General features: G+C 42.9%; 2 protein-coding genes across 3 annotated transcripts in view; one reads left to right on the forward strand and one right to left on the reverse strand.

The window, feature by feature from the left end:
• The first annotated feature begins 25,545 nt into the window (after positions 1-25,545).
• On the forward strand, positions 25,546-97,158 carry Enpep (glutamyl aminopeptidase). Its single transcript, XM_032897345.1, has 20 exons — positions 25,546-26,420; positions 36,613-36,754; positions 38,604-38,735; positions 48,839-48,959; positions 51,853-52,007; positions 53,390-53,503; positions 55,739-55,873; positions 57,895-57,960; positions 62,762-62,827; positions 62,959-63,110; positions 70,644-70,723; positions 80,814-80,947; positions 81,076-81,131; positions 83,255-83,405; positions 85,100-85,173; positions 85,286-85,390; positions 85,480-85,650; positions 88,754-88,894; positions 95,430-95,508; positions 96,449-97,158. The coding sequence occupies exons 1-20, from the start codon at positions 25,801-25,803 to the stop codon at positions 96,590-96,592; spliced, it is 2,838 nt and encodes a 945-aa protein (XP_032753236.1). The 5' UTR covers positions 25,546-25,800; the 3' UTR covers positions 96,593-97,158.
• A 44,540-nt stretch (positions 97,159-141,698) lies between these two features.
• The window catches only part of Pitx2 (paired like homeodomain 2), a 19,646-nt gene continuing 17,165 nt past the window's right edge, over positions 141,699-144,179 (reverse strand). For both annotated transcript variants that reach the window (XM_032897347.1, XM_032897346.1), the window contains one exon: positions 141,699-142,963. In XM_032897347.1, the coding sequence (XP_032753238.1) occupies positions 142,400-142,963 (564 nt within the window). In that variant the 3' untranslated portion in view covers positions 141,699-142,399. The remainder of the gene's footprint in view (positions 142,964-144,179) is intronic.

A 144,179-nucleotide genomic window follows, 5' to 3' on the forward strand; every position in this document is an offset into this window, starting at 1 on the left:
CACCAAGCTTCTGAGAACCCAATCCACCTGTCTCCATCACCCAGCACTGGATTACGAGTGCCTGCCGTGGGCGGGAGAGATGGCTCAGTGGTTAAGAACACTGACTGCTGTTCCAGAGGTCCTGAGTTCAAATCCCAGCAACCACATGGTGACTCACAACCATCTGTAATGGGATCTGATGCTCTTTTCTGGTGTGTCTGAAGACAGCTACAGTGTACTCATAGGTAAATAAATCTTAAAAAAAAAAAAAAAGGTGCCTACCTTTTTCTCCACAGATGCTAGGAATCTCACCTCAAACCCTCAGGTTCAGGTAGCAGACACTTTATATATTGAACCTTCTCCCCGGCCCCTTAGAGTGTATTCTTTCCTCTTTGCTTGCTCTAGGTAACCTCTCAACTGCGTGATCTACCCCTGAGTCTCACCTGAGGTCTTCTCTTTAGTAGACCTGAGGCTGCTGCTGAAGTGGACACCAGAGGAACCTGGACACTTTCTGGTGACACTATTCAATTCTGTGACATCTAAGCAGGGATCTTCACAGCACGGCCATATTCAGAGCTGGCAGTGCCAGCCACTGTTTGACTACGTGTAGACCTGGCCAAGACCTTGCCACTGACTTCCTGTATGCCCGAGGTTATTTTTCCCATCACACACAAAAAAAAGCAGGAAAAATGTTTTTCCCGCTGATCGTCAGAGTGTTTTCATGCACAGAGGAAAGAGTAAGTTTTGTAGAAAATGTGAAGGGTGTGATTCTGATACATCGAAAATGGGTTTCGGTCAGGCGTAGTGATGCATACCTTTGATGCCAGAACTCAGGGAGCAGAGGCAGGCAGATCTCTGTGAGTTCAAGACCACCTTGGTCTACATGGTGAGTTGTAGGCCAGATATGGCCACAGAAAAGATAAGTTTTTGGTAATGATATTTTGAATAATTTATTTATGAAGTGGAAAACAGAGCATTTGGTGAGCCCAATCTCTGCTTCCACGGGATTCTCGGTGTGAGTTTGCCTGATGGTTAAATGTGATCTCTTTTCTCAGCTTGTGCCAGCACTTTAAAAGATGAGGGCCAGTGAGCGCAGCCGTGCTGTCAGGTTTTCTCTCGCTCCTTGCATTTCCCAGTCAGCATTAGTGTCTGTTTTTATCTTTCCTATTGATACAGATGCTTTTCAGACAAAGAAAAGTTCACTTGGTGAATTAGGACTGAATTTTAAAAGGTGGCCTGAAAGAACCAACGCCCTCATTAAAGTTAATTTTTATTGGCTGTCATTCATTTATCTAAGGAGCTTCTGGCTGTTTTGAGAACTGTGGGCAAACCACAGAGAAGCCAGCACTGAAACCTGAAATACTGTAATGGTGGTTTTATAGAAACGGATCTGCGTGTGTGGAAAGACTAACAGTGGAGATGTAATTTCTTGAGGATTTTATTTTTGACCACGTTTTTCTAAACTTCCATCTCTCAAGTGCTTTATGATTTGAAACTCAGCTTAATAAGTAAAATAACTCAAGAAAGGCATTTTTGCTTGAAATTGTAGCTCATAAAGAACCAGAACACACTGATTCCCAGACAGCGGGATGTCTTTGAAATCGCCTTGTCATTGCTTCTCATGCTTTGGGGGTTATTTCAACAGGAATCGAGGCTTTAAGCACAGAGGAAATTGAGAACGATGTTTTGTCTCTGCTTTGCTCTGCAGACAGGGTTTCTCACCACATAGCCCGCAACTGCTTTAAACTCGTGATTTTGCTACCTCAACTTCCCAAGTCTTGGGATTATAGAACTCAATATGTGGGGGTGTACACACACTCACAAACACACACACACACACACACGCACAGACACACACACACACATATACACACACACTCACACACACAGACATACACACACATATACACACACACAGACATACACACACACACACACACACACACACAGACACACACACACACACACACACACACACACACACTTTTTTTTTTGAGACAGGGTTTCTCTGTGTAGCCCCAGTTGTCCTAGAACTCACTCTATCCATCAAGCTGGAGTAGAACTCAGAGATCTGCCTGCCTCTGCCTCCCAAGTGCTGTGACTAAAGGTGTCGCCAGGACCACCCGGCTCAGTGTGCATTTGTCCACATTTTCTTCATTTATTGTGTGTGCACACAAATAGTGGTCAATGGACAACCCGAGGGAACTGGCTCTCTCCCCACTATGTGGTACCCTGGATAGAGCTCAGGTTCTCAGTGCCCCCGGGGTGAAAGGGAGACTTCCCTGGGGCCATCTTGCTGACCCATTTCTTTCTTTCTTGCATCCCTAATATTTGATGTTTTTGCTTGGGGACAATAAGACTATTCCTTCATCAACTGTAAATTGCCCGTGTAAGCCATCATTAGGAAGTACGGGAATGTTTTGTTGATTTATAAAATGGCAGGGAACCATTTGTGCCGTCACAAGGCAGAAGAGACGCTAGGTCAGAAGGAGATGATTTATTAGGAATGGCAGGTGGTTGGAATTGTGCCTCTGAGTCTCCTATGTAAGGGCTCTGTTCAAAGCTGCAGAGCTCCCCCTACCCTCTCCACCTTGTTTCTTTCATGTGCGCTTTAGGGGAAAATAATTCTACATTAAACCTCATTACGTTACACGGGACTTCACGTTAGTTACAACCGTCTTGGTGTGACAGGCTCTCAGTCATAGCATTTGACTGTAAGCCAAGAATAACCCAAATAGAGTCTCATTGCTTGGAATCCGAAAGCAAGTTCTTTAAATTCCCACTCAAGTGAGATCTTGTGAAGGTGGTATTTGTCCCCATCATATCTTTATACTTTCCCACAAGAAATGTTTCACATCCTGATTGGTTTCACTTTTTTGGGTTTTTTTATTTTGTTTGTTTATTTGTTTGTTTTAAAGAAAGAACTTCCCAAGCGAACTGTGTGGAAGAGTAGATGAATGAACACAATAGTACTAGCCACACACTAAATACGTGTGTCAACTCTGACCAGCCAGTTTATGTGTTGACTGACAAAAAAAATATGCAACTGCAAGCTTGGCACAGTAGTGTATCCCTTTAATCCTAGCAGGGGCAGAGAGCAGGTGGTTCTCTGTGAGTTTGTGGCCAGCCTTGTCTGCATAGCAAGTTTTATTTAGGCTAGCCGGGGCTACATGGTGAGATTCTGTTCAGGAAAAAAAAAAAGGCAATCTCAGAAAAAAAGAGGTCGTAGAGTTGAGCAATATTTACATGTTCCTTTTGAGAACTGCAAAACAAACTCTCAAGAAGTTTCAATGGGATTTGAAGTGGAAGTTTGAGTTGGCAATAGTTTCCAAAGAAACAACTTCAGGACTACTCCTATTTTATTTTCATACTTGCCTCTAGGAACCTTTGAGCAGAAAAAGAGACAAGAAGCCTGTCTGTAACCTCCCTCTACTGGGGCAAACTGTCACTGTCTCTTGGGATCAATCAAGTTTCACTGTCATGCCCACTTTAAGAGGAAAAAAGGACCCCACTAGGCTCCTTCCTTTGATATGTCCAAAATTGCCCAGAATCTTCCAGAATGTTTGTCATGGAGGAGTGTCTGTATTTGCTTTGGTTTTGCAGCTGGAGCCAGAACTTGCCCATCCCCGAGAGGGATGGGCTCCACCATTCCATGACCGCCCTCCAAGAAACCGGCCTCTCAGGATTGCCTCTGCCTGCTGTTATAGTTGATCTCCGTATCGTGTGAGGAAACTACCTTTACCACAGCTGGTACCGGCTGCTGCAGACTCCAGACTGGTGCTTCACGGGTGCAGAACAGAAAGCTATCACCACAGATGAGAATGTCAGAAATAAAATAGGTCCCACCATCACTCAAACAGCACTGTCTCCATTCAGACTGACCCATTCCCGCCACCATAGATGACTAATTTGGGAAGGATTCTAGTGTCTTTCTGCCACTTCATCAGTCCAGATTTATGGTTCTCTTGGCTATGCATTCAGAGTCTCAGAGTAAGAGTCAGTCCAATTCTCTCCCTCTCCCTCTCCCTCTCCCTCCCTCCCTCTCCCTCTCCTTCTCTCCCTCTCCTTCTCCCTCTCTCATTCTCCTTCTCCCTCCCCCACCTCCACGGACTGTCTCTCCTGGGAAAAGAGCCTTGTATTATCCAGGGTTCCCCAGAGGAACAGAACATTACCAAGGAGATTTGTTAGTTTGGCTCCCATGACATAAGATGGGTAGGCCAACAATGGCCATCTACATGCTGAAGAGACTGAGAACCCTGGTGTTGCTCATCCCATAATGCCTAGGAAGTCACAGTCTATCACCGAGTACTTGGAGGATTCCTGGGTAGCTGTGAGTCTTCAGTCGCTAGGGAAGACTGAAGGGCTGGGTTCCAATGTCAGCAAAAGGATGGATGTACTTAGCATCAGGCAGGGGAGGCACATAGGCGAACACAGGACCCCTTTCTCCTCAGACCTCTTATATCTGGTGCCACCTACACTGAGGGACAGTGTATAAGGGTTGGTTCTGATGATGCCTTGATGGGGAATCCGTGTGTGAACACTGATGGTCCTGTTCCCCAATTGGTTCTTGACTGATCAATAAAGATGCTCGTGGCCAAAGAGCTGGGCAGAATAGGTGGGACTGCCAGTTTTCCTGAAGGCAGGCTAGCAGCCGCAGGGGAGAAGAGATTCGCTGTGCTTCGGAGGGAGAAAAAGCTACCGGCCTTGTGAGATCTAGGATGGAGTGGCCTTTGGCTGCTTCCCCTACTGTTCCTGAAGGCAAGAGGTTAGAAGCTCAACTAAGCTGAGGACAGGTGTAGGGTGTTGAGCTGGGACTAAAGGTAACTGAGCAATTAAAGTTGAGGGCAGATTTAGGGTGTAAAGAGAAGGACGCAATAGCCAAGGAAGGCTTAGAAGCGCCTGACCATTGAGCTAAAGCATAAAAATATAAGCTAATGTTTGTGCGTGTGTGTCTTTCATCTGCGGATCTGAGGGAACCCGGGGTGGGGCTGGTAGCATGGTCCACCCAGAGCTTAAAGAGGGGGTTAGTAAAAACTACATTCTGCAATGGTGTCTTAGTTTTCATCGCTGTGAAGAGATACCATGACCAAAGCAACTTACGGAAGAAAGAGTTTATGGGAAGCTTAGAGTTCCAGGGTGTGAGTCCATGACCATTGCAGAAAGCATGGTGACAGGCAGGTAGTTATGGTGCCGGAGCAGCAACTTTAGATTGGTCCTTCCCTGAGCGTGATTTTAGTTGTCCTATATTAATTAGATTATATCAAAACTCCAGTAGAGCTCTACAATCCTTGTGTTCTTATGGAACGCAAATCTATATTTTTCTGTTGGTATTTCATGCAGCTGCTAAGGTGAATTAGCAAAATCAGTGATCATGAGTTACTAAGGAAGTTATGCTTGGAAGTTTCATCTTTACCTCAGTTCTAGGCTTGACGGACACTTGGCTCTATTGAATAGCCTTGCCCATTGCCCGTGACAGGCACCTGGCCCTACTGAACAGCCTCATCCACGAATGCTGAATGCTGATTCAAGGTTCAGCTTGGGTGTGGGAAGGGTGTGATAGGAATTTGGCTAGATAAGAGATGAGCAAAATGAAGCTTAGGTTCTGCTGATAACACCACCCACCGCTTTATATCTGTGAATCAAAGGTCAGAAAGATTAGATCGAGTCAATCTTCTTTGACAGGAACTGGTGGGAATCACTCCATAATCTATCGAATGTTGGAATGTAAGGGGAGCTCAGGCCAGGGCAGCCTGAAGGACAAAGCAGTGAAGGTTAGAGATAAAGACACACTGTGAGAACTGGAGGAGGAGCTTTCCCTACTGCCACGAGCAGGGTATGAGAGCCAAGAAGGCAATGTGCATCTCTCAGAGTTAATTGTCATTTATGTGTGTATTATACACCTGGCATAGTTCCAGATAACAGGGATAAAAAGCAAAGTCCTTTCTTGATTGAACTGCCCTTCTAGCTCTGCAGAAAGACAGCAGGCTTGAAGGAATATGAGAAACAGCTTGATGAGAAGAGAAGAGAAGGATCTGGAAAACGCAGGCTCTATCAATGCAAAAAAAGTGGTAGAGGCAGGGAAGGGCAGTGATCAAGCAAAGGAGGTCACAAGGTCTTCTCTAAGCAAACAACATCTGAGATCGAGTGTGAGAATGAGAATGAATGCACCTCGTGAAGAGGGGATGGAGACATGTTTTAAGCAAACTTAAGGAGTCCAGAGAAGGGGCTCTAGAGTGTTCAAAAAACAGAAAAGACGGGCTAGAGAGATGGCTCAGTGGTTAAGAGCACTGACTGCTCTTCCAGAGGTCCTGAGTTCATATCTCAGCAACCACATGGTGGTTCACAGCCATCTGTAATGGGATCTGATGCCCTCCTTTAGTCTGTCTGAAGACAGCTACAGTGTACTAATACAAATAAAATAAATATTTAAAAAAACAAACAAACAAACAAACAAAAACCAGAAAAGACTTTCAGGCTATAGAAGGGTTTCAGCTTACAACTATACTAGAAAGCAAACCACTGAGAATTTACAGAAAGTGCCACCATTTCCATTAAGAAGCCATCATCCATGATTGACATTTTCATGTTACCATGGTTTCGGTGTATATTAATAAAAACTGAAATCAGATTAATAAAAGTAGAACAGTGGCTTTCTCTACATGTGGATCTGAGCCTGAGATATCTTTAATAAAAGCTCTTGATAAAATCTGTTCTTATCTGATGCTCTGTCTTTCATGGAGAAAAGCAGTCTTTGAGGAAAGGAGTCATGTGCAAGACGGGACAGGTGGATCTGAAAGGTGAGTCAAGGAAGAAATGGGACAGAAAGCTCAGTATAAACAAGAGATCAGCAATTAAAAATAGTTTACAGAAAGTAATAAAGATGAGGGAGTTTAGGTTAAAAAAAAAAACAAAATGAAACTTCCCGGAATAACCTGGAAATGAAGAGCAATGGAAAAAGACACATTTACACTTCGTTTGGAAACAACAAACTTCCCTTCTGAGTATATTTAATGGCCCAAGATTGGGAGGAGTGTAGTGCCATATTGGATTTGGGCCTGGCCACTTTGTAACTGTATGGCCACAAAGTCATGGGATTGTTGGACAGAGGCCTCTCCCATGTATTTACGGCACAGGAAGAAAAGACCAAGTAGTAAACACCCGGTGTCTCCACTGCATGACCTCTGCTGAGCCGCCGATGCATGTGGAACTGACACACCTGGACCACACCTGGGTGGTGGTCAATTTACTTCTGCCTTTTACTTCTCAGCCTTTTATCCTTGAGATTTAGGCTGGCCCTTCTCGGATTTCTCCCTAATTTATTCAGATCTCCTAGTCGGTCTTTTTTGCGAAGTCACGGCCAGGTAGTCACGAGCCAGGGTCTCCCACTGTGCTTCCCAGTTATTTTCTACCTGGAGACTTGGGTATATATGTGGGGAATTAAACTACGGTACTCTCTCTCTACTTCTCCTCCTCACTCTCACTCTTCCTTCCGCTCTCCATCTCTCTCTCTTCCTCTCTCTCTCTCTCTCCCTTTCTCTCTCTCTCTCTCTCTTCCTCTCCTGGCTTGACACGAATAACCTGTGTGTGCGTGTTTCTTTCATCCCGTAGGCTTTCGCCCGATTCTCGGTACCAGGTCGGTGCTGGCGCCGACAGAGGAGCATTAGCATCCCCTCATAGGAAAGGAACAAGTATTACTGCTTGGTTTTAGACCCTGGGATGAGGACTGAGGTATATTTTACATACCAAAGGCTACACCGACCTCCTGGTTCTCCCAGCATCTCTCAGTCCCTATTTGACATACCCTGCTTCCAACCCTGAACTTTCCAGCCTGTGGGCTGGGCTACCCTTCCCCTAGAGGTTCTTCACTATGTAATCCAGACATTTTGGTCTCTGAGGTCTCTCACTCTCTGACCCTCTGCTCTCCCTCCTTCTCTCTCTCTTTCTTCATGCATGCTTTTTCTTTTTCTCTCTTCTCCCTCTCCTCTCTCTTCCTTCCCATGGTGACTCTCTTGGCCTTCCTTGAGGCCAGTGAACTTGCCCTCCTGAGAGCAGCTTCCCAATAAATATGCATATACAGCCATGTGCATGCATATATATATATATATATATATATATATATATATATATATATGGCTTGAATTGGCTCATTTCACTGGCCAATAAATAATTTATCAATTACCACACATTTACATTTTTTTCCAGAAGAATTTTTAAATGATATGTGTTGTAGCCTTCTTGTGCAATACTGAGAAACATTTTCAGCCACACATGATGCAGCTGCACCATGCATGTGATCCCAGCACGTGGGCAGTGTTGGCCAAAGTATCAGGAGTTCTAGGCCACCAGCTACTTAGGGTGTTTGAGGCCAGGCTGGGCTACGTGAGACCCTGTTTCAAAACAAACAAAAATGACGTGTTATTTTCTTGAAAATACCCTCAACCAAACCAAAACATAAATAACACAAAACTTCAAGAGATGTTTTCATAATCACGTAAACAGCTACAATTAGTATTTCTATTGTTTTCCTGTCTTTTCGCTTTCTAGGCAGGCATATCCCCCACACACATACATACTAACATGCACATACACATATATGTCCTGGTCTCTGATGAACAGGAGATGTCTATTTTGGTATGCTATGGCAGAGCTCTGGCTGGCCTTGAACTCCCAGAGATCAGCTTGCCTCTGCCTCCTGAGTACTGGGATTAAGGGCTCACACCATCATGCCTGGCACATATGTATTTGTATTTAAATAGTATTTGTGTGTGTGTGTGTGTGTGTGTGTGTGTGTGTGTGTGTGTGTGTGTGTGTGTGTGTGTGAGTGAGTGAATTGTGGAGAGCAGAGGGCAACTTCCCGGAGTTGGTTCTATAAAGGACAATTCCTGGAAACGAGCTGCCAGCACGGGCTGAGGCACTGATGACTCCGGGCACCAGGAAGAGCTTGGGATGCTGCTGAGCCAATAGCCTGGGTGCAGTTTCTTTTGGATCCTCATCAACCCCATAAAAAGCCATTCCTTGCCCACCTCTGTCAGACCTAGCATCCTGGTAAATGGATAGAAACCTTTGCAAAGCATTAACGAAACCCCTCGTTACTAATGGAGAGTCTAAGAATGCTATCAGATAGCATCCGTCCTATCGCTGAGATTCGCCTGCTCGGTCTAGCTACCGTCCCCTTAACGCTTCCACCAGCCGTTTTTAAATTGCCTTGATTTACACCTTTCTTTGTTCTGTTTCTGTAAAGCCTCTGCGAAGCTGCTTCCACGGAACATTGTATTTGGGGAGGCCTAAATAGACATTCCCAGACCATGGTCACTCAAATTGGACTACAGGATAAACTACCTCTTACTCCTTCTGAGGTGAGAGGCGTGGTCTTTCTTTCTGCTTTCACGCATGCTCTGGCGGCCATACTCAGGTCACCAGGCCTTTATGTGCTGAGCCCTCCTGCCAGCCTCCCTGAGATACATATTTTGGAGGAGCAATTTTATATGCTGTGCCATTTAGTGTTTGCGATTCATTACTGTAAAGATTCGCTATTAAGTTACTGACATTTTTCTCTTTTTCCTACAGTAATTCTGTTCTTGGCGAATGTAAGTATAGTATCATACCAACGTTGACTGACGCAGAGAAAGGCTGGTTAAATGCTGTTGTATGGACTAAATATGGCAGACTTAAAGTTTTGGGTGTGGTAGAATTGGACTTTCAAATTCATGATACAATTTTCTTTTCGAATTAAGATTTTTTTTCTAGGCGTCCTTGTATCTACCCCTCCCACTTGCAGAAAGTCTTCTGTGAATGGATACAGGTGATGAAGGGATTGGAGATCACAGCCAGTGCTTGCTCTCGGACATTGTATGGGGAGGCGTGGTTTCTGGGTTAGGAAAACAGAAGACAAGTTAAAGTGTAAAGGTGGGCTGAGTAGCCACACTCTAGAACAGAGAAGGCAGCTCCGTGAAGGAAATGCAAGTGTCTCAGCTGAACACATCTGTAATCCAGATGCTACCTGCACGAAGCACAGGAACACCAGCTGACTCAGATGAACTCCAGAGCGCCAGGGCTGGGCTGTTCAGTAGATTAGCCACGAGCCCCAGGCAAGCTTTTATTTTGATCATATTTACTTCCTCCCAGTTCTGCTAAGCCCCCTCCATATTCCTGGTCAGTCCCTTTTCTACTTTCAAAATGTACTGTGTGTGCGCACCCATGAGTGCATGAGTGCGTGCATGTGTGTGCGTGTGAGATGACCCAGTGAGTCTCATAATTATTTACAGGAGCATGAACACCTTACCAATGGCTATTCCACCGAAGAAAATGTCTGTATCTACCACTATCTCATTGAAAGTTAACTGCATATAAACCCTCAGGGATGGTGAAGGCCTATAGTAGTCATGATGTTAAACCATCCTTAGATCCCGATGGGTGTGTGCCTCTCACTACCGCCCCAATGTTGTGGTTTCTCGAATGAAAGACACACACCCACCACCACCACCACCACCACCACCACACCACACAGCCTTATTTCTAATATGCCCTAAACAGCTCAATGGCTGGGCTACTCACAAACTTCCAAGTTGCTAACACCTCCCCTCCATTACTCCTGAATTATTATTTACTAAAATCTCACCTCTGCTACCCCAGACCCAGTCGGGGAGGGGCCCTCGGGGCCACTCATCCCCAGCTCTTACACAGTTGTTACTGTCTTCTGCAACTTTCCCTGCCTGATCCCTGCTCTTCCATGATTGTTATTCTGTCTCCTGCAGAGCTGCTGCCTAATCCCCCATGGCCTTCAAGAGTACAGCAGCCATGCCCTGCCTTTGATCAGCAGCTCCCACCACTTCTCACTTTTCTCCAGCTCTTACTGCTCCATTTTGTCTTCCTTAACTTCCTCTGGATCTTCGAGGAGGGATAGACCATTTATAGCGGGGCGTTCGACAGTCAATAATTCTCTGTACATTGACCAGCTAGGAGGTTCTGTGGTCACTGCTGATCACTGCAAAAGAAAGCTTGTCTATAAAGTTCGCAGCAGCATACTTCTGTGGGCATAGACATAGTTATTTGAAAAGCAGTTTGAGAGTCCATCATGTCCGTCTAGCAGAACAAGAGCGATAACGTTCTAATGGGACTTAAGACTTCTCTAGCCGAAGTGCAGGCCGACAGGAACCAGATGTAGATCTCTCCTGAGAGACATAGCCAGAATACAGCAAATACATAGGCGAATGCCAGCAGCAAACCACTGAACTGAAAATGGGACCGCTGTTGAAGGAATCAGAGAAAGAACTAGAAGAGCTTGAAGGGGCTCGAGACTCCATATGAACAACAATGCCAAGCAACCAGAGCTTCCAGGGACTAAGCCACTACCCAAAGACTACACATGGACTGACCCTGGGCTCCAACCTCATAGGTAGCAATGAATATCCTAGTAAGAGCACCAGTGGAAGGGGAAGCCCTTGGTCCTGCCAAGACTGAACCCCCAGTGAACGTGATTGTTGTGGGGAGGGCAGTAATGTGGGGAGGATGGGGAGGGGAACACCCATATAGAAGAGGAGGGGGGAGGGGTTAGGGGGATGTTGGCCCGGAAACCGGGAAAGGGAATAACATTCGAAATGTAAATAAGAAATACTCAAGTTAATAAAGAAAAAAAGGAAAAAAAAATAAAAAGTACAGGTTCAAATATATATATATATAAAGACTTCTCTAGCCACAGATGCTGGATTGGATTTATAGTACCAGATGCCAATTCTCCCCTGTAAAGCAGGCATCAGATCTAATCAGAAAGCAGTTGGTCGTTCCCAGAACACATCTGCCACTATGGTACAAATGGCTCTTTAAGTGTGTTATTCCTAGGGGGGGACAACAGATCCAGACTGTTGATGACAACTGACCCCTAGCAGCCTTGATGGTATCTGATACAGAACCCTAGCCACCAGGGAGGAGCTTCTAGCCCACTTCATTTCTCCATTCTGTGACCAGGATGCATGGTATCTTCAGCAAGAGGGTCTTCCCATTTAGGCCTGGTGGGCAGTCAGCAGCAGTGCCAATTTTCGTGCATTGTTTTGAGAGGTCTCAGGAGCCCCCCCACCGCCCCGGCCAATGACTCATAGTGAGACCACCCACTCCCCGTGCTGGGGTTTTTGTTGAATCACCTGTGGCTTCTCAGAGCAACTTTGTCAACCCGTACAGCCGAGTGCTCACCGCTTGAAATGCTAGTCTAGACTGAGACAGATCACACTAGCTTCTGACAGTGTGTAAAGTAAAATCCAGTTTGCGTATGGTAAACGCAAGCTTTTATTTTGTGATTTTGATATCTAAAATGATCATATTTAGACTCACTATTTTAAAGAAACTATCATTATTTTTACTTTCACCTGTTTTCATTTTAAAAAAAAAACAAAACAATGTAGCTTCTAGAAGGTTCAAAGCTATACATATGGATCGTGGCTTATTTCAACTATTGATATTGCTCTAGATTTTTAAAATGCAAATAAGAAAATGGCAAACTGCAGCTACTAGACTTAAACAAAGTGCCAAGAACAAGAGGAGCCGCACTGTCCTCAAGCATCTGCGACGTGACCTAGCAGCTTGGAGGGAGAGTTTTGGTTGGGGACACAGGTGGCTCTTATTGTCCAGATCTGCAGGAGAAAAACCTCTGCTCACCATACTCCACTGACCACAATGGAGTCGAGAGTTTTCACAGCAAAGAAGGTAAGAATTGTTTAGCTGCAGAAGGGGAAAAGAAAAACTCATATCGTGGGCTATCAAAGAATCAAAAACCACTTTGGGCTTCAAATGTAATTTAGCCTTCGACTATCAAGTTCAACTGTCTCTATATAATGAAATTGTCTGTAAACAAATGATCTAATGTACTTACTGTTCGTTCAGAATCCACAGTACAGAGTTTTGGATGCTAAAGAAAAGCACAAAATAATAGTTTTATTATTGATGATACTACACACTCCGTATGCAATGCGTCTCAGAAGCAATTGAGGAATTCTAGCAGAGAGAGAGAGAGAGAGAGAGAGAGAGAGAGAGAGAGAGAGAGAGAGAGAGAGCGCGCTCTGGAATTGCATAGAGGCAGGAACAGCTCTGAGCAAGATTTTGAAACCTCAAAACCTCAAGGCCCGCCCTGACTGAAATGCTTTCCTCAGCAAGGCCATACCTCCTAACTCTCTGGAAACAATACCATCAACTGGCGATCAAGTATTCAAATGCCAGAGCCCATGGGGGACAGTCTCATTCAAACCACCGTAGGTGCACATGGGTAGGCACACACTCATGTACACGTGCCACTCATACAACACTCACCCGGAGAAAACATTTGTTTATACATCAGTAAACGCCACTTTTAGAGTTGTTCACTCTTACACGTCCCTATACTTTGTCATCATGCCACTTAATATGCTCAACCGCACTGCACTACCTTAATTACAGTGCTACCTTTCTGACCTCCCCAAGCAGAGAGGAACACCCCCAGTGCACTGCAGAGCCAACAGAAATAGAACATCCAGCCCAGATTAGCATGTGTTGGGAGAGGGGTCCCCCAGTATAGTGCAAGACTTGATACAAGATGCATTCATCTTTTTTGTTGTTGTTGTTTAGCACAGTAGATTTATTTACTTATTTATTATATTTTTTTAGTTATTCACTTTACATCCTACTCACTGCCCCCTCCCAGTCACTCTCTCCCACAATCCTTCCCCCCATTCCCTGTCTTCTTTTGTGAGTGGGTGGGCCACCCCTCCACCCTTGTGTATCTCCACCGTGGCACATTGAGTCTTTGCGGGGCTAGACACATGCTCTCCCACTGAGGCCAGACACGGCATCCCAACTAGGAGAACATATCTCACAGACTGGCAATAGCTTTTGAGATAGCCCCTGCTTCTGTTGTTTGGGACCCACATGAAGACCAAGCTGCACATCTGCTACACATGTACAGGGAGGCCTAGGTCCAGCCTGTGTATGTTCTTTGGTGGTGGTTCAGTCTCTGAGAGCCTCAGGGTCCAGGTTAATTGACTCTGTTGGTCTTCCTGTGTAGTTCTCTTAGGGACCCACAATCCTTCTCTCTACTCGTCTATAAGAGTCCCCGAGCTCCATCCACAGCGTTAGGCTGTGGGTGTCTGCAGATGCATTCGTCTTATATGTTAGGTCCCACAACGCATTTTTCTTCCTTTTATTAAAAGAGATTTATTTACTTATTCTATGTATGTGAGTACACTAGCACTCTCTTCAGACACACCAGAAGAGGGCATCAGATCTCATTACAGATGGTTGTGAGTCACCATGTGTTTGTTGAGAATTGAACTCAGGACCTCTGGAAGAACAGTCAGTGCTCTTAACCTCTGAGCCATCTCTCCAGCCCCGCATTTTTCTTTAGAAACATTATGATAAATGTAATTTGGGGCTTGGATTATCTACCAAGGCTTACATAGGTCATGCTGTAGCAAAAATCACAGAATCTTTCATTAAAAGGTCGGCAGTGGATATAAAGGGTACCAAGTTCCTGCTTTTAGATGCGGAGGTGGCACAGTGGGATTCATAACCACCACCAATGCTGTTTCTGGATGCACTGAAAAGGGCAAATCAAAGACACCTGGCACCAGTGTCTAGCAGGAAGGCCGCCTGATTTTGTTCAGCATTATTTTGCTCTCCTTCCTCCTGGGTGCCATTATCTCTGCCCGCATTTGTTTATATAGATTCTGGCCACGCAAAGAAAATGATCTTTTGGAGATTAGCATCAGCAGTTTCCGTACCTGAGTTATCTTTAAAAGAGGGTTGAGGCTCAGGGCAAGTAGCAGTTTACAAATCCCCTTCAAGCCAGCTCTTGGATATTAACATAACTACTCGGTTTGTGCATCCTTGATAGGAAATGATCATACAAGGTAAGCATGTTTCAGAACAGCACTTCTGCGTATTGTAGAGCTTGCTTTGAGGATTGTCTTAGTTAAGGTTGCTATTGCTATGACAAGACACCATGACCATGGCAACTCCTATAAAAAGGAAAACATTTAATTGGGGCTGGCTTACAGGTTCAGAGGCTTAGTCCATTGTCATCATGACAGGAAGCTTGGTAGCATGCAGGCAGACATGGTTCTAGAGAAGGAGCCGAGAACTCTCCATTTTGGTCAGCAGGCAGCATGAAGACAGGCACTGACCCTGGCTTGGATGTTGCAAACTCAAAGCCCACCCCTAGCCTTGTATTTTCTCCAATAAGGCCACACCTCATAATAGTGCCACTCCCTGATTACTCAGCATTCAAATTTATGAGTCTATGGGAGCCATTTTTAACCAAACCAGCATAGGAATGATCATTGACCTCTGTACACAATTTTACAGCAACAGCATTCTTCTCTTTATGGCCTGCTATTGCATCGATCAGCAAAATAAGACCTACAATGAGGAGAGACCAGTGTGGAGAAGAGATGGTTACCAAAGACTGATCTCTCTTGCAGGGAGAGCTGCTGGCGTCTCAACCTCCTTGCTATTGACAGCAATGATGAGATTGGTTATGACCAAGGATGTGAGTGTCAGTAATGGCCGTGGATTCCAAGCCAACGTGACAAAATAAAACCCAGTGTGAGTTCACAACACTTTCTTCCGTGGCCACCTTGAAGGACATATCTTGAAGAGGATAATGCCCTGAGACAGAAGTCTGGATCCTCACATCAGTACCTGGAGGAGTTTTGTCAAATAGCATTCCCTGACTAACTACATCTACTTAAGTGGGGTCTGGGTGAGAAGTCCGTTCTTAAGGCTGTCTACCTTATCTGTGTTAGTACTGCTTAGTGTTGTGGTTTGTCCTGGAGTTATCTGTATTTTGAGGCTAATTCCGCTGCCCCAAGGACAGCTGCCTAGTCACCTACTCAGGACTCATGTGACCTTATCAGAATCTACTCCCATTTAATTTGTAAAATAAAGGCAGGTGAGAGTGCGCGATTTGGGCAGGGGAAGGGAAGTTGGAGGGAAGGAGGAGAGAGAAGTTGTTGGAGGAGAGGCAGGAGAGAGGAGTTACAGGAGGGAAAGGAGCTGAAGACGTGGCACAGAAAAACTGCAAGTTATGAGGGATTTCAGAGCTGGGGAATAGGACAGTGTAGTGGTGGATCTGCCCAATCTAGGCGCGAGCTTGTACTCATATTAATTGAGTTGTGTTTTCTTTGTGCGGCCATATTCGGGTTGGAGAGGTTACTGCAACAGCTTAGTTGGGCCATTAACCTACTGTTATTAATGTATAAAAAGTACATTGAGACTCCCATCCACATCCATAATTCTGACAGAAGGAGGTAATTGGGTATCTTTATAGATTCAGCCACAACTATGTAATTTTTTTGCTATGCATATTAAAGGCACTCTTGACTTGTGAACTCCAGAATACATTTTTTTTTCTCCTCAAAAGTCAGCAAAAATTTTTATCATTCTAATGCATGGCTGGCTGTACCTGATGATGTCAAACCCAGAAATGGATCTACATGCTGAGCAAGGAGAATTCAAGCAGTCAAACCAAGACCCCGCCGTACATACATGTAAATACCTTGGGCACAGATACGAAAGAGACAGCTGAACCCAAAATGAATCATCTAAAGCCCGCTTAAATGCAGTGTGTAAAGGATGGCCTTAAAGGACAATTTCTAAAGTGCAGATGTCAAATAATTCATAGCTCAGCCATCAGTGACAAGACTCAGAAGCAAATAAGACAAGCACTGTGAAGCCAGGAGGACATTACATTATGTACAGGTGTGGTGGTTTGAAGAGAAATGGCCCCTGTAGACTCACATCTTTGAATATTTGGCCCATAGTGAACGGCACTATTACCCAGTGTGGCCTTGTTGGAGGAAGTGTGTCATTGTTTGGGTGGGCTTTGAGGTCTCTTATGCTCAAACTAGGCCCCAGTGGGATACATAGTCTCCTTCTGCCACTTTCAGGTCAAATTATAGAACTCTTAGCTTCTCCTCCAGCACCTATGTCTCCTGCGTGCTGTTATATTTCCTGCCATGGTGATAATGGACTAAACTTCTGAGATGGTAAGCCAGCCCCAATTAAATGTTTTCCTTTTTAAGAGTTGCCTTGATCACTGTGCCTCTTCACAGCAATAACTAAGACAAGGGACAGTGAAATTCTCCCTGAAATTACAACATTGTTGACTTAAAAAAAAAAAAGAAGGACCTAGGATTAAACTTTTAAAATGAGAAGTAAATATTAAAACTTTCTCTATGCACCGTTTTAGTGAAGGATTCAGATTAAATCAGAAGGAACCCTACTGCTTTTACAGACATAGGTAGCATCAGCATGAGGAAGGCAATTATGGAGGTAGAATCTTAGAGTTCTTTATAACCTGTGACCTGATTCTGAAGTGTACCTTCAGATTTTCTGAAGGGAATAAAAGGAGAGGCTTCTCTATCAGTAAGGCAAGTTCTATCCTGACCGTATTTTCAACCTAAGAGTCTCCAGTCAGTGGAACTGTTTTGAAAGAATTAGGAGGTTGGAAGAGGTGTCCCCGAGAGTAGGCTTTCAAGCTTCAAATGACTCATGTTATTCCTGGTATACACTCATATACTTTCAAAATGATTATTAATATTCTATATATATTAATTAACTCTGGGAATGAATATGGCAGAGGTTATTCCTTAGCCAGCTAGTTATTCCACAGATAACCACACAGAGATCTTTTAATACTTCAAAGCTTAGGTCTTAGCTGGGCAGTCTCTCAAGTAATTCATCAATTTTAATCCAACCACTTAACCCAGTCCAGCCACATGGTTGGCTATAACTTCCAGGCCCATAGTCATTTCTATTTCTTCTCATGTCTCTTGGAGAAAGGGCCTTCCTCTTTCTTCTTCCCAGAGTTCCTTTCTCTCTCCCAGGAAACCCTGCCTTCAACTTCCTGCCAATCAAAGAATGACTTAGGTAGGTGAGGATGGACAGACACAACTTCACACAATGTACCCCAACATATTCTCTCTCTCTCTCTCTCTCTCTCTCTCTCTCTCTCTCTCTCTCTCTGTGTGTGTGCCTTGTGGTTATGGATCAAGATGTAAGCTCTCAGCTGTTCCCTTTTTCCACCATCATGGATTCTAGCCCTCCAAGTTGTAAGCTAAAGACTGTCTTTTATGTTGTCTTGATCATGGTGTTTTATAACATCAATAAAAAACTAATAGAACAAATTCCCAATAATGTGGTGGCTTAAAATAACCAAAATTTGGGTCCAGAGAGTTGTCCCTGTGGTTAAGAGACAACTTTCAGAAGACCCAGGCTCAATGCCCAGATCCCATATGGCAGCATACAAAGCAGTTTTAATCTTCAGCTCCAAGAGATTCAACTCACTCTTCTGGCTTGCATGGGCACCCGTTGTGAACATAGGAAATACCCACACATACATGTATACGCATTCATACACATAATATAAAAACAAATCTTAAAAAACAAAACAGAAACATAAATTTATTCTGTGTTTGAGGAAGGATGGGGGTCCCAAGTGAACATTAGCAGCGCTAGCTCAGTAAATCAGCAGGGACACACTTTCTTTGGGAGCCTTAGAGGAGAATCCATTGCCAGCTCCTTCCAGCCTCTGTGACTGCTATGGCTGTGTCACTCCCACCTATAGGACGTGCATCCTCAAACCCTTCTCTGTTGTATTCACCTGGCCTCTATCTGTGTACAAAATAACCTGTTTCCATCTTGGAAAGAAATGTGAAGTTTTATTTCGTACCCATGTCAGTAATTCAGGATCAACTCCCATCTCAACATCCTCAGGCAAATCCCATGTATTATATTCAACACTATTTTTAAAGCAGGTAAAGTTACATTAACAAATCCCAGGGCTTAGGGCACGAGTTGTTAAAACAAAGCATTTTGAAAAATGTTTGACTTGATTTTCCACACCTGGGATGAGAATACCCAAGAGCATGATTTATATGGGTTTGTATTATTCGTTTTGGGTCACTTTCAGAGGGCTCAATCCATCATCCCTCACCCTGTGCACTTGAGCAGAATATTCTGATGTTGGGAACAAGCTGAGAAAGATGCTACTGGCTTTAGGGGTGATAGGAAGCAGAGAGAGGCAGCCAGAGGCCATATAGAAACTTCAAAGGGACTCCCAGAGAAGCCTCACCTCCTAAAGTTTCCCCAATCTTCTCAAATAATGCCTCTGGCTGAGGAGAAGGCAGTCGCATGTGAGCCCCTGGGAACCGAAAACAGAGGCGATGCCAAAAAGAGGCCTCCATAGGGAAAGGATATCCCCATTACCCAACTGGGTGACTTTGATCATCTTAATGCAGTTCAAGTCTTTACATCCAAGGTAAACAAAAGCTGAAGACGACTTTACTTGTTAAAACCAATGTGATAATGAAAGAACGCAAACCAGATAACTATTGATGAGCCGAGATTGGAAAAGTTCAGGTTCTTTGCCAAAGTCATGAAGGGTACCTGCCTTGGACATTGAATCCATTAGCGTGTGTGTGGGGAACTCCCTCTGAAACCATCATGGCCGCTGCCATCCTCTTGGCTTCTCTGTGGAGTGACAGAGAATTTAGTCCTGCCTATCATCTTTGCAGGATGGGGAGAGGGGACGTCTTGCCAAGAATTCTGACATCACAAAGGCTGAGAGGAAACGGGAAGCTGAAGAAGTATTTTGGGACATTTAAAACCTCAAGAATGCAAAAGCCATTTAGTGCACGGGGAAGATAAAGATAATTCTGCCTTCTTAGAACAATAGAAATCCGGTCTATATTATCTTTGCTTGTTTTTTTTTTTTCCCCTTGCTACTCTTCACCCCCAGCTGTGGTCTTCCAGTGTATTCATATTCATTAGTGTAGCTCAATATAAAAGCAGTTGGAAGTGTAGGAATCATGAATCCTTTGGTTTTATTTTGTTTGGGTCTTCTGAATATTTTCAAAGCCTCTACATGCTGAGAGGAACAAGGGATTTTACCCCCATATTTTAGACGCATTCAGTTTTGTAATTTGCTCTCAGGGTGTTAGGTATTTACTCTGAATATTCTGGGGGTTGTGTGACTGTTCTTTTTGTAACAGACTCTAGCATTCTATTTCCAACAGCTGTGGAACTCACTGTGTAGCCCACGCAGGCTTAAAGTCAGTCACCCTCCTACCTCAGCCTCCTTAATGCTGTGACTACAGGTGGATATCTCTAGTCTAACCTCATTGCTTTCATTTACTGGGCTTCTTTTGGGGGGAGGGGACAGAGGCAGAATCTCACAGAGTAGCCCAGGTTAGCCTCAGACTTTTGAACCCTCCGGCCTTGGTGGAAGGATTTCAGGTGCACATCTTGCCACACCTACTTCTTCTTTGAAGTTTATTTTAGTCATTGTTATGGGGGTGGGGATGATGACGTCAGAGGACAACTTTGTAAAGTCAGCGTCTCTCTTTTCATCTTTATCTGGGTTCTGGGAGTTGAACTGAGGTCATCAGGCTTCCTCTTCAAGCACCCTTGCCCCGTGAGCCATCTTTCAAGTCCCTCTTTCTTTTAATACCTTTATTTTTGAAGACTTTTTTTTTTTACCAGTTTGTTTATTTTTGTGTGAACAAGGGATGGGGGGGGCAGTTACACGCCATAGAGCTTATTGATGTCAGAGTGCAGTGGGTAGGAACTGGTTCTCTCATCCCACTGGAAGAGTCTCGGTGATTGAGAGTCAGTCATCAAGCTTGGAGGTAGGCTCCTGTGGGAGCTGAATGACCTCTCTGTCCCGTAAAATGTCTTTATTTTAAAATGTACCCTAGATGACTTCAACTAATACATTTCATTGAAACATACATGTTTATTGGGCAGCAAGTGTTTGTAGAGTGGTTGAATGAACAAATGAATAAATGAATGAATGAATGACCAATAGCCCAAGTACACTCAGAGGGTAGTGAAGTGGTCCTGAGCATCCTGAGTGAGCAGCAGGAACCTGTGGGCTCAGAAGTAGCAGCTATGGGTGTGGATATGGCAATATTATGACTGACTGTCGGGGAAGACAGGGAAAGGCGGACATTGTGCAAATATAGTGTACTCATACATGAAATGAATTCACTTTAAAATTAATTAATTATGCCAAGTGGAGCAGGGAGAGGAGGGCACTGTGACTGGAGAATCTCTGTGAACACTGCCCTGTGGGTGAGGAACTCAAGAGCACATCAAATACAGGTGTAGCTTCCTCACTGTAGCCCAGAAGCCTAAGGTTCACCATGAGCGGTACAAAATCTACATCCTTCGTAACAGTGACACCCTTAGCAATTTGGTAGGAAGCAGTTTCCTAAAATAACACAGTAAACAGATTCCGTTTTGTCTGAAATGAAGCCAGCTCGAGTTCTTCTGTCTTCCTTTTCTTGGGCCGTGGGCTAGGCTGAGATGAGCTGATTGTGTTAAGGGCTGGCTGAATGGCTGCCCTGACTGACCTTCACTGTTGGCAGGGATTCTCAGTGTGTGGTCCTAGTGTCAGGTGAGGTGGTGGCACCCATGCCAAAAAAGATCCCATACACCTCTGTGGTATATGAAATTCCTGGCCTTAAAAGAAAAAAGCATTAACCGGAAGCTCCAAGTGAAAAAGAGAGGGGCACAGGAAGTGTCTAATGTCACGCGAGTGTCTGGCCTCTGCACGCAGCCTTGAGAAGCAATTATCTAGAAACTTCTCTCTTGCTCAAGGCCAGATAAGATTCCCAGCTCTGGGGTAGTCTTTCCAGTCTTCCCTGGAATTTGTACTGATTCTTTTTTTTTTAAATCTTATCTTTATTTTATCTCAATACTTCTGGCATATTACTTCTGTGAATTCTTCCCAGTGTGATTTCTCGGTGTTCTGTTTCTCTTTTAAATGTATTGATTCACTAAGCAATTCGTAAGCATTCGTTGTGAACTGGAGAACAGATCCTAGACTTTGTACTCGAAACAGAAGATTATCTCTATTGCTAAAAAATCCTGGAGGTATTGGTCAAGGGCCTGCCATGAATTACTGTTTACTTAGTCCACAGGCCAGGGTCTCATGAATGGGAACCAGCCCGGGTGGCCCTTTTGAGTTATCTATGTCATTCATCAAAAGGTTTTCCAACAGGAATGATCTAATCTAGGTGGGTGATGATTCAGTAATTAGTCTCCTTGTGGGAAGAGATCCTCCAACCAGTGGCTGCTTGATCCTCCCTCTGTATGGGGTAAGGAATGAGGAGGGTGTTCATAGTCAAAAGCCTCTTGCTGCAGACTCTGCATTCCGCTGTCAGTGAGAGAAAGGACCATGAAGAACTGCAATGGGAATTCCCTAAGTGTGGTCTTATAGACGCTACCCTGCCATGTTGAGCCTAGGGGTGTGTGTGTAGTGCACGGGCTTGCTCTGCTGCCCCCCCAGAGAGCTTTGTTTTAGCTCTGTCAGTTAGGCAATCTGAATATGTTCACTCTGACTAAATGAAGACATTTGGGCTAGAACTGGACCTTAGGCGTGAAATTTTACACAACACACACACACACATACACACACACACACACACACACTCACACCATATATGTAAGTGTTTCATTTCTTCTAGGAAAAATATACATTCAGGATTGACATTTCAGGATGAGTGGCCATCCTCAGTTTCCCTACAGTACACTTCCGCCTCAAGGACCAGGTTGTCTGACAGGTTGGAGCACAGACACAACCCTCCTATAACTATGCAGGCAGGGTAGAGGTTGTTGTTGTAAAATTATAAAAATAGCTGTCTTTAACACAGTGCCCCAAGATATCTGGTAGATATCTTGCCAGAAGCACACATCCCAACTCCGTGGCGGCTCAGTGTCTCGGCCGCCACATACTCTCCCAAAGTCAAATCGCCATAGGAAAGAACACGCAACACAATAACCTCTGATCCAATTGATAAGATATAATTGCCCACCTAGACATACAAAGCCTTGGACCCATCCATCCCTTAAGAACATTCATAACAACCTGTAAATACAGAGTGGAACCTTAACATCAGCCTCCATGTTCTCTCGGTGACTGCTTCTCTGCAGTCTCCTCCAGGCTTCCCGTCCTTTCCGTCCGTCCTTTCCGTCCCAGTCAACTCCTCCTCTTCCCTCAAACTTTTCTCCTGCTCATCTCTCGTTCTTGTCCAATGACAGGCCTCGTTCTATCTTGTACCTGCCTCACCTGTATGACATCATCCCACAAGAGGTTACAGAAATACATATGTCAGCTGGCCTGAAAGTAAGAGAAAATTCTAGTCCAACATTAATATACGTATATTCTTTCCAATAGCTTTTCCCTTCATTTTTTTTAATCCATTGAAGAAAATTTGACACACATTTTGCCTTTTGTTTAGGGAGACACACTTCAAAATGTTTGCTTAACAAACATTTAGTGAAATCTCAGATGATCTTTACAATAAAATGGAGGAGAGGGAACTTGGGAGCTAAAATGGAGAAAGGTTTGCTAGAGGAAAAACAAAACAAAAAAAGATCTGGAAAAGTGTAGGGTGTTTCAGTGCATGACGTTAATAGCTGCGAATGGACCTAAAATTGAGAAGACCTAACTCTTCCTATTTTTGCCTCAGCCCTGTTTCATGAGAAAAATCTCACAAATGTTAGAGATCAACCGGCTCTATCGACATTAAAGGGTTTCTTTTCTTTCTAGTGTTTGTTTAGTTTGCAATTTAGAACGGTTTAAAGTAGCATTTCTCAGAATGTGTTCTGTGGAAGGACACAAGTTCTTCAAAAATATATCTTGCCAGGGGTTGGAGACAGGGCTCAGCAGTTAGGAGCACTGGCTGCTTTTCCAGAGGACCCTTCAATTCCCGCACCCACATGCCAGCCACAACTTCTCTAACTCCAGTCTCAGGGGATCTAACGCCATCTTCTCTTCTGTCTCTTTGGGCATCATGGACACGTGTGGTGCCCAGCCATGCATGAAGGCAAAGCACTCATACACATAAAAGTAAATTAGAGTAGAAAACTCACCAAAAAAACTAGGAGATCAAGATTGACATAGAGAGAGAACTGACCGATCAGCTAAACTGGGAAGTTATTCTGTAGTGTGTTCTCTCTCGGAAGTTCAACGTGTCAGGATTTGAAGACTCTGGAAAGAAAAAAACGGAGGACAATAGAGAAAGATTCTAACTGTGTGTGTGTGTGTGTGTGTGTGTGTGTGTGTGAGTGTGAGTGTGTATTATGTGTACATTTGCATGCCTATAGAGCCAGAGGATGGGCAAACTTGGCTGTCATTCCTCGGACAGACAGCCATCTTGTTTTTGATACAGGGTCTCTGGTCTTAACTTACCCAGTGGGGGAGGCTGAGTAGCCATCGAGCTTCAGGAATCTGTTTACTTAAACCTCTCCAACGCTGGGATCCGAGTTGACCATCACACTTGGGTTTGTTTGTTGTTTGTTGAATGTGGGTTCCAGTAACCAAACTCAGGTCCTCATGCTTACAGCAGGCCTGTACTTACTAAGTCATCTCCCCAGCCAGAGACTTTAATGTTATCTTACCTAGACTATGGGAATCGCTCTTTGGAAAATGCTAAGCTTTTCATAATCGTTTAATCTCGAATATTTCTTCTCCTTAGATAAGAAAAGCCGTGGTAGTGCAGTAACTACATGGCCCTTCAACGCAGACAGCCTAGCTTCAGACACCAATTCTGCTATTGCCCGTTGTGTGCACCTCACCGTCTCTATAACAGGCAGCAGAATAGAAACAATTGCATGGGGCCATGGGAAAGATTTGAACACCAGTTTCTATAAAGTACCTTATATAGCGTACCCTGTACTATACATAATTCTCAAAAGCTCTACTGTCATGTTTGCACTGCCATTGTCAGAGATGGCTAGTGTTTGCAACTTAGCTACTCATAGGCCAAGAAGCTGTAACCCTCGGCACCTTCGCTCCCTGCCAATCATTGCTAATGGCTCTCTGGGTAGGGCCAGCCTGTACACCTGTGATCTGCTCCAAACCTGACTTACTATTTTGAAGTTTCCAGAGCATATACTCTCACTTTGGGCAGACTCTGGGACAAGCGGAGTGCTTCCCTTAACTTTCTGTCATTTCAAGGCTTCATCCCTCATCCTCTTTCCCCTTTGGGGGCTTTTCTGACCTGGCCAGTTTCTTTGTGTTTCACCTTCTGTCTTCCATCCACCTGCCTTGGACTACCTGGTCCTGTTGCTATGTCACCGAGTGTTTAAGTGATCCTTAAATTTAGAAATCTTTCCAAGTATCCAAACTCCAAGATACGATTTCCGCAGACGGCAGAATCGGAATGTTTACATAATTTGAGGGGAAAGAGGAGGAGGAAAAAACCCCACACTTAGCTTCTTTGGCAAGCGACCTAATAAAATAGTGAAATTTAAGAAGCCCTTTTGCTGAGAGAGCCGAACTGCTCGCACAGCAGGAAGAAGCCCTAGATCTGATGGCAAAGGTTGTGTTTTCTATCATCGTAAGCATACCTCTTAGCCAAATGCTTTCTCCCTCGAGGCTGACAGAGGTTTGGCAAAATCTCCACCTCTCCCAACCCCCACACCCCTGCCGGCGTTGGCCGATAGGCTCAAGCCCTGTTTTATATTTAACTCACTCCAGTTCAGGAGGGGCGGGCCTGGGGAGACGCTGTTTATACAGAGCTGGGCCAACACTCTCATCCGTCCTCCTCCGTCAAGTCAGCCTCTCTTCCAAGCCTTCATCCCACTGCTTGGTTTCCGCATTCATCCCGGAGTGGCCGGTGAGGACGTGCAGGACTGGGAAGAGACACCGGACACCAGACAGAGAGGTGTGGGAAAGCGAAGCCAGGCTGCCAAACCAGGGGACGCCTTCCAATTGAAAAGGGAAGTCAGCTGACGATAGTTAGTTAAATTTAACATCCTTTCATGGGTAGCATCTGACTTCAGGGGAGAAAAATGAACTTTGCAGAGGAAGAGCCCTCTAAGAAATACTGCATTAAAGGCAAACACGTGGCCATCATCTGCGCAGCGGTGGTAGCAGTGGGATTAATAGTAGGACTTTCTGTGGGCTTGACCAGGTCGTGTGAGCCGGGCACAACCCCCGCTCCTTCCAACCCTCCTCCCCACACCAGCACTGCCCTGCCTCCCCAGGACCAGAATGTCTGCCCTGACAGTGACGATGAAAGTGGAGAATGGAAAAACTTCAGGCTGCCGGACTTCATCCAGCCAGTTCACTACGACCTGGAGGTGAAGGTCCTAATGGAGGAAGACAGGTACACCGGCGTAGTGAGCATCTCTGTCAACTTGAGCAAAGACACTCGTGACCTATGGCTGCACATCAGGGAAACCAGGATCACCAAGCTGCCAGAGCTAAGGAGGCCCTCCGGGGAGCAGGTACCGATTCGACGGTGCTTCGAGTACAAGAAGCAGGAGTACGTGGTGATTCAGGCTGAAGAAGACCTTGCCGCCACCAGCGGGGACAGTGTCTATCGGCTGACCATAGAGTTTGAAGGCTGGTTGAACGGCTCCCTTGTGGGTTTTTACAGAACCACCTACACGGAGGACGGGCAAACCAAGTACGTACTGTGGTGTAGTGTGTGTGATGAGGTGGTGCGGTGGTGCGGTGTTTTGTGCTGTGTGCGGTGCGGTGCGGTGCTGTGCTGTATGCGGTGAGACCAGGAATGATGCAGTGCTATGCTGTGCTGTGTGCTGTGCCGTGCTTCCTCTGAGCCCAACTTCTGCAGTGTTGTTTGCCTCTCCTCGTTGCTTCCCATCTCTTGTTTTTTGTTGGTCTGATCCCTGCCTGTCCTTGGTTTCGATTCTGCTTGTTCATCTGAGAAGTACAATGTCTTGCCTTATTGTAATTTGAAAATCTATCGCTGAGCTTGAAGTCGAAAATAGAATGCCAGGTGTACGGAAAGCAGTAAGACTTTTATTAATGACACCAGGATGAATCACAACACCCTGAATCCAACTGTACACATCCACACGAAGTGCCTCAGAGGTTCGTGAATGAATGTGTATTTCGTAAATTCCGCCACTGCTGTTTTGGGGGCTATATCACAGTGATTTCACAAGCAATGACAATTTCATTAGACATGACAATTACATAAAGTGTCAGTTGTGATCTTGTGCAGGTTACTTGAGATGAATCTTAATGAAAATTACAAAGGCTCTGACTGGTCCTTTGGCGACCATCCGAGAAGAAAAGCCTGGCTGTGTATTCTGTTCTTCTGTGATCAGAACTATGTTACTACCTAGGCTTTCAGGGAACGCTTGAAACCAGATCAGTCACAGCATATGGATCAGTCTTGGAACTGCCAAGTATCACTCCACAGACAATAGTAATGCTAAGCCTTTACAATATAAAAGGCGGTCACAAATGTTTTTCTTCCCTGCAGTGTCCAAGCAGAAGTATTTAAAATATATAGTAAATATAATTATAATAGAATATATATATATATATTCTATCTAATCTATTACCTCCCTATCTGATATTTACACAAACCAGAGGCTTTTATCAGTCCTTGGAAAAAGGCATGAGCTCCTTCCTTGAATTCCTTCCATCTCCCCGTGAGTGGTGACCAGGGACCCAGGCTACACTACACTTGAGTTGCCCTGGACTTGAACCTGCTTAGACATTTGCCTACACGGATTCTGCAGAGTTAAATGACTAAAAAAAAGCTGCATGTCACCTTTCATACTGGAACCGGGATCAGTTCTCTGTGAATCCTTTTCCTCTGTTGTCTGAATTTCTTCTGACTGTCGATCAGAGAGTAAGGACTCAGCCTTGCGTGACTGGGGTGCATGGACACACTGAGTGGAAAGGACGACTGGAAGAAAACATGGGAAAGATCACACAGATCTGTCATGCTATTGATCAAACTCATTGATTACCCCCCACCCCATTTTAGAAAAATGACGACATGGCAAGGTGGAGAACAGTTTTACAGATCAGTGATATGGCCCATTGATGTGTTAAATTTGCACATACTGTCTAGGCAATCAAAATTGAAGCTGAGTTATATTTATATACTTGTATCTATCTATATGGATTTAAAATTTTAATATCACAAGACTTTTCTTTTGTCTTAAATATTTACGAGGGCTTGATATTAAACATTGTGCACTATCTCATCTCATAAATGCACCAAACTCTCTCCAATCCTATTGTTGAACTTCCGTGCTGCTTCTAGATTTCTATGATTATAAACACAGCAGAAAAGGATATCATTGTAAATCCACCTTTTTACACACATCTGCTTATACTCCTGGGTTAGTTATTATCCTATTTTGTCTTTTTTTTTTTTTTTCTGGAGCTGAGGACTGAATCCAGGGCCTTGCGCTAAACCCCTAACCCCTAGTTATTATCCTAAAAGTCAAATTACCAGGTCAAAGCTCACCAGTATATCAAGAAACTTTTAACTTTATATGCAAATAATACACAGTCATTGCAGGGAACCTAAAAACAAACCAAGGGAAGGTTAAGAAAACAAACACGAGCCAATGAATTGACTTGGTCTTTAACGTTCTTCCGCTGAATGGCCATGCTGGATGCACGCCTTGGTCCAGCAGAGTGTGACACACTCAGCTTTCCCATTACATGTGGGTGCGAAGTTGCTCCTGCACAATGTAAGGAGCAACCATATAGATAATCACTTATGCCTATCTCCAGTTTGGCTTTTCCGGCGTCTTTCACAGCACTGGCAGTGTTTAAGCTGAATCTTTGGTATTACGGTGGGGTTCACACCAAGGCAGACAAGAAGGGAAAAAAGGTCAGGGAATCCTGGTGGGAAGGAGAAAGCGAGTTTGTTGGTGAGATTTCTGTACAGAGGCAAACTAGAGGTCACTGTGGGAAGACCCAGGGAAAAGGAGGTCTCTCAGGATAAGGAAGAATGCGTGTGACACACGGGGCCATGGATGGGGAAGGACAGAGCTCTCCATCCAGTGTAGACATACTGCAATGATTAGGGTGGAGAGGAGGGCAAGCCAGGTAACATCATGAGGGGGACAGAAGGACACACGGGGAAGAAAGAAGGGAGGAAAAATAACTCAGGTCTGGGAGTTGGCTGATGGTGGGGAAGGAAGGGCTAAAGTCATGGGTTCAGGATGCCCAAGATCTAGCATCCGTGTGATGGCTGTAACGTTATGATACTGGAAACAGGACACGAAGTTGGTGGAGAAGAAAAGTCCAGTTCTAGACCCGTTGAAGCCTGTTAGAAGCAGGTAGGAATTTGACTAAATACATCTGAAGCAAAATGCCAAAGTTCATGATAAGATTTGGTAGCAGTGTGAAAACAGTGCAGCTAGGGGAAAATATCTTACCGCACACATGTGTGTATACCGGTCGGTCGTGAAGTTTTTTAAACTTTTTTTTTTTTTCGGAGCTGGGGACCGAACCCAGGGCCTTGTGCTTGCTAGGCAAGCGCTCTACCACTGAGCCAAATCCCCAGCCCCGGTCGTGAAGTTTTGAATTTTGAAATTTTAGCCGTAGTCAGATGTTTCTCCAAACATCGAACGTTATTAGTATAGAGTGAGATCTGTGAGGTCTTATAGGCTTGGTGCAAGGCTGGTGATTTTGCTTTATTTTGGAAGCAAGAAACTTTGACTTGGTCTCTCTTGCATAAAAAGTAGTGTGACTTGGACTTAACTAATGTGCTGATTCATTCAGTCCACCATCCAACCTCAGTGGGATGTGAACGAGTACCCTGCATCAGCTGAGCAGGCCTTGCGCATGACTCAGGAACCTTCCACAGACTGTAGACACAGCATTGGCAGTTGCTACCCCTGCTTCAGAAGCCTTTCTGCTTAAGGATTTAAGCCAAGTTTTTTTTTTTTTTTTTTTCCTTTTTCTTTTTCTTTTTTTTTCTTTTCTTTTTTTTTTTTTTTTTTTTGGAGCTGGGGACCAACCAGGGCCTTGCGCCATAGGCAAGCGCTCTACCACTGAGCTAAATCCCCAACCCCTAAGCCAAGTTTTATTGTTTGTCTTGCTGGCTCACGTTATTCAGTTGATGAACACGGCCTGGGAGTCCTTACCAGGGAGCACAGTGTCAGGGGTTTTGCTTCTAAAGTTGATACAGAGTGTCCAAGGCTGTGAGTTGTAGATTACCTCTCCTGCCTCAGCTTGGTTGGGGAAGACAGACAGAGGTTCTCCCTGACTGTCAGTTAATAAGCTACGAGGAATATAGTTTTTAAAATGCTAAATCAAGCGAGTGGCTTATTAACATGGCCCGGAGAGGTCTCTTCAGAAAGCGGTTGCTCAGTACATCTGCCTGAGGTAATTAGTTATTCAGAATATTACACAGTAACTTCTTTCCTGAGTGTCTCATGCTGGTCTCGGGCAGTCGTCATTCCTTTGCAGTCCAGCTCAGCTTTCAAATGGGACTTTTAATTGTGAAGTAGATTGTGCTATTCGATCATTTTATATTGCTATATTATATACCTTATTTTCAAATTTGCTTAGCTTTTAGGAATATCTGTTGGCACTGGAAAGGGTTGGTCTTGTATCAACAGAGTTTTTTGAGCTCTTCAGTAGACCTCGGGAGAAGCAAGTTGCTTTTGTTTTAGGTTTTTGTTTGCTTGTTTTTTCGAGACCAGAATGTTATTTTTTTTTGGCTCTGGCTGTCCTGGAAATCACTGTATAGATCAGGCTGGCCTCAAACTCACAGAGATCTGTCTGTCTCTGCCTCTGCCTCCCGAGGGCTGGGATTAAAGGTGTGAATCACCACCTAGCACATGTTACCATTTTTAAATATGGTAGTATTACCTGTAGGACTTACACACAACATATGTTTTTCCCAACACATAGTACAGCCAAATAAATGGATTTTAAATACCTTAGGTTATAGAAAGCAGCATGTCAGAAAGTCTGGGCCCGGTGTGGTAGTATATGTGTAAATCCCAAAGATTCGAGGAAAAAGACCTCTGACCCAAGTCATCACGGCCAAATTAATTAATGAAAGCTTTTTTTTTTTTTTCTCATATGCATGAACTATCTCCCCCTAATGGTGGGGTTCAAGAGATCAGCAGTAGACATGAAGACAAGATTTTTAATAGCTCAGGGGTAGGTGTTGGGATTCAGACCTGGGACAAGTGACTGAGGTGTCAATTTAAAACATCAAGGCAGACCTGGGCTCTGGGTTCTCCCAGGATTCCCTGCCCACTGCATTGAACTTTCTAACCCAGGGGCTGGGTTTCCTCTTATTCAACAACTCTTCACTATATCTTTTGGTTCTTAATCCCTCTCCTCTCTCTCTCTCTCTCTCTCTCTCTCTCTCTCTCTCTCTCTCTCTCTCTCTCCTTTCTCTTCCCTCTCTGCTCTATCTCCCTCTGTGTGGTGACTTCACTGACCCCCTTCTGTGTGGCTGGTAAACTTGCCTGGGAACTCCCCCCCAATAAACCTGCTTTTATACTTTCATTTGGTATGAATAGGGAGCTTCCAAATGGGGGATTTGTCAGGCAAAATAAGTTGGGTTCCAGAAATAGAACCTAAGCATAACAAGTCAGTCATGACAACCTCGGGAAGCAAAGGTACAATTGCATGGTGGTCAGAACAAGAGATATGTAGTCACAGGTGAATATAATATAATAATATAATATAATCAATGCAATATACAGGTTAACAAAGATGGTTATAATAACCTTTTGAAATAAAGACATGGTACCCATATCATGGAACAGAAGGTTAAGGTTAAGGTTACAGGTAGGGCACAGCCCAATCCTTGAGAAACAGTTTTAATCATAAGTAGGAAAGAGCCTAGTTTGTCTTTACAAGATGGCTTTTAAGCCTAAAATGGAGGCAGACTGGTTCATCACCTGCATATAATCCTAGGACTGGGGTGGCAGAGGCTGGAGGATGAGGAGTTCAAGACCTACCTGGTCACACAGCATGACCCTTCTTAGAAAGGCAAAGGTTGCCATAGTTTACCTTCTGGATTCATGGGGGTGTGTCTTGAGGAGTCATTTCATTTGACGATCCCCCAAGGTGTGGCAGGAAAGGTTTCCACACACCCTGAAGAAACTAAATTGGGTTTTGTGACTCGCTAAAGGTCATATGAGGGAAGACGAAAGATTAGAATCTCAGAAGTTTTCCTCTTACAAGAGTTCTTCCTTTAAAATCCCAGGGATCTACACTTAGGCAAGGAAAAAAAGACAAACCAAGGAAAAACAACTCCCAAACCAAAACACATTTTGCCTGTCTGCACCCTGGTGATCAACATCATTCACTTCTCTACATAGCCAGGTCACCATAATTGTGTTAGACTCCCATGACTCCTGAGAAGATCACCAAAAAGAAACAGACCCACTGCACCAAGACACTGCAGCTCTCCAGGGCTCTCTGTCCACAAGCACAAGCAGGAGCTCCCTATTGTAGGAGAACGACTGGTCAGAGCCCTTTAAAGGAGAGGATGAAAATGGACTAAGCGTTCTTCTCTCACCTGGGTTCTCTGGAGTTTACTGTGTTCAGCAGAGAGTAGACTTTTGAAAACCTACACAGTGAGACAGTCTTGCCTGGAAGTGTGGCCTCACCATTCAGGATTTTTGCCTGAGCACCAGAGCCAACCCAATCTCTGTCTCTCTCTCTGTCTCTCTGTCTCTGTCTCTGTCTCTGTCTCTGTCTCTCTCTCTCTCTCTCTCTCATTACTTTGTTGGCTTATTTCTGAGGTGGGTTAAACTGAAACATGATTATTCCTTTTCCTTTGCCTCTGGGGGGAAATAATCAGAAATCTTTTTTTTTAAAAGGCAGCTGAGCAAGAATGGGTGGTCCCTTGCTGTATCGTGTTATAAAGCCTTCCTATTCTAGGAAAAATATGAGGGATTCTTCAGAGTCTAATGTATGTACAATCCAGTATAATCTACAAAATGCTTAAAATTAAGGTTTTTGGGTAGGACTTGGTGTATGCCTTTCCAGAAGAGGAGAGGCAGAGGCAGAGGCAGAGGCAGAGGCAGAGGCAGAGGCAGAGGCAGAGGCAGAGGCAGAGGCAGAGGCAGAGGCAGAGGCAGAGGCAGAGGCAGAGGCAGAGGCAGAGGCAGAGGCAGAGGCAGACAAGTGGCTCTGTGAGTTCGAGGACAGCCTGGTCTACACAGTTTCTGGGCAGCCAGGGCTACACAATGAGACCCTGTCTCAAAAATAACAAAACAAAAGCAATGAAATGTTGGTTTATTGAACTGTTAACATCACACTAATCAATAATTATTCTGTTGCAGAACAAATTCTTGGCCAAGGGTTTTCTAGGTAACTTGATTAAAAAAAAAAAAATTCCAACTTACAGAAACATTACAAGAATGGTATCTAGAACTTCTAAAAATAATTTACCCAGATTCACCAATTATTTACCTTTGGCCCGTGTTTGCCTCTCTTCTCTCTCTTTATAATTCAGTTACCTCTTAACATCAGGGTATAACATTAGGTGCAAGGCATTCTCTAACTGTTTAAAAAACAATCAAAGAATTTAACATCAAAATAATTATGCAACCCAGGGCTCACAGTCGGATTTCTTCAGTTAACTTGGCAGCAGCCTGTCAGTTTCCTTCTCCTTCTCAGTATCCGTCCGTTTGGAAGCCTGTGTCATACTACCACCTCCTTCAAACCCAAGTGCTTCCCCGGCCTTGCTTCATTTTTCTCAATGTCAGTAGTTCTGAAAAGGTTAGGCCAGTTATTTTTAAGAACGCCCCTCAGTTTCCATTTGTGTGACTCTTTTATGATCTTTTAAAATGTCAGATGAACATTTCCATCAGGAGTATCAGGGACGCTGTACTGTCATGCTCAGGAAGGGATGTTACCAGGAGACACAGCCATGTCTGTACTGCTATAAGCCAGTTATTGTTGGTGGTATTACTTTTTGTTTGTTTGTTTGTTTGTTTTTCCGGCCAGGGTTTCTCTGTGTGGCCTTGGCTCTCTTGGAACTCTCTCTGTAGAGCAGGCTGGCCTCAAACTCAAAGTTCTGCCTGCCACTGCCGCTCCACCCCTAAAGGTGTGTACCACCATCACTGGCTTGGTGATGTTATTTTTTAAAATCCTGTACTTCAGGTAATTTCCCATGTATTTTTTTTCTGGATAATATTTGAAACGTGCAAATATGCCTTTACCCGATTCTTTGACGTCTATGGAAGATTTTTCTTAATCTGGTATTCCTTCTAAAATTCTCGGTCTCCAAGGGTTTGAGATGTGTCTCATTGGTAGAATGTGAGTTTAGCAAGCATGAAGTCCTGAATGCTGATTTGGCAATTTAGCATTGCCAAATAAAATGTCTATCATTTATTCAAAGAAGACTTGAAATCAAAGGAGAGTTCCTGGGCTGTCTTAATTAGCTTCTCTGCTGTACTAACCAGAACCAACTTGAGGAAGAATGTTTGGTTTATACTTCCAAGTCACAGAGCAGCAACGAGGGAAGCCAAGGCAGAACTCAGAAGCGGCAACTGAAACAGAGACCATGGAGGAATGCTTGGTGACTTGATCTCCTTAGCTTGCTTAGCCTGATAGAACCAAGAACCACCTGCTGAGGGGGTAGCAGCATCCACAATGGATGGTCCCTCCCACAACAACCACGAATCAAGAAAATGCTCCACAGATACATACAGGCTAGTCTGATAAAGGTAATTTCTCAATTGAGGTTCCCGGTTCCCAGATGACTCTAGTTTGTTAAGTTGTCAAAAACTGACCAGAGTGATGGTTTAGTTTACCCAAAGGCCCAAGCTTGATGGCCTGAGTTTGATTTTTAGAACTCACATGGTGGAAGAAGAGAACTGAGTCCTGTAAGCTAGCTCTGCTCTCCACACTCTGCCACAGTGTCTGGTTCCCCTGCCTGTTCTATATGCTACAAATGAAACACACAAAAAAGGGAGGAGGAGGAGGAGGAGGAGGAGGAGGAGGGAGGGAAGGAGGAGGAGGAAGAGGAGGAGGAGAAGAAGAAGAAGAAGAAGAAGAAGAAGAAGAGAAGAGGAGGAGGAGGAGGAGGGAGGAGGAGGGAGGGAAGGAGGAGGAGGGAGAAGAAGAAGAAGAAGAAGAAGAAGAAGAAGAAGAAGAAGAAGAAGAGAAGAGGAGGAGGAGGAGAGAAAAGAAGAAGAAGAAAAGAAGAAGAAGAAGAAGAAGAAGAAGAAGAAGAAGAAGAAGAAGAAGAAGAAGAAGAAGAAGAGAAGAAGAGAGGAGGAGGAGGAGGTGGAAGAGAAAGCATTATTCATGGGTTTATAGCTTATTCAGTGGGTTGTAATTCCATCTGTTTATTTTAATGTTCCAGCTCCCATAGGTTTGGCAAGTACTAATCCTGTCTAGCAAATACCTGTGTCTCCTGACTTGTTCCCATGATTCTTTGAGGATTTCTTATTTTCTCGGCTTGACAAGATGATCTGGATCATCATTGAATTTGTTTTGTTTTTTGAGAAAATTTCTCTGTGTAGCAGGCTTGGCTATCCTGGAACTCACTATGTAGACCAGACTGGCCTTGAACTCAGAAATCTGCCTGCCTCTGCACCCAAGTTCTGGAATTAAAGGAATGCACCACCACCACTTGTCTACCCAGCCCTAGAAGCAGCACCTTCTCTAAGGAGCCCTGGCTCCTGTGAGTAGAGAACCGCATTTGGAACTCGTCATCTGGGAGCAGAGTAATGTCTGCAAGAGTACAGTGTGCATATCTGTGTATGTAAGGATGGAGCTTAATAGTACCTTTAGAATAAATAAAAAGAGCTAATAATTTAGCTTTTGTTGTTGCTATTATTGTTGTTGTTGTTGTTGTTGTGGTGGTGGTGGTGGTGGTGGTGTTGGTGGTGGGGGTGGTGGTGTGTGTGTGTGTGTGTGTGTGTGTGTGTGTGTGTGTGTGTCTGTGTGGGTTTTTTGTTTTGGAGTTTGTTGTTGTTGTTTTTGTTGTTGTTTTGTGTACCTAGACTGGCTTGAAACTAAAAGTAATCTTCCTTGTACAGCTTTGCAAGTGTTGGAATTACAGGGGTGAAACCCATTCTGACTCTTTAGATGAATACTCTTTGTGATATGGCTTCTCTAGTTCATGAGAGCCTGTGTTACTCTTGCACAAATTATGGGTGACATCAATCGATGTTACCTTATTTCTATTGTTTTTATTTTCTGTTCCACCCAATGAGCAGATATAAGTCATATTCTCTTACTGCAATATGCATATATATATTGAAGAACTGTTTTCATTTTTAAGTTCTAGAAATGTTAAACATCAACAGTTTAGTGACTGCAGGCACATGCCTAGTCACAGCCACAGGAATGCTGCTGTCTTTTCGGATGCTGCTTAGAGAGTCTGAATTTAGAGACTGTGGTGGACATTGCACCCAGAGCCTTGCACACATCAAGTGGATGACCTACTACTGAGCTACGGCCTTAGCCCTCCAAGTGAGGCTTCAGAGCAGGTCGACATGTACTTCACCCAGGTGCTGGCTCAGCACCATGTGAAAATGAGCAGGAGTTCTGTCCTTGATGTAGCCTAAGCAAGGAGGAATGTTCCACTGGGAAAAGGGAGGGGTTGAGAAGATAATCCTCTGCTCCATGATGGAACACACCTGCTCACAGCTCCCAACAGTTAGACACAGGCAGCCAGGTCTGCACGTGTTTGCCCCCTTGTAGCTCAGAGGTTTTGGGTAGAGTACCCTCAGAATTCTAAAATCCATTGACAGACATTCGATAGCTTCTTAGACAGAGCTCATGGCAATGTTAATAGTTATAGTAGCATAGCTTATATTTTCTATAGGCATAGAAACACAGGGACTGTCAGAAGGGCAGCGTGCATTGTGTCTCTGTTTATTCCTAAGGAGCATAGCGGCCACTGACCACGAACCAACAGATGCCAGGAAGTCCTTCCCTTGTTTCGATGAACCCAACAAGAAGGCGACTTACAACATATCCCTCATTCACCCGAAAGAATACTCAGCACTTTCCAATATGCCAGTAGAGGTAAGCATTTTTAGAATTTTGCTTCTGTGCACACTCGGTTTTCAATACCACTTGAACTACTTGATTTAACATAGAAGGGAACCTGGAATTCTGAAACTAAATATGCTGTAGCTATCAATTTAAAAGATTAAGGATGCATCTTAGCAATCTTTTTTTCTTTGATTCTAGGAAATTGTCCGCCTATAATATATCATGGTCCAGCAATACACTCACCTTGAAATTTTTAAGAAAGAATACAATACGTAGAGATTGGTTGGGGGGGGGCTCTGCTTAACCACATAAACCACTAGTCATGAAAAAAAATCAATGACATACTTAAAGTTTTCTAGGCCAGATTTACTATTTAGACTTTTCAGTTCAAAACAAGCCCTCTTTTTAAAATAAATAAAGCTGTGTAAAAAAAAAATCATTACTTCAATTCTTGGTTCTTCAATTCATGGAACACCATGACCATAGATTTTCCTGCAGAAAGAACCTATCAACATTGAATTAGTAATAGGCTACAATAACCCTGCCAGGGTACTCGTTAATACAGTACCCTTTCCTGTGTTTCCTCTTCATCATGGCTGGCATTGTTAGCTAAAGACCATTACCCTGAAGTCATGGTTTATTGTGCACACCACACATTTGATGTGTAAATGAATCAGCCTCACTCTTCAGTATAATTGATCTCCGCCTAGAAACTATACCTCCCATCTTTCTGATTCACTATCTGAAATATCAATGAAACCCCTTCTCCTAATAATAAACTGATCCCTGAAAAGCACAAACCAAACAAAGAGAATAAATATATAAAGATTAAAATGTAAAATGTCTCCAGCCCCAGAATGAACCCATTTTTCAGATTGTTTTCTTTGGGAAAACTTAGTTTGCATTGGAGAAGAAGGAGTGAAGGATTACATTTAAAGTTTGACACATGAATTAAAACATGTGGTAAGGGCACAGGTGTCATCACAATGCCTTGGAGTAGATGAGGGAAAGGAAGGTGGGACATGAAAAAGACAACTGACCTCCCCTTCCCCAGGACCTATTCACCCTCAGAGACTATTTATCTTTAATTCTGCTAGATTCTGATACTGGTTGGGAGAAGGATGATTCTCTGGGTTGTTAGAAGAAAGACCTAAACTGATACCAGTAGAATCTTGTTGGGAGGTGACTTTTCTCTCTGGAGCATGCACTTATCTACAAATGGTCAGAACATCACCATCTAGAGAGCTGTTATAAACAGATGTGCAGATGTTTACGTCACAGTAGCAGGAGTTTGGCTGAGGGCTAGTAGTTGATTGACAGAAGAATGGCAGAACTGATGTGGATGAAGAAACCCAGACAAGTTAGTAGCTGGATCAAACAATGGAATCCCTTCTGACAGTGGGGACCAGGGCCTTGACTTTAGTATCCATTCCTTGGCTTTTCAATATAGATAGCTGGAGTTGGGGAAGAAAAGCCAACACATTATTTACACAGTCACTACTCTCCTGACACATGTTGAAACATGCTGCCTGTTTAATTCTTCCTTTTGCAAGATTCAGCCTATTCTCCATGAAGGGATCAAATCTTAAAACATGGTCAGCACTGTGGATTCTTTTTTTCCAGATAGGTAAACTCCTGCCCAGTTGATATTCCAGTTAAACTTACTTTTCCTTGAGAGGTCTGATCCTGGCTGTAATTCAGTCATTTCCAGTGTTGACAAAACAAAGTGACTTTTCCCACAGGCTTTTCAGCATCACCCCTTAGCATCTGAGTCACCAAACTTCTTTGAACATGAAGTTCTGAGTAGGGAGCGGGGTTTAGGGAATTCGTTTGTTTGCCTTATTCATAAAGTAAGAGATAATCTTCTATTTCCCAATAGAAGGAAGAGATGGTGGATAACGACTGGAAGAAAACCACTTTCATGAAGTCCGTCCCGATGAGCACTTACCTAGTGTGCTTTGCTGTACATCAGTTCACCTCGATACAGAGAACATCCAGGAGTGGCAAACCAGTGAGTCTTACTAGATTTCAAATACTTGCCACCGTGTGTTTGCGGTTAGCTTTCTGGCTTTTCAAAATAATTGCTTATTAGTTTTCCATACAATAGGCAAGAAAAGAAACCCAATTAGCATCATGGTACACTGAACAGTATAGAAAAGTGCAAGCTACAGAACGCAGGTGATCAATAAACCGAAGGAACAGCCGTTCCTATGCACAGCCTTGAATTATTTTAAAGGGAAAATGCACTGGAAATTCAAAGCCAGCTCCCATATAGAGCAGTCCAAGTATGACAAACTCTATGACCCTACCCAATGTTGTTATAAAGCTAGGCACACGTGTTAGGAGGAGCGCCTCAGGAGAGCTAGGGTGGGGAGGTGAGTATTCTACAAGCAACCAGGAGCTGAACAGTTCATGGTTGTCATGTCTATATGTAATTAAAACCAGGCGGCAACTTCCCAAGGTCCTGATGCAAAAAAAACAAAACAAAAAAATGTGTATTTCAAATTATAAAACTTTTAAATCAGCATACTGGTACAAGACACTTAAAAAAGTTGACAATGTATCAGGAATAGTTTTGAAAGTATGAAATATATAGTTTTGAAATGTATGTTATTTTAAACAACATCTTCAATAACTTCCTTTACATTTTTTTTTTGGCATTTATTTATTTAGTATGGAGGTTGAGGGAGTGTATATTACAGCATGGTGTGGAGGTCAGAGGTCACCCAGTGGGGGATTATTCTCTCCTCTACTACTTCAGATCTGTTAGAGTAGCACCAAGTCCCCTTACCTGACGATTTATCTTGCTTTCCCAATGACTTGTTTTTGAAAAACAAAAATCATTTTTACCTATGATTTTTCTTTTGGTTGGGGACTAGAGAGATGGCTCAGAGGTTAAGAGCTCTGGCTGCTTTTCCAGAGGTCCTAGAGAAGATTATCAGCACCCACATGGTAGCTCACAACCATCTGTAACTCTGGCTCTGGGAAATATGATGCCCTTTTCTGGTTACCTCAGGCTCTAGGCATGCACATGATCCACAGGCTTACGTGCAGGTAGAACACCCAGATACATAGAATAATACAAAAATAAATGTCTTTTTAAATCGGTTTGTTTTGGAAGCCCCCACTTGCCATTCTTTGGATTCTTGTTTGCTTAGAAAGTAAATCAATTCACCTCTGTAACACACACCCCACACACACACACACACACACACACACACACACACACACCCACACACACACAGAGAGAAAACCATAGGACTTTCCACAGTATGTATTTATAAGAAAGAAGTCACTACCCCATCTTACAGATGAGAAACTCAAAGCCAACAGAGTTAAAATGTTTTGCCTAAGAGCCGTCTGGGGATTGGTAGGGACTCGCGTTCTGTATTCTTTCCAAAGCGTCATGCTCTGCTAAGTTTTCTGGGAAATGAAGCGGTTCTGAAAATAGCATTTACCTTGTCATCAGTCATTGCGAGGGGAGAGCCAGATGCTTCTACTTCCCATGAAACTTGCTCCTGGAGAAAGGTGCCTTCCTTTAACCCCATTTAACTCAATGGAGTTGATACTGAGACAAGCAAAAACTGGATTTCCAACATAGATGTTATGGTGAGTGGAGGAACATACAGTGACCTTGAGCTTGGGGTTCAGGAGGACTGGTCCAGGTCAACAGTTTCTCATGCCTTTGATGTGACTGTTAGTGTGATCAAGGACACCACCCAGTCCCAAAGATAATACAGTGCATTGGGGGAATGGCATCAATAAGGGAAATTGCTTTTCTAGACTGAACTTCTTATAGGCAGCGGTATGCCTCTGGCTTGGTATAAAGTTGAGTCCATTAGTCGAGGAGTTCATCGTTTTCTCCCAGTGTCATAGCAAATGTGGAATATTTATTGAGTGCTTTCTTTAGAACCCATGATAAACTACCATTGTCATGTACAGGTGTTTCTCCCATTACGTTTTTACAACATGATTACATTCTGGGTACTTTCGTTTTATTTTGAGTAGAGCATCAAGACAAGGAAGAAAGGCTGAATAATTCCTCCGTGCTCATATAGGTTTATGAGTCAGAATGCAGCCAAGCGACCAGCAGAGGACATTCTGCTCTTCGCAACTTTCTATTAGCAACTGTGAGCTTGAGTTTCCCAATGGCTTCCCTCGCTGAGTCTCCTGGGCAGCTCTGCTTGCCTGGGCAAGTCATTATGGCCTGTATCACAGTTTGGCTAGATTCTAAGGATGGGCATTATGTAAAGGAATAGAGCAGCATAGTGGGAAATACCAGTTTGCAGAAGATCCCAACAGTAGTAAATACTTCTTAAATGGCTCTCCTGTGAAAGCTGACCACAGAATGCTCTGTCTTAAATCAGCAGCGCCTCCCATCCTTCGGAAGGGGAGCAAGGATATCCTGTCACAACTATTCCTTTCTGGTCTCTTTCCTAAGAGACTAAGGAAACTCAACTGCTTTCTGAAATTCCCCTGGGATGCTCTAGTCAGAACCCAGCGAGGCGGCGACAGTGGAGCTGACTCCACGGGGCGCCTTGCCCTCTGCCTCTTCTGCTAATGTGAGGTAGACACCCTTAAAAGTTGAACAGAACGTTACCTGAGGACCGGAAGCACGCAATGTGCATGCCATTGCTTCATGAGACTTCCTTTTGCCCCCTCAAGCTCTTCATGTGCTCACTTTGCATTGAAGGCTGGTGTATTGGCTTCCCAGAAGAAACTGTGCCCAGTGTGATACTGGTCACTTCAGAGAGAAGCACAAACAAACAAATAAAATTCTGTCTTCTTAGACCTACAGAGGTGTGACAGAGAGGAAACCCACCAAGTCTTATAACTCTTTTTCAAAAATGAATTATAAGTGATTAGTTGTAAAAATTTCCTCCCCAACTTGCTTCTTGGTCATGATGTTTGTGCAGGAATAGAAACTCGACTAAGACACAGGGAGATAGAAGCCAGAGGATTAGGAGTTCATTACCAACCTTGGCTACAGAGTGAGTTCAAAGTCAGTGTAGATTACATGAGACTCAAAACACAAAGAATATAACAGAAAAATCCATATCAACTCAACATCTACAAAGAAGGTATTGCATTGGAAAGACAAACGTCAAAGCATACAAAGAAAACCCATGTGCCACTGTGGTTTTGTGGTTTTGTTTTATCCAAATACTCTTCTAACTTTCTGCCCTGCTATAATATTTAGAATACAGACACAAAACTAAGCACAGTGATGATATCTTCAATAATATCTCCTAATGCATATGCAAGAATGGGGTAAAGGCTGTGTAGATGTCTCTCTTTCTCCTTCTGATTATTTTGGCATTGATAATGAAACAGAAAAGTCTTCAGTTGGATTATTTTATGACTTTATTGAACATACATGTACTCAGGAAGGTTCCAAGTCTCAAGGATAGCACAGATATGCCAAGCTCTCCCTCTCCCTCTCCCTCTCCCTCCCTCCCTCCCCGTCGCCCTCTCTGGGCTGAGATGTAAGAATCAGCCATCACTGCCCAGGGCCATCCGAGCATGCTTCTAATGGTATCATCCTTGAAAAAAGCCATAGCTTGCTGGGGATTTAGCTCAGTGGTAGAGCCCTTACCTAGGAAGCACAAGGCACTGGGTTTGGTCCCCAGCTCGGAAAAAAAAAAAAAAAAAAAAAAAAAAAAAAAAAAAAAAAAAAAAAAAGCCATATTTTTTTGTTACTTTTAGTGTCCTGCCTGGTTCTGGGCCATTTGCTGTGGTGTATCTCTCTGGAATAGTTCAGTTGAGACCCTGCAGATCTCCAAGGGGTGAATGGTGCTAGGAAATAGGGCTATTACCTGTTAGTTGTGAGACCGTCCATAGGTTTTTATAAATAACATAGGAATTGACATGAATTCAGTAGGGACAAGAGGTCAGCGACAGGTTTACATTCTGTGACATTCCTGAGCAAACCAGGATGTGTGATCAGATTTTCAGGGGACAATGTCAATAATGAAGACGGGAACTGAGATACAGCAGATGTGTAGCATCCTCAGGTGAACCCAGGTCCTCTCCTGATGTCTTAGTTTAGGTTTGACCACTGTGAACAGGCACCGTGACCAAGGCAACTCTTAACAAAGGACAACATTTAACTGGGGCCGGCTTACAGGTTCAGAGGTTCAGTCCAGTATCATCAAGGCAGGAGCATGGCAGCATCCAGGCAGGCATGGAGGAGGTGCTGAGAGTTCTACATCTTCATCTGAAGGTTGCTAGGTGAAGACTGGCCTCCAGGCAGCTAGGAGGAGGGTCTTTTTAAAAAAATATATATTTTTAAAGATTTATTTTATTTATATGCATACACTGTTGCTGTCTTTAGATGGCATTGGATCCGATTACAGATGGTTGTGAGCCACCATGTGGTTGTTGGGAATTGAACTCAAGACCTCTGGAAGAACAATCCATGCTCTTAACCACTGAGCCATCTCTCCAGATCCCTAGGAAGAGGATCTTAAAGCCCAGGTCCACAGTGAGACGCTTTCTCCAACAAGGCCACACCTACTCCAACAAAGCCATGCCTCCTAATAGTGCCATTCCCTGGGCCAAGCATATTCAAACCACACCTGGCTTTGAGCAGGCAATGGTGGCAAGGTGTTTGTCAGTCTGAAAACTGGTTCTTTCTGTTTGTAGAGTCTTCCCAAGTTTAGTGTCCTGATATCAGACCATCATGGTCAATTTTTTTTTTTTTATTCTCCTGACCTAGATAAATCTCTTGTCTTTCGAGATGGGGTAGCCTGGATGCTTTTCTAGTCTCTATCCCATGCTTTACCACAATGACAACTCTTTGCTCTGTTTGGTTCCTGGGTTTCTGAAATTATGTCTGAAAGCTTTTCTAAATGAAGCCCCTGCAAATTGAATAGCTTGACTTTCGCCGTTCATTGTGTGGGTACCAAGAACCTATAATTTTGTGTCTCAAAAGCACAAGATTCACTTCCTGTTTTCCCCTCATTCTCCATTGCTCTTAAAAGCAATGTGGATGCCACCTTGTGCTGTCACTCACACTGAAGGAAGTGCAGATAAAGAGTCACCAAGGCTAAATAGCGGAATGTGTTATCCACGATAGTGATTCTGGCAACGAGACCTAGAAGTTGGATGTGTCAAACACTGTAGAAATGTTATCTTATTCAATCCAGCCATCTCTCTGTTATGTAATACTGCTGCTTTTTCTCTTATGTAGCTAGGAGAAGTGAAGTCTTTACTAGTGGAGAAAAGAGGCAGAGTGGTGGTGTGGGGAGAACCAAACTTGTGCTGAATTCTGCTCTCTTTTGTGCCTTTCACTTTGCCTTAGTTACTTTTCTACTGCTGTGACAGCACGTGCTGGCCAAGGCAACTTAAAAAAGGAAGTGTTTACCTGGGTCTACAGTTCCACAGTGGTAGGAGACCATGATGACTGAATGAAAGCAGCAATGGAGACCTTTTATCTCTATCTATCTGCAAGCACGAGGCAGAGAAAACACTGGGGATGACAGGCAGTTTAATGAAAGGGCCCATCCCCAGTGACACACTTCCTCCAAAAAAGCTACACTTCCTAATCCTTCCCAAACAGTTCCACTGAGGACCAAGTATTCAAACATATGATAGGACCCAATCTCATTCAAACCACCACCCACTTAAATCCCCTTTGGACTCAAAAATTTTAAATAAATGTCACAGGTCTTTGGGGATAGTTTTACATTAGACATCACACGTTTTTTAGATTTATATGAAGGCAACTTTTTTCAAATACTGGTGCATTGTTCATTTCATGGGACCTGGGACAGTACCTGATAAACGATATGTGTAGATATAGGTGTGTGTGTATGTGTGTGTGTGTGTGTGTGTATGTGTGTGTAAAACAGGAAAAATAAAAGATATGAAAATCCACCTATCAGTTCAGATCCAATGACATTATCAAATTAGTTGATTTAGGCAAATAAGATATTTTTGATTCCAGAGCTCTTAGAATTTCTAATAGTGAATAAGAGGTTGTAGAAACAGGATCCATGTAAGAGTTTCAGTAAAATGATCAGCAGTTACATAAAATATGACATTCTATTAGTAGCTGTTCATGCATAGATCTGATATGTAGCATGAGAAGCTCCCAGCAGGAGAAGAGCTAACATCACCTGCAGTGAGATTTACAAGTAAACACTGGGGAGGTCTGTACAAGTTTGGAGTTTGGATACAAATAGGGGGGTGGGGCAAAGGATGGTTTAAAGATTTGTTAAGTGGCTCTTAGTTGGTTTGTCATATAGTCAAGTCTAACAAAGAAACAAGAGACACTGGAATGAAAGGCATCGTCTTAATTCTAAATGCCTGTTTTACGGGGCTGGAGAGCTGGCACAGCAATTAAAAGCACTTGCTGCTCTCGAGGAGGACCCAGGTTCGATTCTCAGTACCCACATGGCTGCTCGCCACCACCTCTATCTAAGGAATCTTTCTGCTACTCTCTCTGGCCTGCTCAGTACACACATGATACACAGACATGTGTGCAGCCAAAGGACATACAATAAGTGAACCTTTACAAAACTACACCTGCTTTATAACAGGGATCAGTATGAAAAGAGAAAAGCTACTGAAATAATGACAGAGATGTGTCATGGTCTCAAAAAAGAATCAATTGACAGTGGAGTTTATAAAGTCCGCTGTGCAGTAGACACAGTGTTTTGAAGTGTGGCAAGTCCTCTGCAGTGGTGGGGTGCATCAGACATTTAATTTCCTCAGGGCAGATATCCTACTTTAGAAAACAAATACGTAACAGTTAGGCTCTTGAATCCCCACATTTATAGATAAAGTTTATAAACCTCATATTTAACCATTAATAAACCCATTGAATACTAAAGGCTGCTATGTCTTGAAGATGAGGGAAGAAAGTCACGAAGTTAAGAATACACTCCATAAAGCCAAGTGAATGTGTCAACCAGAAAGAAGATACTCATTAGTAAAAGTGATGTTGGTTCCAGGGGATTTTCTCCTGGATTAAAGTGCTGAGGTCCAGCAGAAAGCAGAGAAAGATTAACCTGTGCTGAGCCCCAAGGAAGGAGAGGGATACAGGAATGGTGCATGATGGTGCCACTGTCGGGGAGCCGGAAATACGCAGCAGAGCAGGAGTGGGCGCATCTGCAGAGGGGACAGTCTTTCTAATTCCTTCAGTCCGGTCATCACAGGTGTTCTGTAGTTGAAACACAGAACACGGAAGCATCAGACGGCAGACATTGTTGGCCTGTGGTAGACTCTTCCATGTCAAACTATGTTCCTGACGCATAGCAGATAGGTTACACTTACGGATATGCTTTGGTTAACTGTGAAATCTTCAAAACTCTTTGGATTTTATAATTGTAAAGATAAGGGATTGTAGAATCAGTTCAAGGATGCTAGTCTATGATTCCTTAGCTCATTGGTCAATTCTGTGTCTGGAAAATATGACCTCTGGGGGTCGTCTGGGGGTCCTAGGTAATGAGTAATCTGGAGCTGAATGGGTACAGATGGTGCATGCTTCTGTGTGAGGATGGGGTTGGGGCATTCCCTGGAAAACCAGGAAGGAAGAAAGGAAGGAAGGAAGGAAGGAAGGAAGGAAGGAAGGAAGGAAGGAATGTTGATGGCAGTCTTTACTGTTGCTGTCACCAACAGAAATGTGGAGAAAGAAAAACAGTGACTGATACTGTTTGCAGAAGCATGCTTGGATGAAGTCTGTGTGAGTTGGGGACACAACTCGATGGTAGTATAGCTGTGTGCATGATAAGCCCTGGATGCAGTAAGAGGGGCCCGGCTTCTGTGGGTAATCGGAAAGCAATAGCAGAAAGAACACAAAGTCTCTCTCTTCCCCACAGCTTCTCCTAAAGCAGAGGGTTCACTACCTTCTGGCTTTCCTTTTCCTCAACTTGGCTTCTCACTCCAAACAGACAGCACAAAATATGTGTGTGTGTGTGTGTGTGTGTGTGTGTGTGTGTGTGTGTGTGTGTGTGTGTGTGTGTGTGTGTGTAGACCTCTGGGCAGTGTCAAGAGGGACAACTCTCCCTGAAATATCTGATGGAGAGTGAGTGTGGCAAAAAGTCTTAGTGAGGCTATCACACCAACCTGTGGACAGAGCCTTTCTCCTCATAGTAAGCAGTGCCCTGTCACCATGGCGGTTTTGATCTTTCATGGAAAGTCACCATTGTTCCCTTCAGGGGTTTCCAGTTGGGTCCTTGGGTTCAGTTATCACTTGGAGAAGGTCTGTCACTACCCAACAAGAGGATAGGCAAGGGTAGAAGAAATGGATCATCTCTTTTCTGGCAGGTAAAGCCCTAAAAAGCTCAATGAGTGTTGAGAGGGTCACTGACTGACACCTCCATGCTTAGACACCTCCATGCTGCTGTGTCATGTTCTTTAGCTTTGCTTGATTGTAAGTTTGCCTGGAGTGTTTGATACTAGGGCCCACACCTGTACTGCTTGTGATGGCTAGGAGATTAGACTAGGATTCTCCCCCCCCACCCCCGTGTGTGTGTGTGTGTGTGTGTGTGTGTGTGTGTGTTCTAGTTTTCTATGTAGACCAGGTTAGCCTCAGAATCACAGAGATTCAACCTTTCGAATTATGAAAAAAGGTGAGACTATCAGCTAAGATGGGGAGCAGTCGGTCAGCACTGTCCATTTAAGGGACATTCTTTCACTATTTGCCCTTTATATTGTAGGAGCTCTTCTAAGAGACAGGCCAGGGGGTGTATGCTCAAAGGAACATCATCATTGCAGTCACTGTAGTAATGGGAACAGGATATGAGTGGGTGTCTCCTGTCTCCTCTCTCTCTCTCTCTCTCTCTCTCTCTCTCTCTCTCTCTCTCTCTCTTTCTCTCTCTCCCTCATTTTTCTGATCTTGAATCATCTGGTCTAGTTGGGTCAATAGTCTTGAACTTACTGAAATGACTAACTCTCACTATTGCTGGAGGGTTTTGGATCAGGTCCATACCTCACTTGACTTTCTCACCAATGTAGCGGACTACATTGTAGTCTAAAGCACTCTTTCCTCTCCCGCACACTGAAAAGAAATCTCGAGACAATCAGAAGGTTCCTCAGCCCGGATCCTAGCATCCAGGGACAGCATCTATTCATCTGCTTAGAAGGATTCATAATAATAATTTTTTTTTTGGTTTTTTTTTTGGAGCTGGGGACCGAACCCAGGGCCTTGTGCTTCCTAGGCAAGCGCTCTACCACTGAGCTAAATCACCAACCCCATAATAATAATTTTTAATAAAGTCATGAATGATCAGAGTTGAGACAAAAATCTGCACTCAGTTTGGTTGTAAATTAGGTCATAGGGACATAAAATAATACGCCGGCAACTCAGAGAGTAGATGGTTCTTACTCACTCCCTCTTGGGAAAACTTTGAGTCATCGTATTTTAGGCTCTGGGAGTGAAACGGAAACATGGCTGGGGCTATTTAGAAAAGCAGAGAAGAATGTTACCAAGGGGAAAGAAACATGTGGTCAAAAGCACCTTCAATGAGAAGACTGAAATGAATTTGTTTTCTCACAAGGAACTGCGTACACAAGACAAATCAGTGGCTACAAGGAAAGACAAACAGACACATAGACAATGCAAGGGTTTGGGTTGTTTCTGTTTCAGTTTTTAAAAAGTGATTTGTCTATTTTTATTTTGTGTGTGCCAACATGTATGGCTGGGTAACGGTGTCAGATCTCCTGGGACTAGAGTCACAGACAGGTGTGAGTCACCATGTGGGTGCTGGAAATTGAACCCAGGGTCTCTGGAAGAGCAGTCAGTGGTCTTAACTACTGAGCCATCTCTCCAGCCCCACGCAACACAGATTTCTAAAAGGGTGATCATACCTGTCAATGTCTCACACGCTACCGGGCTTTGGTAGCAATGGTTTACATGCCAATCACCAGACCTTAAGGTGTTTCTGCTCACTGACGTCACACAGTTACATCTTCATGACTCTCTTTACCCAAGTCTTAGAGCCGTGAAGTGATTTGTGCGAGGCTACACGAAGCAGGCTGGGGACTCGAACTCGATGCTCTGACCCCAAAGGCCTCCGGCGTTCAGTTATATCAATGCCCCACAGTTGGTGGGTATGCGTTTGGTTAGATGAAGACTTACCTCTCTGAATGTCTGTGCTCTGTTACTAGCTCACTGTTTACGTCCAGCCCAAGCAAAAGCAAACAGCAGAGTATGCGGCAAACATAACCAAAGCTGTGTTTGACTTCTTTGAAGACTACTTCGCTATGGAGTATTCTCTTCCGAAACTGGGTGAGAAAATACTTTCAATTCCTCCTTTCAAGTAGCCTTTGGGTTTGGTTTTTTGTTTGTTTGTTTGTTTGTTTTGTTGTCTTTTTTTTTAAGACTAAGTTACCCTAGTGTATCTAGCTATATTACCATTAATTACTGATCATCTCTGAGCCTTTTTAGTATGTGCCTGCACTTCTTGTCTGAAGCGAACTACAAGCTCAAAGATCCATGCCGGAGTCTTTCAAAAATAATAATCACTCTCTCCTCTGATATGATGAAGATCTAATCTTTGATTTGGAAAGCGACTCCTGCAGAGCTTGCTCTCGGTGGGGCCAGAACAGCCACCTCCGTCATTTGATTTAAAAATCAGGTCTCCTCCAACGGTTTGCAACAGTAAGGGTCAGTGATGTTGTAAGAGGCCCGTGTGCTTCCAACCCGACCCTTGTTGTGCAAGACTTTTCAGCCCTGGGAATGAAATACTGAAGCTCCTTCCAGAGTTTTCTTTTCTTCAATGTGAAGAGAAATACATTGGGGGGAGGTAAAATACAAAGAAATCCATATTCTGGTGTATGGACAGGGTATCTCTGTCAACAGCACAAACAAGCTTGAGTGACTTGAACAAAGTTGTAACTGTAAGACCGACCCTTGGAGACACTTGTAGGGAAGACATTAAGAGAACCAACCAACTGCCTGGTCTGTGGAGGTGCCTATCTTTAATCCCAGAATTTGGGAGGCAGAGGCAGGTGGATCTGAGTTCAAGGCCAGTCTAGTTTATGGAGGGAGTTCCAGGATAGCAAGGGCTACATAGAGAATCCTTGTCTTGGAGAAAGACGACAGACAGAGACAGAGAGAGACAGAAAGAGACACAGAGAGATACATGGAGAGACAGAAAGAGAGAGACAACCAAGAGTCCACTTCCTTATCAAGTACTTACCACCTTAATAAATCCTGTGGAAGGCAGAGGACATGGCACACATCCACACACACCTCATTTTCATTTCAATGGCCCTTTGTATCACTTATCAATTATGAGGGGAGACAGAAAGACAGTAGCTTTTCACCAGAGTCAGAAGGAAAATTCTGGATGTTTCAGGAACCGAATGCAGAGTTCATTGTCTTTGTCTCACTCCATGTGGTCACGGTGACCCCAGATGCAGAACTCACACCAGTGTCTCTCTTCCTCCCCTTCTTGTCTTCCCTTCCCCTCTGCTTCCCTGTGCATCGTCAACACTTTCAGAATTAGCTGTAAAGTAGAGCCTTCGGAAATGGTGTCCTCACGTACGTCAAGAGGTAATCGAATTGACATTGATTAATTATAATGTCTGTGTTCACTAGAGAAGAGGTTACATTCATTTGCTCAAGGATGTGTGCAAATTACACTTTCCAACATTGTGAAAAATGTTGCCTACGGGGGTAATACTTTCCCAAGCTTTAAGGATATTCTTTTTTTTTTTCCTAGCTATTCAGCTATTCGCCTTATTTATTTATTTATTTATTTATTTATTTATTTATTTATTTATTTATTTATTTTTGTTAACCTGAGTATTTCTTATATACATTTCGAGTGTTATTCCCTTTCCCGGTTTCCGGGCCAACATCCCCTAACCCCTCCTCCCCTTCTTTATGGGTGTTCCCCTCCCCACCCTCTCCCCATTGCCACCCTCCCCCAACAATCTAGTTCACTGGGGGTTCAGTCTTAGCAGGACCCAGGGCTTCCCCTTCCACTGGTGCTCTTACTAGGATATTCATTGCTACCTATGAGGTCAGAGTCCAGGGTCAGTCCATGTATAGTCTTTAGGTAGTGGCTTAGTCCCTGGAAGCTCTAGTTGCTTGGCATTGTTGTACATATGGGGTCTCAAGCCTTTAGGGATATTCTTATGCCATAGTGACCAACCCCTAGAATGAGAATAGCATGACAAGAAAATCACTACTATTACCTTGATTTTTAATGAAGATATATATCTTTTATTCTTTTACACAGATCCTTAAGAAATTTTTATTTTAACCAGAAAGGCCCCCTTCTGACATGTTAGAATGAAATTTCACTTATTTGAAATTTGGGTTCTCGTTTAGTAGTAATAAAATTCCATTCAGGTTTTAGTTCATTAGCTGAGGGAGCTGTATTTCCCACTAATCAATATTCTTCTTGTTTGCTCAACACTGCCTCTTCTCGATTTTATTAGATACCATATCTATTATTATATCATATATCACGTATCAATATTATATATTATGTATATATTATTATTATTATTATTATATTAGATATTATATCTAAAATCCAGAGAAAAATACAGAAATTCCTGTGACCTGGATTAAAAACATTAACTTATTTAAAATATAAAAGAAGACGGCAAAGGGAAGGGAAGGGGAAAGAGGATTAGATAGTCAGAGAATCAAACCATCCTTACATTGTACATCATTGGAGGGGATAGGGTTTCCAAGTCTGTGTCCTTGACTCGCAAATTGTCTCTGTGAACTGACAAGCTCTGTCTTCTCATCTCATAGCAGACGTCATTCCTTTTTTTCCCTAACACTGTATCCCCCAAACAGATGCTGTTTATAACCAAGGTCATAAATAAGGGATGGAGAAAACTAATAAAAAATAAAGTACTGTACCGAGAAGAAAAGACGTAAAACCCTACAGGCTTCGAATAAAAGAGCAGTCACGTGATCCTTAAGAAAAAAAGGGAAGACAGGGAGGGCTGACACATTGAAGTCCGGAGGCTGCAGGAACTTCTCCGTGGGAATGTTGAGTGTACTAGGGCCGAATGTTTGCGCAAATGGTTCCTGCTTCTCACTCTGAAACATTATTTTTAGCCTTAAAAAAGCCAACCGAAGGACTTAATTTGGTAAGAAGCACTGTGAACAAGTGGAAAGAATGTGTTTCTCACTGCTCTGTCTTTTTCCGTAGATAAAATTGCTATTCCAGATTTTGGCACCGGCGCCATGGAAAACTGGGGACTTGTCACTTACCGAGAAACAAACCTGCTTTATGACCCCCTGCTATCGGCCTCATCCAACCAGCAGAGAGTGGCCAGCGTGGTTGCCCACGAGCTCGTGCACCAGGTAGAGAGGGGCCCCCAAAGCAAATCTACTTCCTTTTTAAAACTGGCCTCTTCCACAGCAGTAATAAAAGTATGGATGAGCACAGGAGTAAGACTTCCCGGGTCAAAGCCAGTCTAAATGCTAACTAACGTTTAACTATGCAGAAACTTTCCAGGGGTTCTCAACCTGTGGGTCGTTGCCCTGTGGATGTCAAATGACCCTTTCACAGGGGTCACCCGAGACCATCAGAAAACGCAGATATGTATCTTATGATTCATAGCAGTAGCAACATTAGAGCTACAAAGTAGCAACAAACATAATTTTATGGTTGGGGTCACCACACCACAACCCGTGGAACTGCATTAAAGGGTCGCAGCATTAGGAAGGCTGAGAACTGTTGTTGTAAAAATATAAAAATAAAAAAGAGTAAAGTTGTCTTTTACCCTGCTAGGTCCACGCCGCCGGTGCCCCAAGATAAATGCTAGGTATCTTGGCGGAAACACATCCCAGCCGCGCACTTTCCTGCACGCAAACATAAAAGAACACACAACACAGAAATCTTAGATCCAATTGATAAGATATAACTGCCCACTTAAACATACGAAGCCCGGTACCATCCATCCCTTGAGAACATTAATAACAACCTGTAAATACACAGAGCAGAATCTTAACATCACCTGCCATGGCTTCTCCCCTCTCTCTCTCCTCTGTCCTGTCTCCGTCCTAGTCTCCTCCTCTTCCTTCAAACTTCTCTCCCACATCCTTCCTTCTCATCCAATGACAGGCCTCCTTCTATCCTGTACCTGCCCCTCACCTGTACTTTACAAATTCAATCAGGAGAAGGTTCTGGTGAAGTCACCTGAGTTCTGAGTGCGCGACTAGGTAGCTGTCCTCGCTGCAGTGGAATTAGCATCAAAATACAGATAACTTCAGGGCAAACCACAACAGAGAACCACTGCTTTAGACCGCTTTGAGTTTAATAAAAACACAAGAGGGGGGGCTGGAGACATGGCTCAGTGGTTAAGAGCACTGACTGCTCTTCCAGAGGTCCTGAGTTCAATTCCCAGCCACCACTTGGTGGCTCACAACCATCTGTAATGGGATCTGATGTCATCTTCTGGTGGGTCTCAAGACAGTGATTAGTGTACTTACATACATAAAATAAATAAATCTTTAACAAAAAACCACAAGAGGCCTTCCTATAACACTGTATATTCCTTAAAATATGGGAATGAACTGGAGAATTCAACATTCCTCGATTCAAGATAAAGTAGGAAATACATGTTAGGTACAATGTTGACTGCCTCTGTGTCAGGTACAAATCCATGCTGTGAAATTTCCTACACAGCTCTCTACCACGAGAATAAGCATCTTAACTACTTCCTCCTGGCTTCTCATTTCAGTGGTTTGGAAATATCGTGACCATGGACTGGTGGGACGACTTGTGGCTAAATGAAGGATTTGCTTCGTTCTTTGAGTTCTTGGGAGTAAACCACGCAGAAGCAGACTGGCAGATGGTGAGTTCTGAACATACTCTCTGAGTCGCTTTTCTTTGTGGAAACCCAACTGAAGCCTTTGACAATGGTCTACGATCAGGGTCAAATTTAACGGCGGTCTTGGATATTCGATTGTGAGGGCAGATGGGAGCCAGTGACTTCTCCTGAGCTGTTCTTTGCCAAGAGCCTTTACCTGGTCACGGAGGCAGTAGGGAGCCATAGACAGACACCTGGAAGAATGGAAGTCAGGGGAGAAAGTGTAGATAACACCCGTCTTACATTTCCGGGAAGTAGAGTGTCCGCTCTTCCAAAGTCTTATTTAATAAGCTGTTTGACTTGAGCAGGTTGCTGGAAGGTGGTGAAGAGGTAAAAGTTTAGCAGTCAGGCACAAGCTCATATCCTAAGTACGTCACCTCTTAGATACACAGCAGGAAGCGTGGCCGTGAGCCAGGTGCTCGATCTTCTCTGGGTCAGGTCTCTTTTACCATCCAAAGAGACCAGTGTTCTGTATCAAGTAAGCGTCCAAGTTCCCAAACCTTAGGCATAGTGAACGTTCTCACAGTGTGCCCTCAATGGAGCTGGAATAAAAATTTCCAGGAATGTACAGAATTTTCTTTAGGAAAATTAAGTCGTTTCTGTTTGTATTTAGATCATGTAAGTATTCTTCTCTGGCTGTACATACACACGTATGTACTCTCCATAGATGTGTATTACCTACCCGTATAAATGGAGATTGACGTGAAGCGTGTAGAATACTGCCCTCTGCTGGACTGTTTTTGATACTGCGTAACTTACCTCGTCTGCATCCCTTTAAAAAGAGGTGGACATCATCTGGTTGTGGTAAAGGGGAACAGCAACAGAGCACATTCAAAGGGCTTAGCCTTCCACGTGAATTTGATAAAGATATAGCGAGACTTCTCAACTTGGAGTTGTTTTTAATTTTTCTCTGACTTCCGAAAGTATTTTTAAATGACCTCTAAATTTCACTGCCTTCTAAGTGTCACAGAAAGACTACTAAAAGGCGAGTTTAAAAATAAAAGACAGCACTATCCAATGGAAGTTTAACTTCCTTGGGGCTCAAAAAAAAATCTATAACTGTTTTTCTTTTTCACCTTTAAAAAGTTTTTTTTTTTCTGTCTCCTGCCTCTTCTCTCCATCTACCCCACTGCCTCCACTTTCCTTCACAATTTTATGTCCTTATAAAAACGAGCAAAAACGAAGGAACAAACCCAAAGCACTCAGGTATAGGACCAGCTACTGGAACAAGGGTAACCTTTCCAGGACCACATTTCTGCAGAAAGCGGACTCTTCCTCGGCATAGCCATTGGTTACTAATAGCGCCTTTGGTAGGGGTGGGGCAGCGTAACCTCCCCTCCATCCACACTGGGAGTTTGGCTGGCTTGATCTTGTACATGTAGTCACAGCTGCAGATGTCGGCTAAATTTTTTTTAAAGCAATTGTTGAAAATCCCTCCCCCCCCCTTCTTGAATGCACAGAGATCTGCCCACCTCTGCCTCCAGGGCGCTGAGATTAAAGGCCTGTGCCGACCAAGCCTGGCTCTTGGAAAACCTATCTCTTACACTAAATACTTGCGTTTCCTTAACCTTCTTTGAAAGGTGGGGAAACTGCTCTGCAAGGTCGAGTCTTCGCACATTCATTTACACCAGGGTTCTTCCACCCTAGAGCTATTAACATTTAGGGCGATGCTTGCATCCATGGACTGTCCTATGCGCTGGAGGACATTAGCCAGTTCCTGTCACACTATCTACTGCTAGCACCCCTGTCCCAGTTATGACAAAGGCTAGGAATAGAGGTAAGAATAAATAAGTAAACATCTCCAGTTGTCAGTCATCATTCCAGTAAACATTGATGGCATCATATTTTTTTTGAAAATAAATTACACGACGGGCAAATTATTTTATCTTTTACTTTTTCTGTTAAAGTACTTTGGACTCTCTACCTCGGTGGTCAGTGTTCATGATGACCCCGAGAGGTGACATCATTCCCATTTCCCAGACAAGAAAACTTGAGACATTTGGTTCGGTTCAAAATGCAGAGCAGTAAGAATTAAAGAACAAGGACTGGAATCAGTGTGGAGAAGTTTTTTGCACAGGATTCATTTGAAGACCTAGAGACCTCGTTACATAATCTGAGTCATTTCCCTTCCTCTTCCCACAGTTTCGAATACATAGAATATTATAAAATAGAAAGCCATCCGGGGGAAGTGCTATCTTTCTTTGCCTTCTGCCATTTCAGCTCAGTCAGGTGCTGCTTGAAGATGTGCTACCTGTGCAGGAGGATGACTCCCTGATGTCCTCACATCCGGTGGTTGTCACGGTGTCTACTCCAGCTGAAATAACGTCTGTGTTCGATGGAATATCATACAGCAAGGTAGGAGATACACGGCGTTGGTTTCAAGCATCTTTTTTTTAAACTGACTTTTAGTCAATGTCTAAAATTTGGTTTTAAAAGGAAATGATTAGATTTCATTGTGAGGGCTGGAAAACAGGTGAGAACACAGCGGGGGCTAAATATTAAATAGGTGGTATTTTGCAGGTGAAGGACTCAATGTTGATCATTGATACAGGATTTCGGAATTAATTTTCTATTTTTTTTCACTTCTGTTTAAAGCAACTTCATTCTGATAATTCAACAATTATACCCTAAACACCTAATGTACTTTTTTAAAAATGTATTTTGTGGGAGCATGGCCACAGATGCACATGGTGAGGGAGGACAGCCTCTTGCCTTTCATCCTGTGGAATTGGAGGTTTGGACTCAGGTTGTGAGGCTTGGCAGCAAGCTCCTCTACCCACTAACCATCCTACCAGTCCTTACCTTGATTTTTTTTTTAAAATTATGTCTTATTTTTCTGCTCTGTGGCCAGCAGGGACAGCCAACTAACTGTATGGGCATTTCTAACAGGAAAAAACTTTGGTGTTTAGAACAAACATTCAAATGCAGCCTGGTTGGAGGGAAAACCTTCATCCTGTGTGTGTGTGTGTGTGTGTGTGTGTGTGTGTGTGTGTGTGTGTGTGTGAGAGAGAGAGAGAGAGAGAGAGAGAGAGAGAGAGAGTTGTGTTTGTTTTGTGTTTTGTAGGCAAGTCATTTTTTAGCCAGTAAACCTGGATGAGATGCTGCTAGGAATGTCGAACCCTAGCTTCTGTGACTCTCTCTCTCTCTCTCTCTCTCTCTCTCTCTCTCTCTCTCTCTCTCAATGCCTCTTCCACACATGTTTCATACTTATACTAGTATAATTTAACTCTATATATTAAGTGTATAGCTTTCTATCTTGGGTCCTCACAAGCCAGCCATTGTATTAAGTGTCTGAAACACTGCTGTTATAGTGGATGAACCCTGACATGGTTGTCTTTATAATTATTAAAATGATATTTATCAAAATCAGCCTAAGGGAAAACAGTTGCTGTGTGAAGGTCGCCAACACCACAATTTTCAGCGTCCCTCTCATCCCTGTGGCATTTTTTCAGCCTTCTCTTAAATGATTGATTATCTGTCCTAGGAACTCACAACGGAATGCTCAGACTCAGTTCTCTAAGTCCTGGATATGACAGGGGCTTAAAATAGTGTCAGAAAGAAATATGTTCCTAAGCCTTATTCTTATTGTGTACAAATGCAATTTAAAATACTTGGGAAATTGTAGTTGAAATGACTAGGTGGGAAGGCAATATATTCATGTTTGTTAGTTGAAAACTGATATAAAAATCGTACAAGTAGTGTGTCTTAGTATTAACCAACACGGAAGAAGCTGGAAATCAGGGCATGTGTCAGATTCTTGAGATCTATAAAACCAAATGAAACCAGCTACACATTTGACATAAAATGGTTTTGTGTCTACATTACCTATCTATTCATACTATATTATTTAGGGAGCTATTTTATATTTCCTTTCAAAAATATACTTACTGTTTCTTATATGGTGATATACCTATTAATTTGCCAGAATTTCACCTTGAATTAGTGCTTTAGCCAAGAACGTGTGGTGAGGACCATTTCTGTTTCTTTCATTAACAAAGCGCCACCTGCTGGCTCATTTGAGGAAGTGCAATAACCATTTATACCTCGAGTCACAGGTTGGCAATTTGAGCAATTTCCCTTTACCACTTAGATATTTAAAAACAGATACACGGAAGGGATGCATTCTCTCTCTCTCTCTCTCTCTCTCTCTCTCTCTCTCTCTCTCTCTCTCTCTCTCTCTCTCTCTCTCTCTCTCTCTCTCTCTCTCTCTCTCTCTCTTGCTTGTTTTATCCTAAATCATAGCACAGTAACTATGTAATTCATCAGAATGATCTTCAAGAAACACTGGAATACAATCATGGAACGTTGCAGTAATGCTCACTGATACTGTTCCTTACAGTCTCATTAATTTAATTGGTCTCTTTTTTCCATCCCAGGGAGCTTCTATCCTGAGAATGCTTCAAGACTGGATAACACCAGAGAAATTCCAAAAGGGGTGTCAGGTAGGATCGATTTTTATTTATTTATTTATTTATTTATTTATTTTTTGGTGGTAGCAAAAGTAAGCCATACTGATATGTAGGTGACAATTGCAGCTGGCTGACTAAGGAAAATTGCTTTTTTACTTTTCATGAACATGAACAGATAAGCAAGAGATAAAATGTGATAAAAGATAAAGGGTGGCTTTACATCAGGTTAAGGCTCTATAGTGTATCTGCAGTGGTCATTTACCAGAAATGTCACTGGGAAATTCAAGTGGATTACTTAGTGATTCTGGATACTCTTTACATATGTGGATACTCTTTACATGTGCAGATACTTTTTACATGTGTGGATTCCTTTTACATGTGTGGATACTTTTTACATGTATGGATACTCTTTACATGTGCAGATACTTTTTACATGTGTGGATACCTTTTACAGGTGTGGATACTCTTTACATGGCTGGGGCTGCAATGAAAAGATAGCTTAGACCAGGTGGCTTTAAAAAAAGAAACTTATTTTTCCACAACACTGGTAAAATCCAGGGTCAAGGTGCTGCATTTCAGTTGCTGGTGAGGGTCCTCTTGTCTTGGGGGCAGTCTCCTATGTTCTCATGAGGCACAGGGGACAAATATTCCTGTATCTTTTGTAAGAACATGGGTCTCACTGTGCAGTCCCTTTCTCATTACCTCATGCCAACCAGAATCATATCTTATAAAGTCAGTGAATACGGATACCTTGGTCCCTTTGGGAAGATGCGTAAGAATTCATAACTTGTCACTCCACTGGACATTCCAGTTCATGTTTGTTCTTCTAGAATGCCCTATGCCAATCATCTCAGGTTGGTGTCGCCTGCTCTTTATTGAAGTTACTATAATGTGTCCTTATAACTGCCCCATCTTCTAGATGGGCTCGTTTCAACCTGGGAACATCCTCGCTGCTTCCCTTCCCTCTTCAGCTTCCACTGTGATAGCCCAGGGTTTGATACAGCCCGTATGGCACAAATTTTTACACAGATTATCAGTTCTCTGTCATGCTGTTTTCCAGGATAATGCCACTACAGGACCATGCCACTACCACCCTTATAGCTCTCCTTCATATAGCCATGTCTTCATAGGTGGCATTTATTTAACACTTTGATATCTTAAAAGGTAGTGGTCCCTATTAGTGGACAAATAGTAAAATGCCTATGTGCCTATTAAAACAAGAGAGTGGAATTTAGAAAATATTTAGGGTATATACAAAGATATTTTGCTCATTAATAAAATATCCTGTGGATATATGTGGTACAAGATCTATGAACATGTATAACTCCCTACGAGCTTCAAACTCAATTCTCACCACTTCTCTATTGTGAGCATCTTTATGGAGGCCTTGACTCCCATGTCCTTAGGTGTGCTTCAGCACCCATGGAATTTTTCACATATTAGATCATCCAGAAGATGTTTGTTGAGTGAATGTCTATAATGTATAGAGTTGAACCTATAAACAAATAATAAAAATACCTGGGCATGGTGGGGCACACCTTTAATCCCAGTTTTTGGGAGGCAGAGGCAGACATATCTGTGAGTTCAAGGACAGTCGGATCTATGTAGTAATTTCCGATCAACTAGGGCTATACAGTGAGACCCTACTTCAAATAAACAAACAAAAAATATTAAAAGGAAAGAGAAAAAACTTGTTTTAAAAACTTATTACATCTCTATTTGCATAGTTTTCAATTTAAACTGCTGCTAAGACGTTCTCAGTATCTTTTTTTTAAATTTTTTTAAAGATTTATTTATTATATATAAGTACACTGTCGCTGTCTTCAGACACACCAGAAGAGGGCATCGAATCTCCTTACAGATGGTTGTGAGCCACCATGTGGTTGCTGGGAATTGAACTCAGAACCTCTGGAAGAGCAGTCAGTGCTCTTAACCACTGAACCATCTCTCCAGCCCCATTCTCAGTATCTTAAGAGCTGACTTTAAATTAAATTAAATCCTTCATATTTCTGTAGAGAACTATCAAAAAAGTCCTTAAAAGTAAACAGCCAAGCTTGCTATTCAATAAATGCTCAGACCTATCAATAAATTTTCAGTCTTCCTTGCCCTAATGTATTGTCATTAACTTAAAAAGTCTCAACTGAGACTAATATTTCTCAAGCTACAACAGTCTCTAACCATGACTAGAAATGATCCTATAAATTTAACCTGGCTCAATGGCTAGTAGGCACTATGTTTCATACAATTAAAGGGTACGATTGTACGTTTCATACAATTAAATGTTATGGTGTGAATTTATTTGTAGGAATTTATAGGAAAATAGAGTTTTATGGGGAAAAAAACCACCAAAACACTTTTTATTTCTTTCATTTTTCAAGTCTGAACTGGTGTTTTCAGGTATCACTGTAGCTCTCAGATCACCTGGGACATTCAACCTGTCACTCGAATCACCCTTGAACTGCTGTCATCACACCATGGCTATTACCCCAAAGCCCCATGGTCTGGGAAACTGGAATTCAAGGACTTCCCTTTACAAATTCTAGCTTTCTACCCAGACTGAGTCTCCATTAGGAAAAGTGGCCATTGCAGATTTTAGGTAGACCAGTTGTCTCCTTTTTGCGTTCAACCCAACAAGTACAGCACCACACAACAAAATGATGTTGTCATTCACTGAAAGATTCTTAAAAATGCAATAGATGGTGAGGCATTAGTAGCAGGATATCATTCTGATAATGTGTCAATCTTCTCTTGTTCTACTATTAGTACTAACCTGGGGAAAGATGGATGGCTGGGCTGGGAGGGCCTTTTCCTTCCTAGGACACTAACAGCACACACTGTTCATTTTCCTTTTGTGTTCACCAGAACCAACTAACAAGGGAGCTATGGCCTAGCTTGTCATGTGATTTAGACTGGGAAGCCGATGTGACAGTGATAAAGGGAAGAAGAGAAATTCATAGTACAGACTATTAGGAAGCACTGACCTGGCCAAGGCAAAAGTGGTACTTTTTAGTAAATTTCAACTGTTTATGTAAATTTCAACATTAACGTTAAACTGCAATGAGGAGGAGGAAGAGGAGAAGGAGGATGATGAGGAGGGAGAGGAGGAGGGGGGGAGGGGGAGGAAGAGGAAGGCATTTGGCCAGGGCCATTTCTTTCATCTCAAAAACAGGAGCATTATGTTAAGTAATATTTAAGGTCCTATACAGTTCCAAGATAGCTTCTCTGCTGAAAATCTTGTAAGTGCAAACAAACAAACAAACAAACAAACAACCCCCCCCCAAAAAAAACCATTTAGCAGGATAGACACATGATCAAGGCCAGCCTAGACTACACAGGGAAGAAAGAGTAAGAAAGCACTCACTGAACAAATGAACTCCTCCAAGATGTTTTTTTATGAAGGCACTGTTCCCTAGAAGATGGCATTAACTGTAGCTACAGTTAGAATTGTTATTATATACTAAGTGGTTTTTTTCCCTTTTATTGGCTATTTTCTTTATTTATGTTTTAAATGTTATCCCCCTTCCCAGTTTCCGTCCATAAACCCCCTATCCCATCTCCCCTCCCCCTGCTTCTATGAGGGTATCCCCCTCCCCAACTACCCACCCCTTCCCGCTTCCCCACCCTGACATTCCCCTACACTGGGGTATCCAGCCTTCACAGAACCAAGGACTTTTCCTCCTATTGATGCCTCATAAGGCCATCCTCTGCTACACATGTGCCTAGAACCATGGGTCCCTCCATGTGTACTCTTTGGTTGGTGTCTTAGTCCCTGGGAGCTCTGGGATATCTGGTTGGTGAGCTGAAGGAGTTTGCAACCCCATAGGAAGTATGCTAAGTGTTATTACATATTATACTAAATCTGGAATGAAGACCAAAACCACATTTCTGCCTTCCTTTGCCTGCCCTCTAGTGGTAGTGTTGAGAAGTGAATTAGCCAAAAATTAACATGGGGTCAGAATTCCAAGCCAACCTCCTCCCTGTTGGAGGTGTTCTGGGATTTTAAGTTTGTTTTATTTCTAAGTACCTGAAATAAAGAAGAATCTAGAAGATAATGTGACCTAGATATAGTACTTCCTGAAACATTAAAGCAACGTAGAGATTAAATGTTACACACAGAGTTACGCACTGAGAACACGTGAAAATTTGATTTCTAGGTAAGATTCCCACATATTAAATAGCACAGGTCTTCAAAGCCACAGGAGAAGGAGAGCAGGAACACTGGCAAGTCTCCAGAAGACCAACCCCTACATCCCAAGCAATGGCCAGGTTTAGAAAAGACAGAGACAGCTCTCTGGGGGCATGTCCCAGTGCTTCTGAAATTCCCCTGCAGAGTTCTGTGAGCGGAACGTCCAATGGGGCAGCTTTCTATGTAAAAGGTTTATGTTTTTTTAAAGTATTTTAAGGATAAAGACTTTCTCTCCAACTTTAATAATTTCCCCCATTCACTCAACACCGTCTTTATCATCATTGAGGAAACTACATGCGTGTTCATTTCCTCAGCATGGCAAATTCGACCCACTACCGTCTAAGTTCAAGTTCTAAAGAAGTGCCCACTTTTAAGGTGGCTAAAACGTGGAAAGAACCCTTAATAATGTGAAAATCAAACAGCACTGAAAGATCAGTGTCTGGAAATGTTTTATTGCAAGAAAGCCATGGCTGTTTCTTGTATGATCTCTCTCTCTCTCTCTCTCTCTCTCTCTCTCTCTCTCTCTCTCTCTCTCTCTCTGTGATCTCATGCTATGGAAACAGCATGAACAGTTGTAGGAGGTCTGGGTGAGGCTGTGGAGGTACAAGGAAAACAAAAGCTGGGCTTTAAAGCACGTATCTTTCACAGATTTACTTGGAAAACTTCAAGTTCAAGAATGCGAAAACTTCCGACTTTTGGGATTCACTGGAAAAGGTAAGGAAGGCAATATTCTCAAACATTTCTTCGTCCAACTTAAAAGTGACAACATTTTAATATCACTAGCTATTTTTAATTTCCCTTTATTTATAAATTAATGGAGCCCCATTTCCCCCCCCCAACAACAGGCAAGTAATCAACCAGTGAAAGAAGTAATGGACACCTGGACTAGCCAGATGGGCTATCCTGTGGTTACTGTGAGTGGAAAGCAGAACATCACCCAGAAACGCTTTCTGTTGGACAACAAAGCTGACCCTTCCCAGCCACCGTCAGCACTTGGGTAATGGTGACCCACTTACAAGAATAGTAGACATTATTCAACAGAAATACTGCCCGTATGTTGAGGGCCTGCTGTCAGGGTATGATTGGCATGTGACAGTATAAAGGTACAGCCTTTAGGCAACAGAGAGTTCAAAGCTAGCCAAGTGACAGACCGAGTAGATGCCTACTTATATCTTCTGTGTAAACACCAAAGAATAGACCAATGGAAGAAGTTAAAGACAGGAGGCTGGGATGGTGTTGGACATGAGTGGGTGGATCTGTAGGTGGTGTGGAATGCTGTGAGAAAGGCTGAGGAAGAAATCGTGGCCCAAAAGGAACAGGGAAAGATGCTGACAGATAATAACTGGGGCCTCCCTGTCCCTAGACAGGCTCTGCGCTCCTAGTGTACAGTGCGCAGTAAAGAGTTGAGAGGAGCCGTGAGAAATGAAGCTGAAAATAGGTCGAGCAGTGAGTCCAGAGTGTGCCATTTGGACCTACCCCTCCACTTTGTTCCCATTCATCACTCTTGCCCTCGCTGTAGAGAACTCTCAGAAGTCTGGCAGCAACAGCAGGCAGGAATCCAGATGGCTTGCTTCCCGAAAAAATAGAGTAAAACAGTAGAGGACAGCCAAAGACTTCCACAGTAGAGGCTCCAGAGCAAAGACATCCTTGCAGAGCGGGTTGGGCCTCCCCTAAGACCTGCTCCTGGGTGGGAGAAGCTTATTTCCAAAGCCTGTGTCCCCCATCTATAAAAGAGACGGCATCCTACTCCCTAAGAATAGTCAACTTGGTCTTGAGATATGATTTAACTGGTAAAACACTTGCCATGTAAACATGAGGGCCTGAGTTTGCATCCCTAGGACCCGTGTGAGGCCAGATAGAGCAGCATTCACTGGCCACCCCAGTACTCCCATGGCAAGAAGCATGGTGGCTTTAGGACACTTCCCAGAATCCTTAGCGGGTCTGTGCACAGCAAAGTGGAATAGAGAGACCTTGTCTCATATGGCGTGCATGGTAAGGACCAGCGCTTCAGTTTATTCTCTCACCTCCACACATGCGCCATGGCATATGCATAGCCACTCACAGACAGAGACACACACACACCACACATGCAAACTCGAAACAGTAACCGATTCGCCTTTCTTAGACACCGATAGATAGTGGAGGATTAGAAGACATATGAAAGATCTCTAAGCATAAAAGCTTAAACCCCGGGTAGACAAACGAAAAAGTCCTGACTCTGTGAACATTATTTAGGAACCAGAAAGAAAGGGGAAAAAAAAGGGGAAAAAAAAGAAAGAAATTTATAAGAAATATTCAGAGATTTTTTTTTTTAACTGTTGTGCTTATCGTCCAAGACACAGTGCCTTAGAAAGGCAAGTTGAGAACACAGAAGGAAAGACTAAAATTTTCACTGAAGTAAATTTAGGAGAAATCCTCCAAAAACAGAAAACAGACACAACAAGATGGTAAATATGAGAAGGCAAGTGTGAAAGCCTAGTGCCTGAGTAAGAGGTGAACAGCTAGGCAGAGTGGCAGAGTCTGCGAGCAAGCGTTAGGACCTGACGCAGGTGTGGCGAGCTGCCTCTCTTCCCAGCTGGCAGGGATACTGTTTGTAGCTTGTCCTTGGCCCCTGTGGGTGAATCGCATGGAAAGGTACAAACCCTATGAATTGTCCTCTGAGAGTTGGTTGTGAAGTGTGAACTAGCCCTCAGGGGTTAGTCTCGTTTTACAGCACAGCAGTGACACCAAGAAAGGTAGGGTGAGGAGACTCTCACCTAGAGGCCTACTTGTGACCCATAGAGAAGCCTGAGAATGATTTTGTTTTTTAACTCTACTGTTAAGGGAAATAGAAGTAGAAGTAACATAACCATCCGGTGCTTCTCATGGTTAAAGTAGAACATATTGGGTAATAAGTTAGGCAAGTTATACTGTAGAGCCAAGCTGGAAGCTTGGGCCTGGGGGAGGGATGTGTCAACCTAGGGTTTTCAGCACCGGCTCTACAAACTTTTTATTAATTATGAACTAAGGTACAAATTGCCCAAGGTAAATTCCCATGGCCATTGAAGCAGCACTTCACTTTGAAATTTAATCAAATTATCTCACGTATAACATGTAAATTTATACAGGTTCATCCTCTAAACTCTACTAGTTAGTTATTTTTAAGCCAGTGGTGGCACATGCCTTTAATTCCAGCACTTAAGAGGTACAGGAGACAGATCTCAGAGTTTGAGGCTAGCCTGGTCTACAGATTGAGTTTCAGGACAGCCAAGGCTACATAGAGAGACATCTTGTCTCAAAAAACCCCAAAAACTAATAATTTCAAAGTGTGAAGATTCAACTAAGATATACCAATCTGTATCATCTACATTTTTATTTCCTGTATATTTTTATAAATCTAATTAAAGCACAAATACAGGGTCACTGGCTTAGTGGGGGAGGGCACATGCAGCCAAATCTGATGGCCCACATTCTTCTCTGGAAGCTACACGTTGATAGGAGAGAACCCACTCCAACAAGTTAGCCTGTAACATCCACATGTGTCCCCTCCAGACTGAGTAAATAAGTGCAAAAAAATCATTAAATCCACGTACAGAGCATATCAAAAGACATTTCATCATGTTAAAACTAAAGGCCGCAAACTTTACCAAACAAGATTCTCCCCCTAATATTAAACATGACTACTGAGTTAAGATGCTTGAAGAATTTTGACCAAAATCCAAGCCAGTATGTTATTCTCTTTAATGGGGTAGCATTTTAGAAATGTCTATAATATAAAGCCAGTAAAGTGTGATAATCTCAGAATTTACCACAGTTAGGAGACTTAGCATGATGGTTTGTATATGTTTGGCCGAGGGCACATATTAAGAGTTGGGGCCTTGGGTGTTGGGGATTTAGCTCAGTGGTAGAGCGCTTGCCTAGCAAGCGCAAGGCCCTGAGTTTGGTCCCTAGCTCCAAAAAAAAGAAAAGAAAAGAAAAAAAAAGAGTTGGGGCCTTGTTGGAGTAGGTGTGTCACTGTGGGCCTGGGCTTTAAGACCCTTATCCTAGCTTCCTGGAAGCCAGTCTTCTCCTAGCTGCCCCCAGATGAAGATGTAGAACTCTCAGTTCTTCCTGCACCATCGCTGCCTGAATGCTGCCATTCTCCGCCTTGATGACAATGGACTGAACCTTTGATCCTGTAATCCAGGACGAATTGAATGTTGTCCTTACAAGAGTTGCCTTGGTCATGGTGTCTACACTATGGTTACTACACCATGGGTGCACCAAAACCCTAACCAAGACACTTAGCCATTATCAAACTTTGCCCCAGTGCTGTAGACACTTGTGTACAGTTACAGAGTTACTTTGCATACCAACCCACATACTCCCCCAAATAAGGGGAAGATAATCAGACTTTCAGGACATCAAGCCTGGGGACCAGCCCCAGGGTCACTGGATGCAACAACTATTCTAAGGACATCATTCTGGTCTAGCCCAGCCATCCCAGCGTGAATACTGGGCAAAGTGGGGTGTCAGAGCACATCACCTGTCCTTGGGCATTACTCCAGTCCTACCCATACCTCACTTTTTCTAACTCCTTTATACTTTTAGCATTCAGTTTGAGTGGAGAGAATTTCACACCTGCCCACTTCCCAGGTACCTTTCGGTCTTTGCTGCTACTTAATTCTTCCTGAAAAGACCCTTGCATCTCTTCTGTGATGATTTTGATGTTATTCTGTGTAATATTTATATTACTGTATGTCACATATAAGGTATCACAAGATCAATTATTTGGGGGTAGTTAAAACAACATGAAGGAGGAGAATGACTGGGTATGGTATAAAGAAGGTATTTGGGGAAGCTTTAATAACTACAAACTTTGTAGTTACTATTTTGTCTCAGTAAAGTAGATTGGACAACTTTAATACTACTAGACCTTTTCGAGGTTAAATTTCCAAGGCATTCCTCACATGGGTAATAAGCATCCAATGGGAAGTTTCACAATAATTATTCTCTCCTGTCCTACTTGAGAACTGATTGACTGAGCCCCAGTTAATAGGAAGAGGGGCCTGGGGAGTGTACAGGAGACTTCGTTTCCCCAGGATTTAATATTTCAGGTGAGAAAAGGGGATGACTATAGCATGTACGAAGAACTTCAAGTTCGAAAGCAATCATGTGTCTATACACCACACCACCAAGCACTGAGTAAGGACTACAGCTATTTGACATTCTTTGGACTTTGGATCTATTTTATGAAAAACAGATGTGGAAATCAAGGCAGAAAGTGATTATGCAACTCAAGGTTGCCCAGAGAGGAAGTGATGGGACCTTCATTTTGAATGCTGAAGGACTAGCTCCAAGACCCGGGTTGCATAGGAAGACTGGGAAAGTGGGTGAGGGAGGCGAAGAGGGGAAGCTGGAACAGGGATGCAAACGATGGTGGAGAAGTTGGCTAGTATAGTGTGAATCCAAGGGGCCTGAGGGAGGAAACTGACAGATGACATTTGTATTTTCCCAAGTTCACTCCAGTGACCACATGTGCTTTGGATGTTACAATGTGTAAGGCAACAACATCCTCTGTCTTGCAAAACAAGCTTCCACTAGGCAGGTTTCCCAGTAATTGTTTCTTCCTGTCATATGTAGCCCACTGATTTATTGAGCCAAAGACAGCCAGCCCTTTCTTTGTTTCAGCTAGAGGGATTGGAGCAACAAACAAGCAAACAAAAGGCAAAACCAAACGTCCTTGGTTATCACTTTCCCTCTATGCAGACCCTTCCCCTAAAAAATTACAGCCAAGTGAACCAATATATCATTAGGAAAAAAAATCCCATTTTGCTACAGAAAGTTTTAAAATTTTATTCAGCAAGAAAGGACAGTTGTAACATTTATACTTAATATTTTCCTTAAGTTTTTAACCAGATACTGTACACATCTTATTGTGATTCCTGGAGGCATGATTTTTAGAGATCATTTATCATGAAGTAGATTTATTTGTCTTGTGTTTATAAAATACAATTATATATTCATAGGAAACTTGTTACAAATCGATTGTAGCTGAACAAAGAAGCAAGAGACTTTAACACTGAAGCCAGTCTTCCTTTTGTTTCCCTTTATTAAAATATTAGATTGCAATAAATACTTTCAGGTACCCTATTATCTTATTAAAGTTTTTTTTATTTATTATATATAAGTACACTGTAGCTGTCTTCACACACACCAGAAGAGGGCATCAGATCTCATTACAGATGGTTGTGAGCCACTTGTTGCTGGGATTTGAACTCAGGACCTCTGGAGGAGTAGTCAGTGCTCTTAACCACTGAGCCATCTCTCCAGTCCTATCTTAGATAATTAGCATACATGAATAAGAATCTCTAGGCAGTACCTTCATCCACAGTGGGGAGGAGGGAACTGGTCCTTTCCTAGGCTAAGGCTCAACTCCCCTCTGTCTGAGTTGCTCTTTTGTGGTAGACAATGGTGCTCTCAGTTACTCTGTGGGCTGAGTGACCTCTTCTGACCTCTTCTCTTTGCTTAATCCAAGACTAGGAGAAGTGTAGAACAGAAAGTTTTATCATTCAGATGAACCCTATGTGGGTCACATTGTGGCCCCCACCATCTCTTCAAATGAACCATTTCTCATCTCTGTCTGTGGGATTTCTTCCTATCAGGACCTTGGGCGCTCATTCTACATTAAGAGACAGAAGACTGGGAGTAGATGTGCCATCCTAGATCATTAAGTCAGTGTCTGTGGAGACAATTAGAGTGGTCATATTTAACACTGATGGAGCCTGTAAGACAGTCAGAACGCTAATTACACCTTCAGGAATGATCCCTGATGCCGCTGAATTTAGATAACATGTAACAGCCTTTATTGTTGCATTTACGTGACTTCCGATCTTAGGCATATTATGTTCCCAAATCTTTTTCTTTACCCAGTGGAGATGAGGTACAATATCATGATGCTAAAAGTAGAAGAGAGTGGTGCCGCTGCCTTCTTTCATTTTGACTTAGGACACTCTCAGACATCCCAGGATAGTATGTCTTGTACCTGTTTCCAGTAACACATCTTCTTTCTATGATATGGTCCCAGGGAAGCGACCACCCTATGTGAAGACTGTGCTCACAGATCCCGAAGCCCCTGGCTGTTGCAGAAGTGTTGGGTCAGGCTGGCGCTAGGGAAGATGGGGAAGATCGACTGGTCTTCCGGTTAGCACCACGTTAGCAGCGCGGCAAGAATATAGAATGGGATTCTTTACAATGCTGCTTTGTTCCTCTTCTGAGAAGCTGTAAAACTCCCTAAAAACAGATCTGGAGATGGCAAGTGAAAGTGACTTCTTAGGAAGGCATAGGGAGCAGGGGGAATGGGCAGTAGGGTGCTGTAAGAAGCAGGATCTGAAGAGAATAGCTGTCTGCCAACCGTGGGGAAGCTCTGTAGCCTGCTCGGATGTACTTGGCAGATTAGATAAGATAGGTTGTCATACCCATCCACAGTGACATTCAGAGAAAGACATTTCCTGGAACTTTGGATTTTCAGGCTCCAGCAGCCTAAGGGCATCTCCCAGTTAGCCTGGTTGGAAAGCATACCCAGTTAGGGAGGGGAGGGGACTGTAAGGAGGTGGCACTTGGTAAGCCTGAAGCACCCAGAGTATTATATTCCCTGGAGAGCCAAGGAAACCACTGAACCATGTAGCCAGATATTCTACTGGAGGCAGGAAGGTGGCAAGTTCAAGACTTGCTTGGGCTGTAGAATGAGTTCAAAGCCAGCCTGGGAAGTTTAAAGGGGCTTTGTCTCAAAATAAAAGTTAAGTTGTTGTGGGGAGAGGGAGGGGAGGGAATGGGGACTTATGGACAGGAAACCAGGAAGGGGAATAACATTTGAAATGTAAGTAAAGAAATATATCTAATAAAAAAATATAAAAAAAGTTAAGTTGCAGCTCATGTTAAAGGTCATCCTTGGCACACAGGAGGTCCTAGAATCAACCCTCCAACTCCACAAAACTGACACAAACAGTAGAACAAAACCAGCACCCCTTTCTCCTCCCCTGATGTGATTGAAATACAAAGTAGTAAAGAAGAACACTCCGGCACTCCAGAAGGAAACTTAGCTGGTGATTTTCCCTTGCAGCACTGATGCGATGGTTGCAATTACTGAGCGAATTTGAGAGAAGAACGTGTAATGCTTAGTGGGTAGGAAGGTGGAATTTCAATATGATTTGATAGGAAACTCGTTGTGTTAGAACCTGCATAGGCTCCAATGACGAAGCTCTCTGCATTGAGATGCAAAATGCTACATTTATGCAAGTTGCATTGTGTAAGATACTTATTTTAAAGCATATTTTACAGAATATTGAATTTTTCTTCTCCCTTATTTAATTTCTATATAGATTTCTACATTTTGTGGATTTATAAATAATGAGAATTATATGGCATGACATATCTTTGTCCCTGGTTTTACAAACTGTGAATATTGGGTACTACGCACTGGCCAATCATTTATAAGGGAAAAATGTGTTCACCCGTTGATTTTGATATTTAAGCTTTTCATGATTAAGTTAAATGTTTCCTTCTTTTTTAGTTACACATGGAATATTCCAATCAAATGGACCGAAAATGGCAATTCAAATATCACAGTCTACTATAGGTCAAACAAAGAAGGTAAATATTACCTAACACATTCATTTCTTCTTTGAATTGATGCATTTCAGCCAACCAACAGAAGTCTAGCAAAGCAGCAGTTAAGCCAAAACTCGTAAAAGTCATTCCTCAACTAACTTACCCACAAGTCTAACCTTCTGTCTACAATGAGAACTTCCCCACCTTGACATGATCCTTTTAGTGATTTATCATGGCAGACAGGGATAAGTCACCAGAGCCAAAGGAACTTTACTTACCTGTCCATCATTGGAAAACCAAGCCATAAGGTTCTGACCTTTCCCAGCTTCCCCTGACCCCACCCTTCTCTTCTTCCTTTTCCTTTTCTCTTCTTCTTCTGCTCTTTATGTCAAAGAAGGAAGACATTGAAATTCTTAAAATATTACATGAATGGCCTGCTTTTTAAATGTTCTCTTTCGATTTAGAGAAATCAGCTGCAGATGTGTTTTTTGTTCTCTCTCCATTGATTTTTCTTCTCCTTATTTGAAAAAAATTTTGGGTTCTTTAAAAACTAGGAGGTCTTATTACAAACCTCCAAATTGCTTGGGAAAACACAGTAAGTGAGAGAGATTTTTAGCATTGATCCCAGGAGAACCTTGCTTTTTTTTGTTCGTTCATTTGTTTTGTTTTGTTTTGAGTTATTTTATTTGTACATCTTGCCCTTCCATCTAGAATTCACTGAAGAGCAGAGACTATCTTAGTACATCTTGTATCACGAAGACTAAGCCATGGAGAATCTTGGTTTTTATGCTTTGACCATTGTAATTGTTTTGCATTGCAAAACATTTCTTATCTAAGACAAAATGGATTTCTTCTTTCTGTCTTTCTTCTTTCAGTATGTTCTGTAGGCTTTCTCTGGTGTTTCTTGAAGCTAAAAGCATCCTACATTCCTTATCTCTACCAGGTTATTTTTCCTCAAATCTCCCATCTAAAATGGATTACCTGAGCTGGGGTTATGGTTCAATTGGTACAATGCTTACTCAGCATGCATGAAACCCTGGGTTCAGTTACCAGCGCCACATATAACCAGACATGGTGGCAAGCAGCTATAATCCCAGCATTCAGGAGCTAGAAGCAGGAGGATCTCAAACTCTAGGTTATCACTAGGTTACCTAGTGAGTTCAAGGTTAGCCTGAAGTCACGGGCAGCTTGAAGGACAGGAAGCTCTGGCTCAAAATATATTTAAAATAAAGTCTATCATCCAATCAATCCTTTTGGATAAGTTTGTAGGTACATGATTAGCAACATCTGTCCTCCACATGTCCTCAAACAACTGCTGAACTTATGCCAATGAGGACTTAACTTATTCTGGAAATTAGTTCTATGAATTGATATAATAGTATTTTTCTACTGTCTCATTTCAATTAACAGATTTTCCAGGGTTCATTTGTATTGTGGCAAGGATTAACCCTTTGTTCTCTTATATAATGAATATATATATATTCATTAATATGTCTTCTTTTCTTCATCTGTCCATCTTTGGATCTTTTTAATCCTACAGAATACTGTTAGAATTAAAATCATTTGTGTAGTAGTTTTTCTGCCTCGGGTGATTTTCATCTTTGCTATTTCCTTTTCCTTTTTCACTTTTGTTATAAACTTTCTTACATGTTTAGTTCTAGTGTCAGCTCTCCCATCTTTGCTATTATGAAGGTAAGACTCATCTCTGGGCTGTTCCTGACAGAAAACATGTTCATAGAAAACCACACCCCCATTCGTAGGAAACCACACCCCTCCCAGGAAGCCACACCCCCTCCATAGGAAGCCACATCTCCTTTATCTTTTATGCTAATGACTGTTAGGACATTGTGGCCAACGACTCTGAATCCTTCCAAAACTACCAGATCAACGCCTTTTTGTCTCAATATTCCACGTGTGTATGCTGTGACTGAACTCTTAAGTTCAATGTCTTTTGGCCTATCTGCAGACCGTTTTCCTACTCATGGACCCGTGCACCAACAGAAAATGAAGATGACAGAAAGAGAAATAAGAGTGAAAATGTCCCACGTCTCTCATAAAAGACACGATAGGAATGTTGGGCTTTGAGCACCTTTGGTTGAACTGTCACCACATATTTTCCATTGGTTGCTGTGCTTAGCTGAGAGAGGGTCAGAAGACTGTCTCGGCAGCAGCTTGATTTGCTGTTCACCCATTTAAAAACATGAATAATTCATCCACTCTAACACAATTATTCCAGTGTTTTAATGGAGTGAGGATTTCATAAAGAGAATGTTCTAGATAGTGGAAGCTCACTTCAAGTACTTCAGAAAGCATATATCAAGAACGAATATTCTTCTAATATTCGTTATATATTTATTAGAAAGAATTTTTGGACTACTCAATCCTTCATCATTAGTTCATTCTTCTAGGCAAGTTTTTGGTTTGCTTGATTTTGAGACAGACTCTCAGGTCAGCCTGGCCTCACTTGTTACAGAGTCAAGGATGACCTTGAACTCCTGACTCTCCTGCTGTACCTGAGAGTGCTGGAATTACAGGAAGGAGCCTGCACTCCTGCTTTATACCATGCTGGGGAAGGACTGTTAGCTACATTCTTAGCTCAAGAAGATATTTCCAAAAAGTAGTTTTTGGGGGCAGTTTGGGATTGAAGGCCAAAAGACTGAAGGTAACCTTTCCAATCTTGTAGTCTGCTATCTAGGGCAGGTCTTTGGACAGACAGGTTCTTCCATAAGAGGCTATTGCCATGACGCAGGTGATAAAAGGCACCCATGGGACAAATACCTGTGCAGATGTATGGGTCCAGGAATGGTTGCTATGCAAAAAAAAAAAAAGCACACAGGTCAAGAGCTCAGAGGCTTCCTAGATAGAGTTTTAGGGTAATAGGATTGACCAAATACAGAGGGGGTCTGTGCCCCAGTCAGGGAGCAGACTGTGAATGCAAGAGAGAGGGGGCTTTCTGCTGTCTTCACCTCTCAGGCATGTCTAAAAGCATTTGCGTCACCATTGGCGTATTTGTGCCTTTCTTCCTTAGAGAATAATCTTTTGAGGAAATGAGCACACTTCTGGTTGTTGCAGCTGCTCTGTTCCTTCAGCAGACACCAAGTGGCCATCATAGGTAGGAGTGAATAAATGAATGATTTGAGCGTGGTGTTCAAGGAACTATGGGAACAAACCTACCTTCCTCTGAAACTTCAGAGTCACCAGACACAAAGCAAAACAAACAAACAAACAAACAAACAAAAAAACCAAATTAGACATCTCTTCCTACTTCAAAGTGCCTGCTCCATTTCTCGGCTGTGTCATGAGTTCCTGTTTCCTGTCTGAAGACATCTTCAGCTCAGGGCACGGATGACGAATGTGTCCCCAGTATATTGGATGGGCGAGCATCTCATGTTACCTGTCTCACGTCCCTGCATCTGGACACTCTGATGATTCATCGGTTAGAAATGCCCCAAGCAATAATAGGACTTCCGTGATCTTTTATTTGCACAAGTATTGTGCGTGATATTTTAAGCAGTAGGAAAAAAATATGTCATTTCTAAGAAAAGAAGTAAATCTCACACAAATGTTTCCTGGCTATTCTAACCTAGACACCCTCCCTCCCCTCAAATTACCTTCATTTAGATTGTCTTAACTCTGTTAAAGTGAGCTTATTATTATCAAAGTATATTTTTCTATCTTTACTGCTGCTAGTTGCGGTCGCTGGGATTTCCTTCTAGGCTAATCATTCCGAATACTTTTCTTATATAGCTGATACTGGCAGCTAATTAACCATTGCTACTGAAACCTCATTTGCTCTCTTTTCTTTTTCAACTGAGTTATAAGCTCCTTGAAGATTCGAATACTCATGGTATCTTTCATTCCCCATCTATTATTAATCAGCGCTAGGCACATGGTAAGAGTTTGGTAAGCATAACCTCAGTGGAGGGTTATTTATCCAGTCCTAGATCTTGTGCTCTGTAATAGTTATGGTATCCCTCTCTCTTGGACATAAGTTGCCATTTTTGTTATAATGATTCGCCTACATTGAATAGAATACCATCTACATGCTTTGATTTGCTGTGCTCTAACATTTAGAAGGACTGAAGGTTGTCACAGGACAGAGAACTCATCAATCTTGTCTAATCACAGTGTTTCTGTAGACATTACTCCAGGGCTGGGGTCTAAGGGAGGGACTGAAACATTATTTCCTGTGTGGAATCAAAGAGTTGACCTAAGACATCCCTGCAGGAGTGGGCTTAAGACATCATCCCAGACTAAGAGTTATAGATGGGTATAGACTCAAGACGGCGATTTTTGTAAATTTCATGTCTGGGCTTTATGAATTTAAGTGAGCAAAAGCTGGTATTGTAGAAATAGGATTTACTAAAATGTTTCAAGTGGGTGTGTTCAAATATTTATTACCAAAGAAATGGTGATGGCATATCATTAATGTGTCAAGGAGGGTTGGGGATTTAGCTCAGTGGTAGAGCGCTTGCCTACCAAGCGCAAGGCCCTGGGTTCGGTCCCCAGCTCTGAAAAAAAAGAAAAAAAAATGTGTCAAGGAGGAAAGGTCTTTCCTCTGTATTTTCAAGCTGAGTCTTGTGTAACATACAAACCTGAAGTCAGTTATGCTGGTTTAGAACCTGAGTTTGTCAGCTCAGCCCTGGGCAATCAAGTCTTGGAAGATTTATTCACCTAAACCAAACATACAAGAAATTAAACAAGAGTACTAAATGTTGTGTGTGTGTTAATCAGGTATAATGGCCTAATGAACCAGCACACCTACGTAGGCTAATTAGATATCTCAGTGAGAATATACTGAGTAAGGATTAGGGGATCATAGGATGGAACTATCACCTTAAAGATGCCATCGAATTATGATATTAACACAATGGTTTGTCCAGGAGAGCCAATCATGGCACTAGTAAATGGTCAAGCATGCCTTGATGTGCTGAAAGTTTTTTTGTTTGTTCAACAGCCAAAGGAAGTGTTTCTTAACTCACCAGGTCTTCCAGGTGACTGTCCAGCAAATAACTTGGAAATTCCGATGTTAGTTTGTTTGTTTTTATTTCTTGCAGTTTGAATACAACCTGAACGTCAGACTCTTTTCATGGGTATTGCTCAACTGGGGCACCGAGAAACAAACCAGGGGGACCAGGTCTAGCAGGGCCTCTATTACTGTATTTTACATCCAGTCCTCAGCTGTGTGATACTACTTAGCAACCAGGGAGACCAGTATGTGAAATGTAGCTCTTCCCTTGTAGAAAGGAACAGTGTGCAAACAACTGACAGGTTTCTTCCGTGTACGCTATTGTCTGCAGACCCCCACCTATAAAAAGATGAGAATTGCAGGTGCTGGCTCAGGTGGGCGCTGCCTCCTGGGGCAGATGGGAAACACAGCAGCAGATCTCAGCTATTGCTCTCCCTTGTGTGTGTTCTTCCAAATGAACGTGAGGGAAACCCTTCCTCATAATAGGCAGGTTGCAGTTCTCCGGGCTTTCCTGAATCATCTACTGTGCATTAAAACTGTTGCTGAAGGCTGAGGGAGGAGGGTTATTCATTCAAGGTCAGTGTAGGCTATATAGCAAGTCCCAGGCCAGTCTGGGCCACAGAGCATAATCTTGTCTCAAAAAATCAAAGAACAAACCAATGAAGCCAATTTCCTTTGCAGGCAAATGCTCTGGGCCAGTCGCTGAGATCTGGGAGAAGCTCGGAAATTATAACTCGCACAATCGTAATTTAATTCCTCGCTTCTCCCTTCCTCCCCCATCTCTTCTCGACGCTCCTGTATCATCTTGGGATCTAAGTTGCCTAGGCTGGCCTTCAGCTCATGGTGCACAATCCTCTGATGACAGTCATTTGAATAGTTGGAGTCGTGCATGTAGCACAATTTTGTGGAAAACATTTTTATTTCATTGTGTGTATGTGCACACTGCAAGCATGTGTGTGCACTGGCGCATACACATTCAACCATGTGTATGGCTACAGAGGTCAGAGGTCAGGCGTTGTCCACCTTATTTTTTTGAGGCAAGATCTCTTATTGATCCCGGAGCTCACTGGTTTGGGTAGATGGGCTGGCCACAAGCCCTGGGGAATTCACCTTTGCTTGCCCTCTTAGTTCTGGGGTTACAGATGTGGGCCTCCATTGGGGTGTTGGGGATCCCAGCATGATTCTTTCATCTGTGTGGCCAGTTGTTTACTCACTGGACCATCTCACCAGCCCTGAGAGGGAAATTTTTTAGAAAGAGCTCCTACCCAGGGGTAACTTGTTCAACAAGTTGCTGCACAGAAAGAGTGAGAACGAGAACACAGTCACTTATAAGGTAGACGGTAAGAGTCCTTTGTGGCCATTGTGTGTACATTTTCAAATACATAAAGTAAGGTTTCATAGTGTGATTCCAATGGCCAAAGATTACTAATCCTAGGAAGAGAAGGTAGGGTGTCATTGTGTGTTTTATGTTTGCTCATGTACACATGCAGAAGCTTTTTATGTGCATACACACAAAGAAAATTTAAAAATTTAAGCTTGATGAGTGCTTTTTCATATTGTTGTGCACACTTTCTGGGTCGGTTTTGTTTGAAACGGGGTCAATATTCTAGCATAGATTAGCCTGGAATTTGCAGCTACCCTTCGATCTCGGCCTCTCGAGTGCCGGAATTACAGTATGGGCATGTATCACCCTGCCTGGGAGTCTTTATACGTTATTTTCCAAGAATCCCATAAAGAACATGCACTTGTATTATAATCACAAAATAAAGAAACAAACACACGCTCTTATGACCGTAGGCAGACATTGGCTGTTCAGTTCCACTTTCTTCATCTTGTCATGGGACAGCCCCACAGTTTGCCGTTGTCAACTGCTCTCAAAGTAGCATGAACTTGGGGAACCCATAACTACTGACTTCCGCAGGGTCTCGGCTTCCTCATCTGTAAAGTGAGAAAAATCACAGTAACGTTAGACAGGCTTAACTGGGTCCACATAAAGCACAGTAAATTACTGCAGTATTTAGATGGATTGCCAGGAACTTCTCAACGTTATTTATATTTGCTTGGCTATTTCTAGAACTTGCAGCCTATCCCGTTTCATAATAATGGGGAGAGCTAGCATCTGTCGGTCACATAACACCAAACGAAGTGACCCTGTGTTATCTGCGTTATCTCACTTAATCTTCACAACAGCTCCAGAAGGATTTTTATTCCCGCCCCCCCACGTTTTCCTCCTGGTAAACTGGGGCACAGGGAGGTCAAGTGATCTGTCCAGAGTTACCCAGCTTGCTGGTCTCATAGAAAGGACTTTATCCCAGGTCTGTCAAACTCAGAAGTCCCTGTTCTATCCTCAGTAACATATGGCTTTACCCTTAGCAAGAAACTCTCCTCCCAGTACAAACATTCAAAGAGGGAGGTTGCCAAAAGATTAGCTTCCTTTCAACAACTTCCCCATGGCCAAATGACAAAGGAAGATTAATACTGCACCAGTGAGGTAAGGGTTTATATTTTGTCAAGTACCTGTTCTGGAGGTTCCTAAGAAAACTTATTGTCATGTTGAAGACTTGACTCCTATATTATGAAAAACTACGGGGCCCCTGGACATCTTCCAGACCTTGCAAATGCTTCCAAAATTTAAATCACTTTGCCTCCCAAACTTCACCTCCTCCTGTTCTGCGTTGGCAACGCCATCACTCATTTGACTGGGCGAGCCTTCGCCCCTCCCCCAGGCAGGAGGCGGGGTTACCGCTGCCTTTACCTCTAACAGGTCTCTGTGTTTCCGCTGTGGTCGGATCAGTCCAAGTTCAAACCCTTTCTTGTCCCAGATTATGACAGTTGGGTTCCAAGCGGGCCTTCTTGCTTTTAGAATCTAATCCAAAATCTCTCCCACGGCACTGTCAAAAATTCGTTTTCTGGAAAGCAGTCTTAAGCATGTCATTTCCTTGTTTGACAATCTTCTCTGTGTTTTTGCCACCCAGAGGATGAATGCTTTGGCACAACATTCGTCATTAACACTAAAGCCCTGAGCTTCGTTTCCAGCCTCGCCTGCTGTTTCCCAGTACGATTCCTTACATTGTTCCTGCCTTAAACTCCTTGAAGTCTCTCACTCATTCTAAGTTCCCACACCATTATCTGAATGGTTTATTTTCCATGAAGGCAAATATATATATTAATGGAAAAGTATAGAGGTGATGCTGACAAATACTTGTGACGTCAGAGCACATTTTGTTATTTATTATTAATTATTATTCATCCTGGAAGAAAATTTTGTAATTATATTTATGGACAGAAAATATGGACAGTGTACATTTAACCCAGCTTAGTGGCGAGTTCTTTAGCCTTTGCCTTTTCCAGCTTGGCAATGCGAGCCGCAGGCTTAGGACCCAGGACGTTGCCTCCCCAGTGGTGGCGGATCTCGTCATATCTGTCATTATAATTGGTCCTAACAGCTTCCACCAGCTTAGCCAGAGCACCCTTGTCTTCTGAGTTAACCTGTGTGAAGGCAACAGTGGTGCAGGTCTTCCTGTGGACCACGTGCCCGAGCCTGATGATGCAGTAGGGCACCCCCATCTTTCGACACAGGGCAGGCGGGAAAACCACCAGCTCAGTGGAGTCTGCATCATGGGCAATCACCACCAGCTGAGCCTTCTCATTCTCCACCATGGTAGTGACCGTATTGACCCCTGCTTGGAGGACAGGTGGTCTCTTAGTTGCCAGCAGCTTTCTTCTCAGCATGGACCAGCAGCCTTTGCTTCTTCTCCTGCTTTGTCTCTGGCCTGTACTTGTGGGCAAGCTTCAGCCGCTGAGTCGCTGTTTGCCTGTTCAGGGCCTGGGGGAACAGGTTAATGGCAGGAGGTACTGTGAGCTGCTTATAGAGGAAGGCTCTTTGCCGCTGCAGCCTGTGTAGTGGGGCCATTTGACGAAGCGCGTGAGATCTCTCTTGGGCTGGATGTCCTGCCCAATATCAAAGTTCTTGGGCCTTTTCTCAAACAAAGAATTGACTACCTTTTTGGCTTCCTGTTTCTTCACGATGGCGGAGACTGGGGCCACCTTCTTCCCCTTGACCTTCTTTCCTTTGCATCTTGCTTGACTGGAAGAGAGAGGGAACTACGGGGATTATTTTTAATGTATATATTTGACCTAAATTTTAAGTGTCTCTCCCTTTAGCACTGGGCTTCTAAAAGCCTGATCCTTGAGCCCTATGCTACGTATTGGATGGTGCTCTGGGAAAGTTGATTTGCTAACTCCCCTGATGGAAAAACACCATTTCATTCAGCTGAAATAAGGACGTAGATGACCTTGCAGAGACAAATCTAATTGAAAGCATAAGTGGGAAGAGGATGGCCAAGTGAGAACGTTGCATTTGGGTTCCGAGTCAATTGTGGCATGTCCTTAAAACCTCAAACTGCTATGCCCGCTTACGTGATGGTTCTGCTTAGCAACAGTTATTTCCACTAGCTACAATGTTAATATATTTTGTTTTGGGAATTAGACTCAGGGGCTCCTTCCTGCTAGGTAGGCAAATGCTATACCACTGGTCCGCATCTCCAGACCTGTTTTAATTTTGAGACAGACGTTCAGTAGGTTGCGCAGACTGGCATTGAACTCACTGTAGTCCAGGTAAGTCTATAAGCTGCCACAGCCTTTGGAGTAGCTGGAATTATAAACATATACCAGCAGGTCCAGTTTCCGTGATGATTCTGAGAAGGTGTTCTTTAAATTGCTGGCATCTCAGCCCTTCTCCATGCTGTCCTAGTGAACAGCCTTCACTTTGTTAATCCATCACACTTGGGAATGTACGGATCACTCCCGGGAGGCCTGGATTTCTTTGTCCTTAGGCACCATTGAATTTCATTGCAGGACCCGCCAGCTTCAAGTTATTGCGCTCCGGTGGCACGCTGCTGCCAGGGGGGAGTGTAAGCTACAAATGGCAGGATGAGTGTTGACATTACTTATTTCTTGTTCATCTTGCTCACCCCGGTGACATTCTGAAGTTAGGCAACTAAATAAGAATTAGGCTTAGGGGCTTTGGGTCTAAATCAAACTCGACTCCTTGAGCTAATATTGCTTTTCTTCCCTTTTTTCTTTTTGCCCTCTGGGTCTAATTTCTCCGTGTTTACAGCGTATGCAAACATGTTTCTCATTAGTGTTTATTTACTGCCACAGGAATCACTTTGAATGCTAATCTTAGCGGAGATGGTTTTCTTAAAATAAACCCAGATCACATTGGGTTTTATCGTGTAAACTATGAAGTAAAAACTTGGGATTGGATAGCTGAGACTCTCTCCTCAAACCACACGGTAAGGCACAGCCGCGGTTAAGAACTATTGTAATTTTTTTGCAAGAACAGCATTTTAACAATACTAATTTTTTCCCCCAGTGCTCTTTGCTTTGAGAATCATGGCTTTTGCATTTCTCCCTCTTTCAGAACTTCTCTTCTGCTGACCGGTCAAGTTTTATCGATGATGCTTTTGCTCTGGCAAGGTATGTTTTAAAATAAGGTTAGGTCACTTAAAATACCCCGAGTTTTCCCATACGTCTTTAAAATTAATTGCAATTACATTTGACTTTTTAATTGGAAATATCCAAATGTCTGTATTTTAAGCATTATTGTTATTTTTTGCCCACCCCTTTTAAAATTCATATGACTGTTATAACGAATACTGATATTAGCTGTTCACAGAAATGCAAGCTTCCCACCGCCAGACCCCTCCCCTGTTAGAATGGAATATGAGTTACTCCATTTCAGGGTCTTTTAATTAGTAATATTGAAAGTGATTAGAGGGTACCTTGGACTGGTGAAATGACTCAAAGGGTAAAAGTGGCCTCTGCCAAGGCTGCCAACCTGAGTTTTAGCCCAGGACCCACTTGACAGGAGGAGAGATGTAATTACCATATACTGTTCTCTTACCTCCTCGTGTGCACAGCATCAGGACCATCCCCCTAAAAGAGCAAGTGAAGTGCAAATGACACGGTTTTAAATACACCTTCAGAATTTGACTTAACAAATGCACAGCCCATTTCAGTTCTATGAGCCCACACATACTACTAGATACTTTGGACTAGAATTGTGAGTTTTTATCTAGGTTACTGGGACAAGAACAAGCCACAGCACTCTAGCATTGGCTAGCATTTGGACACTATTTTAGACATTTCACTTTTTTTTTTCCTTTGTGACCCGAGAGTAGCCTGAACTTAGAAAAAGGTAAGAAATCTAGATTGGGGAGTAGAGGAACTGTGACCATGGCTTCTTGACTTTTGCAGGTCACCTGACCCGAATAATAATTTGTTAAGCTTCTCATCCTCTGCAGGGACCAGATACACAGCTGGTTTGACTTCTGTGTTTTTTGGTAGCTTTGTCTAAACATGAGAGCCAGATATATGCTAATTCCTCTGGAAGTTTCTTCTGACTTTGGCCTGAGCTAGGTGTCATTCTTGTATGCTGGTCCTTTCTAACAGTACTATATTGTCATTGCTTATTATTATCTATACAGCCCAAGAAACATTCTTAGGAGGATGGGTGTCCAAACCCAGCTCGTGACGTGTTCAGTAGCTACTAGCCAAGCAGATCAATGGCTAGTTGGATAGGATAGCAAGCAGAAACGTTTCACATAAACTCCTTAGAAAACTTAGGGGAAGTCAAAAATTGTCATCAATTTTCAAAGGGTTAAAACAATAGGATTTATTTATTTATTTATTTAGTTATTTATTTATTTATTTAAACTCAACAAACATCCTGATTCTGTAGAAACTGGAGTAAGTCTCCTAACCTCTGTCTGGATCAATCTCCTTATAGAAAACTGGAGATGACCTCAAAAGACTATTGTAAGAATCCACGAGAAAATAGGCACGTGGAAGCTAAAAGATGATTTTTTTTAACAAGTCCCTATCAAATTCTATTACTTGACCAAAATATATGCCCCTTGGATTTTTAACAGCAAAGATGTATTCCCCAAAGTGCTTCTGCAATGCTCCCTGAACCTTACAGGGAGAGGTAGAGGTGTGTAATTTAGGGCTAAGCCTTCAATCTCCACTTACACGCAGGACCTTGGGCAGTCACGTCTTCTTCATTCACCACTGTTCACCGCACAGACTTCTCTGGATTCAGTTTTTGGATATCATCATTCAAAATACAAGCTTTAATGACAATTTTCCTATTTCATTTTTTTCTCAAATACATCCGAACTAAACTTTTAAAAAAAGCTTTTCCATACATTTTTGTGGAACTGAGGACCATGGTATTGTGGTATCTGTTGAGACTCAACAATAAATGCAATGTCTTTTCCTTCTCTTTTTACAGGATTTATTTATTTTTATTTGCGTGTGTGTATTCACTCACATATGTGTGGGGACACATAGAGGTCAGACTTGGGCATCCTCTAGAACTAGAATTGTAAGCAGCCTCCTGAGAGGGGTGCTGAGAACTGAGGTCTTCTGTAAGAACAGCAAGGCCTTCTCTCCAGCTCTGAAGGGCAGTGTTTTTGTTTTTTTTTTTAATTACTTAGCAGAGGAATTCTCATGCACATGAAATGCTAGGGTCCCTATATTGGTCCTTTCAATTGAAAGTCTGGTTTTCAATTAATCATCTTATTTATTTTCGCTCTCAGAGCTCAACTTCTGGATTATCAGAAGGCCCTGAACTTGACCAGGTATCTCACATCAGAAGAGGATTTCTTACCATGGGAGAGAGTCATTTCAGCTGTAAGCTACATCATTAGCATGTTTGAAGATGACAGAGAGCTGTACCCCCTGATAGAGGTAACATTAACTTTATCAATATACTACACATGTAAATGTTCAGTTGTATAACACACATGTAAATGTTCAATCACACACCACACATGTAAATGTTCAGTCCTATACTATACATGTAAATGTTCAGTCATATACCATACATGTAAATGTTCAGTCCTATACAACACATGTAAATGTTCAGCCATATACCACACATGTAAATGTTCAGTCATATACCACACACATGTAAATGTTCAGTCATATACCACACATGTAAATGTTCAGTCATATACCACACATGTAAATGTTCAATCATATAACATACATGTAAATGTTCAGTCCTATACTATACATGTAAATGTTGTCATATACCACACATGTAAATGTTCAGTTGTATACCACACATGTAAATGTTCAATCACACACCACACATGTAAATGTTCAGTCATATACCACACACATGTAAATGTTCAGTCATATACCACACATGTAAATGTTCAATCATATAACATACATGTAAATGTTCAGTCCTATACTATACATGTAAATGTTGTCATATACCACACATGTAAATGTTCAGTTGTATACCACACATGTAAATGTTCAATCACACACCACACATGTAAATGTTCAGCCATATACCACACACATGTAAATGTTCAGTCATATACCATACATGTAAATGTTCAGCCATGTACCACACATGTAAATGATCAGTCATACACCACACATGTAAATGTTCAGCCATATACCACACATGTAAATGTTCAGTCATATACTACACATGTAAATGTTCAGCCATATACCACACATGTAAATGTTCAGTCCTATACCACACATGTAAATGTTCAGTCCTATACCACACATGTAAATGTTCAGTCGATAAGGGTGGTTCAGGGGAAGGACCCCTTGGGTAATATTTATCCACCCCATGAAATTAAGAGATAAGGACTTGACTAGTCAATGCAGATGGGCTGTCTGATCTTTTTCACTCTTGAGTGTTTAGTATTGTGTTTCTGTGTGTCTCTAAAATTTTAATGTCAAAATGACTATATGACTATTTTATTTAAAATTTTAATGCTCTAAACTATACATTAGGACCCACTTTAGAATGGGTCTATCTGCTAAAATAAATTTATTTTTTAACAAAATATAACAAAGTAAAAAACGTTGTATTTTCTTACCCTTATCACGGCCCTGGGATTTTTGTTTTAAGCTTTTCACCCCTGTTTATCTTTTCTTTGTCATTTGCATAGCTCTTCCTTCGGCAGTTGCTTGCAATTTGAAACAAATTCTGGATCTCAATCCAGTGATTTTGTGTGGTAAATGAAAGACCTCAGAAACGTGATCTGATACTTGTGGTATTTGATTTGTGATATCAAAAATGATTTTGATATTTCGAGCGTAAGTTTCACTCGTGTCCTAGGAATATTAGAGTTCTTGCCTGCTTGTGGTAATAGGATAGGGAAGATTCCCGCAGACTCACCCAATCTAGACAGAGCCCTCCCTGGGATTCCCTTCTCCTGTGCTTCTGACTCTAGAGTGATTTCTCTGCTTAAGACTGGAGGAAAATTCAGTGTTATGAAATGTGAACACTTCTATTTTTCTAAGCACTGGCCCAAACGTCTCATGGAAGATTACAATGGGGGCTCTAGGTTGACGAAGACGCAGAGAGGTAGGCAGGTTCTTACTCACGGCTTCCTGTGCTTCCCTTTCAGACATACTTCCGAAGCCAAGTGAAGCCCATTGCGGATTCTCTGGGATGGCAGGATACCGGAAGCCACATCACAAAGTTATTTCTTACCTTTTAAAAGCTAACATTCACTTAACATTTGTGTATTTGTGTTTTGAGATAAGATGAACATATGTTGAGGCCCTGGCTCTGTGGTTGCTTTTTTTTTAAGGTTACTCCGGGCCTCTGTATTAGGATTCGCATGCAAGATGGGAGACGGAGACGCCTTGGGCAAAGCTTCCCAGTTATTTGAGGCCTGGCTGAACGGGAGTGAAAGGTGACTTCCTGGTGTTTGCGGGTGGAGAAGATTTTAAACAGAGTGTGAATAAACACAGAAAATGCCTGAAACATTGTTTCTTCTTGCAGCGTTCCTGTGAACCTCAGGCTGCTGGTGTACCGCTACGGAATGCAGAACTCTGGCAATGAGGCAGCGTGGAACTATACTCTAGAGCAGTACCAGAAAACATCTCTAGCACAAGAGAAAGAAAAGCTGCTCTATGGGTTAGCTTCGGTGAAGGATGTTACGCTCTTAGCAAGGTAAACTGCTTGCTGTTTGCTTTGTGGTCCTGGGGATTAAATCCACCCAATGCTTTGTTTATTCGCCCATACCAGGCCAGTCTTGGAGCGTTACTATGTACACTTACTTGTAATTTAGTTTTTCATTTCTTTCTGTTTTTTCCTTTGTTTATTTTCTAGACTGGATGGCCCTGCATTAACATTAAGGCAGTGAGTGTCCCTGCCTCTGCTTGCCACCAGGCCTGACAGGTTTTAATGTGTAACTTAAAATAAATTGGAGGGACTGGAGAGATGGCTCAGCAGTTAGGGACGCTGGTTGTTCTTTCAGAGGACCCCAGTTCAACTCCAGCACCCACACGGTGGCCCACAAGTGCATAACAACCACAGGAGCTGATGGCCTTTATGAATACCAGGCTCTTAAGTAGGGCACAGATACATACACGTGAAATATTAAAAAAATTAAATAACTAAAGTAAAATTGGCTTAGATTAAATAGAGAACATGACCATCCTGACATCTGTCAAAACATTCTGCTAGATGGCATGGTGATAATTATATTTTTTTAAAAAATTAGCAGCTACTTTGAGCTCGTTTTAGCAAGATTCCTATGGATGCAGGCGTAGAAGAAAAGCTGTACAACAAAGTGAAACACTTTCAGGGCTCACTGTATCAGTACGGTTTCTAGAATTTCAGTGGCCTGGTGTGTCGAAATGTTTCCCTAAGACATTCCTTGTGAAAGACAAATTGTACCCCCTTATCATATCTGCCTAGAAAGCGGTTTTAGTGGTTAATGGTTTTTATAATCCATTTGTGAATTTGAAGCAGTATGTTCCAGACCTCGGAGTGATGACCATAACAAAGCGAGGTTTGGCAACAAGTTTGGGATGAAGTGAGGGGTTCCCTGGAATCCCTTGCTTGTTTGAGCATATGATAATATTTCACACGAAACCGGGTGTATTCGTACAACTGCAAGTGCCTGAAAAGGTAGCCACCTCTGCTTTCTATTTGAGTGGATCTAAAAGCCAGTACAACGAGGAGTCAGTGATGTCGGCTGCTTTTGTCTGCAAGTCTGGTTTTTAAATGAATTGTTAAACCCAAAGCCTAGTTTATGGAGTCTATTAAAGTAAGTATCCAAGGGTCTCCTCATTTCCATATTTTCTGTGTATACAAAGGAGACACACATCCTTTTGTAGTGATGCAGAGAGGGATCACTCTGTTTCTTCCTGGTCTTCCTTAAGGAATTTATCTAATTTGATCCTGGGCCAAGTCGACTGGGTTTTAGCCAGTCACATTTTACGTGCTAGAACACTGCCTGTCTTCTAGCGATGGATGCTGCGGTCACAGTCAAGCCTTCTGCTCACGAAGTGCTTGTGCTGAACAATACTTTAGTTTGCCCAGAGGATTTTTTTTCAGCATCCCTGCACATCTTTCTTTTTGAGACTGAAAATAAGTCTAGGGTTCCCCTATGCAGCTGACAAGCCAAAGCAACATGGTTGTTCCTTAAACCATTCCGTACTGGGCATTTCACAAAGGCAGATATTGTCCTTTCCCTTGAAGAAGGAAAGGACAGAGTGGCGTTTTCTAATGTCCCACGGCACGTGAACTGACCTTAAAACTTGAGTTTGCCTCTGTCTCGTGGTACATTTCTCAGGCCAAATGTCTTCCTTCTCTACGGCTGTGTCAGAGCACCCATGAAAACAACTTAAAGTGGAGAAAGATTAATTTTGACTCACGGCTTGGAGATCTGAGTTCACATTGCAATGCTCTTGGGCCTGACAGAAGGCAGTGACACCACAGTAAAAAAGTCAGTAGAAGGAACGCTGCTCACCACAGGGCAGCCAGGAGACAGGGAGAAACAGAGGAGGAAGCAGAGACACATGTAGCCCTCGGAGTGATCCACTTCCTTCAAGTAAGCAGCATATTGAGCTAAACATTCACCACAATGGACAGGTCCACTGATGAAGATGACACTATGAGAGTGCAAAGACTTCTAATGCATTGCCACCTGAGGACCACTGCCAACTACAGACCTTTGGGGCCATTTTATGTCTAGACTCCAGAGTTAAGTCTGCTCGACCTTGATATATTATAAAATGTCAGAAAAAAAACTATACATTTTTTTCCTTCTTGATAAAGATTATTTCTCTAGTCTACCTCACATCTCAAGTAGAACAGTGATCTTTTAAATGTACTTATTAGCTCTTATTTCCTCTAAAAATAGGGATGGTCCAAGTCACATGCAAGAAGCCATTGAATGAGACAAGAAGATGATAAAAATATATCTGATTAGCAGTAGATAATTTTGAGGTACCTTTTTCATAGTAAACAAACCATGTGGTGACTTCAGATGGAAATAATTCTAATAACAATATGGATTTAGATACTCTAGTTAACACCACAACATAACAATTGATGAATATCTACCTGATTGTTCTTTAATTTATCCTGGATTTATTTGTATTAAACTATAATTATATCTAGATAACGTATATTAACAAGTAAAGTTTAAGTTTTGTCCCGTAGAATAAGACTAAACTTTTATTTACATATACTTTTCTTTTAAATTCAGTGGGATAATAGAAAAGTAAGTGCTTGTAGTCAATAATTGGCCTTTTATCAGAGCAATTGTTCAAATTTAGTTTTAACTGTTTTGATATTTCTAAAATAATTTAAGTTTTAAATTAGTTGAATTCTCAACAACCATTTTAATATTTAATACTAACTAAATTTAAATGATTAGATTTAGGTGTTTGTATTTTGGTATTCACCAAAACTAGAGATTATTCTCTTTTTTTAATTATTTATTTAATGTTAATGTATTTGAGTACGCTGTAGCTGTCTTCAGACACACCAGAAGAGGGCATCGGATCCCATTGTGAACGGTTGTGAGCCACCTTATGATTGCTGGGAATTGAACTCAGGACCTCAAGAAGAGCAGCCAGTGCTCTTAACCGCTGAGCCATCTCTCCAGCCCTGAGGTTCTTTCCCCAGTTGTCATATTTAACTCACTCCGTCAGTTGACACCTCAAGAATTGAGTTGCTGGGATGAAAGCTGTGGGAAATTTAGGCGACGGTTAAAAGTCAACGTTCACTTGGAAGTTGTTTTCTTCTTGCTTTCTCTTAGGTATCTGGAAATGCTCAAAGACCCCAATATTATTAAAACTCAGGACGTATTTACAGTCATCCGCTACATCTCCTACAACAGCTATGGGAAAAGCATGGCCTGGAACTGGATCCAACTCAACTGGGACTATCTGGTCAACAGGTGGGATGATCAGATAATGGCCTCTTGCCCTCCTTGTGTGACACACGCTACAGGCGCCATCTTGTTCTCTTTGGTGTGCTTTCTCTGACCGCTCTACCATACTGAACTAGTGTATTGCTGGGGATAAAGGACCACAGCACTGTTCTTCTGGGCATACTCATTTAGGCACAATTCTTTCCTCTTAAAGTTACTATTTCCAGTTGGTCCACAGGATTCTGAGATCTGGAGAGAGAACTAAATTGAACTCTTTTTCTGTTTAATTAATGTGAGTTGATATGGGGCTGGAGAGATAGCTCAGTGGATAAGGGCACTGGCTACTCTTCCAGAAGACCTGGGTTCAATTCCTATCACCCACATGGAAGCTCACAACTGTTTGTAACTCCAGTTTCAGGGAATCCGACACCCTTACATAGACGTGCATGAAGGCGAACCACGAGTGACCGTGAAAATAGTGACAACATATGAATTAATATAATTCTCCCTGCTACACTGTTGCAGATAAATGCCAGATAGGTGTTTAGTTCTCAGCTACTATTTGCTGAAAAGTAGATCAGAATTCCTGGAGTTGGGCTCCGAGAAGAGCACTATGTCTCCAGAACTCATGTGTGTAGAACTTTCATCTCTCTTGACAAGATAACAAAGTCTAAGTATTCCGAGTGCTTCTTAAAGGAGAACTACATTTCTCAGGCAATCGTACTTTGGGAGGTGGGGTGGGTGGACACTTGTTCTATTCACTTGTGTGTATGCATGTGTGCATGTGTGTGTGCTTGTACATGTGCGGTGCATACACACATGTAGTTTCTTGGTCCCGGGGACTGGAAGATCCAGGACTTTGTGTTCTCAAAGCAAAAAGCATACACTCTATGACTGACCTATATTCATGCTTGGTAATAGCCACTTGAGCATGAGAACTACCAGTGACCACAGAAGAGCCGAGCGAATGAGAGCTGTTTCCCCAGAGCCTCCTATTGCTTTAGCCCCACGCAGAGGATGTGCTGCTCTCTTTGGCTCTGAGCCTCTAAATGCAATGCTCAGTTTCGGTTAAAGAGACCCTGGTTTGGCACACTATAAAATAGAATATAGACTAAGTATGTTTCCCAAGAAAACATGTACACATTGATGAAAGGCCGTTCGACTTGTGAGCCTCGTGCTAGGAAGTCTCTGTCTTCTTACTCTTCCCTGTCAACAGAGGTTCCTTGCTGTCCTGTGAGACACATGGCCACAGGGTGAATTTTACTCTTTCCACTGGTACCACTGTGTCTATGTTCCTTTTCCTTCTGAGATGTACACTGTTCTCCAGCTTTCAGCTAAACTGTCCTACATTGCTTTGGCCTGCTTCCGGTGCACTTTCGCCTTTCTAATTTTGTGACTAACGGGAGTGCCCACTCATTTAACTTCTTGACATTGGTCTAAGGACATGAGTGTGTATGAGTTCAGACATGTGCGTGTACGAGTTCAGATATGTGCGTGTGTGGGTTCGTGTCCATGGTTTATCTGTTTGCAATTGCTTCAGTGAAGCACTTGGTTTAAACTGGGCAGGTCCATTCAACAAGAACATGGCGTCTGAGCATATTAATTAATCTTGGGTGAGGAGTACTTTTCATTCATAAAGATGGACACCGGCTGTGTGTTCTCGGTTAGCTGACAGATTCCAAGTCTACATATGCTGCAAGAAATTTATGTAAAACACAATGTTTACTTTGAAATTATTGTGAAAAGGTAAAAATATCTTTTGTTTATTATATAACCTAACAAGTAATAAGTAGAAAACGCTCATTGAGACCATAAACATCTGGCTTTAAAGTAAACACATTAGATCTTATAAACTAAACCTTTCTTTCCGAGGACAGTTGGTTGACCATTGTCAGAGCTAGGCCACAAGCCTCGCCTAAGGTTTTGAATATTTCTTCATCACTGGCTGCTCTAACATCCATGAGACATTATTGCAGACGGCCTCAGCACAAAATCATACAATAGCTACATGTGTGCTACACAAAAGGCATTATTAATTACATTTGAAGACATAGAATTTCCCTATGAAACATTATTAAAGACAAGTTAAATAGAAACAAGCCGAACTTTATTCAGATATTTCTAAACTCCTAAATGTTTTCCAAATTTTGGTTTGAGTACTGTTTCTGCCTGTGTTTCTGAAGAACTGACCGTTAGCCTCAAATACATAATCTGTTTTTCTATTAAGCTTTCTGACTGCTGTTTACCAGGCCACTCCAGGGTTCTCCAGTTTGAGGCTTAACCTTAATCTATGTGGGAAATGACTCTTCACCCTTGTGTCTCCTAAACCCTCACGTGACACCCTGAGGATCAGTGACCTTAGTAGGTTGGCAGTGGGGTGTGATCAGATTTGATTTTAGTTTGTTACGGGCCAAACAATTCAATAATTTTGACATACTGAACATGACGAAAACATTTAAACATTATCTCAAAATAATTTAATAAGCATTTAATTATAAGTTTTGAGTAATTCAAAAATAATTGCTATGTGATCTAATATTAGGTTTACAAATATTAAGTCAAAGAAGTCATCTAAGTTTTTCAAGCCATTTAAGATATACTTGGAGAGCTGGAGAGATGGCTCAGCGGTTAAGAGCACTGACTGCTCTTCCAGAGGTCCTGAGTTCAAATCCCAGCAACTATATGGTGGCTCACAACCATCTGTAATGAGATCTGATGCTCTCTTCTGGTGTGTCTGAAGACAGCTACAGTGTACCTATGTGTAATAAATAAATAAATAAATAAATCCTTAAAAAAAAAGACATACTTGGAGCTGGAGAGATGGCTCCACAGTTAAGAGCACTGACTGTTTTTCCAGAGGTCCTGAGTTCAAATCCCCGCAACCACATGGTGGCTCACAACCATCTGTAATGAGATCTGATGCCCTCTTCTGGGGTGTCTGAAGACAGCTACAGTGTATGCATATACATAAATCATTAAAAAAACATATACTTGAATTCTTATTGTGGTTCTATGTCTTCTTTGATGAAGACACAGAATGTTTCTGCACTCTATATGAGGTGGGACCCTAGAGATGAGCATAATTTGCTGCAGTGTAGGGAGTGTATAGACAAGTATTTGCAGTTTTTGTTGCTAGTGCCCAAATATTTCTTTTCATTTTTAGTTACTAAGACTCAAACAATAATTATACAGAAATTATAGGCCATTCAAATAACTATGACTTGCAATTAGCAGCTGTTCTTGGGACTCATAGTCTCTCACTGCAGCAACAAACATATTTTGCTTCTGAAAAATTTCCCTCTTCTTCTTACAACACTGATATGAGCACCCTTCAGAAGCTGCAGGGGATAATAATGTCTAAGTAATCTATAAAACGGAATTGGTCAGAAATAAGTTCCACCGTCAGTCAGAGAAGTTCTTGAGTTATTTCTCTATGAGTGCTTATTAGATACATGTGGACTCACATTAGCCACATGTTTTTATAATTTACTCTTTTCATATCATATTGCTACCGAATGAAAGAATTTTAGGATTTCTGGTAAATGACACTTTGCAGTAACTGCCCATTTTCCCAGGAAATTCCTGTACTCAGTATTGTTCTTAAGTATCCTACTTATCATTTTATTTCATTTTTTATTGGAAATTTTTCTTATTTATATGTATGGGCATTTTGCCTGCATATGTGTATATGTATCACGTGCATGTCTAGTGGCTGGAGAGGCCAGAAGAAGGCATCAGATCCTCCGAGACTGGAGTCACAGGTAGTTGTGGGTCACCCCGAAGATGCTCAGAATTGCACCCTGGTCTTCTAGGAGAGCCACAAGTATTCTTAACTGTTGAGCTCTCTCTCTAACCCCTAACACTTCATTTTAAATTATAATTCTTCCCTCTAGTGAGTAATACAGTGCACACATTATGTGCCAGGCTCGATCTTAGGCATTGGGGCTGCAATTAAAAAGACGAACAGACCCAATTCTGGTTTTGCAGAACTTAAGGTGTTGGTGAGAGCAATGTTATTGTATCAAGATTTTCACAAATGCATGCATGCACACAACCTTAGTAATTACCCAGAAAAGAGACTCGGGGTACACCAAAAATAATGCAAAGGGGAAATGAAGCAACTTGAAAGAAGTTGGAGGCAAGGTCTCCCTAAGGAAGGGCGGGCTGAACTGAAGGAAGGACGGGAATGAGCTGGATAAACAAAAGCTGAACGATCTTGGCTGAGGCTACCAGGAAAGAAAGGGATAAAGGTCAAAGGGGATCGAGTCGTGTTAAAATTTGACTTTTAGTCTGAGAGCAGTGATAACTCAGTCACTAGACGCTTGAAGCAAAGTGAAACGATGGGTTTATTCCAGAAACAAATGCTTCGGTTGGCAGTGAGGAAGCATAGGCCCGGGGGAGACCAGAGTGGATTTCAGAAACACAGTTAGTTTCTTCAGTAGGCCCAGCAACAGACAGTGGTCAACTGGCAGCAAAAGAAAGTGAGAATTGGCCCATGCAGCAATAGTGAAGAAGAAGGGCTCACAGGCATGGAGGGGTATGGGAGTAGAAGAAGGCTTCAGCTTGCTAAGTATAATCTATCTAGCTCTATTTTTCTATCCCTATCTATCTATCTATCTATCTATCTATCTATCTATCTATCTACCTCTCTCTCTATCTATCTATTGCCTATCTATCATCTATCATCTTCTTTGTTTCTTTCTTTTTTACTTTGTTTCTTTGTTTGTTTGTTTGTTTGTTTCCTTCCTTCCTTCCTTCCTTCCTCTGTTCCTTTTATATTTTCCAAGACAGGATTTCTCTGTGTAGCCTTAGGTGTTCTACAACTCACTGTGAAGACCAGGCCTGCCTTGAACTCACAGAGATCTGCTTGCTTCTGCCTCCCAAATGCTGGGATGAAAGGTGTGAGCCACCGCCCTGCTTATGTTTTTCCTTTAAGGGTAAGGGTTTTGTTTTTTGTTTTTGCAAGAAAGATAAGGTTACTTGCCTGATTCCACTTAAAATTTGAGTAAATTGAAGATCAAAAAAGGTCAGCTAGGTTTATGGATACAAAAGCCATTAGTAATTCTGGAAAGAGCTAGTTAGGGCATGGCGGTCAGGGGCTAACTTTCATGCAGTTCCTTTTTTTCTACTGTGGAATTTTAGGATTGAGCTCAGGGCATCAGGTTTGCATGGCCTGAGGGTTTTTTTTTTTTTTTTACATTTCTAAAGTAAGCTTTATATAGTTATTTGTAAAAGGATGGACACAGAGCGGCTGACATGGAATGAGGAAAACAAAGATCAGATAGAGAGTAAATACCTGTGTTAATGATTGGAGTCAGCATAGCACACTGGAAAGGGTACATATTGGGGATAGTCATGTGGAACGAAGCTTGATCTATTATTTATAATCTGCATGGCTGCAAACAAACTCATTTCAGATTGGATCTTTAGGGTCTCTGTGTATGAATATCACCTACATACACAGTTTCCTGAAAGCTCATAAGTTGTATACATTTTAGAAGATCCTTCAATAAAACATAGTTTCATTAGTATCTTTCTTATTATCAAAGCGAAATAATAGCCTCACACTTTCCTGCTGTCAGTCTTATATATATCAGGGACATCACTATATTAACCCATCATAATCCTCTTTCTCCATCCTAAGGGATGCAATCTCAAACCTCTTGTAGTACCAGAAGAAAATAAGGTTGTCTAATCCAAGAGCCATGTTTCCACCAATAAATGCCAGCCTGATGTTATGAAGTCGTTGGTTTGAAATGGCACAGTTGTAGCCACCGTTTTGTTCTGGGTACTCTGCTTATTACTCCATATGCTTTATTTTATCCTTATAATATCATTATGAAGCCTATATACTTATATATAACTGACAAACTGGGGTGCACATAGAGGAAATAGTTTGTAAAAAGTCTCAACTGGGTTTTTACACCTAGCCTGGGTAGCTCCTTAACAGAAGGCTGGGAAGTCTCTCCCTTCCCACTCTGTTCTCCCATTCTCTGTTGTGTCTCCACAGGCCAGATAGTTGGTTAGGCCTTACTTCTCCAGAACTTACATAAGTAGGCTATGCCATTCTCTCTCTCTCTCTCTCTCTCTCTCTCTCTCTCTCTCTTTCTCTCTCTCTCTCTCTCTCTCTGTTCTCTCTCTCTCTCTCTCCTCCACCATTATTAAATTGGGTATTTCTTATTTACATTTCAATTGTTATTACTTTTCCCAGTTTCCAGGCAAACATCCCCTTAACCCCTCCCCCTCCCCTTCTATACAGGTGTTCCCTTCCCCATCCTCCTCCCATTACCACCCTCCCCACAACAATCCCGTTCACTGGGGGTTCAGCCTTGGCAGGACCAAGGGCTTCCCCTTCCACTGCCCACACACACACACACACCACACACACACACACACACACACACACACACACACGCGCACACACATATGTGCACACATACATGAGAGCACATACTTGTGCACAAATGTGTACATACACACACACACACAACTTTCTCATCTAGTAAAAAATTTCATGCTTGAAAACTATTATTCTGATTTACTCTCCTCCATTTCTCTGCAGATTTACAATCAACGACAGATACCTTGGCCGGATCGTCACCATAGCCGAGCCCTTCAACACTGAGCTGCAGCTCTGGCAGGTGTGGAGACAGATTTATTTCTCCTAGTCTAGGAAGGAACAAACTTAAACTTTCCTCTAACCAAATCCTACATCAAGAAGGGGAGAAAAATCCCTTATATCTAATTAATTGTACACTGTCGTTTTTCCTAACCTGAAAAATGATTCAAATGACAAAGAAATAATGAGGTTGAAAAATGGAGAAACCTAAGGCCTAGGAAGGTTGGGATGGACTCATGGAAGTGTCTCCCCTATCTAGGTGGCCATCTGTGACTCTGAGATAAGTTGGTTGAGATTTCGAGAATTCATTCAGAATTAAGAGTTTGGGGTGTTTAAAATTAATACCAAATCTCTGAAATCCCAATAAAGAAAAAAAAAAAAGGTTAATGTAGGACAAAGAAATGTCATGAAGTTTCCATGTCTGTATATTAGATATTGAAACGTTTTGATTTTTATACATGTCAAAACAAAATCATTCCTATTTTTGAAAATGGCTCTAATACTCTGAGGTTTAGGGAGAATCTGGTTAGGGGTGGGTAGGAGAGAGTATAGAACTATGTCGAAGAGAAACTTTTCTTATAAGTCTTTAGGAAATGAAAGTATATGAAACTCTCCAGACTCCTAGAGTAAAAGCTGGAGAAATATTACCACGCCACAGATCACAGTGTCTACAGGACACTTTAATAAATGTGCAGCCCATAGGGAAATCCACAGAAGTGTATACTAATTATGGCGTGACGACCTCCTTCCCGATCAATGCCTCTTGTGGTTAAACAAGCTCTCAGGGGCCCCAAACCCAGAAGGGTGACTGCGCATGTGCCTGGCAGGCTCAATGCTACACCAGGAGATGCGGTCAATACAATCCTCCATAGGAAGAAACAAGCTAGTTTCCCAATGGAACTCTTGAAGAAGTGAAGTGGGATGCCAATGTTTTTTCTAATTACTTCCCCTGTCTTTTCTAGATGCAGAGCTTCTTTGCAAAATATCCAAATGCTGGCGCTGGAGCAAAACCCAGAGAGCAAGTGTTGGAAACGGTGAAGAACAACATCGAGTGGCTAAAACTGAACAGAAAGTCCATCAGCGAGTGGTTCACCAGCATGCCCTAGGAGCGCTGATGCCTTCCGTTTGTGCCTCCGCTGCACTGTGAACCTGAGGCGACCTGTTTTACAGACTGCAGAGGGAGCCTTCCAAACCAGTTCTGCTTTTGCTAAGTACCGTGTTTATGTCTCGCAAAGCTTTTTAAATTATTCCTCTTTGTCGTTGAAGGAAGATACTAATAGAGTATTTAATATACTCAGGGATTTCTGCTAAGTGTACTTTATAGGGATGTCTTTACAAACTGAAGGGTTTAATAGTCACATTAATGTCTTTAAATATCATTCCTTGTATCTTAAATCTGTGAAAATGGAGCAATTTGGTCCCAGCTTTACATTTTCAGTACCAAAGAAACACCACTTAATCTTCTCTCCTGATTGATTTTTAAAGTTTAAATACCAGTGCGTGCAGGACGTATTGCCATCTTAATCTTTATTTTATTATTCAGAATTACATAGACCTAATATCATTTTATTCACAAATGTCTCACTGCTTTAAATCCTACCAAAGTAACCTTGGCTTAAGTTTTGCTCAAGGATTGAATGAACGAGCCAAAAAAAAAAAAAAAAAAAAAAAAGACTGTTGCCTTTGGTCTTACAAAAGCAATCAAACGACGCTGTATTCTTTAAAAAAAAAAATAAATTTAAATTATTACCTTGAAAAACACATTGTTTCCCAGTGTCACCTTACTCCTGAGTGAATGTGATGGCAGCAGTCCCCAAATAACTTGGCACATTACAAGTATGCTTCAAGAGCCTGACCTTGGTCATGCATGATGCTCTCTTGTCTCTCCTGATGCTTGCTAAGTTCCTTCAAACGCGCTATGAAATTAGCGGGCATGGGGTGCTTAACTGTGCTCCATGGATTTTTATGCGGAAGAGCGAAAGTAATCGGCAACTGTTCAGGAAAGAGAGAAGGAGGATTTAAATTTAGCTTCGCCCTCCCTGGCAGCAAAAGTGTGAAAAGGGAGAAACTGGAGGTCGTCCTCCAGCATAGCTGCATATCTAAGGATATGTCCTTATGGATAGATTTTACCTATAAATCTTTATATCCAGTATGGAATACCACTGATAAAAATTATATATATATATATGTGTGTGTGTGTGTGTGTGTGTGTGTGTGTGTGTGCGCGCGCGCGCAGGGGTTTGTGTTTATAGGGAGGTATGGGTGTGTATGTGCCCATGATCATGTGCACACATACTAAATTAATAAATAAGAGAATTAGTTTATGTATGTGCCTGGATGGAAGACATTATTTTCATAGAAGCTGGTGGCCAGGGTCTGTTGATTGTGGCGCTTGACGCCCAGTCGATCACAGTGGCAGTCCAGTAGGCAGAGCAGACAGAATTCCTGTTTTCTATCTGTTCCGCTTAGAAAAGTCTAAATTTATTGGGAAATTCAGGACTAGTTTGAGGAGAATTAGGGCATATGTACACAATAAAAAAAAAACTCATCTTTCACTTTATTTACATAATAGGCCCTTAGCCATGTACCCCACTGCCATACTTACAGTTGTCTGAGGTCAACAAGTGGCTTTAAAGGAGTAATGGAGGAAGCAAGCTTGGTGGGGTGGGGGCGGCGACAAAAAGGGCAGAAAGGATGCTGACTGGCTCCAGAACCAGGGTTTCGTCTGTTCTGACGCTCCTTTAGAACACCCTTGAATATTAAATGGCCACAGATAAAAGTAAAATATTCAAGTCCTCGTGCCAATTAAGAGTATATGATTTCAAGACTGGCTAGATATTGTCCATTAGCGCTGGGCCACCTCAGGGCTGGAATGCTGGGCTCTGCGTCTTCACACAGCTTCAGGTCCACAGCTGATGTCCACCCGTGTGAAGTTTGGAAGACAATCAGCGAAGGAGCCACTCTTCCCACGAGATGGAGGAGAAAAGAGTGTCAAGGGCAGACATGGGCAGGCAGCCTCTGAAGGACCCTCCCTCCCCATTTAGCACAGGGCATTACCCTTGTGACACCTAATTTACCCATATCTGGGTGATCATAGTTGTTTTTAATTTCTGGATCAGGAAGTGGTGGGTGTAAGGAACCCAGCACTCACCTCTTTGTTTGACTCAGGTCCCTTGAATGGCAGACACATTCTTCAGTTCCTCTACTGAATTCCTTTCTGCTTGGAGAACACTAGAGTATTTCTTGGGCTGATCCTGAAGAGATACAAATTAGAATCACAGAAGTGTATTTCCTTTTGTACTTCCACTGACCTAGTGCTTGTTTGCTGTTCACAGTTCTTCATACGTAAACGCTGCAGGTAGACCCCGTGTCTGGTACGGACTGATGAACCAGGGTGCACCCCCTATACATATAAAAATTCCACATTAATGCTCACAAGCTTTAGAATATGGGAGCTGTGGTGATTTGAATGAAGAATGCCACATCTCCTCAGGCCGTTGAATACTTGGTCTTCAGTGGGTGGTACTGTCTTGGGAAGGCTTAGGAGGTGTGGCCTTGTTGGAGGAGGTGTGCCATCGGAGGTAGGTATTAAGAGTTTACTCAGGCCATGTTCAGTCTCCCCTTTCTGGTTTATGCTTGTGGTTTAAGATGTGAGCCCTCAGCTGCTGGTCCAGCCATCACGCCTGTCACCGACTGCTTCCACTTCACCGTTAGGGACTCGAACCCCCTGAAACAGTAAACCCAAATGAACTTTTTCCTCTAGAAGTTGCCTAGGTTGCGGTGTTTCATAATAGCTATAAAAAAGGAGTGGATGCAGGAGCATTTAAGGGATGCTGAGTAAAGACTGTTCTCTGTGGTAAAGAGAAAAAGAGACAGAGCGATGTTCGACTTCCACATCTTGATGCTTTTATTGATTGATAGGCATTCCTGAGATGTCTTCAACACTTACTTCCCCAACACTGCCTATGTTAAATGCAGTCACCAAATGACTAGAATTCTATTCCTAGGAATATTTCCAGGAAAAGAAACCATTCATACTCACACAAAAACTCTGTCCTTGTTGTTTGAGGCAGGGATTTTCTGTAGATTAAGCTGGCCTCACAGAGATCTGCCTTCTTCTTCCCGGGTGCTGGGATTGAAGGCGTGGGCCAACACTACTCAGCCAAACTCTTATGCATAGATATTCATAGAAGTGTTAACTCAAAGTAGCTCGAAAATGAACATTGGTCCAAATGCTCATCAATTAATAAACAAAACACAGCCATAATGTGAGCTACAATTTAGCCAGAGTCTGGTCACCTTCTTCTGCACCCTGATCACATGCACATATACCATGTAGATATACCCCTGATCTTTGAAATGTGTAAGCCTATAAATCTCTACTTTAAAGCTAGTTTAAATTGAGTTGTTTTCTTTCAATTTCAGTGAAAAAGGCCAGCAAAGAAAGTCTCTGTTATTTTCCCAACTGAAACGTGTGTGTGTGTGCGCGCGCGCACACACAGACACACGCACACACACACAACTATATGACAAATGCAATTGAAAAGAAATCTGGGGGCTAAAAAGAGCATCGATGAGAGGAAGAACAGCAGAAGGGAGGGGAGGAGAGATTGAAGGGAGCTGAGAGCACTGTTATAATCACCACTGTACCCCGGGTATAAATATGATGAATCATTTCTCTCTCTCTCTTTTTTGCCAATAATTTGTTTCCTATTAGGAAAAACACAGTCATTTGTTTTTCCCTCTATTTGAAAACCAACAGAGACAGTTTGTTGGTCCGAGTTCCATGCTTGACAGCATGGTTGAAAAACCTACCTAAAAGGAAATTTATTTCAACTCCCTGTTTCTGTTCATGGTCATCTGACCTGGTTGTTTTGGGGCCTGTGGCAAGGCATAACAGCAAGGCAGAGAGGTTTGGTGGAGGAGGCTACTTACCTCATTGTGGTCAGGATAGCAGCGGTCTGGGAAGATGGCCAGGGCTCCCAAGATCCTCTTCAAAGGTATATCCCAATGAGCTGCATCCTCGAACTGGGTCCCGCCTCTGGAAAATGGTATAGGACCAAGCTTTCAACACATGTGTTTGTGGGAGCATTTAAAGGTTCCAATCATAACAGAGGGGTAAGGGGTTGGGGTGGGAGAAGCTGAGAGTAGTGTTATTTTGTTATCATTAAAAGTCTATCAATCATTGAAAACCCATGGAAAACAAATGCAGGAACTCCCTTCCCCTGAACTAGTAAACAGAGCACAGGAAGAATAGAAGGAAGACACAGTGAAGCAAGACAGCACACAGCCTAAGGGACTGGCTGATTCATTTAGCCATGTGTCATACTCCATCAAGTGTTTTGAAATGCCCAGAGAGAATTTTTATTTTAATGACAGGTACCTCTTTCCCCCCCATTTATTTAAATCCTGCAGTGTGTTACTTTTCAGTGAGAAAGAGAAAGGCTGTCACTTGCAAAGCCAGATTCTATTTCCCTGAATCCACACCTTTCTGGAATGTGGAGTTATTCAAGTGAAAGCATGTGATCTTCTAGTGTTCTTAGCTGGATATGGTCCGGGCTTAAAGATGTGTACAACATAGATTTTTGTTTTTGGAAATAATAACTGTTTTCTTGTTTTCCAGATGTGTCAGCTAGAGTATCCTCTGTCATTTTTCTCACTTGACTACTTTCTTTAATATTTCAAAAGAAAAGTCATTGGGGGATGGCCATTGGCAGATGGGGCAGATTCGAGCACGTGATAGGCTGTACCTTCTTAAGAGCATGGGCAATGTCTTCTTTTTTTTTTTTTGTAAGTTTTATGATTTCATTTTTCTTAACAATTGAATACATTATGTATCATTGTGTATCTGCATCACGTCTTTTTTTTTTATAATTTATTAAATCATTTTATTGGCCAAAGTAAAAATAAAAATATGTAAGATGTCAAATCAATACTTATCCACCTCTATTCTTTTTTTTTTTTTTTTTTTGAGTATTTCTTATATACATTTTGAGTGTTATTCCCTTTCCGGTTTTCGAACAAACATCCCTTCCCCCCCTTCCTTATGGGTGTTCCTCCCCACCCTCCCCCATTGCCACCCTCCCCGACAGTCTAGTTCACTGGGGTTCAGTCTTAGCAGGACCCAGGGCTTCCTTCCACTGGTGCTCTTACTAGGATATTCATTGCTACCTATGAGGTCAGGAGTCCAGGGTCAGTCCATGTATAGTCTTTAGGTAGTGGCTTAGTCCCTGGAAGCTCTGGTTGCTTGGCAATGGGCAATGTCTTCTACTTGTGTACTGTATTTCACCATTATTTCATCCTACAAGGCATTCTCTCTCTTCTATCAAATGTTCCAGATAATATTTGACTTCCTTTCTTCCTTTGTATTAGTAGAGAAATGAATCATTATTTTTCTGAAAGGAAAAATAAAACAGCAAAGTTGTCTTGATATCCTTTTCAAGTCTTGCAGTATCTTTACCACATATTTTCTCTAAAGAGCTCTTGACGCTCACCTAAGATCTCACTTTGATCCCATCCCAATAGGGCTTTGATCTCACCCGTCTGCTAAAACTACATTTCCTGAGGTAAGTGACCTAAACTCAGTAGTGAATTGTTGAAACAGTTGCACAGAAAGTCAAAGTTATAGTGTTCTAGTACAGAGTTAATTCATAATATAAAGCCAAACCAAGAATATCAAAATGGACAAAATACATTCTTCACAAAATTCTTACTACAATATTATTTTAATGGGAGTTTAGTAAGTTTTATCAAACCAAAATGTCTTTGAACACAGGTATTTGTCCCAGTTACTCTAATAACTTAATGAGCTGTAGGCTATGTTGGCAAATACTCGTGAAAGTTCAAAGGCACCGCTCCACATAGAAATCGCTCTAAAAGTTGTGCAAAGGTAATGGTGTCCCACATAAATAACTCTACATCCATTTGCTCTAATGTATAGAACAATTAGTAAATTCCCCCAAATCATAGGACACAGAGGAGGACTTCAGCTTTGTAAAAAGCTTTATAAAAATGTGGTTAAGTTTCCTTCTTTGCCATTTCCTCTTGGAAGAAAGAAATTCAACAACTTGATGAACAATTCTTGGTAAAGTAAAATGTAATCTATAACTTTAGTCAATATATGTTTGCAATTAACATTTCCAGATCAATTGAATATGTACTCTAATTGGAGGATCTTGTGCTAAAAGTGTAACAATGATTACAGCTGAGCAGTGTGACTGATTCTCACCCAAGGTGTCAAAGGGTCAGATGTAGAGATCAATAAAGGCTCAAATAAATGTATGACTTTGTAAAATATTTGCTCACATAATGAGAAATGATGTTCCAACTTTTCAAAACATCCAAATTTGTGGTTTATCGAGAAGAAAGCCATAAAAGTTTAACAAAGCATCTAATAGACTGACCGGGCTATATTTTGAGGTAATTAAAAGACTGTGACTTGGGGTTTCCTTTTAAATATAAATGATAAACTATACTCTAAAGCCAACCAAGATTAGTTGATAAAATACCAAAGTTTAGCTAAAACTTTAAAATCAAATGTGTGCTTGCAAAATTAGACCACAACAGAGAACCACAAGATCTCCATAGTCTTAGGCTGGGTTTGTATGGCTGAGACCTAGTGTTCAACCGAAATCTAATCTTCAAACTTTAACACACTAATTTCATGCTTCAAAGTACTGCACCCCAGAAAATATCCTACAACTTGGTCTTGATTTCCAAGCTAAGATTTTTATTTTCTATTTCTCATCTTGTCATTAAAAGGAAGAGGTACTTTATTGGGGGATCATTAAGGAGTACAACTTAGACATGACAAGACCTGATGTGTGCTTTGACTTACATGTCACTCAGTCTGTTTGAGTTATACCTTTGACTTTACCAAAGGTTTGATGCTGTGACAAAACACCTGAGGGAAATAATTGAACAGGAAGAAAGATTTGTATTGGCTCATGGTTTCAGAGGTCTCAGTCCACAATTACTCGGCTCCATTGCTTCTGGCTCCAGCATGGCCAGGCAGAATGTCAGAGATGATAGCATATAGTAAAGTAGGTTTCTTTGTGATGGACACTGTGATGTCCATGCCTATTTGGTCCAAATACTTGCCCAAATCCCATTGGCTAGCATCCAAGTCTTGAGCCATTGGACCTTTTGGGGGAGTATTTCAGGACCAAAATCATAAAATTATCCCCAAAGTTCATGTCTATCTCAATGCAGAAATGTGTTTATTCTTTCTCCAAGAGTCCCCAAACCTAAACATTTCCAATATTGTTTGAATGTCCAAATACAAGGTCTCTGCCAAGACTCAGGTCAGGTAAATTGTTGAGTCTCTGTAAAATTTATATATGCCCAATGTATGATGCCAAAGAGATGCCAATGTTCTCGTTCTCAAAGAAGAACAACTGGGTTATAGGAAAGAAAGATGAGATTAAAGCAATGCTAAAACACAGAAGGACAAACATCCTACAGGCCAGCACCCAGAGCACACAGAAGCGTGATGTGTGCTCCATAGGGCTTCACAGTTCTGCCACTACAGGTTTCCTCCTTGTTCCTGTCTCCTCTCTGGCTGTTTTCCTTGGCTGATAGTTTATATCCCTGGCATTTCTGTTTCCTTGGGGTCTCCATTACATCTTTGTCTTCATTCTAATCACTTCCTGTGTCACCTTCTTCCTGGCTACTTCAAGGAATCCTTGCCTTGACATACATTGTCTGGCCTTCCTTTGAAAACCAGGAGGAAGCCTCCATGACTTCATGACTCTTGAGTTCTTTGTTATCAACAACTTTAGCATCACACAATGGCCAGATCTCTCAGCAGCTCAAGCAATAAACAGATTCACTTGGATTATGGCCTTAGCCACCTCTGAATACCCAGGTAGCTGAACATAGTGATGTGGATCCTAAAGAAACAACTCCTTAGGCATTGACCATTCAAGTGGGTACCCAACAGACTCTCCTTCCTCAAGGGAAAGACTTGGGGATTTTCTTCTTTAATACTCTCGGGCTGGAAATGGGTTGAATCTGACCAATTTCAGAAATATCTTCAAAGTATCTTTTCTACTGGCCCTGTGCAAAAGACTTGGGTTTTGGTTATTGTTGGTGTTTTGAAATAATGTGGTCAGAAACTGTGTCTTCTTTAGCTCTGACTTTATTCCAGATTTTGTGATGAAACATCGGATTGTTTTCAAACCTTTCTGCTCTGACTTTTACTCCCAATGTTTATTTTAAACTTGGGTAGGAGCAACTAACTATACTCATGCAACAGCCTGAATGTTGGGCTACCTCAAAGTATCTTCCACAGATTAATTAGAAAATAGTGCCCTCGTCCTCCTCACTTCTCTCTCTCTCTCTCTCTCTCTCTCTCTCTCTCTCTCTCTCTCTCTCTCTCTCTCTCTCTGTGTGTGTGTGTGTGTGTGTGTGTGTGTGTGTGTGTGTGTGTTTTCTTTGAGAGAGGGTCTCTATATAGCTCTGGTGTTCCTAGACCTCACTGTGTGATCAGGCTGGTTCTATCTCTGCCTTTTAAGTGCCGGGATTGAAAGCATGTGCCATCACACCCACTGATGATAACATCTTAAAACTCAGTCTCCCATACAGTCTTTGAGCACCAAACAATTTTTTTTTCATCTTTATTAACTTGAGTATTTCTTATTTACATTTGATTGTTATTCCCTTCCGGTTTCGGCCAACATCCCCTAACCCCTCCCCTCCTTCTATGTGGGCTTCCCTCCCATCCTCCCCCCATTACCACCCCTCCCCCAACAATCACGTTCACTGGGGGTTCAGTCTTGCAGGACCAAGGGCTTCCCCTTCCACTGGGAGCACCAAACAATTTAGACAAATTCTTTGACACACATAACAAGCATGGATTCCAACTTAACTCCCAACAGAACGTTTGTTCTCATCAAAACTTCGTGAGCACCACATTTGCCATCACCATTCCTATTGGCATTGAGGTCTTCTGAAAACCCATCAAAGCCATCTTCTAAGCATGTTTGCTCTCTACTAGTCCACATCTCCAAACTTTTCCAGATTCCTTCCACAAACCAGAAGCAAAGACTCCAAACCCTTGACAATGTTGTAGTCACATCGGTGTCCCAGTTTATGATGCCAGTTTTCTATGCTAGTCAGACTTTTATGGCTCTGATAAAATACCTGAAAGAAATAATTTGAAAAGGAAGAAATCCTTATTTTGATTTATGTTTTCAGACCTTGTTTCCATGCATGGTAAAATAGGATGTTATGTGCTACAAAATGTGGTGAAGAGGCTACGGCACAGTGAACAGAAGGAGGGAGGGCTGAAAGGGACAAGATATTCTTCAAAGGCTTGCCCCACTGGGTCCTATTTCCCCTAACTAGGACTCATCTCCCAATAAAGCAATCAAACAATGAATCAATTAATGGATGCATCCACTGGTGAAGATCAAGCCCTCAGGAATCCCCAGCATTTACCATCTGGCCGTCAAGCATTTACACTTGGGCCTTTGGGGGAAACGACTTCATATCTAAATGACACCATTTGTTTGGTCGGCTTCCAGTCTTTTACAAACCTGACAGTAACAAGACAGAGAAATTATAAAATATTAGTGCAAGAGTGCAGCTATCCAAAGAGAAAACTCAACAACTTCCTTTCTAGAGACAGTAAATTTTTTTCCTTTCAAGTTTTCTATACTATTGGTGCAAATTCTGTGGGTCCCTAGGGAACTTTCTCTGGAAAAAAATTCTTCCTTTTTTTTTTCCCCTCCATAAGTATTAGGAATTAGTTAATTCCTAGTTCCCACAATGTCCTTAAAAGTGGGGGGCACCTGGATCTCGATGGATGGCTCAGTGGTTAATGGTGCTTTCTGTGAAGCCAGGAGGACAGGGGTTCAGATCCAAGCATCCAGATAATAAACAGGGCATACCACCCACACCAAATGATCCCAGTCTGAGAAAGTCAGAGACAGAAGGATAATTGCAACTTGCCTAGCCAAGAAAACATCACCCCTAGATTTAGGAAGAGATCTGGCCTCTGCATGTACACACACACACACACACACACACACACACACACACACACAGAGAGAGAGAGAGAGAGAGAGAGAGAGAGAGAGAGAGAGAGAGAGAGAAATAGAATAGCACATGCACACAATGCCCCTCTCCTGGCCTCTGCACACACACACACACACACACACACACACACACACACACACACACACACACACACACACAGAGAGAGAGTAATAGAAGAAAATACACCCAGTGGCCTCTCCTGGCCTCTGTGCACACACAGTCATAAACAGAAAACCTCACCCTCCTCCCAGGTGTCTACAGCCTAAAACTGCTGCTGCAGAAACCTTCCACCAAGACTAGCTAGCCCCTTCTCCATGCTGTACATACTAAACACACCAAAGTTCCAGGCTGGGTGGTAGGTAACATTTGGAGAATCCCACTTGATCCCAAACCCACTGTACAGGCTAGCTGTGTTTTCTTCCTTTCTTGCCCCTAATCAGGATCCAAGTCTAGAAGAATGGGACAGTAAGCAGGCTGTGTGTGATCTCTGAAACTCTGTAGGTTTTTTGTTTTTGAAACAGGGTTTCTTTCTATATAGCCCTAGGTGTCCTGGAACTTGCTATGTAGAGCAGGATAGCCTCACAGAGATCTACTTGCCTCTGCCTCCCAATTTCTAGGATTAAAGGCAAGCACCATCATGCCTAGCTAAACTACACAGTTCTTTAGGCTCATGTACAAACCAACCACCCCCATATACACACGCATATAATTAAAAAAAAAACAGATTATAATAGCTGCTTTATCAGGCTGTTGTAACTATTAGAAACAGGCACAGAGAGCACCTAGCATAGGTCAGCCATTAAGACCCATCTTGCAAAGGACCTGAATTCAGTTCCCAGCAGTCATGTGGCATCCACCATCTTGAACTCCAGCTACAGGGAATCTGGTGCTCTCTTCTGGCCTCTGCAGGCATCAGACACACAAGAGGCCCACAGACATACACTCGCAAACCCTCATACACATAAAATAAATAAATCTTTTAAAAGTAAGGCAACCAGAAGCAAAATAAATCTAGAACAAAACAGCACACCTAGCAGTAATTTAGCATGCAAAATGGTGCACATGTAAGTCTCATGCGTTAGATTAGCCGTTTGCCATCTGACATGGAGGGGTGAGTCTTCATGTTGGAATGCAATCCGCTTTTAATAAGAGAGGAAGTCTCCATCAGCTGTTGGAACTCTAAATAAATCTTCACCTTGTGTCATCTAGTGTTTGCTTATTTGAGATCTGATTATATCATGCCTCTTTGGGAAAAAGAAAAAAACCCTTTCTCAATACCCCTTACATTATTAAAAGGGGCCAAAGGAACGAGAATGACTAATCTACCGTAATGGTTTATAAGAAAGGCTACAGGCATAGCACAGTTTGGTCGTAAACTCTGCCTTTTATGCAAGAGAGTTTCTTTCTAATAACAAAATGGAAATTTAGCAATAGAGGACACAGGCATTCCGGGTGTGTATATCACACTTCTTTGAAATACAGCGGCACTAAGGCAAAAGTAAGAATTTCTTTATCTTCTCCTTTGGGTAACCACAGAAATCAAACACTGACCAAAGAAAGGAAGAAGAGCGGGATGGTGACGGCACACATCTTTAATCCCAGCACTCAGGAGGCGGAGGTAGTCGGATCTCTGGGTTCGAGGACAGCCTGGTCTACAGTGAGAGTTCCAGCACACCTGGGGCTACACAGAGAAACCCTGTATCGAAAAACAAAACAAAACAAAACGAAACAAAACAAAAAGGAGGTCTGGAGGGAGGGAAGAAAGGGAAGAAAGAAAGGAAAAGCAAAAGGTTCTTCGTGGAAATCAAATATCGCCCTGTGAATTGCAAACTAGTACCACTTCCAGACTTTTCCAATTCCTAACTAGGAAAAGGAGTGTTTCTTCTCACATTAGACTTCATATTAAGACTTCAGAGCAGCCTCTAGTGGCAGATTAAGGACTTTACAGTGACCTTGCCAAACCCGAATGCTGTCTACTTTTACTACTGAGCAAGGGCTGAGCCAAAATAGCTGAGCAGCCTTGGCAGCGTCACATTCGACTGTCCTTAGTGCTTACTTCTGTTTGGATTTGTGCGCGTAGCGCCAAAGCTTCCAATGCGTTGCAGATGGGAGTGGACCCTGTGGTCTCTGAGCTGAAGCGTGGTGGGTGCGGTGAACAAGTACTTTACTTTAGAGAACAAAGACTACATGAAGACAAGAAGGGCTTGACTCCCTTTAACACGAAGCCCTCTCCTCCAGTGTCTTTCTGTCTCCTTGAAATTATTCTAGAGGAACTCCGGGAGGAGGGGCCGAAGGTTTACTGTCTCCTCACTGAGCAGAGTAGCCCTCAGCAGAGATTGATCCTTCTGGTCGCACGCCCTCCAAGGCTCCCAAAGGACCCTTTCCTCTTCGCATCCTTCTCCCTGGACCCACACCACACAGGCAGAAGCTCGGGAAAGGCGTCCTGCAAAGATGGAATGCACCCAGGATGGCGCTGTGCCCACATCCCCGTGGCCCAGGAAGAGCGACTCAGGGGTGACCTGGGCCACTGCAGGGAGGGAGGACTGCGTCTGCGCACGCCTTCCCTAAGGATGCAGCCTGGCCAGGGTAGACCAGGGGAGGTGAGACATCTTGCTGTCTCCTAAGGTGGCTCCAGTTCCCTGCTATTGTCCTTTATGAAAATAAATGTCGCTGGAGGCTATGACCCTCAAGCTTCCTGAGGAATCTCACATGCAGCCCTTGTTAAGGGATGAGAAAGAGCGGCTTATTTATTCCGTCAGTTTCAGTTTTAGAGTTAGTGAGAAGCCACGTTTTGAAGTGCAGGGAGGAGAAAGGCAGACATATGGACTGAGAAAATACCTGTTTGAAAGTCGACCCTCAGGGACGTTTCCTGATTACTTCTATGCTTCTATTATTTATTATTAATTTATTTATATTATTGATTATTCTGATGATTTCAATTTCTACTTTTTGGGGGACGACTTCTCATACTTACAGAATGAACTTTGGTTATTTTGCTAATCCCCCACGGCCCTCCTCTACCCTACTCCTATCCCACTGAAAGCCTTCTCCCAGCAAACTCTTTTGTTCTGGGGAGAGTGAACAATAAGGTTGTGCCACCTTTCTTTATGTCATTAATTTAAACATGCAATTTAATTTCGCTGGGTGTCTTACACAGGTACTTTCAAATAAATTAATCTCAATTTTATTTTTTATTATATTTTGTTTATTAACATTTTTCTTCCTCGTCGGTAGGAGTGCTGCAACAACGAATTCACATTGGCTGAGTACCTCGAAGTTACAACAACGTAAATGTGGCAGAATTACTCTCCTATTATTGACGCGAGGAAACATCAGGGATAGGGAGCGCTGGGCCATCTGCTACATTAACTGAACTTACTGTTAGAAAAGGGCTTTGCTGCTCGTTCTGAATGGTAGAATTCAGGAATAATTACCTAGGTAATTCAACTTCACAGAAAAATAAGGCCCTGCTTTGAAGGAAAGTCTCATGATTGATTTACTTTCTTTTTTCTCCATCATCATCATCATCATCATCATCATCATCATCATCATGTTTCACCACTTATATAAATGGATAGATTTTCCATGTTAACTTTTCATTGATTTAAAACAAATTGTTTTCAAGTCTACAGTTGAGGGTTAAATACTTTTCTTCCCTTCATAGAAGCCACATTGCTCAGGTATTGTAATAGAAATGAAAATAAAACTCCAGAGAATTTTAAGTATTTTTTTTACCGTGGCTATTGGCTACACAGCCTTTCTGGCTCTCGGACAGGAACGGGCTTTAAATATTAAGACAATTGCTTTAATCCTTACTCTCTTCAGTTCACAAATGTCCACTGAACATAGCTCTGATTGAGTTTCAAAAAAGTAATCTCAAGAGTTTTCGTAATAAATTATTTTGTCAACACGGGGCTTTTAAAAGTAATGTTCCGAAATAGCCAGCAAGCAGCAATAATCAATCACTGAGAAACTTTTCTATATTCAAGCACCGAAGACATTAAAACTTAATATTGCAAAAGCAGGCCAGACCACTATCATCAACATAATCACACTCATCATTTATGTAACTTATTAAATGACTCAGCACAGAAGTGCCAGCAAGGGAAGGAGCGCTGGCAGGGCACGGGAGGCAGCAATTCTTTTCAGTAAATTGGTGTCGGCTCTTATGCCTATTAACCCTAAGATAGTTGGAGAATACAAATATGTAGGATTAGTGAGGGAGAACTCAGGGCAGACATGGGTGATTCCTGAAATTCCTCAGAGGTTTTCTTTGTCCCTTTGAGGAGTGAGGAGGTTGAGAACAGCTCAGGCGCAGGTGAATCTACTGGCTACCCTCCATACCCACTGTGATTGACTCGTGGCCCCTCCATGCCCACTGTGATTGACTCGTGGCTCCTCCGTGTCCGCTGTGATTGACTGGTCACTCCTACTCCGTACTTTTAGACGAGACATTGTTGCCAATTGAAACTGGTGGGTCCTCTAACCCAGGAAAAGTCCCACAATGATCGTGCTCGTTTCCAGGTATCTGATATCAAAAGGAACAAAGTCAGATGCACTTGAAGAAGCACTGGAAGCCGCCTGTGCTCAGACCAATCGGTCTCTGATGCATATTCCCGTCCTTGGCTGCTCTCGACTTCAAGCTCAGCAATTCATTTGACTTGTGCATGGTTCGGCGGGCTTCATTACCCTGGATTTGACCTAGAAAAGTATTTTTAAGCAAAAGTTAATACGGGCTTGGTAAATGGACTTGTTACAGCTGTGCCTACTTATTTACCGTTAATCCGTCAGGATATAGATTTTGCCCTGTGAAATAAAATAGGACCTGTCGTGGAACCAAATTTCATAAATGATGCTTCATCTTCAAAAAAATTAGTTTTACTTATTCGTTCCTTTGACTTTTCTAGACAAGGTTTCTCTGTGTAGCCCTGACTGTCCTGGTACTCACTCTGTAGCCTAGGCTGCCCTGGAACTCAGAAATCAGCCTGCTTCTGCCTCTCAAGTGCTCAAGTTAAAGGTATGACTCACCACGTCTAGCCTAAAAATTTAGTTTTATTTTTGAAGTAATTCATCCGAAACATATGTAGTGAATATCTGCCCAATCCAGAGAACTACTAGGATCTAAGTACTCCCTCAGCAGACTCATAGTTTACTGATGCTTTGAAAGTAAAATTATTTTTCAGTTTTAATGTTAAAGTAGAAAAACAGGCAATGCTTTTAGGTCCCTTTTCAAGTCTCCTGTTGAAGGGAGTAGCATTTTAAAACTTTTTAAACAAGCATGTGCACACACACACACACACACACACACACACACACACACACACACACACACACACACACACACACACACACACACACTGGATTAAGGGCGGTAAGAAACCAGTCTGAATACTTGTGCTGTGGCGACATTGGCTTTGATCTAGCTTTTCTGACTGAGGACAGGATTACTACCGACAGAACCCTTTGCCACCAGCACATCTGCTTTTCTCATTACTTGGGGAATACTGTACAGTCCTGTAGTTCTGTGTACCGAGCAGAGCACAGACTTTTATGAAATTTAACACTATAGCAAAGTCTCCGAAATGATATTCCAAACTGTGGGGATGTACATTCCTCAGGAAAAGAAAGAAGAAAACACCCTGAGGATTTTGAACATAAGATTATTCCCAAGACAGCAATTAAGAATGATATATATATATGTATATATATATATATCCCATTTTATATATATGTCATATAAAATATATATGTCAAGAGAAAAAAGCTATTTCATAATTCTCATTTTAGACCAGATTTGAAATATATGTCTAGGGTTGGGGATTTAGCTCAGTGGTAGAGCGCTTGCCTAGCACGCGCAAGGCCCTGGGTTAAGTCCCCAGATCCAAAAAAAAAAAAAAGAAAAAAGAAAAAAATATGTCTATATACACATATACATATACACATACATATATACACACATACATACATATATACATATAAATACATATATACACATTCATATATTCATATATACACATATATACACACACATATATACATATATACACATACATATTTCCTAGACAAAGGAGGCTGCCATCTCAGTAACATTTAAATATGAAACTTTGAAAGCCATTTCACAATAATCTGACTCTTCATCTTCATCTTAATACAGAACAAATCAAGGTTTTTAGAACATTCATATATTTTCATCAAAATTAACCTCACCGTATAGACGGCAAAAAAAAATTCTTAACTTCAAAGACAATTAGCCAAAAACAAAACAAAACAAACAAAACCAAAAACCAAAAGAGGGGACTGGAAAGATAGCTCAAAAGTTAAGAGCACTGGCGGCTCTTCCAGAGATCCTGAGTTCAATTCCCAGCAACCGCACGGTGGCTCAGAGCTGTCTATAAAGAGATTTGTGCCCTCCCTTGCCTGTGTAGTCATGCATGCAGACAGAATATTGTATACATAATAAATAAATCTTAAAAAATAAAAACAAAATAAACAAACCTTCTGGCTTCCTTTCCATATTTCTCGTTAAAGGAATATCACACCAAGCAAAATCCAACAAAACACTGCAGATAAATCATTGTTCTTATGATTATAAACACCATTTTACAATAATTTCTAGCTGGTTCTTAAAATGAGAATATTAGTTTATCCTTTTTTTCTTTGCTAAAAACGAACTATAGAATATCAGCTGCCCGAACTGTGACCGTTACCTTGAGAAGGAAGAGCATTTATTACTTTCCCCAACTGTGTCATCAATTCTTAGGAGACATTGGCAAAATGATCGACAGCCTCTCACGTCCATGTTTGGCACACGAAAGAGCCTCTGCGCAGCCTCCACAGTGGAAAGTAAGCCAGTGTCTGTGAAGCAAGTGGCCTATGTCTACCGTCTTTGCACTTTGCAATATGCTAGTTAATCTTACATCGTACAGGTTGCTCTACACCACGGGGTTTTGCTTTAACACGGTGACAAAGGTTAACACAGGTCTCAGCTTCAGAAAGTTGGGCGATCCTAGCGATGAGACCTTTTCAGGCTTTACCCTGTCTATAAAACCGGGCGAGGAGAGCGTCCTTTGCTGCATGTCTAAGTGTTCGTGTATCCGGGAGGCACTAATGTGGAGCAGTTATCTGAAGAAAGTCCTCGGTGTCACCTAAGTTTTAGAACTTTCGTGAGAAGGTCCTGTAAATCTGGTTGTTGTGCTTCACTAAACAAACGGACCAGAGTGGAAGGCAACTTTGTGGCAGTTTTTTTGAAGTTTGTACAACATTCCAGTTGGGGATTTTTTTTTTCTGCATACATAGTTGCAGGTGGTAACTCAGCCTATGTTGTAACTCTTTCAGTGAGGAAGCCATTATTTTGCTAGAAAATCTGAAGTATCAAAAATGATTCAATACATCTGGTTGATATATGGAATCCACCCCTTTATCACTTTCAGCCTTTTGTTCAACGGGCACCGAATTCACAGGAAATATGTTAGCACCAGAAGCTGTTCATAGCCAGCCTCTGAATCCAGCGATGACATCATCCCTAGACGACAAGGACCCTCCTGCACCTGTGGCCATGGCAACCATCGCACAACTCCTGCACATGAGATACCTGTGCGTTACCTGCACCACCTGCATTGCTTGAGTGCCTCATCACCTGCGTGACCTACATCCAGGCGGGGATGAAAGACACGGACCCTGACCCATAGCTCTCTTTTCTCTTCCTTGCTTTCAATAAAGACCTCCCAAAGTGAGAACTGTGCTGGCTTGGCGTGATCTGTCCAGGAATACTCTGCTTTTCAACGAACAACATCTACTGCATCCACCTTGAGCTGATGGTATAAACGTGTGCAGATAGTCACACCACTCTTACACCTACTCAAGGACAAACAGGAGCAGTTGTCTCGAGCATTTCACATGTTACACGCGAGGCCATTATTACACCTGGCCTCCCAGCTATGATATAACTCAGCTACACCACACCCAGAATACCAGCCGCTTCCCCTACTGACTGTGTGCTTGATAGCGAGCTCTCTCTGCTCGCAGCATATCATACGTGTAGGTCTAAAAGTGGACTGTCACCATTGATGATACAGAAAGTCTTCATCTGATCCAACCAAAGCACGTTTAACATCTTTCAGCAATTACGTCACACTCCAGCCTCCCACTGAGAATGCAAAAATCCATTGTCTTAGTTACCTATTGCTGCGTAACAAACTACCCCAACGCTTAGTAGCTAGAAATGCCAACAAACATTTATTACCTTACACAGTTTCTGTGGCTTAGGAATTTGGACCCAGCTTAGCTGAGTGACGCTGGATCAGTGTCTCTCTTGAAATCACAGTTAAAACCCTCTGCTGCAGCATGATGGTCCGCGAGCTGGTGTGAGGCTGGAGGCTGTCCTCTAAGACAGCTCACTCACATTCACTCCAGATTAGCTCCTGACCACATAGATTTCTCAGGACTGGTTGAGTGTCCTCGAGGCCTGTGTGGCAGCTGGCTTGCCTCAGAGTAGGTGACCCAGTGGAGGAAAATGGAGAAACCACACTATCTTTTTTTTGTACTAGCATTGAAAGCCACACATTACCCTTTCTGTTTTCTATACGATGGGTGGTACAGGTCAGTTTTATCTACTGTGGGAGAAGACTAGGAACATAAGAAGAGAGAATTATTCAGCAGTCATCTTACTCACTAACATGAGAGTTAATCCCATATCTCCAACATCACCCCTGCCACCCCCTCTCCCCTCCCATGTGTGAATATCTTCCATCTTCCCAAGACTCCCAAATGCCTCATTCCACCAGCAATAGCTTCCTAAAGTCTAGTTAGAATCTTGTATACCCACCAGGTCTAAATGTAGATGAAGCTTTGTCAGTGGGGCTTCTTGATCTGAAGACCCGAGAACTACAGATAAGACGCCTCCTCCAAGTGTATAACCCAACAGTGGGGCGGACTGTAGTAACCGCTGCACAATACCGGGCAATCCTGGAACCACAGAAGCTCTGGAATCGGGCTGAGCCTCTCTGAGCATGCTCACTCCTGGTTCCAGGAAATGACTACCTCTGCTTCCGCTTTGGAGGGAACTTCTTTGCCATGACATGCCACTTGTTTTTCTAAGTCTGGTTCCTGCCTAGAGAAGTCTCTCAGTCCACAAGGTCCCCTTCTTGTCTCATCTCTGTTCCTTTCCACAAAACCTATCAGCATCCCTGACAATTGTGTCCTCCTAGAAATATGACGGTATCTTGTGCATTTTAGTGATTGATTCCACACACACACACACACACACACACACACACACACACACACACACACACAGAGAGAGAGAGAGAGAGAGAGAGAGAGAGAGAGAGAGAGAGAGAGAGAGAGAGAGCTACAAAATCTGCCAACATTTCTTTTCTGCTTAGGTTTCCTGCAGAAATCACTGAACTAGTGAAGTCCCCAACATCTGACTCCCCATCTCCGAGGCACGACCCCGGCTCTTTCTAAGCTTTTAAGAGAGGATCACAGTCTCATCCTCAGCTTCATTTTTGGGTCGGGATTATCCGGCAGTCCTGAACTAGATCTTGGTCTAGAAGCCTCTTCTTTGTCTTGGCATTGTTTTCCATCTTGGAAAGCCTAGCAATTTTGAAAGTCAACAATTCCTGGGTTCTGTTGGTTTGACAATTCTTCCATCCATTTGTTTTCTTCTTCTTCTTACATTTCACTATGAACTGCAAAGTAAACCAAAAACAAACAAACAAACCCCCAAAACAAACAAACAAACAAACAAAAAACCCTTCAAGACTTTAATTGGAAATCTGTTACTAACCCAACCACCCCCATTTCCCTTTTTCTTTTGCAGTTTGGGACCAGAACCCAGGACTTTGTGTATATGGGGGGAAGAGGGCAAGCCCTCTACCACTGAGCTACTCTCCCAGTCTTGCTTTTGCTTGGTTTGCCTTTGTTTTATTCTTGTCATGCCACTCAGTTTGATGTTTTGAGACAGGGTTCCATTATGTTGCTCAGACTGGCAGTTCTCAGTCCACCTGGTTTAGCCATCAGAGCTCTAAGAGCACAGCATGCTCCGTGGCACTAGGATAAAACATCTGTCCTCTTGGATACAGTTTCCAGCTTCACAATACTGCAGGCAACAGAGTTCTTCAACTGTTATCTGTAGTCACCATGGGTATTCCTTCATGAGTAGTTCTTCGATGGCCATTGGATCAACTCAAGGGGTTTTCAAGTTTGATTAGTATTCCCTTCAATCTCAGTTTCTTCAACTGGTTATTTCCAATACTTCTCCCTTGACCTTATGGTTTGCTAGACTTACCAGGTGTGACCCATTTCCAGATATACTAGTTAATTGTTAACATATAGCAAATTACCAAACTCCTCCAGATAATAGAAAGTTGCTGTCTCAGTTTCTTTGAGGTGGGAATTGGGGGAGAGTTTATTGAAGTGGTTCCACTGCACGGTCTTGGATTGACATTGACTGCCATTTTAACGATCTAAAAAGTGACTGTGGTGTTTGTGTCCCCCTCCCAGACACTTCTCCACATGGCTGTTGTCTTAGGGTTTTCTTTGCTGTGAAGAGACACCATGACTAAGGAAACCTCTCATAGGGAAACCGTTTAATTGAGCCTGGCTTACAGTTTCAGAGGTTTGGTCTATTATCCTCACAGTGGGAAGCATGGCAGTTTCCAGGCAGACTTGGTGCTGGAGGAGCCAAGAGTTCTACATCTTGATCCATGAGGACACTTTGCTGAGTGCTGGGACTAAAATCATGCACCACACCTGGGCCAAAGCCTTTCTTTACCTTTTCACAAGGTCTTTATAAGTTCTGGATTGTAGTTAATTCCAGATATAGTCAAGTTGACAACTGAGACTAGCCATCACACCTGGTAAGTTCCTGCTGGCTTTTGTCAGGCAGCCTCAGTTCCTAAATCCTACACACTTCTTCATAGGGCTCTCAGAGTGACCTCATAGGATGGTAGCTACTTCCTGCCCTATTGTCAGAGAGTTATTCAAAGGAAAGCTAAGCAAAGGTGTGTGTCCCTCATGCCTTAACCTAGGCAGTGACACTGACCCTTCACAATTTCTTCACTATGACCTTTTCAGCTAACATGTTGGGAATTAAACTGAGATACAAGTCTGTGCCACACGCTGTGTCTTCTAGCTATGCACCAAACTCCTAATCATTGTGAGAGAAAGCTACAAAAGATCAATCTAGGAGCTGGGAATTATTGGTGCAATCATGGAAGTTAGTGGCCAAGTTCAGTAAAATCACTGATAATTTATTCTTTAGGGGCTTCTATTAATCTAGCTTTACCTCTTTTTTTGGAAGCTAAATACTGTTTACTAAATTTCTTCTTGAATGTGATATGTAAGCTGTTTCCTTTGTTTATATCATTTTTTATCAATTATAACTGTTTATTATATATGCTTTGATTATTTTCCCGGTCTGTTTCCTATTTAATTTGTAGTTATATTTCCCACGGTATTTCCTAAATCCACTCTTGGAACACAGTGGTAAAATTAAGTATCTTTACACTAGATTTTTACACACACCTGATTTAAAAACTCAGGTATGGAGAGCAGGGGGCTAGCTTGGCTCAACGGTTAAGAGCACTTGTTGCTCTTCCAGAGGACTCAGGTTCAATTCCCAGCAACCATATGGTAGCTCACAACTGTTCATTAGCTTTGCCTCTTTAAGTACTTATTTTTACTGTTTAAACTTACCTGTATTTATTAATTAATTAATTTTACTTTGTGTAACTCTGTGAATTGAATCCAAGGCCTCATGCATGAAAGGCTGGTGCTTGACCACGGACACCTTCTTCAGCTGTCAATCACTAAATTCCGATCAAATTCAGTTTTACATTCCAGCCTAGTCATAGTTTTTGAATTGTATTTCTACTATGTAAACTACGTTTTTGAACTTTGGATGGTTGATTAGTTTGGTAAGTAATGCAATTTATTTATTTATCTATTATTTACTTGCTTATTTAGTATGTGTTTGTGTGTGTGTGTGTGTGTGTGTGTGTGTGTGTGTGTGTGTAGAGGTATATGTGTGTGGACACTGATACATACTTGCCACAGCACATGTGTCGAAGTCAGAAAACATTTACAGGAGTGAACCTACATTATAGTGTGTCACGTATGACACAGCTCTAACTTCTCTAGGGGCTCTAAGTGTTTTTGAAAGATTGTACTAGACTGATGAAACCCTTGAGAAATGAGTTTTGAAGATTACAAGTTTAGATTTCTAATTTGGAAAACATAAGCATATGATTGAATCAGTAGAGTTAGACACCAAGTACTAGTCTCTGGCAAAATTATAAGGTAGGATAAATTCATTATTCTTTGCTCACTAAACTTAAGGGCAGATGAAATGTTTTTATTGTTATTCTTAGTTTGTTTCCCAACGGATTTCTCCATATGACGGATTTCACAGATCTTAACTTCTTTGCCCTACTGCTGGGATTGGACCTGGTACCCTACGTAGCCTAGGCAAGTGTTCCACCAGGAAGCCATAGCTATTGTGCAACAAATGCTTTTGTAAGTGCAAAAATAAAATATTAATAGATTATAAATCTTTTTATTTTATGTGCATGCATTGGTGTTGTGTCTGCATATGTCTGTGAGAAGGTCAGATTTTGGAGTTACAGACAGTTATGAGCTCCCATGTTGATGCTGGGAATTGAACTCTAGTCTTTCGGAAGAACAGTCAGTGTCTTAACCACTGAGCTATCTCTCCAGCCCCCATTCTTTAGTCTCTTAGTAGGCAATTTCTCCTATCACTAAGGACACTCCCTACCCAAAGCCAGTGTTCTAATCTGGAGCTCTAAAGCATGATGCTGGGACTGGAGAGGTGACTTTATGGTTAAGAGCAGTTACTGCTCATTGTTGCACTCCGATTCTGTTTCCTGAATCATTATGGCTGTGGATAATCATCATCATCATCATCATCATCATCGTCTCCTATGCCTATGTCTCTGTGGATCATAAACACGAAATACATAAACTCATGCAGGTACACATAAATAAGTACACATAAAAAATAATAAATACTTTAAATAAAATATCTCAAGAGATGGCTCAGTGGGTAAATACTCACTGCACAAGTATGAGGTCCTGAGTTCAAATCTCCAGCCCACAAAATGGCAAGATATGTAGCCCCAGTACTGGGAGAGTGAGAGAGATGATGAATGGATGGATTATGGGTGACCAGTGGTCAGTCTAGCTGACCCAGTGTCCACATTCACTGACAGGGTGGATGGGTGCTATAGGAGGAGGGAGTCATAGTCCTCAGTGGTGTAACCACTGGCAAGCTGCCCTTGATGAAGTCAATAAATCCTATCCTCGCTCATGCAGAATGCCCTAATTAAATGAAGTGCCCCCACCCGCCACCTCCCCCACAAATGGCGTCAAAGTAGAAAAGGAGTTCCTGTGACAAGGTCTTGATGGGAGGAGACAATATGACAGGATCGGTGAAGGGGGAGGAGATTAAAGTACATTCCACACATATATTATGGAATTCTGAAGTGAGACAAACAATCGAGGAAGACAGAAAACGTTCACCTCTGCCCTCACGTGTACTTGCACAAATACTACTTCACACATGAGTAAGCCAATGGACACGGAAAACTCTCACCCCCTGTGTGTGTGTGTGTGTGTGTGTGTGTGTGTGTGTGTGTGTGTGTACAACAATCAGCAGTTACAAAGGAGGCATGTTAGACAATGTAAGAGAATTTAGAAAACGTTTGTGGTCCACACCTCGGTTCATGTCCAACTATAAAAAGGTGTAGATTTTTCTGACGCGGTTGAGAAATAAATAAAAAAGATGTGCAAAGTATTTGCCAGTTTACATTTGATAGCTCCTGGATGGACATATCAATGGTGGCTTCTTAACCTGGAAAATTTGGGCTTCGAGAAGTTGGAATTCCAAAGCTATTTCTTCCCATCATGTTTGCTGTGCACCCAACTTCAAGTGAATCGTCTCTGCTAATGACCTCACCATCTACCCAGTCACTCCCATGAGCTAAGGAAGCTGAAGCCACCCGTGTTCCACCTCTCCAGGCCGGCTTCCCCAAGACTTCTTTTAGTTCCATTTTCTCTTTTCCACGTGAGCCCAGTTTAAATTACCGAGCTTACCTCTCCCAGCAGGCGATGCAGTCATACACCCTCACCACATTAACACACACAACCAACGCTCACACGCTGTCCAGGAACCTCAACCCCAGCTCCTCGGCAGTTCCGTGATGAACTGCCGATGGAGTTTAGATTTCAGTGCCTGCCACGGTTTAGCCACAATTTTGCTTTCCAAGTTTATCTTCCACGTCCTCCCCACACCATATTATTTCTGGTTCACCGAATTCCTCCCACACACCAAGCTGCTCTTTCGCATTTTTCTCCCTCTTCTCCGAGTTTTCCCCCTCCATTGTTTGTTAAAATCCTACTGGACTTAGTGGAAAAATCAGAAGGACTCGAAAACAGTCTTTTCCACTGAAAGCACTGTTTTTTGTTTTTGTTTGTTTCATTGTTTTTGGTTGGTTGGTTGGTTGGTTTTGCTTTTGCTTTTCCCTCCCTTGAAAGTCTGTGGTATTATGTACCACGTTGTATCACCTGACTGCACAGTTTCTCTTGTCTATTTCAGGCATCTCAGAACTCAGGTTACACCATGGCATGTACAGCAGTCAGCACGTCTGCCTTACAAAAAGGTCCTTCGTGCGTTATGGAATGGACTGAACTAAGACTTACATCTTGGTTTGGGGTGGTGGGTAGTAGTGGAGGATTGTGTGTGGTTAAGAGGAAACCCTATGGAGTGCAAACAACCACGGAGTTAAATTAAACTTTACTAGTTCCTACATGGATTATCTCGAGTAAATCAGTTCATCTTTTGCCACCTCGGACTCCTCATCTGCAAAACGAGTCTCATAACCTGTTCTCATAATTAAATGGCACACCCTCTATAAAACCCTCCCTCTGCCAAGTGTCCTGCTACACGCTACTAATTCCAGCACTCATGAGGTGCAGACAGGAGAACTGAGAGTTCAACACCAGCCTGGGTTACACAGTAAGACTCCATTTTAAAATAAATTAAGCTAAGAAGTAATTATTATCTTCCTTTCATCTATTAGGCCTAGCAGAAGCTTGTGACAGTTTTCAATAATTGTTATAAAATAACAATTAATTAGAAATAAATTTATCCCTTTAATCTCAGCACTCAGCAGACAAAGGGAGGAGGATTTCTGAGTTCAAGTCCAGACTGTTCTAAAAAGTAAGTTCTGAGACAGCCTGGACTACACAGAGAAAAGCCTTATATAAAAAAAATTATAAAAGAAAATGAATTATTTAAAAATAAGAGTAAACATGAAGTTTGAGTTGCGGAACAACTAAGAAAATATTGGAATTATATGAGGAAAAGGATAAAGACAGAAAAGCAAATTGAAGAATCGAGTTTTTTTTATTTCTTTTTATATTTATTTAGTTTATTTTTAATGTATCGAGTGGTTTGCCTACATGTATAAGGTGTACTATCTGTGCCTGGTCCCTTTGGAGGTCAGAAGGGGGCATCAGCTCCTCTGAGGCTGGAGTTATAGATGACTGTGAACCTTATGTAGGTGCTGGGAACCAAACCCAGGCCCTCTGTGAAAGTAACAGGGGCTCTTAAGGACCAAGCCCAAGCCCGAAGATTTTTTTTTAAGTAAGCATGAAGAAATTTAATCTTTTTGTTTGTCTTGAGCTCTGTTTGGTGGTACATGCCTGAAATCCTAGCCTATGCGAGGCACAAGCAGGGGCTTCGGGAATTTAAGACCAGCTGCAGCCACCTCCTTAGTTCAAGGCTAAATATGAAACCCCGTTTCACGAAACTAAAAATAGGGGCTAGAGTGCCCTGGTAGAGCTCAGGGGAGGTTTGCAGGATTCTCTTCTTTTCTTCTACCAGGTAGGTCCCTGGGCTCAGGCTCTGTCCTAAATACCGTTACCCTCTGAGCCCTATTGCCATCCCTAACTTCTAATTTTTTATATATATTAATAGCATAGTCTTAAGTGAAGACTATGATGAAAATTCCCTGCATTGTTCTAATGGGAACCACCCAGTGATCTGCTGTTGTTCCTAAGAGTTCGTATCTTGACCTAGAAATGAAGATGTTTAGAAACTGCGGGCTACGGGAAGTCTAGAGCTCAGCCACAGGACAAAGGTTGTGCTGGACCACCCACATCGAAAGTGAGGTCTTCCTTGCCAGCGTCTGTATTGTCTCCAGTGGGTATGTCAGGGGTGGTGACCATTTGCCTTCAGAAATACTCAGGGGAGAAAGACACCTGAGGAATTACTGGACAAACACTATTTGTTTCAAAGCAATAACCAAAGCTGGAATTAATGCTTTCAACATGGCTGTGCTCCCAAACATAGGCCCGTGTGTACAGGTTTGGGTTGGTTTGTATCAGTCTGCCTCTTTGGAGGACAAAAATTTCCCATGAGGAGAGCTAGAGTTTCAGGGCATGTCACACTATTTAGTTATAGTTAATTTAGAGTTCGAGTTCATTTAAAAAAAAATAATAACCTTTCCTCAAAATGCCTTTAGAACCAAGTCCCCCAAGCTGTAGCATTGCACAGCGTTTGCATCTGAGATCGTATTTCGAGTTCCCTGAGATAATCTTTTCCTAAAACACCAGAAAAGACACTTAAGCAGTGGGCGGAACCCAAAAAGGTGTGGAGAGGAGCAGAGGGCCTTCACCCAGGATTTTCCAGGTTTGTAAAGGATAATATTCAGTTTGTTTCATTTTGAAGATGTTATCTTATCTATAATTAGATACAGTTTGAAAATCTAGTGTCTCGAACTAATGCAGAGCAGATGTTTTTCAGAAATGCTGGAAATATAATAGACCTTCAATGGCTGTTACAGCAAAGGCAGAAACAAAATCACAAAAATAAATGAAAAAATAGCTTAACAGGTGTGTGTGTATGTGTGTGTGTGTGTGTGTGTGTATGTATGTGTGTTTGTGTGTGTGTGTGTAGGGTGGATGAGTATGGGTGTGCATGGGGGTATATGTGTGGATATATGTCTGTATGTGTGTGGAGTGGTGTGTTGTGGGTGTGTGTATGTGTTTTACGTGTATGTATGTATATGTGTTTGGGTGTGTGCATGTGTATGTAGGTGTGTGGGGAGGTATGTGTGTATATGTGTGTGTGAGTATATATGTGTGTGCATGTGTGTGAGTGTATATGTGTGGGTATGCGTATGTGTGTGTATATGTGTGTGAGTGTGTGTATGTGTGTGTGCTTGTCGGGTGGGGGAGCAGAAGGTATCTATGTGTGTGTGAGACCTTTCTCTTTCATTCCCTCAGAGCCACCAGGCAGTATCAGCTGAGAGCCACTACAAGATATTTTGTCTACGTACCATTGCACTTCTGAGGATCCCAACAGAGAATGTCAAATTTTGACTCCAAAGGTTCCTTCTTCTCTCTCAGTGAGAAGCCCGTGAGTATGGAGAAGTATGTGTCTACTGAAACGGGGATGTGGTTCTACATAGGAGACACTCATTATATCCTAAGACAGGCAACACACACACACACACACACACACACACACACACACACACACACACACCCCTAAGTAGCAGAATCTCAGGAAGGGCACAGCTTTAAAAGGACTGCACACATTCTACTACTCCAACCACTACCCTCTTCCTTAGTCTCTCGTACATGCTTCTCTCTAAGCCAGTTCTCTGTCCTGCCACTCTTCAGTCTTCCCTAGTGGAGATGCAGACTTGAAAAAAACTCATCTCTTCAGCAAGAACAACTTCTTCTTCTTCTTCTTCTTCTTCTTCTTCTTCTTCTTCTTCTTCTTCTTCTTCTTCTTCTTCTTCTTCTTCTTCTTCTTCTTCTTCTTCTTCTTCTTCTTCTTCTTCTCCTTCTTCTCCTCCTCCTCCTCCTCGACTTCCACCTCCTCCTCCTCTCCCTCCTCCTCCTCCTCCCTCCTCCTCCCTCCTTCTCCTTCTCCTTCTCCTTCCCCTTCCCTTCCCCCCCTTCCCTTCCCCTTCCCCCTTCCCCCCTTCCCCTTCCCTTCCCCTTCCCTTCCCCTTCCCTTCCTTCCTTCTCCTTCCTCTCCTCTCCTTCCTTCCTCCTTCTCCTTCTCCTTCCTTCTCCTTCTCCTCTCCTTTCCTTCTCCTTCTTCCTTCCTTCTCCTTCTTCTTCTTCTTCTTCTTCTTCTTCTTCTTCTTCTTCTTCTTCTTCTTCTTCTTCTTCTTCTTCTTCTTCTTCCTACTTGAAAATGTGTGTGCCTCGTCTTGGATCCCGCTCCTGTTGTGGTCTTTCAGCCCTTTCTTTCTCAATGTCCTTCTGAGCTTTGGAAGCCACAAGAACTTCTTGAGCTTAAGAGTTTAAGGTCAGCCTTGGCTATGGTAGTCTTATCCATTAAGAAATAAAGACACCTTTTTAAAGCTTCCTTTCGTTTTCTGTAAAACGTCATTGTTTTAAAAAAAAAGTCACTGGAGAGGATGAGCCTAGTCCTGCGGTGACTTGATGTGCTGAGGCTGGGAGGTAGTGTGTATGGGGTGATACCCAGAGGGGGTCTCTCCCTTCTCAAAGGAGAAGGGGAAGGAGGAATGGGGGGAGAATCTACATGAGGGAGAACTGGGAGGAGAGGGCTGATATTGGGATGGAAAGTGAATAAGTAAGTTTGATGAAAATAATCTTTAAAAGGTTGCTGTTTTCTAACTACTGTCATTGATTTTATATTTCTCTTGTGTCCTGCACTTTTCCTACCCAACATTCCTAAGTCCCAAGCCTTCCCCATTTCAACTCCCCTGAGATGTGCTTTCTTGACGTATTTTAAAATGGTTAGTTGAGTACATTGAACTATTTTAAAATCCCCCCAAATAATTTTAAAGTAGCATTAAAAACCCACTATGTACAGTGAGATTAGAATAGATTAAAATTGGCAAATATTTGACTATAAGATGTAGATAGATTATCAGCTGTCTATTGCAACATAACAAAATTGTTCCAGAATACAACATTTACAACAAGTTCTAAAAGAAACTTATCTCTCCCGGTTTGTGTGTGTGCGCGTGAGTGTGTGTGTGTGTGTATGTGTGTGTGTGTGTGTGTGTGTGTGTGTGAGAGAGAGAGAGAGAGAGAGACAGACAGACAGACAGACAGGCAGAGAGACAGAGACAGAGACAGAGAGGGTTTGTATGTGTGTGTGAGAGAGAGAGACAGAGAGACAGAGACAAAGACAGAGACAGAGAGGGCTTGTGTGTGTGTGTGTGTGTGTGTGTAAAGAGAGAGAGAGAGAGAGAGAGAGAGAGAGAGAGAGAGAGAGAGAGAGAGAGAGAGAGAAGTTAAACCTAGGGCTTTGCATTTCCGGGGCAGGTACTCTAGGAATGGGTTGTCACGAGATGACTTTTCACTTTTTATTTTGAGACAGAGTCTCAACTGACCAGGCTGGCATTGAACTTGCTCCGGAGCCCAGGCAGGCAGACCTTGAGTTTGCAGTCTTCCTGCCTTAGCCTCTTGATTAGCTGGGACTACAAGCCTATCCTATCAGGCTTGCCTAATCTAGTTCTTAAAGCTTCTTTTCCTTTGTTTTTTTTTTAACTAGCAAATATAAATTATACACAATAAAGAGTTTCACTATGACATCTCCATACATGTGTATAATCTTTTGATCATAATAGCCCCCTATGACTCTCTTATGTTCCCTTTCAGTTCCAATGATCCCGTTATTCTTTCTAATTAGTCCACTTTCTGCTTTATTTTTTTCCTTAGGGGTTTGAGACAGAGACTCAGTGATTTTAGTTAAGGTTGCTTACAGGGGTCTCAATGACAACTTGCTATAGCACTGAAGAATGTGCCTCGCCGTCCCTGAGTAACCCTTAACTCCCTCTAAGTCCTCAGAGAGCACATTGTCTCGTGAGTCCTGCCTCATGTTCATGGGCCAAATCTTCAGTGAGGGTAATCTCAGCTTCCATGATCTCAGGAGGGCAAAGGCCATGACATGTTCTAGAGTATTCCTCAAGTATTCCACGATGTTCTTCGAGACTTGAGAAGGCAATGCAGACATCTGCTTTAGGGCTAAGCATTCAACAGTCATGAATTCCCTGTACTTCAACTCGTTATACGTCTCTGCAATAGCTGTCACTCACTGAAAAGGAAGCTCCTCTGGCCGAAGCTGGCATCAGCTCTAATCTATGTGCATAAACACAAATATTTAGAAGGTAATTTGACTAGCATATCATGTCCAATAGCAATAGCTTTATCACTAGGGCCTACGACCTCCCGAGCCAAGAGCTTTCCAGAAATGCCAAACGTCAATCTACAGTGCCAAACATCAATTTCCTTCCATGGATTTTAAATTCAGCCAGAAAGCAGTTGCTGGTTCTCATTTATATCATCCAGTGTTTTATAGTTAGGAATCTGGGAGCTGCTTTAACTGAGATTCTGAGGAGAGGAGAGGAGAGGAGAGGCAAATTGTTGAACATGGCAGCATATACTTGAAGAGCCGCAGACTCTGGTCCCAACCTCAATCACATAGTTTGCTGCATGAATTTTCCTGGAGGAACAAATGTGTATGCACCCAGATAGGACACTGACAACAGGTCAGAATAAACTATCCCCTTCAAGTCTAGCTTGGTGAATCAGTGACATTATTGGAGCTGCTAATAGGAACACGGGTAACAGGTTACTTGGGTGAAGGGTTATTCATAATAGCATGCCTGGGCACTGTAGTTTTGACATACTGAACATCATAGAAAAGCGTGTAACCTGAACGTGTGAGAGTAGTGGGAAATCCCAACCGAGACATTCTAAACTTAGTCCTTCGTTTTACGCTCTTCAAAAGTTCTAAGTTTATGCAATTTTTTTGATTGTTAATTTTAATGGTTGACACAATCCAGAATCACCTGGGAAAGGAGTTCAGTGAGAGATTCTCTGGGTCAAGGTGGTCTGTGGGCCTGTGTACGGGGGATTGTTTTGACTATGTTAATTGAGATGGGAAGACCCATCCACTGTGGGTGGCACAATACCCTAGGTAGGGGATCCCAAGCTATGTAAGAGTGAAGAAAGAGGGGGCTGGAGAGATGGCTCAGAGGTTAAGAGCACTGACTGCTCTTCCAGAGGACCTGAGTTTAACTCCCAGCAACCACATGGTGGCTCACAACCATCTGTAATGAAATCTGATGCCCTCTTCTGGTGTGTCTGAAGACAGCTACAATGTACTTAAAGGTAATAAGTAAATAAATCTTTTAAAAAAAAAGAGTGAGGAAAGGGATCTGAGTGAAGTGGAAGCTTATGGTTTCTTTGAAGACTTAGTTGTGTTATGTGGTGTTTTTCTTGAAACTGCTTTGCTGTGGTGGACACGTGGGAGGATGTTTTGCTGAGAACAGACACATGGTGTTTTTCTGAAAGCTGTCTGAGAAAAGAGCGTATGATGTTCTGCTGAGTGGATGCTTGAGAGAACAGTCATGTTTGGAAAGGGTGTAAGTATAAACCAACAGACAATGGATGGCATTGGTTCACCTTGCCACACTTTGATGGTCTTCGTCAGGCTTTGCCGACACTGGTCTTCTCACTGATGACACTGTGGCATTGGTTTGCTATGCCACTCCTGACAGATCATCATTTGTCGTGACTGTCATCGACAGAAATATGCCAAAGAACTTTTGATATTTCAACAGCTTCTTGCCTCACTTCTGCAAACGGAGGCTGATTATTGGCAGAAGATTGCAGTTGATTCTGACTTGAACTGCAGTTTCTGACTTGGCAATGGTGTTCATGAGTGGATCGAGCGACTGCTGCTGATTCATGTGAACCGAGCTGCTGATATCTTGACAACAAAGATTGAAATCACCTCAAAGAACTATATCTAAACAGGTCCACACCCCCCCCTTGCCCTGCTAACCTTTCCTTTCCACTACCTCTGGTGGATGGAGGGCTAGACGAGAGGTTAAAGTGTTTATGAACTCTCATTAAAGTAGGTTTTGAAAAATCTAAGCCCAGAGCTGAGTGTAATTGAGCATGCCTTAATTCACTGGGTCCTGCTCTTGACTGTGGTTGGAATATTCGTGCAATTCTCTCAAAGACCCACCACTGTGACTTCTCTACCGTGAAGGTCTGTAACCCAGAAAACTGTAAGCTCAGTAAGTCCATTCTCCTCAACTTGCTTTTGTCGGTGTATTTCATCATACCAACAAGACGTGGAACCATGAAAGCACAAAGGAGAGGTGGTCTGGCCCAACTTACTGACAGAGTTTTAGGGAGGCTTTTCCTGAAGTAGGAATATGCAAGCTAAGTAAGATCTTCGTATAGCCTTAAGTAGGGACAGTGCAGACGGGGAGGAGGAGCAAGAGAGCAGGGCAGGCATAATATACAAAATGAAAGCAAAGAATAACCTGATCATTTGTGTGTGTGTAGATAATTATATGTGTGCATAGATAAATGATAGATTGATAGGTAGATAGATAGATAGATAGATAGATAGATAGATAGATAGATAGATAGATAGGGATAGATAGATCATTTGTAGTGATGTCAGGGGGAGTATACTGATTTCCCCATTATATCTAAAACATCACATGTTAAAATGTCTTAAGAGGGAGCTGGAGAAATGGCTCACCAGTTAAGAGTACTGACTGCTCTTCCAGAGGTCCTGAGTTCAGTTCCCAGCAATCATGTAATGGGCATCTGATGCCCTCTTTTGGTGAGTCTGAAGACAGCTACAGTGTATTCACATATATAAAATAAATACACCTTTTAAAAAAATGTCTTAAGGGGGCTGGAGAGATGGCTCAGCGAATAAGAGCCCTGGCTGCTCTTCCAGAGGTCATGAGTTCAATTCCTAGCAACCACATGGTGGCTCACAACCATCTGTAATGAGATCTGGTGCCCTCTTCTGGCCTGCAGTCACATATGCAGGCAGAATGCTGTACATAAAATAAATAAATCTTTAAAAAAAAAAAGTCTTAAGAATCTGTGTATAGTGCTTTATCTTAAGAAATGTGTGTTGAAATACACAAGAAAGAGTAAAACTTGATCTTCAGCTCATTAAGTGTAGTTATCTTGTTTTTCCAGCACTGTTCATCCTAGAAGACAGTGGGTGCTGTTATTTTTCACATCACTTTTGACACCATTTTTCGTTTTCCAACCATGCCATCAAAAGTAATGCAGAAGAACAGTAACAACTTCAGGTTGTTGAGATTGTTTAGTGCCCAATTTTAGTTGCGTGCTGGGCTCTTCCTCACTGTGACAAATGCTTAGAGAGAGTTTAAAGAGGAAATAGGAGGGCTAGCGCATGGTTTTGGAGGTTAGCTGTTTGTACTGCTAGGCCACAGTGAGGCAGAGATGGAGCATGCAGCATAGGCTGCTTACCTCATGGCAACCAAGGAGCAGAGAAACTGAGACAGACAGACAGACAGGCAGATAGAGCCAGAGAGAGGAGAGGAGAGGAGAGGAGAGGAGGAGAGAGAGAGAGAGAGAGAGAGAGAGAGAGAGAGAGAGAGAGAGAGAGAATGTCCAGATTAGTTTGCTGCCTTTTTTTTCTATCTTTTTTATTTCATCTAGGTCTTTGCTATATTGAACAAGGCCATCTACAAACAGGATAGGTCTTTCTCTTTAATTAATCTTATCTGAAAACACCCTCTTAGAGGTGCATTTTGTTCATGCACTGGGAACCCCTTGGTTCAGTCATGTTGACAATCAACAGTTCTATTCTAGGTGTGAATCTACTGTGGATCAACCAAGCAATCTGGGGCAAATTCCTCCTCAACATCAATTCTTCAAACAAGAAGGTAATAGTACATACTTTACGAAATTATAGGATTTTTTAATGACTTTCCTTTTGGGTTTTGACCCACCAACCACTGATTCCTCTCTGAGATGTGTAAGACAGTTCATGACCAAGATAGTCATTATTAGACATGAGGCATGCCACTGTAATTCTTTGTAACTCTGGACCCCATCATTTACTTGTTTGTTTGTATGTATATTTTTGTTTATTTATTTAGTGAACACCAAGAGTTGTCAAAGCTTCATGAACATTTCATCCAAGTTCCCACTGTGTCTGGCAAGGGGAATCATTTACTGTTCATGCTAACTTCTGGAAAGTGAAATGCATATGACACTTGGTCAAAGCAGTATCTTGCCACCAATAAGAGAATCAAAAATACATGAGGTGGCAGGCATGGGGATGCACTCGCTTCCTCTCACTCAGGAGTCAGAGGCAGGCTGGACTTTGGAATTCAAGGTTAGCTGTTCTATACAGCAAGTTCCAGAACAGCCAATACCAGAGAGGTGGGAGGCGAGAGGGAGAGGGCCATGGGGAGGGGGAGGAGGAGGAAGAGAGGGAAGGAGAGACAGACAGAATATATCAAAGAACAACAGCCTACAATCTTACTATACATAATATATATTTATATTACCAAAAATTAAAATACGATTTGTTTAGTCTTCAACTTTAATCAAACTTTGATTGAGTGAAATATCTTCGTTGCTTTTTCCTCCAGTATTTTTTTTTCTTTTTTCTTTTTTTTTCGGAGCTGGGGACTGAACCCAGGGCCTTGAGCTTGCTAGGCAAGCGCTCTACCACTGAGCTAAATCCCCAACCCCTCCTCCAGTATTTTTAACCACACAGACTTTCTTGTCTCTAATCATAAAAATGAAAAGTCAAAGTCTGGGAAGACAACTCAATGGAAGATGAGAAACATAAAAGGAAATAAAGCTTGGGGACTGACAAGACCTCTCAGCAGTTAAGAGCACTGACCGCTCTTCCAGAGGTCCTGAGTTCAATTCCCAGCAACCAATGAGCAACCACATGGTGACTCACAACCATCTGTAATGGGATTTGATCCCCTATTTTGGTGTACATGAAGACTGGGCACTCACATACACAAGGTAAATAAATACTTTTTTTTTAAGAGGAGGAAGGGCTGGGGAGATGGCTCAGCGGTTGGGGAGATGGCTCAGCGGTTAAGAGCACTGACTGTTCTTCCAGAGGTCCTGAGTTCAAATCCCAGCAACCACATGGTGGCTCACTACCATCTGTAGTGGGATCTGATGCCCTCTTCCTGTGTGTCTAAAGACAGCTACTGTGTACTCATAATAAGCAAGCAAACAAACAAACAAACAAACAAACAACTAAGTATTTTAAAAGAAAAAGGGGAAGAAACCCAGGCTCATTCAGGGCACTAAAGACAAAAAGAATTGATGGAAAGATAGTATTATCTTTATACTCTTGATAATCACCATATGCACTGATATTATTGAAAACAGTGAAAGCAATTAAAGAGTAAAATAATTTCAAAGATTGGCTATTCTAGCTCCTTAGCTAGACAAGCTATCCCAGACGATCTGGAATGTTTGTATCACCTGTTCCTCGTGTTATATACATATAGTCTTAGTACCTCTGTCTCCATTTTCCCCACCTCAATACCTCTCATCCCTCTCATTTCAAGGCATGGTCTCGTTTTATAGCCAAATCTAGATTTGAACTTGTAGCAACACTCAAGCCTCATCCTCCTAAGGATTACCAACACGAGATCCCCATCCAGCCAGCCATAACTCCTTTTCCCACCTACTTAGCAAGCCTATTTCCCAAGTTAACTTTTCTAGAAACGTCTTTATTGATAAAGTCAACGTGCTAGCGTGTGTCTGGCATCTTACGAACCCAGACCATGACTCATCATCATAATACACTCTGACGTCATGAGGGTGATGGTAAGATTAATGCGAAACTTCCAGAGAACGCCTTTACATGTCTGGTTTGTTGAGAAAAAAGCTTAAAATTAATTAGAATTAATCTTGAGATTTAATTCATGCCAACCAAATAGATTTTAATGTCTTTGATGTTTTATTTCTGTACACGAAGGTTTTAATTATACCATTTGATCAATAGGCATTTATTGAACATCTACTACTTATCAAGTATTGTGCCGAGTTCCAACAAAAAGCTAAAAAAAATGACCTCCAAAGTCTTAGCTCACGATAAAATGCCCTATTTAGGAATCACCAAAGGAGTTATTATGGCCAAAGGTAGTTTTGAGTATGAGAACAGTAACTGTCTAGAGACTAGGTTTAACAAAAAGATGGTCAGACTGATTTAAAACGACATCTGTTGAGACTTTGGGGGAGATTAGAAAAGAGAAAAGAGATCAAGAAGAGGGGGAGAGAATGGGGCAGCTTGTGTGTGGAGGAAGGGTCTCTGCCCACTCAGGTCTAGTCCAAAGAGTTACAGCATGGACACAAAAGGATGTGTCAACCACAGAAGAGAGAAGACTCACCACAAGCTGCTGGTTATCCAATAGCCATCTGCTCCTACAAACCAAGACCTTTGGATGGGAAGATGGCCAGAGGAGCTGACTGTCACATCAGTCCAACAAGTCTGCCGTATGCTTTCCTGAAAGACACTTAGGTATTCCAAGTCAGGTGGTAGCTCCAGGAAGGACACTTCCAAGGTAGGACAGAAAATGGGGGATGGCTCAGTCAGCCAAGTTCTCACCTTGCCAGCAGGAAAGCCTGGGTTGCACACCCAGAACCTGGTGAAATGTAGGTGTAGGGGTGCGGCTGAGGTTGATTTCTGGAACCCACCACAAGGTAGAGAGAGAAGAGGAGAGAACCGATTCCAAAACGACATCCTCCTTCGCCACATATATGAGGTGACGCGATGTGACAACGCAGACATGCTAACAGTATTTTTTTTTTAATTAATGGTTCGAGTTCCTAAACGGTAGATCTTAAGTTGTCCTCTGGCTTCCACACACATGAGACACACATGTGTACACATGTATACTGACACACACAAACTCATATTTTTTTTTGTTACTGTATTAAGTGAAGAAGGTAAAATGAAGGCCAAAGGTATAAATGATTTTGACTGCCATTCCAAGGGTCTGGCTGTCCTCTGAAAGGACTGTCCTCACGACTGCCCAGGATACTCAGCGTGCAAGTGAGCTTCGCTAAAGAACAGGCGTGGTCCCTTTGAGAAGACAAAGGTAGAGTGTGTAGTGCCCGCTCACCCGGAAACCTCTGTGGCTCGCACAAACACTTCATGTTCTTGACTACAAAAGGTTTACAAGTAGACTCTTAGTTGCACGAAACAGCTTTTTATACAGGAAAAAAAAAAAAAAAAAAAGAACGGAAAGTAATCCAATGCCTGATTTAAAAGAGAAGACAAGAAGCAGAGGATAAACCAGGAGTGCCCAAAGACTGGGGACATTGTGCTGAGGTTGAATAGGATAGAAGGGAATGGGAAACAAAGAAACAAAGAGACGAGAAAGGCAAAGACAGAAGTTGAAATTTCCCTCCTCCCTGACACTGTACTGCTAGCTATTCTTTGAGGAAGAGTTTTGTGTAAATCAGGATTCAGCAGAGCCTGGGGCTGCCAAACTGCTCCTGGAACTGTAGCCCCATCCTCTCTCCACCTCTATGGTGGCACCCCACCCAGATTCCTTTCTTGTCAAACTTGTTTTCAGTCACCCAAGCCCTCCAGTCTGTGACCTGTCAGTCAAACCCACTGTTACCAGGGACACAAATAGATCCAGAGTGTCAGATAGCATGGTAGTTTGGTGAGGAAGAAGATAGTTTGAGGCTATTAGACTCTTCATAATTCCCCTTCCCCGGCCACTGGGTACCTTGAAGAGTGAATACCCTTCCGGGTCTGTTTCTGACTCTCACATTCACACTGGGAAGGGCATCGGAGAGCACGACCCAAACCTCTTTTCATTTACTTGCCTTGATGTGTTCATTGTCTCCTGGAGCAAAGCAGTGGAACATTTGAGTCGATTCTGTTTTTCTTGGAGAAGTGGTGTGGCACAGAATTGGACGATGACAAAGTTGGGCTGTCACCGCTGTGCTGGAACGACACGGGACACTGTGTGCAATGAAGTATGAGCAGTGACAAGCCAGGAGAGGACGAGATTAAGTGCGTAACCACATCTTAAACTCAAGCCTTGTTCCCTAAGAACTAAGTGAATGGTGACATCCAATTAGTACTTGTACCCGGGACTCAGAACACACCTGCTGAGTGTCCCAAAAGTCCTATTCTCCTGTTCTCCTGCCTCTGCTGCCAGACTCCAAACCTTTCCTGAAATACTTAGGGTCCCTAACTCTCCAGGCTGTGAGCACCGGGAAGAAGTAGCTGCCTTTGTAGGAGTTTAAGAGGGGATCCGAGGCCATTCAGTGGTTCAGGGTTCTAACTAGACAGGCAAACCACCAAAACCACTTTTTTGGGGACCCCCCTCAGTAGAAAACTTTCACTGAGAGTAGTAAGCACTCTCAGTGAAAATAAGGCTGTGTCAGGGAACCAATCAGAAGCAGGGTCCAAGTTAAGGAAAATGGTGGTTGTCAAAGGAGCTGAATAATTACTACAAGCCAGGCACCTCATTTTAGATCAGAGAAGTATGTTGCAGGAGAAATGATTCCATTTTGTTAGGAGGCAGGGGCATTCCCTTCAGCTTGTGGGCAATGTGTAGGAGCTTCATGTTGCATTACATCTTTCTCTAATGAGCATCCACCTTATCATTTTTTTCCCCAGTGGGGGAAGGGAAGAGAGGATCAGAGAAAGAAACCACATCACTGTCTTGGGAATAGTGAGTGACTGTCACTAGTGTTTCCCAGGTAAGGTCACGGAAGTGAGAAGGTACATGATCCCTCATTCCTCTTTCAATCCCTGTTATCTTTTGGTGAATTCTGAGTGACTGGACACTTGGGCCTACCTGCTAACTCTGAGTAGAACATTGTTATAGTTTTTGTTAATAGCTACAAATAGGTCTGAGGAAAAACGGGTGAAGTCGGAGGCAGAGGGATGAGAAATGGGGACCAGTAGGAATAGTTTCCTGAGGTCCTCAGGCCAGGGTACTCAGCCCAGGACAGCTTGTAGCCACCCATGACTGGCCTCTCTCCAGGCTCAGGCTCCTGACTCTGTCTGCCACCAGCTACCCACTCAGCCTAGCCTCTCAGCAATGCCAGAGGAGACAGTGCAGGGGGGTGGGGGTGTTTCCTCCTTCACCCTGAGGCCAGAAGGCTCTCTTAGATTAAAGGCTGTCTCCACCAGTTCTTATAAGAGATGAAATGCTGTCCCCGACCTTTCTCTAAAGGACTTTAGCTTGTGTTTGAAACCATCAATTAACCACAGGCTCCGCGAGGGGAATGATTGGGTATCCAGGATCTGCTCCTGGCCTCCTGAGGCAGAATGGTCCGTGGGTAGAAGCAGTCAGTGGAGTAGGTACACGGGACGGACGTGCCAGATCTTTTCTAGATTCAGGGCTAGCTATAGGTCTTCTCTTCTGGGATCGGATAGATGATTCATTTTTATATGTAATGTTTTACCTCACTCTATAGCTCTGGCCGGTTAATATTCAACCCCCGGGCTTGAGGCATCTTGAAGGAAGCAAGCAGGGGTGACCCACTCAAGGTATATGGCCGCTCGGAGCGAAGAAGCAGAGGCCAGGAGAGGGTGAGAAGGGATGCGAAGGGGAGGAGGGCCCCTACTGCCCAGGGACTGCAGTCTCTGGGATAGCTGCTGCAAGGTCGCGCCCTGACTGGCTGTCCCGGTCCCTATCAGCGCTTGTAGGGCCACCCAGGGGCTCAAGCGCTAGGGTCCACGCAACTCCACTGCTGGACCCTGCGTCCATCTGAACTGTCCCAGATAAGGGTGTTGGATTCCGCATTCGGGGCTACTGGCTGCGGGCGCCGGGGAGGAATCAGGAGAGTTTGTCCAGCTGCTGATTAGGTCAGATGTTATGAGAGAGACACGGAAATCACGCTGAGTCCCAATAGAGAGGACCTGGACTTGTATAAGTGGCCCGCGGGGTTTCATATTCTCCTACTGTATCAGAAAAGCACGGGTAGATTAAAGGGAGGTCCGACCTATTACCACCGCCCCTTGCGCCTAACCTCCAGCCCAAAACAAAAACAAAAACAATAAAACAAACAAGCCAGACCATTAAGATAAAGAGGCTTCGGGGATCGGTGGACAGTCACAGAGCTGGGCTGTACCGAGCCACCGGATCTAGCGGCCCTAGGAGGAGCTGCTGTTTCTGAGGACACGCTCAGGTGGTACCGCGGCATCTGGACGATCGGAGAAGCCAAGCTCGGTGGGCCAGGCGCAAAGGAACTCCAAGGTCCAAAAGGTCCTGCCCAGCTGCCCCAGGGCCTTTGATAATTGACCACCAGTTCAGCTATGCTGGAGAAGGTGATCGAAGCCTGGGAACCCCCGCACCGGGAAGCCGGAGCCTGGAAGGGCGGCCCAGCAGTCTCAGACGGGATCCACCCTTTTGTCGTAGAAACGCTAAGACCCTACTTCGTCAGACGAGGTCAACTGACTCCATTTCTGGATTTCAGCAGGGACCCGAGGGCCTGCGGCTGGTGAAGCCCTGGGAATGAAGATTCACCTGAGGCCCAGAGCCCGCAGAAAGCTTTTATATCACTTGATTTTGTTTGATATCACTTTCTTTTCAAAGAGCCTTGGGCTCTGGCAGGCAAAGAAAATGTGTCCCGAGGACGGCCTGCAGAATCCCCACCTCCGTCCGGAGACCTCCCCTCCCCATCCCCGGTGCCCGCACAGAGCGAGGTGAAGCTAGCTGGCTGGGAGACAGGCGGTCCAGCACACGCAGGCGTCAGCGTGAAGTGACGGCCGCCGAGAAAGTACTGCTTCTCCATCCGGAAGAACAGGGAAGGATCTCTCTCTCTCTCTCTCTCTCTCTCTCTCTCTCTCTCTCTCTCTCTCTCTCTCTCTCTCTCTCTCTCCTTCCCCCCCTCCACTTCGTGCAGACAGAGCAGGAGAATAATTGGAGTACCACTTGGCTGAGTTATGAATCACGATCTAAATTCTGCCCTAGTGTTCTGTCCCGGACATTTAAAAGGGTTCTAGGTGTTACCATCTCAAACGGACCTCGGGCGCTGCAGCTAGCTGCTGGCCTGAGGAAGCAAAGGGGCTTTTCTAGTTCTTGAACGAGGAAGTTGTGGCCAAGTCTCTAAGAAAAACAACCCCAAGACTTAATCTTCGTGCCTCAGCATCCAGCACTACGGGCCATTTTCTAAATTGCTAGGATCGGGAATAGGAGGGGGAAAAAAAAACAGCAAAAGAAAACAAAGTCAAACCTTGGCTGGGTGCAAAGAAGACAGTAGGGCGGAAAAGAGGAGAGTGGAAAACTGAAGGAGACCTCTAACATTTTAACCAGAAGATTAGGCGAGCTGGATGGGAAGGGATCCATCAAAATCACAGGGCGCCTCCCCCTCCCACACGTACACGCACTGGTTGGCGAGCAACTAATTAGTCTCGACTTCATTTAGTCTCCTTTTAAAAAGAAAGGGGAGGAAGAAAAGCAACCCTGCAACACTATCACCTCAAAGTAAATACTTCTCCACACAGTCATTGAATGTTTTTAAAGCGTGTTTTAAATTAAAAAGGAAGCTAGATGGTTCTATTAGGCGTTCTTCAGCTAAGTAGCTTAGACTTCAAGTATCTCCCCCTTTCTACAACTGCTACAGTACATCACCACAAAAGGAGTAACTGTGATTTTTTTTTTTGGAGCAATTAAGTAGAATTAACTACTTTAATGGGGGTACTTTATCTCTTGCAGGACTTCCTTAGTCCCCAAACAAAATCTAAAAGCAACATTTACATAAAACGAAAAGAATCCAATACAAAAATGAAGTTACGCATCCTAAACACAGTAAATTCTACTTCTAATCTTTTCAGAAAAAAATAAGCAAGAAAGAAAAACCAGCAATGAAAAGGTCTCCCTTTGTGGGGAGGCAGGAGAAAGCAAGAGGGGACAACTTTGAAGATTAACGTAAAACCTCCCCCTGCCAATGTCTGCCTAGGTAAATCACTCATGTGTTCACAGTGACTTTAAAAACATCCCCTCTAGAATTATTTTTTTTTTTCCGGATTGAATTCAAACACAATGGCTTGGGAGGATGGGCAGGGAAAGATGTTTTCTTTCTAATTTCTCCTGGAAAACAAAAATCTGCTACCAGAGATCTCATTTCTTTTCAGACCTGCTTCACCAACGCAGTCCACCAGTGTCTCCTGCACGTCAGGGTGCTTGCTTACGTTAACTGCCGTTCGCTGGGGGTTTATAAATCAATCAGCGGGAAGTCTATATTCATAAAGACTCTGATCTGGTTACATTCCTCCCTTTCTTCTCAGCTCTAAAAAAAGTTAAACCTCCCAGCCGGGACTGCTCAGCTAGTTCAGATCTCTGGTGGGCCGACAGAGGCTGGGGAGACGGGTGTCAGAGACTCGTGGATTGGGATGTGGATTGCAGAGCAGACCTTTGTTTTGGTCACCGCCGTGACAGGGGGTGGGGAGACTGTCCTCTTTCCAGAACGCGCAGGAGTTTTATAGACGCTCCTTAAAAGGGTTCGCTGCTCTCCACGGGTTAATTTATAGGGCTTTGAGGAATATTGGGACTTTAAAGATGGTATTTTTTTCTCCCATTAATTTGTTGGTGGTGTTGTTACACTCTAAAAAGGACTCCTGGTTTCAGTACCCAGGGAGATCTGGGGCAGGAAAAACTAGGTCAGGGAGAAGCTGATTCCTCCTCTAATGAGGTTGCTTATGGGGCTGGGGCTTGCCACCATCTTTCCTTTTCAATTGCGTTTGTAAGCAAGTTGAGGGCATCAAATCTGAGAGTTAGGAACAGGGAGGGGATAAGGATGTATGTGGGCTTTATACACCATTCTCCCAGCCTCTACCTAACCTGAATCCCGTATTAGAAGAATGCCGAGTTGGGGCCCTAAGAAGAAGTTTAACTTTAAAAAGAGAAAATAAAATAAAAACACAGTTATATTGCAGCCATCATGGTGGGTGAAAGTTCAAATGTGTAGCAAGTGGACGAGCAGGACCCACAGAGCCTATACCACTGTAGGGCTAAGCAAGGCCCCCTTCGCTGTAAGCCCGGTTTGCTCTGGCCCTCCCTGAGGTGCTTCCCTGAGTGCCTAGGCCACGGAAGCCTGTCTCCCTCACTAAGCTCTCGCCATGTTTAAACCCACGCGGAGTGGGGGGGGTATCTTCATGCTATAGATTATCTTTAAGTTTCCTTTAAGCACTTTAATACACAACTAGCTCAGAAATCATTAAGAGACCTAGAGAAGGAGAAAAAAAAATACCCTAACACTCACCGGTAATAAGTGTTGACATGCAGCAAAAATCGATTGAGTGGAACCGTGGTGGTGGAGGTGGCGATGGCTGGAGGGGGGACCCGGTTAGGAGCGGGAGGGGCAAGGGGGCGGGCTCCACCCGCTCGGGATCTAGGTTTCTCCGGCTCCAGGGGAAAGAGAGGTGCTGCCGGGAGGGTGAGTTGGCTGTGAATCCTGGACGAGGCCGAGGCCGAGTGGAAGTCCAGAGAAAGTAGCTGTGGTAGTTGAGTTGAGGCAAGGCCTATCTTTTGTCCCAAGTCCCCGCCCCTCAATTGAACATCTAAAGTCGGGGAAGTGATAACTCTTCCATTTGTTGTTTTACATTGTTTTTGCAGATTGGTTTTTCTCTAACAGAATTCTGCTTGAGCCAACAAACTAGGCCTTAGATTCACCCCTTAAACATGCGCTCCCAGCTCACCCTTGATCAGTCTGGCAGGAAAAGCAAAATAGGCCAGCTGCCCTCTTTTTGTGCTTCTAGGCAAGATCCCCAAAATCTTCCACACGGTTTGCTCCCCCTCTCAGCTCTCCCCAACCGCTCAGAGAGACACTGGCTGGCTCCCTCCCACCCGCCTCCCCGGTTCCAGAAGTCAAAGTCCACCTTTGGTGACCGCTTTCCTCTCCACTGCTCTCAAGTGAACAAGGGCGGGAGGTGACCCTCGTCCAAAGGCCTCCTATCTACCCCACACCCACCGCGTGATCCCGCAACAGGACTGGGCGCGAAGCTTTCAAAAGAAAGAAAAAGAAAGTTAATGTGCGCCCCGAGCAGTTGATCTTAAATCGGGGATATTATCTGCGATCTGTTTAAGCCGCAGCAGCAGGTCCTCACAGAACAAAGACTCTGAAAGCTCCTAAGTGAAGTTTCGGTGAGATAAAAAGCAACTTAAGCGTAAAAACACCGGTTTTCTCGGCTTCAGAAAACCGGAGGATACTTTTCTATCCCAGTTCCTTGGCTGGTGTTTGTCCTAGCATATACTGTGGGGGTGGGGAGGGGGAGAGGGAGAGTGTGTGGGGGGCAGGAATAACAAAAGACCTCAGAACATCCTCTGGTGACCTTCCCAGCGCCTAGGCGATGAAGTCTTAGAGAAGTAAGCCTTATTTGCTACTATTGGTTACGAAATCAAATTTCACATTTAACAAAAAGGAGCTAAAAAGCTGGACTGGAAGGAGGAGCCAGGGCTTAGAGTTCTTTCAAACACTCACGTGGACCTCATTCCCTGTTTAGATGTCAGAGGATAGAAGGGAGGGCCCAGGCTGTAATTCATCTTGATTTGCCTCATTGTCCGGCAGTTTGCAAACTATAATCCTGTATAATTTCAGGAACAAGCAGGTTTAGAATTAATGGGTCAATATTATTTAAAACAAAACACAGGGGGCATGACCTTTGCCTCAGCTACATATTGCTCTACAAGACTCAGGAAACCCCACTCTAACCCCTCAACCCCTGGGCTCTTTGACACAGGGAACCAACGGGCTGTAGTTATTAGAAATGGTCTTTGTTTCTTTTAATGTCTCCCAAGGACTTGAAAATAGTAATACAATATGAATGAAGGATCTCTCTACTTAAGCCTCAAAGATAAACGTGGAGGCCTAAATATTTTGAACTGAAGGTGTTTCCTTGTAAATTTATTATAGATGTGTTCCTTCTAAGAAGTTTATGTATACAAACTGTACATGTGCACGCCCTCTCATCTTGTCTCCCGAACAGTTTACTGGGGGGGGGGGTTCCTTCCGACCCAGCAAGCTTCAGCCTCATTCCAAGCTGGTTGGCATACTTCAAAACTTCTCTCACCTTTCTTCTTCCTCTGGTGTTATTTGCTAACAACAATGACATCTGATGGATTTCGGCCAAAGACGAATCTGGGGCATATATACCAGCTTGCAGCGTCCCTGCCTCCTCCCCCTCCCCCCTTTCTTTTCTTTTTTAGTTTCTGATGAATGGCTAGGATATATTTCTACTGAATTTAAATAGTGCCTTGTACGTTGGACTAGGCAGGCAGAGGAAACTGGTTTGTTTTGGAGTCAGTGGCTTCGACACCCTGGCCAGTTGACAGAGAAAGGGAGAGAGAATCCAGACCAATTTGTATGCGGTATATTTTACTCCCAAGAAATAAAACACATTTTTTTCATATTTGCTGAAAAGTAAAACAATATCGTACGAAATGTTATACACAGGATAGGTTGTACGTAGCAGTTTCAGAAACAAGGCATCCACCAGAGAAACTACTCTAAAACTTATATTCACACATTTTTTATAATAATAATATGTTAGAAACATACAGTGTGGCATTTAGTATATACATTCCTTTGCTCGCAAGCGAAAAATCCTAACTGATTCTGGATAACATGCTTTATTTTAAAGCCTAGCCTTTAAAAACACTGTCGTGAGAGTACTAACAACTGCTTTTATAAAATTAATTTGACATTTCGATATATATACATCCTTTCAGTCATTTTAATGTTAACAATGCTAAACTTAAAAAATAACAAGCTTATAGTAATGTTAAAATGTCATATCCAGTCAAACATTTGTTGGTGCACGCGTCCTCCAACTGTTGGGAATACTTTCAGCGAAAGATGGCAGACACTTGGGGGCATTCCTTTGAAATCAAAGGCGCTCTCTCTCTTTGAATTCAGTGGTTTCTTTTCCTCTGATCTCTTTCCCCCACCCCTCTTTCTCCCCGTAGTGCGCACGACCTTCTAGCACAATTCTCAGTCTTTCTCGGGCAGAGTTGCCCACTCCGACAGTCCTCGGATCCCCGCGCCCTGGGCGCGGTTCACACCGGCCGGTCGACCGCGTACTGGCAAGCACTCAGGTTGGAGGCCGGGTTCTGCACGCTGGCGTAGCCGAAGCTGGAGTGCTGCTTTGCTTTCAGTCTCAGACTGGCCAGGCTCGAGTTACATGTGTCCCTATAAACGTACGGAGGAGTCGGCGGCGCGTAAGGACAGGCGGGCGTGGGCACCGCGGAATTCAGCGACGGGCTGCTCAGGTTGTTCAAGTTATTCAGGCTATTGAGGCTGGAGCCCGGGACGCCGGTCACCGCGGAGGGCACCATGCTGGACGACATACTCATGGATGAGATGGAGTTGGGCGGGGAAAACATGCTCTGGGAGGAGAGGGGATTGACGTTCATAGAGTTGAAGAAGGGGAAGCTCTTGGTGGACAGAGACGCTGACGTGAGGCCCTTGGCAGCCCAATTGTTGTACGAGTAGCCGGGGTACATGTCGTCGTACGGCTGCATGAGACCATTGAATTGCGGCCCGAAGCCGTTCTTACACAGCTCGGCCTGCTGGTTGCGTTCCCGCTTTCTCCACTTGGCCCGGCGATTCTTGAACCAAACCTGGGGTGGTGCGGATAAGGAAGGAGACAGAGGACACAGAGACAATTAGGTTCAAACTCGTAAAACTCATTTAAAAATAAAGTACCAGAAGCCAACCTGGGTCACACTGGACCTTGTAAGCGCGCACACGCTCTTGCTGCCCCTGGCTCCAGTCAGTCTACACCATGCGCCGTGAAAGCCACTGAGAATAGCTAAACCGCACTGGTGCTTGTCCCAGGCCTTAGTAAAGCTCTAGAGGCCTCAGCCGCTCCAACCCCGGAGTCTGGACTGTGAGCTGAGACACAGAAGTCCAATCAATCGAATTCCTGGAGGCCTAAGGGCCGCTTGATCCTCTAGGACCTCTTTAGGGTCCCAAAACAGTGTACAATACACGGGACCCTCTCAGAACCTTGCAAGCTTGCTTCCATTTCAAAACCACCGATCCAGTAATGAGGACCAGGGGCCTCTTCCCACACAGCCCCTCCCTTCCCTCCAGTATCTCCAAGCTCGCCCCCCCCCCCAAAGCCCCCACGCCTCTCCGAATGCGCTAGGACCCGGATGCCCTAGAAAAACAACCAAATAAAAAGCTAAGGACCACCTCGTAGTCTGCTCGTTAAATTCCAGGAGCTAAGCACGTAAACCGGGATTTCTGAACCAGTCACTGTATGTAGCCCTTCACCTCCCTTCACCTCCCTTAGTTTGATCTGTACCACCTTCCTCTTCCCCAAACCTAGCCAGCTTCTGGACACAGCTTAGTACGGGACTAGAGCTGTCTTGTGGATTTGCAGGAGGCTGGCCGGTCCCCCACCCGCGTCCGGTGGCCTCGCCACAACCCCTCTTCCAATCCACACTGGGCCCCGCCAGTCGCCCCAGAGAGCGGCTTTTGTGTATTGGAGAGAGGCCTGGCTCAACAGCCCAGAGCTGACAACGGTGATGTTTCACATTACACATCTCTGTCGCGCCCAGCCGTCTAATCCGCTTTTTTCCCCTCTTTTCCCTTTCATTCTTGATTTCCTTTTTTTCCCTCCCCCTTCCTCTTTACACCCGATTGCTATAAAAAGCAAGCCTCACGGACTTGGCTGAAAAAGTAAGCGCTTGGAAGCAGGCCGCTGGAGCGCGCACCCGCTGCAGAGGAGCCGGGGCCTAGGAAAAGCCGGTGGGGGTGGGAGGGCTCTCCCCGGGGATTTCAGTGAAAGACAAATTGTGTCTTTATTTTAATTACTTGTCATTTCTACTC

The sequence above is a fragment of the Rattus rattus genome, chromosome 3 (genome assembly GCF_011064425.1).
Source record: "Rattus rattus isolate New Zealand chromosome 3, Rrattus_CSIRO_v1, whole genome shotgun sequence".
In the NCBI taxonomy this organism is placed as follows: domain Eukaryota; kingdom Metazoa; phylum Chordata; class Mammalia; order Rodentia; family Muridae; genus Rattus; species Rattus rattus.

What these genes read in the sequence shown, in the direction of transcription:
- Enpep (XM_032897345.1), top strand. Translation starts at nt 25,801, where the DNA reads ATGAACTTTGCAGAGGAAGAGCCCTCTAAGAAATACTGCATTAAAGGC. An exon ending in GATGTTACGCTCTTAGCAAG is followed by an intron (nt 85,651 to 88,753) that starts GTAAACTGCTTG and finishes GCTTTCTCTTAG; the next exon opens with GTATCTGGAAATGCTCAAAG. An exon ending in TGGGACTATCTGGTCAACAG is followed by an intron (nt 88,895 to 95,429) that starts GTGGGATGATCA and finishes ATTTCTCTGCAG; the next exon opens with ATTTACAATCAACGACAGAT.